The sequence below is a fragment of the Podarcis pityusensis genome (genome assembly GCF_964106645.2).
Source record: "Podarcis pityusensis genome assembly, chromosome: 2".
NCBI classification, from domain to species: domain Eukaryota; kingdom Metazoa; phylum Chordata; class Lepidosauria; order Squamata; family Lacertidae; genus Podarcis; species Podarcis pityusensis.
In genome coordinates, this window is record NC_138029.1 from 68,365,528 (window position 1) to 68,509,706 (window position 144,179).

Consider the following 144,179-nt stretch of genomic DNA (forward strand, 5'->3'; position numbering starts at 1 on the left):
GCTGAAGGGCCCCCAAACACTGCAGAAGTAATAGACTGTTGCTGTTTAAAGAGAAAGGATCCTCCATAAGACCATGAAGCCTAATGGGCTAGAACACAAAATCATTGGTCTGGCCCTTTAAAAGACTTTTTATTCTGCAGCAATCAGCAGGCAAAGATTTTTATGGTACAGAACTGCCCTCACCTGCTAATTGATGCTGATCAAATGGCTGGTAAAGGAACAGCTATGGCCAGCGGGGGGGGGGGGGGTTCAGTTCAATAGTTGGCAACCCTAAAAGAAAAGGCTGGCTGCTGAAACCTGCAACAAGCTATTTATTGAGGTCCAATAAAAATGGCAAACAACCTCATGCAGAGTGTACTGCTGTGCAGGGGCATATGTTTTTGCAGGATGGAGCTCTGCATTTGCAATACTTAACCTTTCGTGCCATCTTGTTAAAGGTAGGCCATTAGTAAACTCCTTTTACTAGGGTGAGCAGATGCAGAGGAGGGCAGGGCTCCTGTATTTGTCTTTACTAGTTGCAAAGAAAGGGGGTGTTTTCAGCAGGAGCGGCTTATCCTGCAACGGCAAGAAAGCCTGCGTCGACTGAAACGCCCTCCTCTACACAACAGTTTTAAAAAATACAGAAGCTCTCTTGTCCTTTGTCCTCATGTGCTCCCCCTGTGCTTTACCAACCGCAGGCAGGAAATGCTTCCAAATTCACCAGCAACTTAGGTGCTGCATAGAGGTGCATCTTCCTGTCTTCTGTCTCCAGTAATGAGTGAAATAGCATTTGTAGATACCCAGATGACCTACAAAACCATGTGTGCATCTTCCTGGGCAGACTTTGGTACTGTGGTGGCCTAAGCTAGCCCAAAACTTGCCACCCCAGCCCTCATGCCATGCCAGGCTTTGGGGAAGAGGGAGGAGGGCTCTGGAAGGGTCCTAGAGCCTTCCTACCTCCTTCCCAAAGCAGTAATTAGGCTTCAAGAAGGTGAGAGGACTCTAGGACCCTGTCAGAGCCCTCACGTCTCCTTCTCCTAGCTCAGCAAGTGCTTACCAGGCTCCCTCTGCACTGGGTGCCCAGTGTGGGGAAACTGGTCACACTGCCCTAAAACCACCTCTGCATCTTCCATCGATGCTTCTATATAATGCAAGAATAGGAAAATACTGCCTTGGCTCAATCAGACCAAAGTTCTGCCTAGCCCACTCTGTCTCCTGCAGTGGCCGAGCAATTCCAGTTATTCCAGGGGCCAGTTATTCCCACTGACCTGTTCTTATGTCAGGTACACTGGTTCTGAACATGGGTGTTCCATTTTGCTATCATTCATTCATTCAAAATGGTTATAGCCTGCCTTTCCTCAATGAGCCCAAGGTAGTTAATGATGCAAGTTGAAACAATAACTTAACCATTCTAAAAACAATTTGGCAATGGAAAGAAAAACAACAGCTATAAAACATTAAAACAACGGAGAGAGTAGAATGTGTTTTTTTAAATAAAAAAAATCCATCAAAAACAATGTAACCACAGCCATTAAAACTACTTCAAAAGGGAAACAACAGTTTATGTCCCCAAAGCCTTCCTAAAAATGAAATTTTGACTATCTTAACTAAGGAAGGCCATTAGAGTGTTTTGTTTTGTTTTGGAGGTAGAGAGTGGAATTAGCTTTCCTCAAGAGGGAGTTGTAGCACTTTAGGCAGCATAGTCATTGAATGACTTATAACCAGCTTCCTATTACACGTTTAGGCAATATTCATGTCTATGAGTGAATCGTTTCAAGATGTATACAAATAAATGTGGCTCACACCTAACTTAGCCTCGTACTCCCATTTGCTTCAAAGAGAAAATGTATATTTACAATGTATCAGTAGATACCAGCCAATATCTACTGATGCTTTATTGATGTTTTTCATTACGCTTTATAGACATTTGTAGAGAGGTTCCATTGCATTTTATGTTGTAAGCTGCCTTGGTATATTTTATGAAAAACGGGGGGTCATAAACATTCAAATATATAAATAAATTAAAATGCACATAGCTCAGTTGGTAGAGCATGAGAATCTTAATCTCAGGGTTGTGGGTTCGAGCCTCACGTTGGGCAAAAGATTCCTGCATTGCAGGGAGTTGAACTAGATGACTCTTGTGGTCCCATCCAACTCCACAATTCTATGATGCCAGAGCTGCAGTCCGCGCATCATTTGGCACACCCTTACTAAAAAGGGTACTGCATAAAAACTTTGCTTTTAAAAGTATAAGTCGTTTCATGGCATCCCTAACACAAACCAACAAGTAAAATTTGTGTGTGTGTGTGTGTGTGTGTGTGTGTGTGTGTGTGTGTGGCCAGCTCAAGCAAACTAGTACAGCTAAACAAGCGGAACAAAGCCATGCATAAAATGAGACGGCTTGGCACTGCGGTAACTTTGCTTTTGAAAAGGTTGCCCACTGAAAGCGATAGGAGGGGGTGAGGTTTGCCTGTGCAGCAGTCATGAATCTCAGCCAGCAAAAGTAATTGCTTAAACATAGTATTATCACACTCCAGTACGGTATACTATATTTTAATATGATTTAGTAGTGCCATAAATAATAGCACTGATGTTGCTGTAGCTTTCTGCAGCCTTCACGCCAACGTCACTTTTTAAAAAAGCTCTAACAGAGCTTGTACAGAGGGACTAACTTTATTGCAGAGGGTTTGGGGGGGGGAGTGTGTCTTCCCTGGGCCCAGATCTTACCCCTTTCTCATCAACCAAGATCTTAGCTTGCATTTCAGAGGGATTTCAGCCTGTACTCCTTTGCATATATTGTTCCACTTGTTTCACCCACTGGGGCTTTGTTTACCAAGTGCGTTTCTCTTTTCCCTTTTGAAAAGCCACTGGCTTCCTATCCTGACATGCTTAGCAGGATCTGAGCTCAGTACTGCAAGGGGGGAAAAGGTTAGAGAAAGGGATGCAGCTCGGTAACACTGCAAGTTAGTTGCATGCCGTTTCCAACCATCAGCATCTTTCATTTAAACAGATCTTGGGGATCAGGGCTGCAAAGGATCGGTGCCTGAAGTCTTTAAGAATTGATGCCAGTTAGAGCCAGTATCTGATCAATGTCCGCAGTGCCATCTGGGCACATGGCAGGGGGCCCAATGCCAGGGGTGAGAAGCAAAATTGTGGGAACCAGCAAATGTTTACCTTTATACAGCGGGCTTGTTATACACACACACACACACACACACACACACACACACACACACCCCTCTATATTCTTCACTCCAGGCAACCAAGAGGCATGATCTGTTCAAGGATACATTCCAGTTAGGCAAAAAAAATACTTGAAGGTGTGAAATTGGGCTGCTGAGCACCAGATAGAGAGGCCCTGGAGGGCCACATCTGGCTCCCACTACTGAGTTAGAGTGAACTGCACTGGGCTAGACAACTCCATATCCACTCACCTATTTACAGGCACATCTCACTGCCTTCAGTGGAACTTTGAGCTGATTCATACTTTTCCATAATGGTGACTTAACATGAAAGCACTCCATGTCAAAATCCCTCTGTAAGTGCAAAGCCAGTGCATGCAGATGAAGTGGGTTTTGGATGTGCAAGGAGAACTAGGGGTGGTTTGAAACATCCCATCTCCCTAAGGTGCCGTGAGGCAGTTTCACCCAGATTCTGCCACGCGCCTCACAGAATTGCTTGAACCAGCTCTAACTTACAGGTCCCTGGGCTTGGAAACACAGAGAAACCCTCATGTTAAAAGCATTTGTGGTGATCCAGAGATCTCTTGCAGATGAGGGGGATCTGCTGTGCAGAGAGGCAGAAAAACATTCCCATGGATTGAGTCTTGCACACAATTAAAGTGAATGAGGAAACCACTCCATGCAAGGGGGTCTGGGTGCACATCGGAGTGCACACAGAGTTCTGGATCTGTGCAAGTAAACACTATACTGCACTAGAATCATTAGTACTAATTCCTACATCAGATGGTGCTTTTAAAAAACACACAGTAATTTGCCTCGTGGAATTTTTAAGGAATATTTACAAGTAGCGGTTTACCTGCAAATCATCAGGACCAGATACAGGTTCATTTAATATAAATATAAATCAATTATTTAAATAAATGAAGTTTTAGTCTACTGTGATTTTTGCAGGTTTAGAATTTTTTTTTAAATCTTCCTAGAATCAAAAGGCAACACAAGTGATTGATGCTGTGGGGTTCGTATGTTATCAAGAGTGGACTTTTTGACCGCAGGAATGGAAGAATACCAAAGGCTTAATTGCATTTGATATGTCAGGTTATCGGGGCGCTGCCAAAAAGCCAGCGAAGCTGGGGCAATGGTGTTTTGTGCTGAATAATTGATTTTGCATTTAATACAGCACAGTAGGGCCCCAAAGGATCCCACCCCCTACTTAAGTAAGAACTGAAAATGTTGAAGCCCCACCACTGTGCATGCTCAGCTGCCAATCTTGCCGGCACCGGAGTCAATGTGAGTTTAATTGCAGCAACATCAGCTTCACTAGCAGCTACAAATAAGAGCAAGCAGATTTAATTCCCTCCCTTTCTTCACTTCCTCTCCATGCATCTGCTATGCTTACTTAACCTCCAGGTACCTACTTTTTAAAAAACAAAACCCAGCTAAATAGCAATAATGAACAAACAGAGTCAACAGTGTGGTATCTAATCACCTGTCTGTTGTGTTTAACATCAGCAGTCCTTTTGCTTACGTGCATAACATCCTTAGCCTTGCGATGCACTAGGGGCTCACTTCAATTTCTTTGCACTCAGCTATTATCAAGGCAACTGCATGTATTAAAACAGAATGCATGGCTGGGAGATGGACGCTGCCTACTTTTTTCAGCTCCCATTCTATGAGCCACATATAGAGGTTACCAAAAGTTTTGCATTTCCTTTAGGATTGCCAACTAGATAAAAGCAAAAACAACCCACTCCTGCCCTATAACAAAGCTTCAATTTGCATAAACCAGCAGGCACCACTTTTGCAGCTAAGCATTATCACCTGCCAATTGCTGCCTATCAAACTGTGCTTGAAGAGAGAGCTGCATGTGCCGATTTGAAAGTTGGCAACCTTAACCCCCCCCCACAGACACACACACACACACACACACACACACACACACACACACTGTTGGGTTGTGCAGATGCTCCTCAGTATTTCCTTCTTTGCAAGAACAAAAAGGCAAGCCAGTTCTAGGAGCCTATTTGACCAAACACAATTTTACCCGCATTTCAGATTGTTTACTGATAATAGCTGTTCAATGAATTGCATTAAATGCCATGCATGTGTTGGGAAGGACCTTAGCTCAGTGGCAGAGCATTTGCTTTGCATGCAGAAAGTCCCAGGTTCAGTCCCTGACATCTCCTGGAGAGCTACTACTACCAGTCAGTTTAGACAATGCTTAGAAAGCTGGTCTGACTTGACATAAGGGACACTTACAAACACAACATTCCTGCCAAGATTGCCCCTACATTATATGTGAGCCTGGTCCATCCAAGGTGCTTAGGATCTGTGCACAAGCACCAGGGAAATTAGATCCATTTCACCCAACTATGTTGAGCAGGTTGATGCACCATGTGTTCATGCAGAAACAATGCAGTGGACATGACCAACACCATGCAAAAGCAAGATCATGCAAAAAAAAAAAAAAAGGACAGTCCATGCACTCAATGGCCAAGTCCCATGAACACTTTGCCTGCTGCAGAGTGAAATCCAGTCAAAGGGGAGGAAAGAGACTGTCTTGGGCAGAGAAATTGCAAGAAGTGGTCCTTAGTGTTTGTTCAATAAGCTGGCGTTACTTGGCTAAACTTGACATGCGAGTGTCTAGAATGTTGCAGGTATTTAATTCATTAAGGGCCTGTGGAGAACAGCCTCTTGTTATCCTTCCCTTGTGCCATTACCAAGGCTAAAAAATGGCAAACTAGATTTATTTGGAAGAATAAGTTTGCAGACCTCTAAGCTGCAATGAAGGACCTGGAAGACCAAAAGAATCCCCACCCCTCTGTGGATGAATTATCAAATAACAGGATACACAGGGTGCCACTCTATTTTGGCTCTCTAAGCCACTCTTAGGATGTTACCTCTTCTCGCAAATGGCACAATATAAGAAGTGTGGGGCTGACTGGTTAGCTTACAGTTGCTGTCTGTGCTCACAAACCATGGCGGCAAACATTTACAACAGTTGGTTTCAGGACGGAAGGAAGAACAGTCTCAGATCTTTGCAGCTGACAGAAACTCAGGTCCCACTACAGGAAGTTGCTAAATTATGATTCCTTTAAATACACACGCAGGCACGCAGGCACAACCCTTCTATTGTATGCATTAAATGAAAATGGTGTATTTATCTAAATATTTCCAAATATTTTTTATGCTCTGTTCATGAAACCAAGACCTTTGGTGGGATAATTGTCAAAGTTATGCAGGGCTCTGCTCCGGTGAAACCCAGTTACAAAAGGAGATTAATAAATTAGGAAGAAGTGAAGTGAAAGTACCCCGGTATAAAGTTAGACTACTGTAGTACTAAAAATAATTTTGCAAATGTACACCATAACCCACATGGGTAAAGAAATAAACAACCATGTGATGCAATCCCCCCCCCCCCCCGGTGTGGGTGTGTTTGTCTTTTGTAGTTTTAACTCTGGGGTATGTCTTGATAGGAGGCTGAAAAAGTATATTAAAAAGGCAATTAAATCCTTTCCCCTTACCTCCAACTAGGACCATTATGTTTATTAATTTAGAAATAATTTTTAATAAATGGCTTTTAGAAGACATTTGAAGGCAGCCCTGTTTAGGGAAGTTTTTAATGTTTGATGTTTTATCGTGTTATTAATATTCTGTTGGGAGCCGCCCAGAGTGGCTGGGGAAACCCAGTCAGATGGGCGGGGTATAAATACATACATACATATATACATGCTACTACTACTACTTATTAAAAACATTTCTATCCTGCTTTTCATTGCTAGTGATTTCAAAGTGGGTTACAAGTTAAAAGCAACACAAAAAAACACTCAACAGCTTAAGAACAGGAGCAAATGCACGGCAACTGAAGAGGTCAGGACAAATAAGTCTGACATTAAATGTTGAGGAAGGCCTGAGCAAAAAGTCCAGTCTTTAGCTGGTGCCCAAAGCTGAACAGGATCAGCATCCATCCTATTTCAAAGGGAAGAGCATTCCAAAGGCAAGGTGCCCCCACCGAGAAGCCTCTCCCCCACAACGCTGCCATACAAATATCAAAAAATGGTGAGGCTGTTGAGAGCCACCTTAGCTGACTTTAATATACAGGCTGGTCTATAGAGGAGCAGGTGTCATCCCAGGAATTGAGTTTCCAAGTTGTTTGGGGCTTTCTGTACACAAGTACCATGAAACTGGCTCAGTCACATATTAGAAGCCACTGCAGTTCTTCCACAATTCGTGCTCACTGCAGGCCACCTCTGACCAGGGGTGGATTTAAGGGAACACGACTGGTTCGCCCACACTGGGTGCCAAACCGAGAGGGAACAGCAACAATGATGAATAACAGAAAGTGAGAGGTGGGAGGGGGTGAATTTTGGCATTGCACAGGGAGCCACTGAAATTGTGAAGCCCACCACTGCTCTGACAGGAGCCTAGCCACATGCAACAAAAAGAGTAATCCAAACATGAGGTTATCAGCACATGGGCCACAGGAGCCAAGTTCTCCCTGTCATAGAACGGCAACAGCTGGTGAACCAGCCAAAGCTGAAAAGAGGTGCTCCTCAACAACAAATATTCTAGGAGCAACCCAAACTATGCACTGGTTCACTCATTAGGAGTGCAACCCCCTCCAGAACAGGACCTCTGACTCATTGGGATATATGTCCAACCACACTGGGGGTTTTTTAAATGCACAGATTTGGATATTCCTGCGGGACGTGCTCTATAGTCATAACTAACTTGTTCCATTAGCTGCAATGTTACTTAGGAGCAGCTAACTTTAGCTGGATTGGAGCCCATGGGTTGTATCCAACAATGTTGCTGAGCAGGCAGTAAGGTTTTCATCTGCAGAGTAGGGTACTAAGGGGTTTTTTTGCAATTTCTCCCCACCCACTCCTCCAAACCTCTGCACCATATTTATGGCAGGTGAGGGGGGCTGCAGGGATGGGTGGGATAATTGCCTCAAATTGCCAAAATCTCCTTTCTGCTGGCAGCAGTCTTCTGTTAGCTGAACACCACCACTGGATATAACCCAATGTGCATAAATGGTCACGAACCAATCCCTATGTCCCTATATCCAGCAAATTATCTCTTACCACTTGGGATATCTGAGTGCTATCTAACATTATGCAGACAAATAGGTGTCCACATAAAAGAAGCATTTTATACATCAGGTTGCATCCATAGGTCTATGTCTGAAGAAGGGCAAAGAGTATTTAGATAATCATAAAATACCAATCATAAGGGTTTAGACTATCATGTTGTATTGATAAAGCCTTGGAAATATTTAGGAATGAGTGCTTAGATTCTGGATTAAAATAATTTCCACTTGCAATATTTAACCAGCCACTAATTCTGATTTCCGCCTGCAGAGCAGCCCCTCATTATTTGCTATAATGTTTTAATAGGTACAGCAATAAGGGATTGCCCAGACTGGCCCCCAAAATATAGCGATTATTTTTCTTGCTCAACAGCCCTAAACCAAAAGACGCTAATCATTGTTCTCATTCTCTCATCCCTGGCATGTTAGCTCACAAATCAACTTGAATTCACATGAATTAAATAAAATTCTTGCCCCCCCTTAATATGTTCGTTTTCAACGCTTCTCAAACATTCACATGGAAACAACTCTAGCGTAAATATCCCAGAACAAATGGCTGTATATTATACAGGAGGGAGCAGTTGGGCTGCCAGACTGGGAATGCACTAGGCCATCTGGCCAAGGCAGTCGCTCCAAAATCCTCAGCTTTGTTTTCACCCCCAGACTCCAAACAACACATTTTCCACTGTGATGAGTTTACATTTTCCCAAACACACAGGTCCTGATCATGCATGCAAATTTCAGACTTCTGCATTCTTCTCCGTATGAGGAAATTAAAATCACCTGCACTTTCTGACATGCAACCAAAGGAACACTAAAGCTGCTGGAACCTGGCTCGATTGCAAACTTTCTCTCTTGTGTTTTCAAAGGCGCATTGCGCTCAATAGCTCAGATTCTGCGGAGTTCTTTTCTGAATGTATTCATAATATTTTAATCGCCTATGTGCCAGCCACAGAACCATGCAATATGCTGAGCAGAGAGCTGATTGAATACCTGTGTGCATTGGCACAGCAGGATCGTGGCAAAAATGGAAAACTACATATGTACCATGTGCATCATGCTCAGTGGCAGGGAGGGGAGGGAACAGACATCTATAGAGTTATTTGAAACAATGTTTGATATAGCATGTAGAATGCCTTAGATGGGGGAAAGTTCTGCAGGACACAGCTCTACTTATTTCTACGAAGTGCATTAGGACTGAACTGTGAGAAGATCTGCTCTCAGCACTGAAGAGAACTTAACGTTGTTCAGTGAAGGGTATTGTTTATCAGGTTGCATACATGTATATTTACATGCACATTATTCCAGAGCTGAGAAGCACCGACGGCATCCAGCTTTACATTGCCAATATGCCCAATGCCAAATGTGATATAGACACATAAACACAACATGATACATGTACACACCTGAAGGCCTGACCAATGTTAAAACTTCAGGGACAAATTCACATGTTCGGGGCAAAGGAAGTAAGATTGGGTGTTTGCTTATATGCATGCAGAGACAAAATTAATGCCCATAAGCCTAAATCAGCTCTCACCAGTTGGGTTAAGCTTTGTCACTATACCAGGACCCAAGTCTAATTTCTTAGGCAGCGTCGGAGACTGCTAAATATAGGCAAGCAGTTGCATGCAGGTACTGTCCCATTTAAGCCAACAATGGCTTATTCATGAGTAACTATTTCAAGATTTCTACCCAAAATATACCCTTGTCTATTCTTAGGCTTTAGGGGTTGTTTTTTTAAAAAACCATACAGATGAAGTTGGGATAATATCCATGACTCATAAAGCACTATTACAACCTGCTTTATTTTTTTTAAAAAAGCAATATCTCAAGCCCAGCATCTGTCCATGACTTTTCATACAGAGAGTCTCAAGCATCCAGACATTTAAACAAAGAAATAATAATAATACTAATACAATTGAATGAAAGTGATTGCAATCACTGTGGATAATAAACCATCTATCAAAGTTTATTTTTCTGAATTAAATGATTATATAGTTCAGTTACCTGCATGCTTATGTCAATATCACTATAGATTTAAAACACCCTTTCCCTTCAATACTGTCTCTTCACTGACACCTTCCTAGAGGCAAAAGGGACAACCTATTTGTTCATTAACCTTTTCAGATATATTTTTTTAAAAATAATATTTGCAAAAAAATGTCTTCAAAACAGTGACTGCCGTGTAGGACAATCATTGTTGACAAAGGCACGTGCGCAAGTCTCCCGCTGACGCCACCCCATTAAGGCATGCACGCTCCTGCCACAGTTTCATTTCGGAGTCATCATTCCATTATCCAATTTGTTCTGAGTCGTGTGTACTGGAATACTGCCCCTCTAAGTAGGTTGACAATATATGTTTAACTTGCATTAAAGATTAAAGATTTTTTTCCCCCAACCAGGCTTTGCACAATTTAATTACAAGCTGAAAGTTACTCGGGAATCTCCTATATATTATGCACACTCTGCGCTAAACCGCTAGCGATGTCTCCACATTTGGACACATTGGCAAGCCATATGTAGCACTGACCTTCCTTCCTTGATTAACTAGCGCACAGGCTTCGAGACCTCCCAAGCAAATTTGTTTTGAGCAGAAATTTAGCAAGCGTCTTTGCTTTCCAGAAATAATAATCAGATCACCACACACACAAACACTGATACAGCCACTGATTATATTTAAAGGCACATGTGCCACTTCTGAACACATTCATGGGCCTAACAAGGAAGCAAATAACACAACACCCTTATATCCACCAGCTTGCTATTTTCTACATTCACATCCAGAAGAGGCTTTTTAATGTAGTTCTGTAGCAACATTCTCCCTCAGATCTTGGTTCTGTCTATGTTATTTGTCAGTGATACTCTTCGATCCCACCCCAAACTCAAAAAAAGATACTGTATTTTTTTCCTCACTGCAGATTTAGATACAGAAGGGGGTGGGGGAATTGAGACATCCTCCAAAGGTGATTATAGTCTGTAATATCTATATTATAAATGCTACAAACAAACAAAGGCTGCAATCTTGCATTCAGGCTGCTTAAATCTCACCATCGTATTTAAGCGAAAGATGGCAGACTATTCACCTTTTATTTTCTTAAGAAAACTCACAGATGATTTGACAACAATGCAATCATAAGCAAAGTGCCTTGTTATAGGAAAGTGCTTTAAAGCTATAGAAACTCAAATAGTCGCTTTCCACCAGGGGATCATAATTACGAAAGGTGGAAACATCATCTCTTACATGACTGTAATATAAAAGCTGTTCAATTATAATATTTAATGGTATTTTTGTAACAATTCCTCATGAAATACACAAGACACACCCCAAAGCACTGTGAGGGCTTCTGCCAATTTAAATATGAGCCCACAGATCCATTTTCAGCCAATTCTGTTCACCACTTTTTCGAGACTTGCTGTTAGAGAATTGTTCCTGTTTTTGTTTCAGCCCCTGCGACAGACTCTTTCAAAAGAGTATCTTTCAATTAGCTGTATCTGAATGATGGAATTGTCTAACATAATTACTTCATTTTCTTTCTTTCTTTTTCTTTCTATTGTAAGACAGCCATCAATAGCAGGAAAAGATGTTTAGGGACCATCAAAGACAGGGTTCTAAAACAAACTCAGCACTTTGACCTTTCTGGTTTGGTGTCAAAAAGCCACCAAAAACAAAGCCAAGCAATAAAAGTTTTTAAAGGCAGAATTTGAAACACCCAGAAACTGGTTTATAAATGTGTGCAAATGTTGGAGATTTTGTCTGGCCTTTTTAAAGTGGAGGAACCCCTCCTACACAAAAAACCCAACTTTTTTTATAGAAAAACAAAACTAGAATAAGTCTATGTACCTCAACTGATTACTTTCAAATGATTAACATGAATGCTAATCAGATCTGATTTTAAAGTCTTTTAATTTTAGAATTTTTTTTTAAAAAAGAAATGTTTTTAATTAAATCATAGCACAAAAATATTGTGATTTGGGGAGGCAAAATTCTTGCCTCCTGTTTTGGTTTTCTCTCTGTCTGTGTGTAGCCTTTTACCTGCAAACACAATTGCTTGGCTTTGGGTATGTACACATACACACACAAACTTGAGCGTTCTGAAGCAAATGTCATACTCAAAATTAGCCTGCATCACAGGAACAGCTCCCCATATTACAAAATAAAACTAGGCTTGTATTTGAACGTAGCATTTCTAAAACAGTCACTTAACCTCCCGGCATACATTTCACTGCCTAGTTATACAGCTGCAAAGCTCTAATCGCTGTCCCCCCAACCCACCCCCCCAAAAAACAACCACCAAAAAACACTAGCAATGTCATTGCAAATAAGAGAAGGATAAATATTTGCTACACTGGCTGGTTGCTGTTTTTTGCGTGGCTGTGTTTGTTTTCTATTTCTTTTCATTCGTATAATTAAAGTGAGTTGGGGGCGGGGGAGAGAAGAATCCTGTGATCTGAACGCCTTCAGGGAGTAGGAAGCCGCACGTTATTTATTTATTTCAAACAGCAACTGTGCCTAATTAAAACTTCGGATTTGGGGGGAGACAAAATTAATCTCTGTGTGCGTGACAAATAACATTGCCCTCCCCGCCTCTCCTCCTCCTCCTTCTGGCCGCAACCCGATCTCAGTTCCTTATTTGGCCCTGGCCCATTAGAGAGGTTGGCGAGGAGGCTGTGACGGCGATCCTGTACCTTTAAGGCGGCGGCGCCTTCACCCCGCCCTGGCTCCCGGCCAATCTAAAACCCGGAGCAGGAGGCGCTTTGCCCATCGCAGCCAAACGCCGATTCCAAAGCGCTCTTTCGCCTGAGCTGTGCGCGGCTTGCTCTGGGCTCTGTAGCCGCAGGCGCGCTTTCCTTTCCAAGCGGATGGACTTCATCCCTTGCTCGCAGAGGCGAGATCTCCGTCATCTCATCGCTCCTGCTTTAGGCGGACTTTCCCCCTTTCTGTGCTCTAACCGTTAGGGCTGCTGGTTCTCTCCTCTACCTGGACTTTAAAGAGGCTAGGAATTTGGAGTAGGAAATGTGAGGGTGGGGGAAAGAGAGAGAAATCCTTCGCACCTAATGCGCCCCAATGGCAACCGTCCGCTCTTAGCAGAATCATAGAATTGGAAAGGGTCCTTAGGATCATCTAGTCCGACCCCTCGCAATGCAGGAATATATATAGCTGTCCCGTACACGGCTCGAACCAGAAGATGAGGCCCGTTTGAAAACTCTGGCCGATGTTAGAAAATACCCTCCGGCTCTCGCCCAAGAAACCAGGTCTTTGTGGGACTGGTTTGGATAGGAGTTTATCAACTTCACCTGGCCGTGCAAAGCCAGGATCCGCGGGCAGACAGTTGGAACAAAGGTCTATCGAGCCAAGTGGGGTTTACTTTGGGGTAAACTTGGCCGGGACAGCAAAGGGGCTGAAATGGAACTGGTATCTTGGGGTAGGGAGAGGAGAAAAGCCCAACCCCCTCTCCTCCCCTAATTTGCGGATCTGTGTCAAGTTGCCCGAGCGGCTGCGCCTTCCCCCAGGAAGAGGGACTGGGCTGCACGGCCTGTCGCAGCGTGCACACAAAAGCAGTCGCACGTTACGCGCCTTGACCTCACCTCACTCGGCGCGCTCCCCACGTCGATCGCCGGCTCCGCAATTCTGGGGACGCACACAGGCAAGCAACCAACTGGTCCCCCGAGCCAGCCCCCAGTCTCAGCTTCCTGCAACCCGCGGCGAACCGAACCAAACGCATTGCTTGCGCGCCCCCTCCAACCACCCCAGACACAGCTTGATCTCTCCGAGGGAGAAAGTATACAGGCACGAATTAAGACGGGAGGAACTTACTTGTTTTGTCATGGAGTCGATTAAGCGGACATAAAAATCCTGTTCTGTTCTGATCCCTACAAGCAGGAGAGGGGGAATGGGGAGTGGGGAAGAGAAATAAATTAATCAAGAGCATCGTTCCGATAAATAATGCAGAAAATGACAAAATGGACAGATCGGTGTTTTCTTGAACTTCGGTTACTCGGCTGTCCAGGAGCAAGAGGGAAGGGCCTTGGAACCGATTGTCATAATAATCACCATTATTGTTACTGTTATTTATTGTCATCATTACCAAGCACAACCCTAAAAAAAATTTGGGGGATGGATCGCGAAAATAACAAGGACGTTAGCATTCCGAAAAGCAAGTGAACCCGGGTTCAAATTCCTTGTCACTCCAGCATGCACACAAGCACTTCGAAGACACCCCTCCCTTCTTTTTTTGGATGGCGCGTAAAGGAGAGATCTTCCGGTGTCCCTTTGCCCCCATCGGTCCCAGTCCGACTTGTCACCCCGCCTTAACCCCCACCCCAGCGCATATATATTATAAGGGAGAGCGGAGGCGAAAATAGAGTTTTCCCTCTTTTCCTTGAGTTTGACTGCATGGTCGTAGACAAGATTTTTTTGGAGGGTAGGCCTTTTATTAGGGGAGCAGGGCTTTGGGGGACAGAACCTCCGTTTGCTATGTATTTTTACTGATTTATATTGATTTGGAGGGGGGCAGCTGCCCCTCCCTGCTCCGCCTTGGCTACCTCCATGTTTGACTGATCAAAGTGGAACGTTGTGTCTGGTGAGCTGGAAACATGCAAAGCGAAAGCAGTCGCCACGTGGGGAAGGAAAGAGAATCTGTCCTGCCTTATGGGACTACTGGAGAGGTGGCTTTTTCCCTTTTCTTTTCCTCTGATCCATTTCCCCCCTAAAGCATCCCGACGAGGTGAGCCCTTCTCCCCTCCCCGGCTTCTCACTTCCAGGAGTAAACAGTTCACTTGAGCCAGGGAGCTCCCTAGAGCTTTCAAGCCGCCGTGAGCTGTCAGGGTTGGGCCGAGCCAGGAAAGGGGCTCACCATTGCTGTAGAGGAGCTGCAGCCGGTAATGGATCCCGTTGTTCGTCTTTTCGCTGTTGGCTTCCTGAATGGAAAAGGGGCGCACACATATAAGAACGATCGCAGACCACCGAGAGGCTCCAAACTCACTCTGCGCTTTTCTTTACTTTGTTCTTAGTTTCTACACACACACACACACACACATCCCGCTTTCTTTCTTTTTTCTTTTTCCCATTCAAGCGGGGATTTAGCTTGAAGCACTTAACCAAAAGTGCCTAAAGGAAGGGAGAGAGAAGCCTGGGGCAGGGCTGCAACCGAAGAGAAGCCCACGAGGGAAGCCCAGGGATGGAGGGGACACGCCTTGATGTCACGAAGGCAATCGACGGGGTGGGGGCGTTGTAGTGGCATGAAGTTGTCAAACTGGCTCAATTGGGGTGGAGGTTCTGAGGGGAGAAAGGGACCCTGTGAGCGTTTGGAAGGCGAATCGTCTGGTAGGGATTTTGCAAAGGCAATGTTATGCCCCCGCTCCCAAATAGCGTGCAAAATAGTTGCAAAGCTAATTTTAAGGCATGGAGGTGTGGAATTGCGCTCCCTCCCTCTCTCTCTTTCTCTCTCTCTCTGTGATGGGCTGTGCAAGGGGTGGGGGAGGGTTACAGTTCGCAGGTGAGGCAGTCGGAGCCTCTTCACCACCCACCCACCCCGCACTTCACACGTTCACTTACTTTCTCCTTCTCCACGAAGCCCACGAAGGCGGTGCGCTCGATCTCCACCGGCTGCCCCTGCCGGTCGTACAGAGCCAGCACGAAGTGGAAGAAGTTCGATTTCCTCAAGTTGGAAGGCGGCTGCTTCTCGAAATGAGCTCGGGCCAGGCCCACCCCGCTGCAGCCAAAGACACACACGGTTAGAGAGCCCCGAGGCGGTCCCAAGACCCTCTTAACTCCCATCTCCAAGGGGCTCTCTCTCCCACATGCCACCCCTGCCCGCCTTTCTGGTCACCCTCGCTGGAGTTAGGGCACTAGACGCCACGGAGTAAGGGGCGCCGGGGCTAGCGAGCCGAAAAGCACTCGAAGTGCCGGCCCAGGGTCCCGCACGGCTTTCTAAAATGCCCAGCAAGCTTTCGGGTCACAGCTCAAGGGCCCTCACCCACGTCCATTTCAGGCCTGGTCCTCCTATTCTCCAGCAGAAAATTCTGTGAAACTCACTAGCCCGAAGGAGAAACCAGAGCAGGTGGCTCAGTCCTACAGGGGAGGCAAACTTATTGATTCACCTATTTTGTTGCCTTTCTTTCTTTCTTTCTCTCCCGTGTTGGAGCGCCTGGCTCCTCGGAGCCAGAAAGGAAGCAACAATGCTCTCCAAAGTGATTATGATTTTATTTTTTTATGAAACATTTATTCTGCTCCTGAAACACCCACCTCCACCCACAAACCTTCTATTTCCACTTTGTAAAGCTCAGGTTGAATTATAGATTGCTTTAAGCTGCCCGAGATAGCTGAGCTTTGCTTTCCCAGCGCTGTTCTTTCGCAGTCCCCTCCGCTCTGGCCTCAGCTGTCAGGGAAACCCGCCATGTGCCTTATCTTTCCGCCCGAGCTTTTAAGAGCGCCTCTGGCTCCATCGCCTCTCCGGTTCTTTGCGGTGGGAACCATCCCGCCACAGGCTGCCTAGGAAAACTTTAAACATTTCAACCTTTGGGTTGTCCCTGCAGAACTGCAGAACTTTCCCTTCCTCAGAGGGGCATTTTTCCTGGGGGTGGTACTGGGCAGAGAAGGATGGACATGAAATACAGCCGAACATGACAGTTAAAACCGAGAATTGGCTCTTGGTTCCGGATCCGTTTTAGCAAATGCGCCCCAGGCTGCAATCCGAACCGGGGCTGGCTTGGAGGCGAGTCCCACGGCAATAATTCGGACTTGCTTCCGCGCAAACACGGACAGCAAGAGGGGTGTGTGAAAGAGAAAGATTTAGAGATGTCCGGGACAGAGGCTTTGCAGAATGCAAGGCTGTGGAGGGCGGGAAGAGCATCCGCGGAAGAGGATGACTACCAATAAATATTGCAAAGGTTTTGCAGAAGGGACACACACACGCGTCTAGCGTTGTGCATCTAGAAAAAGTTCACTGCCTGTTGCAACTCACTCACAAAAATCGAGGCTTTGGGAGGAAACGGGAGTCAATTCGCATTAGTGCTTATATCTTCTGGAGGGTTATGCTGGGGAAGGAAGAGCGTTGCACCTATTAATGTAGCTTTTTTGAGAGATGGAGAGACGGTTATGAGACTGGGGGCATCGGAAGAGTAAACATATTGTGAAAACCATTTTGGGGAGGAGGAGGGGAAATGGAAAGTGTGAGCGAGAGACAGAGAAAGACGTGTTTGCCCAACTAGGAAGGAAGAGCCAACGCGCGTAAAGACGCCACTGACAAGGCGCTTGCAACAACAAAAAGTGCCCCCAGCGCAAAAGTCCTGCAGGCAAAAAGTCGGCTGCGGAGAGCTGGTGTTGCTGGAGAGGTAGCCTGCCGAGACAAGAAGGGAGAGGAGGGCAAGGCAAGGGGAGCGAGGGATGCTGCGCCAGCGCCTACGTACCTCTGCGCGGCCGTGTTTGCATCCAGGACGCCGGCGCCCTGCATCCAGGTCCTGACCGCGTTCATGCCCGCGCCGAGGGGCTCTTCCTTCATGCTGCTCCCACTCCGCTGAATGCTTTCCTGGATCCCAAACATGAATTAAAAGCAACCAGGACCCTCCCTTCTTCTTAAAAAATAGTAATAATATAGATCTAAGAGAGAGAGAACGACAACAACACAAAACACAACAACAAAGAATAGTGTTGATGATAATAAATCGCCAGGGAGTGTTTTTTTTTCTTGCTTGCTTTCTCTTTCTCTCTCTCTCTCTCGCTCTTTGCTTTGCTTTCTTTCTTTTTCTCTGGAACCGCTGCTGGAATCAAAGCAAATCAGAGAAAATCAAACACAGACATTGAAAGGGAGAAGCAGCAGCAGCGGGGGAGGAAAAACAAAACGAGCGAGAATCCAGAGGGGGACCGAAATCGCCCTCCCCCGGGGTTGGCCGCGGATGCTCTTGGCTTGGCTGGTGGCGAGCTGGTTCTTGTAGAGGCTGCGTGGCGGAGTGGCCTTTGGAGGAGAAGAATAACAACAATAATATTTTTTTTAAAAAATGATGATGATGATGAAGATGACGACGACCGTTTGTTCGCTGGCCGGGATCGCGCCAGAAGCCGGAGGACGAAGGCGCCGTCCCCGTTCCGCGCCGAAGTCACCCTCCTTGGGATCGCCGGAGAAAGAAGGCAGTTTAAGAAACAATAGGATCGACTGGAGCGGCGGCGGCTTTTGCTGCGGCGGCGGCGGCGGCGGCGGCGCCCTTGGCTACCTCAAGTGTCATTTTCCAGTGACAAGAGAGCGGCAAGTTTGCTGCCTCCCGCGCGCTCTTCTTTCTGGTGCCTTTTCTTCCTGGCTTTTCTCTCCCTCCAGCCAAAGATCTTTTCCCCCTCTTTCTTTAATATGTATATATTAATATATATATTTGCTTTTTTTTCTTTCTCCGGGGCTCCTCTGGCTCCTCTCTCTCTCTCCTGCCTTTCTTCCCCAGCGCAGGAAGCTGCCTGCCTGGCTGGCTGGCTGGCTGGCTGCTGGAGAGAGCGAGAGAGGAAGACACGCCGGCAAAGGTAAGCAGCAGGAGCAGGAGCAGCAGCAGCCTCCGCGGGTGGACGGCGATCCTCTTGGCTTCTTCCCTCCCCCCTTCTTCCCTCCCCCCCACGCGCTCGAACCGGAGTGATTTGCAGTCTTTCCCAATGGAATCCGCTCCGACTCTCCCCGCAGCCAAACACGAGCGCAGCAGCCCCAGCGGGCAGGGGGCGGGGCCCGGCCCGGGCCCGGCTCCGCCCTCTCCATTTGCATAGCGTCACAACTTCCTCGGCCGCGCCGCGGCTCGCCAATGGGCGGCGAGGAACTCCGAGGTGCGTCGCGCGGCGGGCCGGGGGGACACGCCCCGCTCATTAGCATCGCCCCGCCCCCTCGCCTCGCCGGGAAAAGACCCGAGAAAGTTGCCAGCCAGGGCGCGAGAGCCGCGGGCGGCGAGGAGAAGGAAGGGAGGGAGGGAGGAAGGGGAAAAGGGGACAGGATCGGGTTGGGAAGAGGCAGGATCGGAGTGGAAAGGCGCAAATGCAGGCGGAGAGCAGCGCGCTGGCTCTCCGGCAGCAGCCTCGTGGTGTTGTTTTTGTTTTAAGACGCGTGGAAGTTCGGGCGGGCGAGGCGCGCCGTCCAGCAACTGATTCCTGGCTCTTGGCCTCTCGCGATCCCATCGCTTAAACCAAAGGTGGCTGCGTTTGGGTTTCTTTTTCCCTCTCCAGCACATCGTGTTAAATATTTCCTATATGGCAGCCTTCCCCAAGTTCCCACCCGATCGAAAGAGGCGAGTTTGCCCTCGAGGTTTCGCGTGAAATGGGCACAGGGACCAAGGTCCTTCTTCCCGCTGCCTCGACGATTCGTCCGCCGCTCGTCCCAAAGTTACGCGCCTAAGGTGCGGGTGGTGTTGATTTTGCGCTGTGCAGCCCCTCAGCCAACTACAAAAAAATAAAATTAAAAATTAAAAAAGAGGAACGACCTCCAATGCTGTTGTTGTTGTTGCTTCTGTTGTTGTTGTTGCGGGCCACAGTGACAGGCTCTTCCGACTGGATGCAACCCCCACCATCCTTTCCATAATGGAGACGATTTTGTGAGCACAGCTGTCACCCACCACCAAGCTGGTGTTCCTCTTTTTAAAAAAAGAGCAGATGATCCGTCCGCATTGTTACATTTCACTCTCACGACCGATTGTACAGTTCCCCCCCTCACCCCATCATCGAGAGATTCGTGGGATTTGTTTCTAATTTATAGTCGGACGAGGTCATAAGGCAGATGCCTGCAAAAAAACCGAAACAAAAGCACCCACACAAAATATGCCTTGTGTTTTTTAAAATAAGAACCCGTCGTTCGGAGTCTTCGTTGCGCAGATAGCTCAGCGCGCTATTATTATTATTATTACTATTATTACTATTATGTCTCTCTCGTCCTCCCTTATTTCTTTTCACGTGGCCTCCACATAGTAGAAGTCACTCTCCGACGAGGAAGTGCCACTTCTCGCCCCACAAAGGGCATTAAAATTATTATTTATTTTCTCCTTTACCAATAAACCAAGGGCGCATCAGTTTAAAAAGTGCCTAATGGGCTCATTTTATCCCTCTTTCAAATCCAGGAAGGTCGGGTAAATCTTTTTGGGGATGGGGAGTGATGGGGCAGAATGGAGAAAGCACTCTTTCCTGAAAGAAAAGAGTTTCACTTCAGTTTAGAACGATTTCCATTAGAACGGTGATTGTTTTTCATTCTTGTTATCCGGAGTCTTGGAAACACGTGTCTCGAATAGGACGCTGTGGTTCAAATGGACGGGGTTAGCGGCGATGGGTTTTTTAAAATTAAAATATATATACACAAGCCCACTATTTTCTTTTTCTTGCTTGGTTTGTTCCGAGAAAGAGAAGACGCCGAAGACAGTTAAAAGAAACCCATTGATGCATGCACACGAGCGCCACACGTGTAACACGTATCTTTGTGGCAGTTTCTTCGCACAAACGCTCTCAAGAACCACCCCTCTCTCTCCAGAGAGAGAGAGAGAGAGAGAGATTACATACCCATACACGCACACTCTGCAACATTTCCGCTGCAAGCAGCGTTCTGGAACCGACTCAAATTCTGGAGCTGGCTTAAGTCTCCGTGCGTCAAAACTCTCCCCGCGTTCCCTTTCCTTCCTCTCTCGATCGCCTTGATCGCCAAGTGCCAGAGCCTCCCGCTTTCTCGTACTTGACGTCTAGTGGGACATCTTCGTGCGTGCCCCCTAACTGCTTATCTTCCCTAAAAGTGATCTAGCCCTCTGCCCCAAACCTCTCCATGCGTGTCGGATTCTCCCCAAAGAGCAACTTCTCTTCAGCGGTGCTAGCATATGGAGAGGGGCACTTTGACAAGCCTGGTCAGCCTTTTTATAATAATGTGGCGCAAAAACAAACGCTTTATCCTCCCAGGGTAAATCAACTGATCGTTAGGAAGTTGCAGCCAGAGACGTGACTTGTTCTTTTCTCTTTTCCTGCCCAAAGACTGCGGGCTTGGTATCCTCTCCCAGCCCTTCTCGCAAATAATTTTGTATAAGACTTTTATCTGGGAGAAATTTTAAAACTAAATTCAGGGTGGCTTTTTCCGACTTTCTTTCTTTCTTTTGTCCGTGTCTACATGTGTACATCTGCACAGGTGTTGCACCGACGTTGTTCACGCTTGCAAAAACATGCAAATAATGTGGTTCTAACACCTTGTATTGCAGCGTATTGATAAAGAGCCTCTTTCAAAATTCACTTGCCTCAATATGCAGATAATATAACAAATGATTATAGATAGACACACAGACACACATCAGTTTATAAACTGATTTCCAGGAAGGCAGACAGGTAACCACTGACAGAGATCTGATTTCATTTATTTCCATGGGGCCATTTTGAACATCCATAGCTCTTTGTAGGTACTTCTGTCTGCCTGTATTTCAAATGAATATTGAATGAAGAGGGCAACCCATGTATGCAGCATTGTGTCTGAAACCCAACAAGTTAAAGACTGCTGCGAGTACAAAATTCAGCTTCATTTTGACTGACATTGGTGCCTATATTTGTGAAGATCAAGAAATCTGGCAATTGAGTGCATTGCTTTACCAGAGTCTCACTGAGTATACAAATAGGGGCATGTGCTGTACAGGGTTCATCTGAGTTGAACGGTGAATGGCCATAAAATCTGCATTGTGCGCAGGCTTAATATTTAATATTCCTATGTAAACCTTTACTGATATTATCATTATTATTTTCTGCAAACTATCTGGGATCCTTATGGTGATGGGTGGGCCAGAAATCCTCTAGATATGAATAAATATTAAACTGACAGAGTTAGCAGGAGTTCACACAATCACCTGGTCAACACAGAATAATACCTGCATTTATGTACATTCTCCATTCAACTTAATCAAACACATGCACAGTCAATTTCACTAGGGGGAGGTAGTTGGCTTCAAATCTACCTGAAAGTCCCAAAGCATGAGGACTTGGTACCCTGCTCCTTATTCCAAGTTTTGTAGGCGTGGGCATAGCCAGGGGGGCAGCTGCCCCCCAATCAAGTAAATAAATAAAAATACTTACCTGACCAATTGTGTCACCAATAACTCGGTTCTGCCCTCTCCTAGCATAAAACCTACTTCCACCTAAAATAAGCCCATATTTATAGGACATGGTTGTAATTAGTTAGTGGTGAAGGCACTCTGCACATGCTTAATAAGCCCACTTTTTGAGCTGAAATTAATTTCCTAAGAATTAGTTTCCTAAGATTCTTTTAAACTTTCTCCTTTCCAAAGTTGGAGTCAAATATTCTCCAGGTATTCTCTGGATGCTTGAATACTCTTTGAATATCATCTAAAATATTTTGTTGTTGTTCATATTTAACAACCAACGATAACGGATATTGGCCAACTGATATATCTATATGGCAACATCTGATCGTCAACTTGCAGTGACATTTCATATCTGATTGCATGGACCACTGACACATAGTTGTCTATCACAGTGTTTTTCTAATGGTCTACATCCCATGAATACACTCCACAGCATCTGTCATGGAATGTATGCATGTTCTTTCCAACTGTGGATCAGCCTTCCCCAATCTGAGGCTCTTCAGAGGCTTTGGGTTACAACTCCCATTGGCCCCACTCAACATTGCCAGAGGTCAGAAATGATGGGAGGTGCTGCCCAAAACATCTGGAGGGCATTAGGTTGGGGGAAGCTATTGCAGATAATTCTGGGGCATGCTCTATGCAAGAAGGCAAAGGGACAGGTATTCCTCTAGATGAGCCACATTCCCTGTAGTCCAAGCTTTCATTTACAAAAAATATAAAGCAAGCCTTTGTATGACCTGATATATGAGGCAAAATGTCTATTTTGTTCATTTCCTTTATACGAAACCAGCTTGTAGCATTTTTTAGCCAATGAATGTAGTCATGGCAAGGGCTGACATTCAGGAAAGGAGGTGTAGCCAATTAGACAAAGAAGTGTAGGGTGAAACAACTCTCATCAGTAGAAGGAACTTCTTGGATAATTTTTTAAGCCTTTCATTCTGGTCTCCTCTGGTGGAAAAGTGATTGCTGCCTGGCTGAAAACAATTCAGGTATCCAGGTTTTTAGTGCAGCTGTGATTGGGATGGGGTGGGGAGGTAACCAAAACCAAAAGGAAGCGGGAAAGGTGGGATTTCATGATCTTGCAGATCCCATGTGGTACAACAACAACAAAAGATCCCTTCTACACTGCAGAGTATGATCACTAATGATCAGCAAGCTGCCTTTCATTTGTTCTTCCCACTGAGGTCTCCACCATAAGCTTAGAAAGAAAGAAAGCTACAATCACATTTGACATCATTTGATGGTTGACATGCAAAAAATACAGAATATTAGAAGGTGTTTGTTAGTTGACATATAATAGCGCTTTAAAATCTTATAGTGTTTGATGAAAAACATGCAATGCCTTTAGTATCTGACAACATTTGATCAATAACATGCCATAGCAATGAGCACTTGACAGTTGAAAACTTGTGTTTGAAGCTTGCCAAAATCAAAATAATCACAGGATGCCAACAAGCCTAAAGCATCCCAATTCCGAGCTTAAAGCTTCTCATCCAAAACTGGAACTTGGATTTTGCATTGAAATTTCTGATTCTAAATAATCAGAATGGTGAAACTGGAGAAAAATGGAGGGATTTTGAGTATTTGAAAATATTTGTTTTGACCTTTTCTTAGGTATTACATTTTGATGGTGATGATGATGATGATGGGCTGCCAAGCCTGCTTGTGTAGCTTGCCACCCCTGTAAATCTAGGATTGTGATGCAGCCATACAAATCCTCCAGTGGGGGCCATGCGATGGCAGCCTTAAAATTTTATGCATATAGGAATATTACTTTCAGGAGTGTGCTGTAGCATTGAAAAAAAGACTGGATGAGCTCTGGATTAAATGCATTCCCATCTGAGCAGATAAGTACATGTCCCTTCCATTTGTTGAAACTACCTCACTGCATGTAGTCTCCCCCCTGTGCAATAATTATATCATTTTCTAGGCCAAATGTTTCAACTCTGCAATATTCTTTACAATTAGAAGCAATTTGCACCGATCCCAATTGTTTCTTTTCCAGAGCTCTGCACATGCCAGGAGAAGGAGTAATGATCAGATAAATGCAGAACTTGGATCAATGCAAGGGGCACTGTTGGCAGCCTTTGCTCTCCAGGTCTGCTCACGTGGGCAGGAGGAAAGCTGCCTTCCTCAATGATAAAACTATGCTCGCTGTTTCAGGATATCCCCTCTCCTCCCCAGTAGGTAGTGGCTACTACTAATTTATAACCTGAAAATGGCTTCTTCTCTGCTGACCTTGAATCATTGCGCCAGTCCTTTCGCTTAACCAGAAAAATGACACCACACAACCAACATTCTCACACTTCTTCTTCCGCATCCCCCTCCTTCATAGTTTTGTTATTTGCCATCAATGTACCTTTAGAAATAACTCTGCCTCTCAGCTAGATTTAAAACTTGCTCACATTTAAATGATTATAATTGCAATTGAGCAATCGCTTTGAATAGCTCAGTTGGTTAGAGTGTGGGGCCGATAATGCCAAGATTGCAGGTTCGAACCCTGTATGGGACAGCTGCAAATTGCAGGGGGTTGGACTAGATGATCCTCAGGCCCCCCCAATTCTACATTTCTATGATTATCTCTGCCTGTGTGTGGATGCAGAGCACACACCAGGCTGTACATGTTTCTCCAGTTCTCCAGTGCATGTGAGTCTGCTTTCAAGTCCCCTTCATTCAGGCTTGGCATTGGGTTGTGAAAGGAATATGACTCTGAAGCACCAAAGGAGAGGGGAGTCTGCAGAAGACAAAAAATAAAATAAATCAAAGAGGTAGCAGGGAATCTCGGTGCTTCTTCTGTCCTTCCTTTTTGACGTTGCTTTTTGTCATGTTGAATCAGAATAGCAAGCGAAATCATCTCAAACACAATCACATGCCAAAATAGTTAAAACTATAAAAATTCCTCGGCTAAACATCCGGCTTAAAAACTGTCCAAACACAAGTCATTATCATAACAAGTTCCTAAATGCCTTTGTTGCTACAGGGGTTGGGGGTGGGGAGTTCTTGCATTAACTTTTAAAGGCTCTTGTGTATAACGTGTATGGAGCGGGCACTTTGGATACATGTAACCCATTTTTAAATTACGGATTGCAATTACAGAGCAGGAATGAATTTAAAGTCGTCCAGCCCAATCTTCTGGTCACCTCAATTTTATAGGAGCACGAACCAAATATCACATCCACAGGCAAACCTGCCAGGCCTGATGACAGGCATATGTATTCTGTATTGTATATGGGGATCAATCAGCAACAGGGTTGAGGAAAAACTCATAGACTGGAGGCATTACACATGAGTCACACCAGGCAAGAGCAGTAACCTTCCTCCTCACATAGTTAAGGAAGGAACATTGCATATTTATCTCACCCCTCCCCAAATATGGAAGGAGTGAATGCACAATATCCTCAGGGGGGTATGATCATGTCATGTCAGGAGGAGAAGAGATATTTAATTGTGGTTTTAAAGCAAACAACACTTACTGAGCATTTTTTAGATAATGCCTATAAATTTTTATTATCAGACATAATTTTGACAATCAGCTCCCATCTAGTACGGAAGAGCTTGCAAAGTATCCAGACAAAAAATTCTGGCAAGCCCTTTCCCTAGTCATATAATAACCAGGAAATGCCAGTTTGAATTTTTCTCCTCAAGTAAGGTTGCATTCCTAGGCAAACCTATTTATTTTTAGTCATATTTATCAAGTTCCTTACCACCTTAGTTTTCAGGGCAATGAACAATTACAACCAATTAAAATCACATTGCCACCACCACCACCCACAACAACAACTTATTGTAATGCAGCAATCAAATAAAAACCCATACCATACCATACCATATCAGAATACAATCAAATCAAATTGTACAATTTCAGTCACAGAAATGACCACGTGGAGAGAAAATACACCTTCAAACCACAGCAAGATGCAGAAGCTAAGAAGCTCATATAAATAAATATATATATAAATAAGTTTCATAAAGTGAAATACCTCTCAGTAGTGTACCTTGCAAAGCACTGGAAAATAAAAACAGGAATTTGCCTGGTGCTGAAAAGTCATTAAACATGGCTTTGGTTGAGTCTCTAGAACCAGGGAGTTCACTGCTGACAAGGACAGCTCCTTTACCACACCATGTGCAAAGGGGAATAGGAATTTTATATTGTATATTTTCTGTTCAGTTCAGAGGTTTTGACAATGAAGCAGTATACAAATGTTACAAAGAAATGAATATTGTTGTCCGATCCTAAAGTGTATGCAACTGTCCAGAGCAGCAAACAAAAAGACAGGAATCTCTGCCCTGAGGAGGTTGCAATTTAAAATCCGACATGATGGGAGGCAGAAGAGGCGTGAGAGGAGGATGGAGTTGAAAGTGAGAGAGGAAGAACATGTATGTGTCCAGTTAAGTGAGGTGCACCTTGGCTGAGTTGAATAAGGAGTCAGGAGTTATGCCAAAGGCTTCTTGGAAAAAGTGAGTTTTGCCAGTGGCACCAGTAAAATGAGAACTGACTGAAAGGAAGGGGGGGGAATTCCTACATTTGTTCATTTGCAGCTATTAACAATAGGTGTTTTACCTTGGTTTTTGCAAGATGGGAAGGTCCACCAAGAATCTGCCTGTCTGACCTAGATGAGTGGCAGTTTATATAATGTCAGGTTCCTACTATGTTCACCTGCTACAGGATGGAGATGGAGCTCATCAGAGTCCTCTTAAGCATGGATAACGCATTTGTGAGGAACTTTGGCGTATCCTATTGCTACAGCAAAGGGAGCACGACACAACATGAAGAACTCTGTCCTGTTAGTCTCGCAAACGTTTGACTCTGTTTTGAATGAGGAAAGTGGGAGTGGAATGAGATGGACTGCATGAAAGTGGGGACAGCAGTCAGTTTTCCTGACCACTTTTGCAGCGGATGAGAGAGGACACATGGGAACTGGTCTCTGAAGTCCCTCCCCCCAGAGGAATGTGCACAGGACATTGGCACTGAAGGCAGAACATAGGATTCATCTTTGTGCTAAAGATTCCAAAGGTCTCACACCAATGTTCAGGGTGGTTGTCGGCTGAGAATCTAATATAACATGCATAGGGTTTATGCCTTACAGACCCAAGCTAAGGTTTAAAAAATGCTCCTTCCTCTCATTTACAGAGAACAGAGATATTGCTCCCTCACTCCGTTTCACAGAGTTCACAAAGAACATAAATCCTGGAGAAAGAAACAGGCTCACTGCAAATAGTGCTGTTTCCCCACTGATCCTAAGATTCATTCCCCCCACCCACCCTGTGCTCCAAAATAAGCCTCCTGTACCTCAAAGGGATGGGAAACCGAGTAAGGGGCTTCTACCTGATGACCTCATATACCTGATGGGATTTGGAAACAAATTCCTCCCCGTGAAATGATACTCAGATTTGGCCCTAATATTTTGGCAAGCCAAATGATGGTCCCTTCCCAATCCAACCGGGTGGTGCAGTTTCCCCATCCAAGTTGCTATTTTTGCACACACCCCACCACCACCTCTATGATTTAGGATTCACTTGGCTTCAGGGCAACATATTGTCTTCTGGTGTCTCCTTTTGCCCTCCCATCTTTCTTAGCTAGGGATGGGCGAACCTATGAAGCCATCCTTCTGGTCCGTGTCACTTTCACATGTTTTACCCATTATTTCATTCCAGGTTTGTTTTTTTAAAAAAAACTTTCAAAAGTTTTAATATGTCTTTTCTCTCAAAATAGTATTTAAATATCATTTTCTTTCACAATATGGGAGGAATTCAGCATTATGCAAAGGTGATCGGTTCCAGCATTAACAAGCGGAATAATTCCGCCCCCTGCCCCCCACATGCTCTTCTGGGGGATTTCCTGATCCTCCCCAAACCTTTTTTTGGGGAGGGGGACAGTTTGGAGGCATTCAAGGGAATGCATTTTCTCTCCAACAGCATATTTTGGTCTCATCCACCCCACACATTTAAAGCACCCTTAATTTACTTTAACAGGCATGGTTTTGCCCAAAGAACCCTGAGAGATGTAGTTCGTTAAGCATGCTGAGAGTTGTCAGCAGTGCCAGATTTAGGGCAGTGTGGGTGGTTCCCCAGCACAGAACGCTGAGCTGAGGCAGCACAAAATTGAGAAGATCCATAAGTGAGAAGATCCATTTGTGGGAGCCAAATTTTGGCCTCACTCAGGGTACCACATTACCAAAGTCTGCCCTGTTGTCAGGAAACCTCTGACAGAGCTACAGTTTTCAGTTCCCAGGATTCTTGGAGGGGAAGCCATGGCTATCAAAGTGGTATAAGAGCCCTTTAAAGGTATTGTGTGGATGTGACATTAGATGCATCTTTTGATACCACTGTATTTGATACTGAATTTGGAGAAGTGCAAATTGCAGTGGACCCCTAAATCTCAATCTGCACCTTACTCCTGAGCGGAACAGGTCACTTTGTAAAAGAATTTGCAATAGATTATTCCACCCCCCCCCCCCAGGCATGGTGGTAGAGCTCAGTGGCAGAGTATTTATTTGCTTTGCATGAAGGTCCCAAGTTTGATCCCCAGCATCTCCAGGGAGGGCTAAGAAAGACTCCCTGTCTAAAACCCCGGAGCGTTACTGCCAGTCAGTGTAGACAACACTAAGCCAAATGGATCGTTGGCCTAAGTCTGTATTAGGGAGCTTCCTGTGCCTGCTCTCCCTACTTCCACTGGCCCTTGGGACCTGCTAGACTGCTCACTTACTCATGCTTCACCAAAGGCTGCTCTTGAAGTGCAAACCTGCATTCCTAATTTGACGAAAGTCTCCCTGAGTTCATTGTGGGATGCACTCCCAGGTAAAGGAGTACCAGATTGCACAGTAGGCATTCTTAATGGTAGAAGATATGCTTCTAATTAGACATGGTTCAAATTTGGGGGGGAAACTTCAGTGAAATCAGCACGCCTCTTTCTTACCCAGCCAGAAATATTTGAGTTAAAGCTTCCATATTCAGCATTATTGAAGTCTGAAGTGGATCCTTTGGGATTAGTGCATTTACACTACAATTTAAACTTGTTTCAGTAAGTAAGTGAGTTTAAAAAAACAACGCCCTATACTCTCATGCTTACTGTTTCTGGTTTTGCATTATGAATATTATTTAATTTATATAAATCCCCTCCAAGGTTACTGTTTAAAGTATTAAAAGGTTCTAACTTAAAGGACATGAGCTGGACTCTTAGGAATGCTAAGTCAAACTCGGGCTGTATAGTGATTTTTTATTTTAAAATCACCTATAAGAAACAAAGTGAGCCATTTCATACGTTGCCTTTTATTTTTAATGAAACATTCACCATCATTGCCAGTGCCACTGCAACTTTCCCCAATGGCTGGTATGTGCATGGAACTTTATCAGCTTGTGTTTTAAAGGAAATGGGGCAATGCTGCCCCTTTGACAACCTCACTCCCAAGAGGGCTGGTTGTGGATTGCAAGCTTCATTTTGTGGCTGTTCCTGGGGAACAACAACAAAAAACCCCTCTGAACTATAAAAACATCATTCCCAACTGGATTTGTTCATGCACCAGGAAGAGCTGGAAGCTGGCACTTTTAAACCATTTAGTTAGATTATTTATCCTGCAGACTGGTAGAGATGAAGATTCCTCAGGCCCATATCAGAATTGTTAGTTTTAATTATCTTCTGATTTTTTAAAATATCTGGTTTTTAAAAGTCTTTTATTGACCATTTTAATATCTTATTTTTTGTAAACCACTTAAAGGTTTTATTACAACAAAGCGGCGTATAATTTTTGTTAAATAATTTTAAAAAAATACTCCATGCAGAATTGTGCATAATCCTAAACCCGCATCCTGTGACCACAATCCCAGGCTCACTTACCTGAGAGAAAGCCCCACTGAATTCAATAGGACTTTCATTTGCATAGACGGTTAGGATTGTGTTGTAAGTCAAATAAGATAAACCAATAGTCAATCAAATCACACAACTCAAAGGGACCTGCCATCTTTTGCATAGTTTGTGTTGCAATAGAATCAGAGGTGTAGTGGTACAGTTCGAAGTGCTGGAGCTCATCCTGACAGCGCCCATAGCTCTCACCCCCGTAAGGAGGGTCCAAAAATCCAGACAACCGTGTTCATGAATTTTTACAAAAGCCTTATTTGTGTGTTATTTGCTCCAGTGAGCATCTGGTCGGGAGTGTTGGCAGTCACTTAAATTACATAGACGGAGTTCAGGAAGAAAAGAAATCCTGATAAAACGTTACTGAGGAAATGAACCAAGGCAGTGTATACTTTGAGGAGAAAGTAATAGAGGGGTTTTGCCTTTCTTGCTTCAGGCCTATTACATGGTAAGAAGACATACAACCAAACATACAGAAGAAAACTCCCTCAAAACCACCTAGCCAATCAGAGCACATGTTACCTCAGAGAAGATCATGCCACCTTGACTGGCTGCTAAGCACACACCTCTTAGTTAGTTTTTTAAAAAATAGTTTTTTAAAGGTTTTTTGCAAAGAGATATGCAGGGAAATATGCAGGTACCAAAACCTATGGGAAACAGCCCTACTAGAAAAGTTAACCAACAAACTAGCACAGGGACAAGCTACGGAGGATGCCTTCACCCTAGTGTGGTTCCCCTTTATTACATACGCAGCACAATAGGACAATGACCCCTTAGTTAGTTGACTAACACTGGGAACATCATTAATCCCTTTAGTTATAAATGGAATGATCCCTGCTATTGCTATTGCTATTGCTATTGCTATTGCTATTGCACTTGCACCAGGAAGCAAGCTGTGCTGAACACCAGTAGGAAGGGGGATTCACACATATAATGGTATGTACAATGGTTTCCCAGCCACCTGAAATCCTTCCTTAGAGATATTAATGATGTGTTCACATGTCCTAGCTCCATGCTCCCATAGAATTGTAGAGTTAGAAGGGACCCTGAGGATCATTTAGTCCAACCCCCTGCAATGCAGGAATATGCAGCTGTCCCATGCGGGGATTGAACCTGCAACCACACTCTAACCAACTAAGCTATTTTGCTGATGTACACAGCAGCAAAAAACACTTGAGCAGGGCTACAAACATGCACATATGCTTGTCTGCATGCACCCACCCACACCAAAGAGCAGCAGCCCATATCTAAATACCCAATTCATTAGGGTCAGCATGAGTGCAATCCTATGCATAGTTACCCTGGACCAAACTCCACTGAACTCAGCTGTGCTCGCTTCAGGCATCATTGATATGATCTGCAAAACACATTGAGCTTCAGCAAAACATCTTCAGCCTGCTAAAATGCAACCTTTAGCTTTTAATCAGAAATGCAAACAATCTTGCAGATAAGTGTTATCCCATTTTGAACAGCAAACATGAAGTAGGAACCTCATCAAAGAAAAGAAAGAAAAGCATCCAAAATCCACTTGATTTCTCTCCCCCCCCCCCTGTCTTCCTCTATGCTAATCTATGCTAAACTTGAAAGCCTCATTATCATCTTATTCAGTTGCCAAAGCAAGAAGGATCCATCAAGTACCCTGGTGCTCCAGTAGCTGCCAACTCAAAAAAGTCTCAGAGATGTGCTCCCCAGAAGTCTCCCTCCACTACACCACTGGAACAGAAGAATCACCAATGGTGATCCAGCATCCTGATCCATCACTGCACAGCTAGATGCCTTCAGGAAACCCAGAAGCAGGACATAGCTAATAGTCCTCTCCCACTTTTGGTCCCTAACAACTGCTATTCAAAGTCATCATGAGTAGTAGCCATCAACTGTTTTTATCCTTTATGAATTTATCTAATTCCTTTTAAACACAATAAGAATGTATAAAAAGTAGCCACAACAATGCTCTTAAGATGCACTGCTTTCCCCCCAAAATCGACCTTGAATATAACTAAGAGTGAACTTTAAAACCTCATTGAGAATTTTGCCTAAGACCCCCTACTGAACTCTGGTGGATTCTTTGAGAATAGTTTCAGTGCTCTGTGAGAAAGAATCTGTGGCACCCAAGCACCAGCCGCTTCTGAAGAAGTTGTGCAGGAAACTGCTTGCCATATAAGTGAAGATTTGGCATCACCTGACCCAAGTTAATGTTAGGTTGTACAAAAGAAGAACGTTAGAAGAATGTGAGGGTAGCTTTAAAATCAAGGTTAGATAGTCACACCTTCCCAGACCTATATCATTATTTTCATTCATAAAATTGGTACATTTACCAATGCTAGATTGAGGGGGGCGGAGAAGTTTATGTTAGGTTGTTTCCTCAAATGTTGCTTAAAAGAAAGTGTCAGACCTGAAATTCCAGGGAAATAATATCCTGTGAGCGATCATATCTCTGCCCCATTCTTCCCTCAAGAACTAACATTCCCAGGGCTTGCTGGGAAGAGGAAATGACAGACCACTTTAAGCCTGCCATGTGGATATGTAATCTGAGATACTGTGTGGGGTCCCCCCCCCGTCAGATCCAGGGTTTCTCCCAGTCCTCTCATCAATCTGTACTGTATTAGGCTGGTGAAAGGCTGTGGCTCAGGTGTAGAGCACATGCTTCACATGCAGAGACTCAAGTTCAGTCCCTGGTTGGGCTGGGAATGTCCCCTGCCTGGAACCCCAGAGAGCCACTAGCAGTCAGTGTAGATTCTTTGCTAACTAATTCCAATTTCCAATTAAACTTTTTATTGCCATAGGCCATGGCATCATTCAGAAGGAGAACAACAACAAAAAAACAGTAACCATAAAAATCATCGGGCACCACACATACAATAAAACCACGGTCACGGCTACTAAAATTATTTGTTGCATTAAATAGAATAGAGTAGCAGAAGATTCTCAGGTAAGATGTGCCAAATTAAATATCCAAATCCCCTTTGCAGTTGACCACTATTTTATCTAGTTCCTTCCTCCTGTTCTTCTTAGCTGCCAGTGCATAGAGTGCTACTTTATAAGTAACAAAGTCGTCAGTGTCGCTCAGCAGCCATTTCACCCTTTCTACCCTATTCAAATGTGTTCCATTCATAAACAGGGGCTTTATAAATCAGTCTCTTGGGTCTATATATAACGGGCACTGCAATAAATAATGGCACAGGTCCTCGACGCAGGGTTGTCCACACAGACAGAGTCTCTCTTCATAATGGACTTTGCCGTACTGTCCATCCAACACCGCCAAGGGCATCGATTGGAATCGTAGTTCTGTAAAAGTGATTCTTAGTACGGCAAGCGGGAGCTTTGTCAGGTATCTGGCTCGGGCATGCTCCATTTTGATAAGTGGGCACCATGGTGAGCTCTTGGTAGAAGCAATCATGGTTAGATCTCTTTCTGCATCAAACCTAAAGAGTCAATGTAGATAATACTGAGCTGGATGGCCCAATGGCTTGACTTGCTGTTAAGACAGCTTCCTATGTTCCTATATATAGCCACTGCCCATTAATGGGAACGCTTGTTCCAAGTCAGCTGTATGCACCTTCTCCAGCTTCCAAGCTTCTTAGCACATGTACCCATGGCAAAAATGGGTATTAACCCAACTCAGAGTAGACCCATTGGAATTAATGAATGCAGCTCAGTTAGGTCTATTCATTTCAAAACATCAGCTCTCTGTAAAACTAAGTTGAATGTCACCCCACATTCTCCATGCCTGACCATGTGTACGTTTTGCATCACTTCCCATGTAGAGAAACAAGGTTCTAAGGGAAACTAGTGGGATGTTCCTATTGGGCACTATCAAATGTAGCTCTTTAAAGCCCTAACAAAGTCAACAGGAGAGATTAAGTAGTGCATGCTGAAGGGCAAAATGAGATGTGACGTCATGCATTGTCATATTTTACATGTTAGCCAGGATAAATAGCGACCGTAGAGAAGGGGGAATAAGCACAATCAGAACTGTGGCAGCTGGGAAGGGGGAAGTGTAACTCTTGGCCCCACTGTTACAATCAGAGGCATACCTTGGGGTTGGCGAAACCGGCCCCCACTGGAGCCGCAAACCCAGAGGGGGTGCAAAATTCGCCTATCAGGCTATGGCATGTATGGCATATATGTGTGAGCTGACGTGCCACCACAGTTGCAATGAGATCCATTGCAGGAGAAGCTTCCTGTCCCTCTCACACTGTGGCAAAAAGACATGCAATTATTTTCGCCCTTCCTCCTCACCTCACCCTTACTCCAGGTGCTTCGAGTACTTGGGTCACACAAAACGTAGTAATTTCTAATATGACTATTGTGGTAAAGTAGCTTTTTTCGAGGGGAAGGGGGACCACTACAGCTTCTTGCCAAGAGTGTAAGGGACTTTAGGTATGCCTCCGGTTGCAATGCCCACCAAAATATCCTCCCCATTATCTGCTATTTGCATTCAGGTGAGGGTGAAGCCTCATTAGAACTTACGGGAGCTTTTGTTCCAATGCAAATAATAGCATTGTGGTGAGGGAGCTATTGGATTGTGGTGGCAGTGGAAAAGGGTGAAAGTCTTCCTCCCTATTGTGCCATTATCCTACTCAGGCCCTATCATAGTAACTTTTTTAAAAACAACAACACACACTTGTTAAATACAGTAACCTGTTTATCATCACATCTAGTTTGGCTCTATGGACTTGTCCACACAAGAGAAAAATGTGGATTTACACCAGCCCATCTGCCCCTTAATGTAGGGGAGTCCACGTGAAAACCTCCCCATCCCAATGTTGCACCAGACCTTTCCCCTTTTAACTGTGGGGTTTTCCTCACATTTGGAAAGTTTGAAATAGCCAAGACTGAAAAAGTCCACATCTAAAGGTGAGAAAGCTCTGGAACAACAGTCCGTACCCAAAGTAGCAGGACTTTTACCTGCTTAACTTTAACTGGATTCGCCATCATTTCTAATTAGTTTTACAGATCAGAAAAGGCAGAGATGCAAGTCACATTCAGGAGGTCAAAGTCAAGAGAACACAAGATTACTTATTAGGTTATGGTCATTTTTTGACTTAGTTTCTGGCCATGTGCCACCAGTCCCTTCTTTGTTATAACCACCTATAATCATATCTATATCCAGTGGATCTTCAGGTGAAAATGAGGGAGGGCCTGATTTCAAAGTGAACAAACAACAACAAAACGCCTCAGCAGGTATTTTGCATCATACTAGGGAGAAAACATCAGGAGGTGACCCTGTAGTTATACACAGCCTTGTTATGAAAACTTCTGTTAATGGGATTAGCTTTGCTGAAAATATAGGTGGCAATTAAAAAGGGAAAAAAGGACAATATTCTCCCAGACTTTGCAACAAGGAAAAAAAGACCTAGCACGTGTAATTTGGAAATGAATTGTTTCTCAAACACATCACCTGAGATGAGAGTTCTCTTGCTGGGGGTGGGGCAGTCAGGGTTGAAGTATTATTTATATTATTTTATAATTTATATCCTTTTCCAAGCTCACATACTTTTAAAACCTTATCTATTGCAAACAATGCAAACAATCAAAGCAACAGCATACATCAAAATCAGTAGTAGTGTTTCTGAAAGCCGTCTCTCCAAAAAGCTTTCTTTTGGGACAGGAGATAGAAGCACAAGTTTCTTGTTGTTTTAATAACTCATAAAGCAAGACAATGTTGCCATTAAAAAGATCCCTCATCTTATACACTGAATATTTAAAACATTAACATGCTAGCAGGAGTGTGCAAAAGTAGCCTGAATACACAGTTGCGTTTTTTATCCAACAGATCTTGTTGTGTCCTGCCCCTTAAGAGGCAAGGCTCACAGCCTTTGTTAAGACACGGGTAGCTAAAGAGAGTGGACACTATGGTTCAGTGGCTTGCTGTTCTAAATAATTCAGATTCTTCCAGTTGGTGAGTCTGAGTGTATTTAACCTTGGTTCTAATCAGACCTCTCTCATTAGATATTTTCCTACCACAAAATGCCCTGCCTGGGAATACATTGAAAAAAATTAAGAGTATGCATCTTAAAACAAATGTTTAGTTGTTGTTTTTTATTTCCCAGATCCTGGGCAAATGTGACCCATTCCTGAAAATATAGCATCTAAACAACACTCAAACTGAAAAGCCGACTTGGGCTCTTCTCTCCTGTTTTTATGGAACTATGTTGACATCTAGTGTCCAGTTGTGCATATAACTCTTTTTCAATATTCCCTTTATTGTGCAGAGCTCTCTGCAAGTCTAAGAATCAAGTTAGCACCGGATATTCATTTTTCTTAGGTATTTAGCTAAGGCTTTGGTTGCAGTGCAATCGAGGTTTTGAGTCAAAACTCAGACCCCCAAATCCAAACATTCAGCCTCAGGCAAGTCACCATGGCCGGTCATTGCATAGCATACAGTTCACTCTGAGCCAGTCAACACTGAGAGGTGGCCCAAGGCAAAAGAGACTTGGGCCTTCCTCCTGCACCTCCTCCCAGTTGCTATCAACAGAAAGCACAGAATAGCAACAGGAATGTGCTATAAAGTTTAGTATGCACCATTTAATAATGGTGAATTAATTAATAACCATGAATGCCAATTTGCTACATAGGCAAAACTACGTCAATCAAACCTTACTACATCAGAAAATTACAAATCATCACAGTTTATGTAAACATTTTCATTGCAACTAGTAAAAATGATGAACAGTGACGATCAAACTCATGAAAAATTCAAATACATCCATCAGTCAATCAATCAATCAATCAATCAATCAGTCAATCAATACTTAAAACACTTGAATGACTCCTTCCTTGCTTTCATTTCAAAAAGATTCCTGCATTGCAGGGGGTTGGACTAAATGACCCTTGTGTTCCCTTCCAGCTCCATAATTCTGTGATTTCACTTCTCAATTAAGTTGCACCCCCCCATCTCTGCACTGAGCTAAGTGAACCAATAGTCAGATACAAGGCAACTTCTTAATTTCCTGCAAAAATAAGTTGATTATGTACTTACTTTTTGCCTGTTCTGAAATGACTGCCAGTCAATCTTCATTTTTGGGTCCAGTTTCTAGAACGATGTCTGTGTGTGAAAGAAAACTTCTATTCATTTTCCCCAGACGTCATTAATTTTATAAGCCTTTATCATGTCTCCTTCAAGAGCCTTTTTTTCTAAGCCCCATATGCTTTAACCATCCTGAAGGGATAGGTTGTCCTTCTTGGGGTGGGGGCAGTGTAGATATCACCTTTGTGATCTCTTTTCTGAGATGGGTCAGAAGTGACAGTTGGGCACTTTCTGATTTCAAAATTGCCCATCAAAATAACCAGAATATGGGTGTTTGTTTGTTTAAACAAAAGGTGGGGTGGAGTTTAACAGAAAAGTAAGTTCACCTAAAAAGAGAATTCTGGCAGGCAAGGCCTTAGCAAACCTTTTAAAAGTCTCTTCACAATGGCAGTTTTTCATACTCAAGCAGTGAGAAAAATGTCTCTTTTTTGGAAGATTGGAAATTCTTTGTCATGTTCTGTGTACAAAAGGTTGAGAGCAGTACCTCTGTTTTATGTTCCTTCCAAAAGATAAGTCAGGAAAAAAGTGTCAGTGAAAGTATGAATCAAATGGTCAGGAGAATGCTCTTGACCTCACAGAGTTTAATGGGGACATTTATTTGTTTCCTTTTTACTACAAAGAACATCTCACATGCTTAGGCTGCTATTGTCATTGTTCCCCAAGGCCTCTTAAAAATGTCACCACAAAGAACCATTACATCATCAGAGCCAGGAGTCATATTTTTCCATGTTACTCCTTCATATTATCCTCTCAGGGGTGGGTGCAGAGGAGAGGAAGACTTTAAATCCAAAAAGTTAAAACACAAAAATCTTGGTTCCAACAATGCTGTCATGGCAAAGTGTGGAGTATCATCTTTCATTCTGGTCCATTATCGGCAAGTCAGAGAGTGGCCCCATTTTTATATAGGTTTCCTACATGCTACCGGAGAGCATCTGGCCATCCACATGTGGTTGGACTCCAACTCCTATCAGCTTCAGCCAGCTTGGCCAAGGGTAAAGGATGAAGGGAGATGTAGTCCAGCAGCAGCATCTGGAATGCTGTATGCTTACGCAACAACCCTATGCACACTTATCCAGGAGTAAATCCCAATAAACTCAACAGGACTTACTGAAGAATAAACAGTCAAGGACCTCTGGCCTGCACAACATGTTGCAATTTCCTTTCCACAAGTGCTAAACAGCCGAGGTAGCTCCAATGGACATGGAGGAGGCGGGCATGACAGGCAGGCATGGAGGAGGAGGAGGTGGTGGTGACATGCTCCTTGGATCTGCTGCCTGAAGCAACTGCCTCATTTTACCTCATGCATGGGCCGGCCCTGACTTCAATAACTCTGTAGTTAAGAAAAAGTAGCTGGGTTTTCTCCCTTCCCTGACCTGCTCCACCCTCCTGCTTTCTTTTCGTGTCATGCATTTTGATACTTGTAAACTATTCTAAGAGCCTTTTCTTGGCTGAGAAGCAGGATAAAAATGCTTGAAGTAAACAATGATAATAAAAACCAGCTCACTGAATTTATAGCACTCTTTTCAAAAAGAAACCCCAACAACTGTGAGTCAAGTTGGGCCAGCAAATTATTTATGCATAAATGATCATCTCATCACTGGAAAACAAACTAAAAGTAGACAATGTTAGTGGCATTTTTGCACAAAGCTTTAAAAATTCAGAGTGATGAAGAGGGGGGCTGGAGTCCACCCTCTGAACCCATAATTGAAGCTGGATGGCTTGTTGATTAATGTCCTGGGGGAACTGGATAAAAACTTGAGCTCTCCTAAGAATCCCTTTGGGTAACATTGCTGCTCAGAAATTCTGACCTTAGTCATATAATTTTATTCTCATAAATCTTTATCTGTAGGAAATACCTAAGTTAGAAATTGGCTTGTGGACATATAATTACTTTGCCATTGAGAACTGTATCCTCTGACTTTCACAAGAGAAAAAGACTTTGAAATAGAAGAGACTCGATTCAAAGCAGATCTCTTTTACACTGTGAATTAATTCATAATTTACCGGCAATATTTGAAAACATGAGCCATTAGCAGAACATAATGAGTATGCTGCTTATTCAAAAATATTCTGAAATTAGCATTAGCATCTAGGTAGCTGGAATGTATTAAAACCCTGTATGGCTCTGAATACATTCTGTTTCATAAATGATATCTGCAGGATAGAACACAGTAGCTTCTGCAGAATCTGCATCACCTCGGCTTGTGGTATTTTATTTTTAAGGGGGGGGGGGGAATCCAGAAATCTTTGTTAGAGGTCTGTGAAAATATACAAATGTTTCAAATAGCCCGTGGGGTTCCAGATTTCCCCCTTACATGCGTTGTTTCTGGGTCAAGAGATCTTGAAAATGGAGTGTTGCCAATCTTCCTTTGTCCCTCACCCTCCAACTGACCATCCAGGATGTTCAGTTACTCATGAGGAGACCAGAGGCCTATGTCTGTGAGTAGCTGTATAGAGTAGATAGATTTATAATGCTTCTTAATTGTCTGTCACATATATTTCTGCCTTTCCCCTTTAGCTCTCTTAAACACCATTCTTAATAACTGCTTAAAACTAGCATTTCTTATTGCTTATGAGAGATTTATTTTTATCACCCACCATGAGTTGGAGGGAAACTGCACAAAGAGGGGAGCCTCCTCTACTTTGCAACCACATTTTAGAACACTGGGAAAAAAATCTAAAACACACAGGAAACATTCAGAACACTCAATGCTTTCCATAGTCACCCTCCACTCAGGGAGGTGGAACCAGTGGCGTAGCGTGGGGGGTGCCAGGGGGGCCGGCCGCACCGGGCGCAACATGGGCGGGGGGCGCGCTCGCACTAGCAGCTCTCTGCCCCTACTAAAATCCACGGGTTAGGGAGCCCGCGCTCGCTCGGCTTGGCGAGGAGGTCGCGGAAGGGGGAGAGCGAAGCCTTCTGCCGCGGGCAAAAAAAGGAGAGGAAGCCGGGTGGGCGGGCGGGCGGGCTGGCTGGCGGGGGTCTGGCTGCGCCTGCTGCTGCCGGTGCAGGGCAAGGCAAGCAGAGCGAGGAGGAGAGAGAGGGGAAGGGGGGGGGGAAGCAGCTAGGAAACGCTGCGGTGTGGAGGAGGAATCAATTAAGGAGAGAAAGCGAAAAGCCTTGGAGAAAGGGAAAAAAGGAAAGAAAAGAGGCAGCTCCAGGAGAGCGCGGGGGAAAGAGAAGCCTCGCTGCTGCTGCTGCTGCTTGGGAGAGTAAATTACTGTACTTGCCTTGCCCCGGGTTAGGGGGCGCAAATTATTTGCCTTGTCCCGGGTTAGGGGGCGCAAATTACTTGCCTTGCCCCGGGTGCTGATAACCCACGCTACGCCGCTGGGTGGAACTAGCCTAGTGGGTGGAGCTAGCAGGATAATCCCAGCTGCCTCCTCCCCACACATGATTATTACAGTGGTATCTCGGGTTACATACGCTTCAGGTTACATACGCTTCAGGTTACAGACTCCGCTGACCCAGAAATAGTGCTTCAGGTTAAGAACTTTGCTTCAGGATGAGAACAGAAATCGTGCTCTGGCGGCACGGCAGCAGCAGGAGGCCCCATTAGCTAAAGTGGTGCTTCAGGTTAAGAACAGTTTCAGGTTAAGTATGGACCTCCGGAACGAATTAAGTGCTTAACCCGAGGTACCGCTGTATACTGTACATTGTTGCTGAATACCTGAAGGAGGCAGTATAGATTTCTGAACCAAGGATTGAGTTAAAAGAAAACCCTTTGACAATCTACACCAGGGGTTCCCAAATGGTGGTCCACAGACTACCACCAGTCCATGAACTTCATTAAGGTGGTCCATGTCATGTCTGTGGATTTGTGCTTGAAGACAGGAAATGGGACACCCATGGCATGAAATATTAATATTGATTTTTTTATTGCTTCTTTTATTTCTCGTATTGCAATTCAAATGGTAATATAATAAAATGCAATATATAAGAAATAAAAGCCACAATAAAATGTGATTAAAAATCAAACAGCATCCTGAATAGTGCATTGCACTTGCTACAAAAGGCAGAAAAAAATATCTGCCAAGACACTCCGCAATTTTAATGTGGCCCATGGTGGAAAAAAAGAGTTTGGGGACCACTGTTCCACACTATCCTAATGAATGAGTTTCAGACAATCCATATGTTCTTATACTTTATGTGGTGTGTTGACTTAGGGAAAGTGTGGAATTACGTTTCTAGTAGTATAGCACACAGCTTTTATTTTTAAATTTGAAGATGGCATATTAGAAGTCCATAGAATGCAGAAAGTGACAAATTCAGTGAACACAAGGAGTAAAAGGGGTTCCTAATTAATTTCAGCAAAGGCTAATTTATGAAATACTCACAATTTACAGCATGGACCTTATGAAAGAGTGATTCTTTTCTGCCTTGTAATTCATTTGACTTTGAATCTTCTCTGTAAGGAACACAGAAAACGGAGCATTAAAAGGAAAGGAAGCAAACAAATCTGCAAGTACAGTTTTTTCATGCAATTACAGTAAACATTTTTCAAAGCCGCAACACTGCTAACTAAAACATTTTTTGATACAATAAACATATCATTTATTAAGTGTCTTCATTTCTCATGAAGAAATTTGAAAGAGCTAGTTGGTTTCCATAACCATGGTGCCATCCAGTGGCAACTAGTGGTAGCATTTTTAAATACCATCTCTCATTCAGTGCTATTAATGCAGTTTAAAAAAAACACATGTAAGACAATTATAGACAAACATGGAACTTTAAATCAGTGGGCTCCTTCAAAGGACCAGCCTGTAAATTTCCTGATAACTAACCTATTGCTAATGCATCTACACTCGTAGACATACCTAGTAGCTGGCTGTGAGTAAGAGTCTCCCTCTCTTTCCTACGTATCTAAGCATAGGAATAGTTATAATCTACTTGGTTTGCAGGAATCCTAAAGGATGACTATGACTGCAAACAGAGCAGCTTTTAGGCTGGCTCTTAATCAGAGCTAAGTTTCAGAAAGTTATAATGGTCAACTTGTGAAAGATGGAAATTTAGGAGGTGGTCTACAGTCCCATGCTGCATTCCAAAACAAAGAAATGGGTGGAGAAAGGCTCTGGGATTTTTCCAAAGAATCCTGAGGGCAACAGGAGAACAAAGTCCATCCTAATGCTTTTCTTTCCTAAATTGTACTTTTTTTCCAGCTACGGAAGTGTCATAGTTCCTTTCTCTCAGAACCAATATAAGAACAAAACAGTTAAAGCCAACTAGATTATACTCAGAGTAGACCTACTGAAATTAATGGGTGTCTGTGTTTTTCAGTGGGTCTACTCTGAGTATGGCTAGCATTGGCTACAAACCAACCTGACTTATGTTGCATATTGTTGTTTATTGGATAGATCCTATTTGTTTTGTATTTTGTGCAAAGAGGAAAATGGTTTATTCTTAAATATATTTTAAAAGGATAATCTTAACATAGGTAAAGGTAAAGGTAAAGGGACCCCTGACCATTAGGTGCAGTTGTGGCTGACTCTGGGGTTGCGGCACTCCTCTCGCTTTACTGGCCGAGGGAGCCGGTGTACAGCTTCCGGGTCATGTGGCCAGCATGACTAAGCCGCTTCTGGAGAACCAGAGCAGCGCTCGGAAATGCTGTTTACCTTCCCGCCGGAGTGGTATCTATTTATCTTCTTGCACTTTGACATGCTTTTGAACTGCTAGGTTGGCAGGAGCAGGGACCAAGCAACAGGAGCTCACCCTGTCGCGGGGATTCAAACCGCCAACCTTCTGATCGGCAAGCCCTAGGCTCTGTGGTTTAACCCACAGCGCCACCCGTGTCCCTAATCTTAACATACAATACTGTAAAACTTTAAAACCGTAGTGAAGAAAAAGAAAGATCCTTCACATTAGATCTTCATTTCCCTGTGGCATTTCTTCCATTGTGGCCATGCAAGGCTTCTATGGAGGGATGACCACAAGTATCGGGGTGCATGCATACAAGTGACCCATAGAGAGTCATTAAATTATAGCCTGGCTAAAGGCCTCTGATCTAGAGTCCTGGTATAACACTGTTGTTATTTTAAGTGTGTGAGAAAATAAAGCACAAACATTTTAAAGTCTTCCATGTAAACTGCCATGTGGCCTTTTAATTAATTATAGGCCTTTTTGCACAGCCACATCAATCATATTCCCAGGACAGTTTGCGAGAAACTTTTAAAAACATACAAAATGAAAGGCCACAAAAGAACAAAAATAGTATAAGGCAGCTAGCAACAGTATAAGGCAGTTAACAATAAGGATGCCCTCCACTGAAAATCTGAATATATTGGCAGTTACTTATGAAGGGCAGGCAAGTACTACGGCTGGACCTAAAATTGTGAAGGACTTTAAAAGGTCAAAAACTTTGAATTGGGCCTAGAAACAGATGAGGAGTGAGTGCAGTTGGCATAGTATGTTCACAATGACCAGACTCCAGCTGTAAACCTGGAAGTAAATGCTTTGGTTTTCGAACATGCCTCAGAAGTCAAACATGCCAGGCGGCTTCTGCTGAGTGCAAGATCATGAGGCCTAGCTGTCAGCTATTGAGTTTTCGGTTTTCAAACGTTTCAGAACTCGAACGGTCTTCTGGGAAGGATTACGTTCAAAAACCGAGGTACCAGTGTACCTCTATCCAAAAGCAACCTCAAATAAGCTCATGAAAACAGAGGAAGATCTCTTATGCTGAGTTCATCTCACTTGGTATTGTTTACAAGGATGGGAGCAGCTCTCCAGCATTTCAGGCAAAAGATGCCAGAGTTTGAACCTGGGATCTTTTCCATGCATAGTCTATGCTCTGCCTCGGAGCTATGGTGCTTGCCACAGAACTACAGGGTAAAGGCTGCTTCTGAACTTGGGTGAAGATAAATCTCTTCCACAGACACCAGCCTTTCATTCTGCTTCTACACAGCAGTAGCAAGTGCTCATTGGCCAACTCACTGGCCATCCCCATATCACCTAACCAAATTGTAGTTTAGGAGAGTCCAGAATCCACCTGTACTGTCTTGCTGATCACTCACACCGCTGGATATCTCCTAATGACACACTGTCGGGAGAGCTGCGTCACCCACATGCTCAATTACTTGAGATGGAGTTCCATAAAATTGGGCCCACAGTACTGAATGCATGGTTTTTGTTGGGGGACCACAAACAGGGACTCCCCACAAGCTTAAAGGACCCGGTTAGAATAGATTGGACTCTAATTAGGATTACAATCAAAACAGAACCACTGTGAAACAAGAGGTAGGCAGCAACTTGCTTTGGGGCAACACCGAAGTTTGCAGAAGTATAACAACTATTTTTAAAAACCAACAACCACACACCACAACCCAACGCAATAAAGATTGAGCATGCTCAGTAGCCATGTGTCATGAACTGGCAGGATAATGGGGAAGAAGAAGATGAGGAGGAGGATCTCAGACAGGGGTGTAGCTGGGACTGGGACACACCGGGACAAGCAGGGGATGGGTAAGGAAGTACTCACAGGGTGACAGAGGATAGCAAGGGGGTGGGAGTCAATGCACAGGAACCAGAGCAGCAGGACCCATCAGCAGAACCAGAAAGGCCCCTGTCTCCACAAAGATGGCGGGCTCTGAGGTGTAGGGAGCAGGCTCTGAGGTGAAGCTGGCCAGGTGAGGCTCGTTAGCTCTAGGAGGTGGTGTGGGAATTGTCGTTTGGAGTAGGCCTGGAACAGGTGAAGGTCACATGCCTAATCATGCCCAGATGCTGCAGTCAGCATGCCAAAGTACAAAGGGGAAGCAGAGCTGAGGTGCTATGTCTGCTGAACTGCCCATGTTGATGGAAACTACAACTAATAATAATAATAATAATAATAATAATAATAATAATAATAAATAATATGCCACCTATCTGACTGGGTTGCTCCAGCTACTCTGGGAAACTCCCAACAAAATATTAAAAACAGAATAAAACATCAGCCATTAAAAACTTCTCAGGGCTGCCTTCAGATGTCTTCTAAAAGTCTTCTGTGTGGTAGGCTGTGCTTTCTTATTTTGCCTTACTTATCAACACCCACTTCCTCGCAGGCAGGGTCTCTGAGAAAATAATTTCCATCTAAAAACAAACAGAAGCTGGAAGAGTTTATGGAGGAACCCATCTTTCAAGGACATTTCCTTTCCAAACTGCACAATACGAGCTCAGAGCAGGGGAAATAAATACAAACTTAATCCCTCTGCATTCCAGCCAAGACCTTCTGTTTTCTTTTCTCAGCTTTGAAGGCAATGCTGAGGAACACTAGGAAGAGGTCTCAAAAAAAGAGAAAACATTGCGCTCCAATCTACAAAGGAAGTTATGTCCTTCGTATTTCGCTTCCTTTAAATATCAGGCATTGCCTGAAAGTATCCTTGTCCCCCTCCCTGCCTCCCCTTTACACTGTTTTCCATATCTGCCCTGCAAATATCTGTGGTATTTAGCACTTGTAGTTTCAGCTGGAGAAGACTGTTGGAAGATTCAGGACAGGAAAAAGTAAAGGACCTCACATAGAATTTGCTCTCCCAAGTTGGATTGACAGCCACCAACTTAAATGCCTTTAAGAGTGAATTACACAAACTCATGGCGGACAAGGCTATCAATAATTGCTGTGCTCTATCTCCACTATTGGGACGTGGGTGGCGCTGTGGGTTAAACCACTGTGCCGCTTGGGCTCGCCAATTGAAATGTTGGCGGTTCGAATTCCCACGACGGGGTGAGCTCCCATTGTTCCGTTCCAGCTCTTGCTAACCTAGCAGTTCAAAAGCACACAGTGCAAGTAGATAAATAGGTACCACTTCGGTGGGAAGGTAAACGGCGTTTCTGTGTGCTGCTCTGGATTCGCCAGAAGCAGCTTAGTCATGCTGGCCACATGATGCGGAAAAAAACTTTTTATCTCCACTATCAGAGGCAAAGTGCCTTTGAATAGTTGCTGGGAATCAGATGTTGGGAGAATGCAGTTGCACTCAAGTCTTTCTTGCAGGTTTCCCATAGGCATCTGATTGGCCCCTGTGAGAACAGGATGCTGGACTAGATGGACCATTGGCCTGATCCAGCAGGCTATTCTTATGTACTTAACTCCCTAAGTTTAAAAATTAAGACCTGGGTGTTTCTCAGCAAGGCACACTGTAGGCACCGCAGAATGACTAATAACTGACAATTGACAAGAGTCAAAGCTATAATCCACTGCCCTGAGTCAGTGGCTCAAAGAAATATCTATCTAGGTGTTTTTTGGTCCAATTTCTTTAAAGGTGTTCAGATGAACCCCCCCACCGCATTTACTGAGCGAGGGAGTGGAATCCTGCCCAACAGCTCCTTTGCTACCAATGTGCCCACCAGCTACATCCCATGGCCATGCGAAAGGGCCTTTTCCATGTACTGATTTATGTATATAGATCTCCTCCACATGAGGAGGAAACCTGATTTCAATATCTGGGGGAAGGGAGATCACCTCATGGAGTCACATGCTAATGTCACAATTTAGACATGCTAACAAATCGGAAATGAGAGCATGGCTTAAGAAAGGAACAGTGGCTCCCTCGTGTATCTCTTGCAAATTTTTGAGAGGAGCTAGAATTTGAAAGGCTGTTGGGAACACTGCCAAGAAACTGGGGGTCACCAGGGGCAGGAAGAGAGTTTAACAACCCACACATATGGTGAGCACAAACCTTTACTATCTCCCATACCAGTGAATGGGCTGTCGTGTTCTCCTAGGCAAAAAGAAAAGGTATTCCTCCACCTCTCGTAGGTTTGCCTTTGAAAAGGCTCCCACAGGAGTGAGGAGCTCCTGCCATGGTGTTAGTAGCCTCCAAGCTAGGGATCCATATTGTGGAAGTCCAGAATAAACATCTAAATGGCCAGCAGATGCATAGTTTTAAATTTAGTTTTCCCAAGATAAATTCCAGATCAGACCAGGATTGGGAAGAGTTCGCTCATCTCTTATCATACCACCACCCAGAGGCTGCGTTTCAATTATTGCATTTTCTTGCTTTAAGACAGATCTTGCAAAGAGGCACTGGATAACCTTTGCTGTGCTTTATCCATTCTTCTGTTCTCACAGCCTGCATGGCTGAATAGTAGTTTTCTCCCAGTTGTGCAATGTATATTGATGGAAGAGTTCCTGAAACTATAAAATGTGGTCATTTCCAGCTTTGTTTTGGCTAGTTATCTATACACAAAGCTCAACATAAATTGCACCCTATCAATTTCCTGATATTTCCCACAACTCCTTGATGCCCTTTATCACAGCATATAGATGGAGCATCTTCTCCCTTTTAGGTCTCGTCTGCCCTCCGGAGGCCAACCTGTTGTCAGTTTTAAGCAGAACGCTGTGATCGATTAACGGCAGCCGCAGTTTGGTCGGCTGCTCTCTGTGCTGCAGATTACAGGTATCAACATATTCTACTGCTAGCCCTGCTCTAGCAGCGAGCCTGAAGCAGCAGATCTAACCAGCAGAGGGAGTGGGGTGTTAGTAGGTTAAGTTGCATCGTTTTTGTGGCTGTATTTTTTTTTACAAGCTCCTTATTAAAAAGACGTTTTGCTTCTGTAAACAAACAAACCCCTGCATAGCTGTAAAATGAAGATAAGGGAAAGCAGACAAGTCCTTAAAATGAAGCAGCTCGGGAGAGGAATAATCTTCCTTAGGTTCCTAGGAACCATATTTCTTAGGTTCACATTTCTGATCAGCTATACAGACACAGCCTTAATTGTAACCACACTTATTCCATTCCATAACATTACATGGGAAGTAACAAGTGTGAGCTGCAACAAAATTGCAGTGCTGCTCCTCAGGTTTCCAGCCTCCTCCCCACTCCATTGCATTACCTAACCCCACTGCACCAATAATCAGTATTTTGTGCCCACTAAGTATGCTCAGACCTCACTCAGATTTATTTTTTATTGCTGGGGGGGTGGGGGCTCTCTTCTGTTGTTTTTTTATACACTGCAGGGATTTTATTTTATGTTTATGCTAGTGGGATGTGGGACGCGGGTGGCGCTGTGGGTTAAAGCCTCAGCGCCTAGGACTTGCCGATCGAAAGGTCAGCGGTTCGAATCCCCGCGGCGGGGTGTGCTCCCGTCGCTCGGTCCCAGCGCCTGCCAACCTAGCAGTTCAAAAGCACCTCCGGGTACAAGTAGATAAATAGGGACCGCTTACTAGCGGGAAGGTAAACGGTGTTCCGTGTGCTGCGCTGGCTCGCCAGATGCAGCTTGTCATGCTGGCCACGTGACCCGGAAGTGTCTCCAGACAGCGCTGGCTCCCGGCCTATAGAGATGAGCGCACAACCCTAGAGTCTGGCAAGACTGGCCAGTACGGGCAGGGGTACCTTTACCTTTACCTTAGTGGGATGTGCCCATTGCTGCCTGGGAATTTTTGGAAACCTAAAAATATGTTTGTTAAATGGATAGCATAATTTGCGAGTTTGGACTTGCGATGCCACAAACCTGAAGTCATGCCAAAGTGATGTTTTGGTCTACCTTGATTCAAAATGGTGCTTGACACCCAAAGGGCAATAAAGTCTGTCAGCTCCACCTTGGGAAGCCTTGTGCCGAGTCTGGTGATAGTATCTTGAGAGGCGGCTGAACTTAAGCCCCAAAATGGGCAGTCAGGATAAAGTCACGTTTTGCTCTACCATCTAGATTCAAAATGGCAGCCAGCATCCAAATGTTGACTAAAGCTGCTGCTCCCATAAGGTGAATACTCATGTCATGTTTGGTGATGATTATCTCAACAGGTGTCCATACCTACATTGAACAAACAGACAAACCACTTTCCAAAATATATAGATGTAACATATGTTAGTGTGTGTTACTGTAGTCTTACAACTCCTACAAACATTAGGGTTTTCCCAAGCCTTATATTGCCTTCCTGTGTATGGATGATGCCATTATTGCTGTAAAAAGGATAGGCACTCATATAATGAGTTTATTATTAGTATATATGATTAAATTATTAGGATTGCAACTTTAGCTTCAGTTCATAACCCATAGAATAAGGATAATATAGCCTTGCCTCACAAGGTTGTGAGGAATTCTAGAATTGTAGAGTTTAAAAGGATCCCAAGTGTAATCTAGTCTAAAATCCTGCAATGTAGGAAACTTTCCTATGGAAGAACAAGACAATCAAAATGTAAAAATCTTCAAAAGTACTTTATTGAGACATTCAGCTATGTCTGTCAGTCTACATCCAAATTCACTACTAAAAAATAAAGTAATGTCACATTTCACATTAGGTACAACAACTCTCGAGAAAAACAAAAAATTGAGCCAAGCCTAGTGTATAAATAAGTGACTAGTTCCTTTTCATATCAAAATTCACATAAAAAATTGCCAGCTCCCATCCCTCCCACATCCCTAGTTCTACCTGAAAGCCATGATGAATGTAAAAATTTAAATACACATACATTTTTGTCAAAGAAGGGGGAAAGGGAAGAAAAAGGTGCAAATCCTATTAACAGCTTTAGGAGTGGCATTTGCGGCGTTTGATCATACAATTGATGTACTCATTCCCAAAGGTGCAAATATTGCCAGGAGATTAATACTGCTTCAATTCATCTGCAAGAAATTATACACTACACAGAACTCAACAGCACTGAGAGGCTTCAATCAGCACCATAAAACTCCTCCCATTTCTCTCTTGCACTCACTGGTGGAGGCCAGACAGAAAGTTCACCGGAGCTTTAATGACTTCACACAGCCCATGCTGTCCAGAAAGTTCATGAACAAAAAAGGTTTTCTAAAACATTGAAGTGTTTAAGACTCCATCATAAAAATTCAAGAGTTGCTATAGATTACATGAATGCAAATGCCCTACCCCGACATGCCCAAAGCACCACACTCGACTTATTTGAGTGCTGCCCTGTCCCAACACAATCCTTGATTTGTTTATTGTTACTTCTGAGATCTACAGGAGTTGTGTCACTGTTCTCGACTGAGCTCCACTCACTGTAGAAAGACAAGGCCAAGGATATGGACTCAAACCTCTATTGCCCTTGAATTTTATTCTCCCTTTTCCATTTAAACAACACTGTCTTTTATTTTAATCTCTCTTCCTCTCTTTCCACTCACACCCCAACATCCTCACATTTGTTCCCCACCTCCCGCCGCCCAACTTTCCCTTCCAACAATACTCAGTTTTGATTTCCAGTTTCTGCCCTTTTGCAACATGGTGGCAGCTTCTAAGGTAGTTTCCAGTGGAACCCACTGGCAGCCCTGTAAACGAAGCAGCTCACAGAAAATCAGCATAGGATATCATAAATACATTTTGGCCAGCATTCTGAGAGTTAAAACTTGTTCGAGACAAATAAAGGGTTTAAGATTCCGTCTGCCAAATCAGGAGCTCCTGGAGTGCTTAATTCTTCCACCAGCGCCCGCCTGTTCAATTCTGGATGCAGCTCCCTAGGTCTCGCGTTGCAACTTCTTCCCGTTCTTCAGCCGGCCTTTCAGCGGCAGTTTCCCCCTGGCCAGACTCACTGGAAGATGCAGTGTCCAGACTGACAGAGTCATCCTTCACATTGACAGAGTCCTGCAGGGAGCCTGATCCTTTGGCAGCTTGTCCATTGTCACTAGGTTTGCCTCCTGCCCTTTCCTGGTGCTCTACACCGGCGGGCTCAGTGGCTTGTTGCTGAACAGTGTTTTGTTCTGCTCCGGGATTTGGTTGTGGCACGGGCTCCAATCCTAGCCCCGGGGGCTGAGTGGGGTTTTTAAGTTGGCAGTGGCACAGGGGGCAGGTTTCTTGCACATAAAGCCATTTCTTAAGGCAGCCCGCATGAAAGAAATGGCCGCAAGGCGTGATGATAGCAGATTTCATGTCCTGAAAGAAAGAAGGCAGAAGGATCACACAGCGCCCAAGCAAACACGCAGAGTCCTGAAGCTACCCTAAAACTCAGCATGGACTGCTAAAAGGTAAACCACAATGACCCAACTGCCCATGTTCAGTTGCCACCCTTTATTCATACACAGAGGAGACTTGCTTTATATCTATGCATTAGTAACACACGAGAACAGCAGAGCACAAAGCATAATATTTCATTCTAGGCAAGTAGGCTAAATTTTAATTACTAAGGATTTGCAGTGCAAGAATTACATAGACACAGCTGGATGAATGCCACAATTCTGTGCAGAAACAGCATGTCCCATCACCCTTTGGCTAGCATGATAAGTCACTCTCCCAACCTTTGAACAGGAAAGGGAGACGAGCAGAGGCGCCAGCTTCTCCAGACAATTGAGGGGGTCTGATGGGATGTTCTGACGTCACATGTGGAGCCTACTGAATATTGGGGGGCCCAGCCCCCTAAAAAATAAGATGGGGGGCATAGTGCCTTGGCCCCCAGGAGCCAGCGCTCTTGGAGATGAGGACAGTGTACTGGGCTTCTGAAGTTCTTTGAAAGCCTTCAAAACGCAGCACAACTGCAAGATTATCTCCACTCCCCTTTTCCAGTTCCAAGCTTGGAAAGGGCCTGCTGCTTTGGCGCTCTATTTCCAAGGTAATGAGGGTTCCTCAAAAGTGCAGCATGATTGCTGGAATGCCCCCAACCTCAGCTCCAAGCTTGGTGCTGGAGAAGGTCCCTCACACTGATTGTCGGGCAGTGCAGCATGAGGTCAGGGAGAGGTTACCATCCCTGGAAAAAGCAGCAAGTTCCTGGCACAATTTCTGGTTGGCTACCAAGACTAGCCAAAATATGCAGATGCCTGCCTGAAGCATTTTTCACTGGCAGTTCCATTGAACCTGGATCCTTATATATGCAGTACATGTCCTCTACTAGTAACCTGTGGCTTGGATTTGATGCTCCTAAATTGTAGCTAGGAAAGTACAAGAAGCTTTGTATTCCAAGAGCCATCAATTCAACCACTTCATTCAGATCCAACATGCACTCTTAGGAAGAAAAGACAGTTTTTGGGGAGTTTAAAGCACAAATGTGGAAGTGTGGCTTCCAGGTTTATTTTAACTTCATTATTAATGCTCACTTAAAAGACTAGATCTAATTTAGATAATTGGCCTTTTAATTTCTGCCCAACTGGTTCTTCAGGGATGCAGTGAACAGGCCTCAGAGATTAAATTGTTCTTGCAAAGTCACTGGGCAGGAGTTTGGAGAAACTAGTTGAGACTGTGTGCGAAGGAACCCAACAGCCTACCTGCATCTCTGGGTGGCTACAGACATCGGCTGCAAAGCAAGTTGTCAGTGCAAGCTTATCAGCATACACATCACTCAATTTATTTCAGGCACAATTGTCAAAGTGAGATCTTTATAAAGCAGTTACATTTGTTTCAAAAGATATGACTTCAAGACGAATTAAAATGTGAAGCTTTTGTTTATTTAAAAAACTATGTTGGATGCATCTTACAAAATTACAGGCATCCTCTGCCTTTGACCACTTTTTTTGTTTTGTTTTTAATTGTGACTGGTGAAGAGACTAGCCCAGCTCAAACATTTAACTGGGCTGGTGCTACAATTTGCACGGTGGAAGTAGTGCATAACAAAATGTGTGATGTGAGTATACTATTTGAAGTCTTGGAAATATAATGACCCTATCTACTACTCATCTGCAGAGGGAAGAATCATACATGTCAGGTCATTGTGCAGACAGGCTGGCAAATAGAATTATAGAACAGGAAGGGACCCCAAGAGTCATCTAGACCAACCACCTGCAATGCAGGAATCATAGTGAAGGGGCAGCCTTGCTCCCACTCCTCCATTGCACAGGTGGAAGTGCTAGCCCTGCAGGTATCTAAACAGGACAATTGTACTGCAATTTTATGTTGTGAACTGCCCTAAGATCGATGGATGAAGGGCGGTTTACAAACAACAATAGTAACAGTAGTAACAGTAGTAATAAATTCCCCAGCTCAATTCATTTATAACCCAATTCAAAGGCAGAAACTCCAGCTCTTCCAACAAAATACCATAAGGAAACAGAACAATATCCACAAAAGTACCATTTCAGAAGAGCTACACACCTGATAGCAGATGGCACAGATATCATTGTGTTGTTCCAACTGGTCTTTGGTAGCAGTGGGCAGTGATTTGATCTTATTCACAGCATCCCTGCGGAGAAGAAAACTCTTCCATCCCAACTGAGCACGAAGCCACACATTGTAATAGGAATGAATGAAGATGATCATTGAGCCCATCACAGTCCATTCTCCAAAGATGGTTTCCGACACACCATAGGCAACGACACAGAGAGCCACTAGGAACTCTAGCAGTCGATAGGTGCCATTCACATAGTAAATGACATCATCCATGTTTTCTACCGGCTCTCTCCTGAACTCCTCAACCATAAACAAGACATAAATGAAGAGTGTTCCAAGCACCTGGAGCAAGAAAAAATGACACTGATTTAAAAAGGGGACTGAGTCACAAAGCTAGAACTTCTCAATATTATGTTTGCACGGGTGAAGAATATAGATACCTAATCTAACAATACACTTGCATAATGATAAATATATAATTGATATATTTAACAAGACAAACTCAAGGCTTAATTTTTTTTATTAAAAAAAGTGTAACACTATATATTAATGATTTATGTATTTTAAGTGGAAGTCTGAATTTCAATGTTAAGAGTTTCAACACAGATACATTACGGCATGATCAGGATAGCTTAAGTTACATGTAATATTGCTAGATACACTCCAGCCATTAAGAAGTTTTAAGGCTCACTGATTTCAGCAGGAGAGATTTGAGCACAAGGTCAACTCTGCTGTTAAAAATCAATGGAAAGTGCTCTGCTTTAGCTGGGTTGTGTCCAACTGTTTGACATAGATGGTTTAAACTTCCTTAGTAATGGGAGTTTTCTAAATTGGTGTATCTGCCATGCCACCCATCACAATCTGTAAATACAAATGCCCTGTACTTGGGCCTGGAACACAGACCAAGCTTGATGGAAAAGACATATTCTTTCAGTCTGTATTCCCAACAGCAACTTGGTCAACACCTTGCATTCTGCTTTCCAGCTCTGGTTTTCTAATCCTTTCCCAGCTTGTTCCACACAAGGCCTTGCTGCCAGGTACGAACTAAAAAATAATTAACAGCATACAGGAGGCCATTATACCTTACCTGGAGGGAGGTGAGAATGCTGCTAGAAATGATGATCAGTAACCAGAAGTCCATGTGGAAAAACTGACAGATCATGTAGGCCATGTAAGCTGGGAAGACCAGCAAGAACAAGCACAGGCTCACAGCGCGAAAATGCTTCCAAAGGCTCCTGTAAAAAGAAACACAATTTTAAAATTAAAAAGGGCCCTGGCTTTAGTCTTCAGTGACTTGCTGAGTAGCATCGTCTCAGTGGGGACCATCACGATCCCTGCGGAAGAAACCCAGCATCCAATGGACACTCAATGGAGCTGAATGTTTGAAAATTAAAGACAAGTAGTAAAAGAAAGCACTTCTTCACGCAATGTGTAGTTGAAATTGTGGAATTTGCTCCAGCAGGAGGCAAGGATGGCCCCCAACATGGACAGCTTTAAAAGAGGATTAAGCAAATTCATTGGGGAGAAGGCTATTGGTGACTACTAGCCACAATGGCTATGTGCTACCTCCATAGTCAGAGGCAATATGGCTCTGAATACTAAGAACTGCAGGTGGGCAGAGTGTCGCTGCACTCATGCCCAGATGGCAGACTTCATAGGGCATCTGGGTAGCCTCTATGAGAGCAGGATGCTGGACTAGAAGGGCCACTGGCCTGATCCAGCAGGCACATATTATGTTCTTATGTAACAACCCGCTTAACTTTTGAACATGATTGTCTTTTCGTTTCAGCAGACGGGGGGAAAGCACTCAGTTAGCTTTATTAAAGTAGCATTATTGAGTGCCATGTTGCTTCTCTCATTCGTGACCTACTTCAGTGGAGGAAGACTGCATGCCCCACCCTCCGAAGGGGTTATCTCTCTGTAACAGTACATAAGCATAAAGCGGACACACAGATATATCGCTATCTCCTGGGGGGAAAGGAACCCACAACTCCAAGCTACAGCAGTGTCTGTGTAGAGAGGACTTCCATACTCCTGTATCTTTAATTCATGAAAATACCAAGGCGCAACATCTGGATCTTAAAATTTAAGGACACCACCCATAGCCATTTCTAGATCTTCTTTCCCCAGCCTAGTTTGTACCTGGCAGAGCTGAGTTACAGCCTGCTGCCAGCAGAGCCAATTTATAGGAGCCAGCTATGCATGCCGCAGCTCTGATATTCCCTTTTCCCTCAGCTAATAAATTTAGCATTTAACATGCTCCAACAACCTGTGCTGGCCACAAGGAACCTCTAAGCAAAACAAACAGACACAGTGGATATAAATAAGCCTTCTTTTATTTACCACGCTTTCAGGCTACACAGACGAGAGGAAGACAAAGCTACAGGGAACGGTGGCAAGGTACAAAAAGCCAGAGCTTCTAACCAGGACATTTTTTTAAAAACCCCTCAAATATTATGCATTAGGTCACAGGTAAGATGCAACACTAAAGCAATTTTAGTCCCAAATTCTTGCTGTTCTAATAAATCAACTTCAGGTTTCTAACCCTTACGCATTTAAGGTTTTCTCTCCCCACTCCTCTGATTTATGGTCCTCAGTTGCTGTGCTCACTTTCTGCTATGTATTCATTCGGTTGCTATTGGTCGACTTGGTTCCATACTCCAAATCCCACCCTTTGCACCTCCTGCCATGCTGCTCCTTTTCAGTGCTAACTCAATATACTATTCAAAACTTCTACATAAGAACATACACACAAAAAATAAATTTAGGCAGACATTTAGCAGAAGAGCTGTTAATCCTCATGACATTATTTTAGTATTTTATAGCTGCATTAAAATACGGTGACTACTAAGACTGAGAACTACTCCCATACATTATAAATAGCACCAGAGAGAGCAGAGAGGACTGAACAGGGAGTACCTGTATCCCACTTCTTTTCAGCTGCTAAGGATCTAAGCCTTCCTTCCAGACACACAGGGCTGGTTCAAATGAAACAGAGACTAAGATTTCAATGAGCCTTGGGATCAGCTGTTCCCTTCTCCCTTGCATTGTGCAGTGGTTTGCTCCTGTATTCCCAAGTTTGAGGCAAACCTCTGCTTGCTGTTTTGCCCACACTGACAAACTATGGTTTGTGCATGCTCTGCCAACCAGGATCGTAAGCCCCATAGTTGATCAGTTCAAAGGAAATGGCAAGCAGGAGTTTGCCTCAACCAGCAAAGCAATCATCATGCATGAAGGAAGGAAGGAGTAAGTGAGCCTGATGACCCTTGAATGCTCATTCTCATATTTTGAAGCCAAAGTTTGGTGCCTAAACTAACAAGCCCATAATCCAAAATCCCACATATATTTACTTGGCAAAGCAAGAATCAATAGACACCACTAGAAAATGCACGGCTTACTTGTCTCTTGAAGCTCCCAGAGCTAAGACAATGGGATCTGCTATCTCAAGCATGGACTGCAGGATGGAAGCAACCACAATGAAGAGAATAATACTGAGCAGGAAGGCCCGGTGAACAACTTGCAGTTCAATCAAGCCAGTCTGCACAGCCAGAATCAAAAGTGTGACTCCTTCCGTCATCCCTCTTCATCACATAAAAGGAAAAAAAGGGGGGAGGGAAACAAGAATAACATTTGTAGTATTAATGAACTTGGCTCAATTTTAGAATTGTACAACGTAACATAGAACTATGCTGTGGGTTTTTGTTGCCTTTTTCATCTGATCCTTTTTTGAGACATTGGCTGTCAGCTGCAAATCCCCAATACAGTGCATTGGTCTTGGAATTTAAATCTCTGTTCACTTGACAGACTTAGGCAAGTCACCATCCATAAAATGGCTGGTGTGAGGTATGTGTGTGGTGGCCCATGGTAGAGCCTTCTCTGTGATGGCCCCCAAACTGTAGAACTCCCTATCAGGAGAGGTGTGTCAGGCACCGTCTTCTGTACAGCTTTAGGCAGTCACTTTTCTTTTGGCCTTTGATAGCTAAACTATTTAGTTGATATGTATAATATTATTCATTTATCTAATTTATGAATCGCTTCCCATAAAACATCCTGAAATGATTTAACAATAAACTGGGAGGAGTGGCTAACACCCCAGAGGACAGGATCACACTTCAAAACGACCTTGACAGATTAGAGAACTGGGCCAAAACAAACAAGATGAATTTTAACAGGGAGAAATGTAAAGTATTGCACTTGGGCAAAAAAAATGAGAGGCACAAATACAAGATGGGTGACACCTGGCTTGAGCGCAGTACATGTGAAAAGGATCTAGGAGTCTTGGTTGACCACAAACTTGACATGAGCCAACAGTGTGACGCGGCAGCTAAAAAAGCCAATGCAATTCTGGGCCTCATCAATAGGAGTATAGCATCTAGATCAAGGGAAGTAATAGTGCCACTGTATTCTGCTCTGGTCAGACCTCACCTGGAGAACTGTGTCCAGTTCTGGGCACCACAGTTCAAGAAGGACACTGACAAACTGGAACGTGTCCAGAGGAGGGCAACCAAAATGGTCAAAGGCCTGGAAACAATGCCTTATGAGGAACGGCTAAGGGAGCTGGGCATGTTTAGCCTGGAGAAGAGGAGGTTAAGGGGTGATATGATAGCCATGTTCAAATATATAAAAGGATGTCACATAGAGGAGGGAGAAAGGTTGTTTTCTGCTGCTCCAGAGAAGCGGACACGGAGCAATGGATCCAAACTACAAGAAAGAAGATTCCACCTAAACATTAGGAAGAACTTCCTGACAGTAAGAGCTGTTCGACAGTGGAATTTGCTGCCAAAGAGTGTGGTGGAGTCTCCTTCTTTGGAGGTCTTTAAGCAGAGGCTTGACAACCATATGTCAGAAGTGCTCTGATGGTGTTTCCTGCTTGGCAGGGGGTTGGACTCGATGGCCCTTGTGGTCTCTTCCAACTCTATGATTCTATGATTCTATAAGAATTTCAACAATAAAAATGCATATAAATACAATTGCATGTCCGATAGGGTTACAGAGAACGCTCTTGTATTTGGGGACAGGGTTGTTTTTAATCTTTCTTGGTGCCTTGTATTTTTCTTCTAGATGTGACCTACCCTGAGACCTTACAGTGAAGGGCAGCTGACAAATTTAATCACTAGCAATTAATATAAATTAATAATGATCACATGGACCCTACATTACAGAGCTGTGAGACTTAATACAACTGCACATATCCTGTAAAATACAATATAGGTACCAGAGAATGTTTTTCGACATCTTGTCTTCACCTGAAATGATCCTGGATCACTTCTGATCTCTTTGATCCTTGGCTCATTTTTGAGTACAATATATATGCTTATGTAACAATGTAAGATTTCAGCATTCTAGAAATTTTGTACCACTAATGTTTATCAATTCCTATTTTTATGCCAAGCCATTGTTGGGAGAAAGGAAGCTATTTTCAGCTGTCTCTCCTTGTAATTTAAACAGGCTTTCAGGATGAAACAAAATTACTTTGGTTGGCACACAGAAGAGAAAGGAAGGAAACTGTGGTATGAAGGGAGGGAGGAGAACACAGGTTATTACGTATCACAAAATGATATCACAATGTGCCTGGTGCTTTTGGGAGCTAAGGAACACCAGATGCAACTCTGAGAAGCCTACAATCTAAAACCGGGGACGTGAGAGCCAAGGGCAACTGACTAGGGCTACTCATCAAGATGGCGAGCAAATGCAGGTGTACATTCATTAAAACATTACAAGGGAACTGCAGGCTGAAGTAAGAAGAATTGTTGAAGGAGGGATGGGGAACCTGTGGCCCTCCAGATGTTGCTGGAGTGCAATTTACACCAGCTCTGGCCAATGGTTGTTAGTTGAAGTTGACGTGCCACAAGTCCTACACCCCTGTGTTAAAACAAAGCTCTGGGGGAGGAGCTTGAAGAGGATTTTTTTCCCCTTTCAGATTGGGGTGTTCTGGCAGGGAGCAAAAAATATAAAAGGCAAAAGTGAGGCAAACTGATAATGCAATAAAAGCTTAGGAGAAAAATTACCATCAGATGTGCAAAATAACTTTTAAAGCTCTCTGCTTTGCTTACTGGGCTCTGGGAAGTGCCTGCGTGAGCTATGGAGGCTCTTGCAAGATCTCCAATGGTCCCCTGTTCTTCTGCCCCCCCCCCAATTCAGCCAAGCATATAAAGCTGCGATCGTGTACGTAAAACTTGAGCAAGTTGCAATCTTCTCGGAATGCACTGCAAAAGAGCTACACAGCATGTCTCTTAGGGAGAAAGGTACAAGATAGCCTATATTTCAGTGTCAAATCCAATAACAGTAGGACCTGAGCAATATAGTAAGCTATTTTTGTGGCGATTTAGAAAGATTATACTATGCTGTGCTCAGCCTAACTAAACACAGCCTAAGTTGTCAAAGGTTTAAGCATCCTCTGCTGTGCACTTACCTGTTCATAGCTGGGTCGTTCATGAATGCTCGGTAGCCTTGCAGGTAAAACTTGCAGAGGGTTAGGACTCCAAGTGCCACGAAGGAGACTGTAAACACCAAACCCAGGAGGGAATAGGGAGTGCTGCAGCATTCTGCAATACTAGGAAGGAGAAAATACAGCTGAATTAGATCTTTGTGCATAGATACTCAGAAGAGGTTTGATGCGGCTAAAACAGACACAAGGAGAACAACAGAGTAAGAATAGGAGGGTAATGGAGACAGGGGTAAGCAGGGGAATATCCGTATGAATCAGTCTATTGCCATATTCTATAAATACTAATGCTGAAGCTACACATCTAGCATAGCAGTGAAATCCTAAAGCATTTCTACTCAGAATGGGTACACACATATCACGAAGCAATATTCAACTATTGGAGATATTACTGGAGATGTGTATTACAAGATAGTACCATTGAGGCAGGGGGTCCAGTCCGCTTATATTTTGATAATAAGTCGTTCATTGATGAATAGAAATTAATACTTTTAGTTTGCTCATTGATGTTTCAATCCAAAAGAGTCCAGTTAGATGCAAGGTTATACCAATGCATTTATACATCAATTCCCATTTAGCCAAATATTAGACACAAGAAACCAATTGTGGTGGGGCACCAACATTGAAGGGTTTCCATTAGTAGTTTCCATTCCAACATACAAGGTTTCCAATAGTAGTTGACAAGGTATTTTCTCTACACGATTTCCAGTGTCAGTCTGCATGAGCCCAAAGATGTCTGCACAATACAAGTCTAATATGACTGTAAAATTATAAATTAAGCTGCCGCATGAGGGTTTGGGTCCATTCTGATGTGTTACTCTGTAATCCCATTAAACGGTTTATAGTTATTTATGGTTATTAATGAAACCAAACTTCTTCTTCTTCCTGGAACATGCAGGACTGCAAAAGGCCCTGAGAGACAAAGGCTACAATGACTCCACAAAGCACATTGCAACAGAACCTTTCCTTGGGGTAGAGTGCCAACCACTTTTGATCATTTTGGCTGCTAAACCCTCCAAAGAAGCCTTCTCTTAGATTTCCTCCTGAAAACCATTTACCGAGGGGGGCAAGGAAGGTTAGCAGAAACAAGAACTCCCAATTTCTGTAATTCTTCCTTTAAAAAATAAGGTGGGGAGGATTGCAGGCATATGCATGTATGTGCAAACGCTATGTGGTGCAGGTTTCGTTGCTTGTGAGGTGAGCCCTGTCACATGTGTAGAAACTTCTATGATGGTGTATATGCCAACAGGTGCATACAGCTTTTGCCACCCTGGTGCCCTCCATATGTTTTAGAGTATAATGTTCTAGCCAGCCATGCTCCTTTACACAGCACAGATTAGCAACAGTCCGCTACAGATTTTTTTTGTTAATTACCTGGTTAGAAAGAGAAAGAGTAGCCTCTCCCTAGAGGCAGGTTGATCCCGTGTGCTGAAGTAGGAGTAAATCTGAAGAGCAAACAGTACCAGCCAGAAGACCATGAAGAGGACAGGGACCACCAGCTGGTTCCACAGGGACATCCCAAGGGCCAGGAGGCCATACACTTCAACCACCTGGACAAGTTAAAAGAAGAGAAGATTTTTAATGATTTCCGTTGCCTCCCCAAAATCTAAATATCAGAAGGAGAAAATGGGGATCACTGGATGTAAATAATGAGTGACGGCACAGTTATTCACATTTACTGTCACAACCAAACAGACACTCTGCCAACTATTTTTGCTACATTCCTGTTGACAAATCACAGGTGTCAAATCTGAGCCACCACTTTTACCTTTTTTTTTTTAAAAAAAAAAATGAAAATAATTTTTCAGTTGCAATCTATGGTTCCTAAACTAGCATGTGGCATTCATTTTGATAATTAAGGCACATCTTTGTGTCTTGGCACTTTACTGAGATGATGATGATGATGATGATGATAAATGGCCTCGGTCCTGTATACCTGAAGGAGCATCTCCACCCCCATCGTTCAGCCTGGACACTGAGATCCAGCGCCGAGGGCCTTCTAGCAGTTCCCTCATTGCGAGAAGTGAGGTTACAGGGAACCAGACAAAGGGCCTTCTCGGTAGTGGTGCCTGCTCTGTGGAACGCCCTCCCATCAGGTGTCAAGGAAATAAGCAGCTATCCTATAGCTATCCAATTTTTAAAAGACATCTGAAGGCAGCCCTGTTTAGGTAAGTTTTTAATATTTAATGCTGTATTGTTTTTAACACTCGATTGGGAGCCGCCCAGAGTGGCTGCGGAAATTCAGCCAGATGGGCGGGGAATGAATGAATGAATGAATGAATAAATAAATAAATATAATACACTCAGTTCTGCATCGATGGAAGGCTTTGAATCTGATCATGCTCTAAGAGTAGGATCAGTAGTGGTTGGGTGTGTGGAACAATATGGGATGGGAAAGCAATTATGGCAAGATCAAAATGCTATCTGAAATGACTAAGTAAAACGGAGGCAAGAAGCTCTGCACAAAACTTCTGTGCTTGAAGTTCAGCTATGGCAATGTGCACCACAGTCTGCTTGGCTTTTTTGAAAGTTCAGCTGTTGCACTTATTTATGGTTAAGAACTACTTTACGGATAACAATGGAAGTACCAGAATATCAAAATGTAGCTTCTCGATGGCTGTTCCTAAATATTGTGCTCTATAGCCACTGCTGAGCAGCAAACATGTACTTAGCTGATTCAACTGTTACTTCTGCAATGGAAGCTTTTGCCAAGGTGACTATGCTTGCTGAGATTGGTGGGAGTTGGAGTCCCAACAACATAAGGAGGACGCCACACTGGCTACCCCTGATATGGCATTTTCAACTTTCAACAAGGTGTTTCCCTAATGGGGGGGATAGATAAGGATACACTGCCATGAGCAACTGGAAACAACAGAGGTAGGTTCACTAGACAGAATGCCCAGAAACTCTAATTGCAGCTGGAGGTGGGGACAGGATATGCAAACAGTTTTGCCTATATTCTTCACCCATGTGCTTTCAAGAACTATAGGGCTCTGGAAATATGGCTGCAAAGCAGTATTTCTGTGTTTTAAATCCTTCTCCTGGATTTGCCCTGCCTCTTCTGGCATTAAAAAAAACTTGGAGGTAACAATGTCACCTCCAAGTCTCAGAAGGAGACATATGAGCAAAATATTGATTTACACTGAATTAATTCAAGCTGAGAAAAGGCAACCAATCAGATCAGTGAGAGCAACTGGAATACGAAGTAAGCAAAATACAGTTAAGCCAACTCTGGGCAAGATTAAACAAGACGAGTTCTAGCCTGGAATATATATTAGACAGACAGACAAACAGACAAACATTTGCTGGATGAGTTCATTGGATCTTTTTTTACTTGTAAGAGTAAAGCCTCAGTTTTTTGGTTTTGAGCAATATGTATTTTCCCTGTTTCAGAACAAATACAATTCTGATTACAGCATGTTATTTTGTAGAAGTTGTCATGCCCTAACCCTAAATTACACTATATTGGAATCTTAACACAAAGCCAATTCAGAGCTATAATTATGCTCTGATTGCAGGCAGTTTGTCTGAGATGCAATTTGGGGGGAAATTAACTTAGTGACAATTCTGTCCTCTTGTAAACAGCACTCCATTCTCTCTAGCTTACATTACACACAGTTATTCTTAACCACAGGCTTTTATTTATTTATTAGCATCTCTATGATCCAAACAGAAGGTAGTAAGTATCTTCCAGATTGTTTAGGTATTCTCAAGTAAATGTCAAGATTTGCACAGGGAATTAACAAAACAGTGGTATGAGTACTGTTTGTCAAGGACAAACACCTTTCTGCAAATGTTGAGAGTGTGTGGCACTGTACTTACCAGGCATTAAGATTTCCTGCACAGGTTGCATTAGAAAGCCAGCTTATTTTTAATGCCTTCAAATGAATAAGAACTAAGGCAATCTAAACTATGTACATACAAGTACTTTTTTTAAAAAAGTTGCATTTGTTTTATATTTTTACTATGTCTTTTTCAGTGATCCACCTTGAATAAAGTTTCAAATAAGGTATATCCATCTAAACTACCGTATTTTTCGCTCTATAGGACACACTTTTCCCCCTCCAAAAATTGAGGGGAAATGTGTGTGCGTCCTATAGAGCGAATGCAGGCGCCTTGGCTTCAGCGATAGCAACACTAAGCCTCCGAAGAGCAGAGGGAGCGCTCTCTCCGCGCTCCAAAGGCTTCGCGTTGCTTTCGCTGAAGCCTGGAGAGCGTGAGGCGTCGGTGCGCACCGACCCCTCTCACTCTCCAGGGATATCCGCGCGCAGCCCCTCCGGCAGGGAGAGGCTGCACGTGGCTATAGCTTCTTTAGCCCCGCGCAGCCTCTCCTAGCAGGGAGAGGTTGCACGGGGCTAAAGAGGAAGCCAAAACAGCGAGCGGGATGGATCCCGCTGGCTGCCTTGGCTTGTGCCATAGCCGCACGCAACCCCTCCGGCAGGGAGAGGCTGCATGGGGCTATGGCTTCCTCTTTAGCCCCGCACAGCCTCTCCCAGTAGGGAGAGGTTGCTCGGGACTAAAGAGGAAGCCAAAACAGCGAGCGGGATGGATCCCGCTGGCTGCCTTGACTTGTGCCATAGCCGTGCGCAACCCCTCCGGAAGGGAGAGGTTGCGCGCAGTCTGTACGCTGCTCTTTGGGGCTGGGGGGGAAATAAGATTTTTTTTCTAGATCCCCCCCCCAAAAAAACTAGGTATACCCTATGGTTCGGTGCGCCCTATGGAGCGAAAAATACGGTATGTGACAGGACTGTTGTGAGGATAAAAGTGAGGGTTCTCTTTCATTCAGCTTGCCCCCAGTTTCCAGCAGATGTTGTGGGGCCACAGCCAATTACATCATGGATGCCACAGGCAGAGGTACTGAAGTTCCCTCCACTAACATGTCTGCCACATCATAACAGCAAATGCAATTTTAAATGTAAAATTAAGTGATGCCATCACCCCACCCTCCAGTGCCAGTGGTTCTTGCATTTAATGTTTCATTAATCAATATTAATTATCCTTCAGCTATTTGGCACTGACTGTAGATCACAAAGCAAGACTGAATTGATTTGATTTATTATATTTCAATGCTGCTTTTCCCTCAAACGAATCCCAAAGCAGCTTGCAAACAGTAAGATTGTCACCTGGGAGAGCCCTAATTTCCCCTGCCCATTTCCCCTCCTTTCCATCACTGCACAGATGAATGTACACACAGATCAGATAGCAAGTTCTCTGTTAAAGAGAGAACGTACCATCGTGTTAATTAACAAGCTGATGGTTATTTATATACATCTTCAATTCTACAGCTGCATTTGAGATTGCAGCAGTGTAATTAGCTATTTCAGTGTTTCATTAACTTCACGGATACATAGTATTTTTGGGTCGAGAGGATTCATTCCTCACGAACACTCATACACAAGCGGAGGCAATGCTTACAAACAGCAAGAATGGTTCATATTGGAACTCCTGTCAAAACGTTTCGCATAGCAGAAAGCAATGTAGGTGGCAAGGGCGAAAGGGAGCCGTGGGCACTGAGACCTCTATTAATTCACGGGATAAGGCAAAACTGAAATAGATAGCATTTCTCCCATTCAACTATGAAACCCTCCAATGTACAGGGCTAAAAGAGACCTCTGTGTTATCGGTACCTGCACTGCACTTTGCATTACTCAAAAATAGCCATTTTTAGGACTGGCTCACAATTACATTCTACAAGCAACATTACGGGTAACCCAGGCTTGCATCCGAAACCTAAATACTGGATATAGGTGCGTTTGTTTGTCTGCATATGTATATGCACCTACCATATTACGAAAGTATGCAAGACCTAACGATAAAACCAGTTACTTTATTTCAACATGCATACGTCTTACCTGGACAAGTTCCCTATATGCAGACTTGGCCAGATTGTATGGTACCAGAAGATTGGATGCCAAAAAATAGAGAACTTCCAAGCCGGTGAAAATCATGGCAAATTTGTTGATGATCACAATAGTTTCCAGAGGGACCAGGCAAAGCCGTGCCAGCAGAGGGAGCATGTGAGCAGAGAAGAGCCAGATTTGTTTGGTTTTCATGACACAGGAGCAAAGGGTGCATACCACAAGCTGACCTGAAAGTGACAGAAAACACTGAATAGCGACATCCTTTCCATTTCAACAAAATCTGTATCTTATTAGTGGCTCCCACCTCCCCCAGTAACCTCATTAAGCAGCGCCACAGCCTAGAACGCAGCCTGACGCATCTTATTTTGATTAAATACATTGTCCTCACGCAACAATGATGGACTAAATCGACAGCAAAGGGGGAAGATCACACTGGGGATTCTGCAGGGCCGGATTTAGGTTTGATGAGGCCCTAAGCTACTGAAGGTAATGGGGCCCTTTATATGTCCAGCTGTCCTTTGTCAACAACAAATTGTTGCTGTTTTTTGTGTTGAATATATGCTATGTGGTCATTTATGGACCTAATAGGTATCTAAAGCGTAGCTGCCAACTTTCAGATTTGAAAATAAGGGATCAGCAGCCTCACCTGTCCTGGGGACAGTCTATGGGATATCTAACAATCCGGGATAGCAGCGGGAAGCGGCGCTGGAATAAGGGAATTTCCCGCCAAAAAAGGGAAGGTTGACAGCTATGATCTAAAGCCATTTGCACAAGTTGCCATGTAACCTGTAGGCACCCTATATATAGAATGAGCAAACCAGTGATATTATAGGGAGCAGGCTAGCAGGTGGGGCCCAATACTTATATCACTGGAGTAACTACACAAACTACACAACACAAAACACTGTTGCTGTATGTAGGTTTTATTTTATTTGTTTTTTATCTTATATTTTGTAAATGTACATCCAGTTGTTTTTTTCCTTTAAAATTTTTTGGGGGCCCCCAAGAGAGTGGGACCCAAAGCTATAGCTTGTTTAGCTTATACGTAAATCCGGCACTGGGACTATGCGTAACTGCCAAATCTAAATATGTAAAAGCTGCATATGAAACATAGCTCAGCTAGTCAAGCTGCTTTTTAACAGAAGGCAAAATTGTGGTTGCTGCATGTTTTGTGAAAACATGGGGACTGTGGCAAAAATATAAATATAAAAAATATAGCCCTAGGCAGTATGCTTAAAGCAAGGGTAGCAAACTTTGCCAGTCCAAGGCCCACAGTCCCTCATGGGTGAGCTCCCAGGGACCACATGGCAGTGGTGGGTGCGGTCAGAGACAAGTATGGGTGGACCAACAGATGTGATCCTTACCTTTGTACTCTTGGTTATATTCGGTCAGAGGTTTCTACACACACACCACTGCAAGCAAGCAAGCAAGCAAGCAAGCAAGCGGTGCTATCACACTTCAAAAACATGCACCAGAGCACTCAAGAAAAGTGTGGAGCACGACCAATGGGAAGTGTGGCTTAAAAAGGGTGTGCAGCCTGGGCAAGTTCCCAGGGGTCAGCTGGAGTTTCCTGGAGGGCCACATTTGGCTTCAGGGCTGAGGTTGGAAGGGCTGCCTTACATATTATATTTCAATGATACACAGTGGTACCTCTAGATACGAACGGGATCTGTTCCGGAGCCCCGTTCGCATCTAGAAGCAAATGTAACCCGTGTCTGCGTGGGTCACATTTTGGCACTTCTGCGCATGACATCATTTTGAGCGTATGCGCATACGCAAGCGGCGAAACCCGGAAGTAACGTGCTCTGTTACTTCCGGGTTGCCGCAGAGCGCAACTCGAACACGCTCATCCCAAAGCACATTCAACCCGAGGTATGACTGTATATTTTTATATTTATATTTACAGACTGGCTGTGTGTGCTTAACAGTGCAAACTTAAGCATGGTTACTCAGAACCAAGTTGCACCAAGGTCAATGGAGCTTACTCAGAGGTCAGGGTGCCTAGAACCACAGTCTAAAACTTGTACTGTTTGAAAAAGCTAAATAGCTTCCCTGCTGTGTATGTCATTACAAGGTATGTGCAGTTAATAATGAGAGGGAGGGGTGCAATTTTAATGGCTTTCGCTGCAGGAATAAAACAAAAAATGTAACGTATGAAGCAAGTTTCTCCACACCCAATAATTTAGCTCAGAGTAAGGGTACTTAACACTGAAATGCTGCTCAAAATATATTAATATGCCCAAGATGCAGCTTACTCATGACTCGTGAGGGAATACTTAGGAACTCTTGATAAGATAATGAGGCTTTCAACTTTCATAAATGGAAGGATGCCCTCATGCCCACAGTTAAGAGTGACTGCTGCACATAACACATAGACTCGGGCTGCAATCCTGTGCCCACATACCCAGGAGTCAACCATATGGAGCTCAAGGAGAACCCTATGGAGCTCAAGGAGAAATAATAGACCTTGCCTAGGATTGTGCTTTGAAAAGTGGCAGCCAGAAGCCACTTCATCTTAGGAAGACTGCTTCCCAATCATCCAACAGAGCCTAGGAGGTTAGCTTTCAAACTATCAGAGGTATGCACAAACCACAAAATTCAGATCAAACCCATATTCTGCACATCAGAAAACACCCCCCCCCCCACTCAGTCAGAAGTAGCTTTCCACCTTAGATGGTAAGCTTTCAAATATGCTTTTAGCAAAAGCTTGACTGTAGTATTTTTTTTTCTTTTTTTGACAGCTGGATCACCCAGGTGCCACAAAACCCCTTAGGGGTTCTGTCTTTGACTCCTATCACCTCATATAGACCCCATTTCACTTCTGAGGCACCTCACCTTAGTTCTGAATTCATCCAAATCTGATGCAAACCATTTGGATACTGTGTGTGTGTGTGTGTGTGTGTGTGTGTGTGTGTGTGTGTTCTAAAATGCAGGCAGTAATATACAAGGCTACCAGCATGAGTTTGACCAAACTGCGGGAGGCAGTGGAAGACAGGAGTGCCTGGCGTGCTCTGGTCCATGGGGTCACGAAGTCAGACACGACTAAACGACTAAACAACAACAACAAATATACAAGCTGTTTCACAGAAGTGAAGGTAAAAGTCCCATCTATGGAGGTGCTTATTAAGATGGCTTGAACTTTCCACTGTTTCTAGCTTAGTAATTGTTGTTTTCTATTGTGGCCCAAAACACACACACGGCAACACATTATAGCTGTTACACAATAAGCCTTTTAAAGGCAGAAAATCCTTTTGTGTCGAAGCTAGTGTCATCAGTGACACAGCAACACCAAACTTCCTATACTTGTACCTCTTGTGCACATTGACTGGGCGATCCTCCCTTCTGGGAGTGGGAAAGTGTCATTCATATAATGTATCTGTTAGAACCAAAGCTACGTCCTCCAATTCCATCCACAAAAATAAGACATTTGCTGATTTCCAGACATTAATGAGGACTGGCTGAATATTAAAGCAAAGTCTTGCTTATGGCTGCAGCTAAGTGAATAGTTCAGAACTTCTGAAGTACCGTACACATATTTGGTTACTTGAAGTTGCTCCACATTCATTTATAAGAGAATACAGAACATGATTCACACAACACAGATGACAAAACGGAGCTTGAGAGTGAATAATCTAAGAGCAGGTGATCTGAGTAATAGTCTAATTAAAGCAGCATATAAAATGCCCAAAAATTTAGCGCCTTCTCAAATTCCCCTCCTGTTGCTTAACTTCGTATAATTTTCTCTTTGCAGTTTTCCAATTATAGGTACAAAAAGTGAAGGCACATTGGAAAGCAAAGGCAATCTTTAAATTCTACAGAAGTGTTGTGGTGCCCCCTGATTGGTTGATGGTATGAACAAGCCTGTATGCCAGCTGTCTTCACCCTCTCAGATACCTTCAGTCTCACCCAACCACCTTGAGACACGGCTGAGAGTTAGACAATCCTGCTTGTCAATTTAACTTTTTAATTTTATTTTGTTAGGCCCATCTCCTTTTACATAATCACTGGTGCAACTGGTAATTTCTTGTCCCAGAGGGAAATGTGGAACACACAGCACGAGCCTGCAGTCAAAATTAATTACACACATCAATATTTAAAGCAACTTCGCAACCTTCCCATATGCCAAGACACACAAGATGGGGAAGTTTTAAAATTAGCCCAGTGTTCTTGAGACAGGGCTAGCTTAGTCAATGTGGCTGGAAAGAGGGAGAGAGAAAGAAAACAACCACACCAACAGCAGAGTACTTTTGTGCACCGGCCCATTAGTGTGAATGCTGGAAAATGGGATTTTTGAGCAATTAGTTCATCAGCTATGAAACAGAAGCCATTCATTTTGCTTGTTAAGCCCTTGCACTGAAGTATGATGCTTGGAGACTTAATCATAGCTGAGGGCTAATTTCCACTACAGTCTGTTTATCATTACACGAATCAGAAAAATGCAGGCGCAATCAGATCAAAGGGCGGCATATATTCTGATCTGAATGTCTCTCACAAGAGGCAAAGGAAATAAGCTGAAACCTCAAGTTTTAGGTCAACTGAAAGTATTCTTATCATGTGGAAGTTTTGTGGGAACAACCAGGGGTGCAGAGACTGATTTGATAGCAAAGGGTGTTCTGCTTTGTGCGCTTAAGCATGCCATTAATGCAGAATGGTGGCCATAACTCAGATTCCTGACCATATCTCTCCCCACCTAATCTTCCTATTCTCTCAAGGCGGGCTCAAGATGCCTATGCATGTTGCTATTTAAGGAAAAAAACAAGCTGAGAGCCATGAGTGCGGGGAGCATGTGTGTATATATGCACAGACAGATAAGGGAAGGAAGTTCCTGCATTGCACAACAGCATAAGAAGGTTAAACTAGAGCAACTTCCTGCTCACCAGGCCCTGACCTTTAGCAACCAACCACTATAATGCAAATGACCTATAACAGGGGTTGCCATTGTGGCACCTGCAGCCACACATGCACCCACAGAGGCATTTACGACTGAAATTAGGGTGGAAAGAAGGATTACGTAGCAATGCAACCAACAGAATAGGTTGTGGTGTGTGTGGTGCCCTTGTTTGCATATGTGCTTAACAGGCCCAAATGTGGTTGGCAACACTTGCCCTATATAGTGCTGACTGTTGAGGTTGAGCTTTCAGTTAGCAGGATCCCTGAGTGGTACAGTGCGCAGACTAGGCTGCTGGTAGCATTGTTTACCTGTTACCACTTGCCACTCTGAGATACTTCAGGATGTGAAAACTCTTTTACAGCTGAAATTGAGTCCTGGAGGTGGGCTTAATTAAGACTGGAGGATGCAGTTTTTTTCTTCACTTCTAATTTATTCCGCCACCACTCTTAGTTTCTAAAGGAGATCAAACCCCAAACATCATATAGTTGGGGGAGGAAATTAGGGTTAAGGGATGACACATGCTTTATGGCGCAAATCCTCCAAGGACTATGTTCAGTCCTTGTCAGTATGTTTTGCAGAGGGGTGTTGTCTCCCTTTATTTTTTGTATTTCCAAACTTTTACTTCTCTGCACACCTGGGCAGTCCTCAGAAATGTCACTTAACATCAGAAATTTAGGATACCAGTCTTTCCTGCATACCCATTGAGGACGATTTCTGTCCTACGAGCTTAACTACTAGGACTTTTCACATAAAGCCCCAGGAACAACAATTTTGGGAGAAAGGCTAGGGATTCCCAAGAGGATTCTCAGCTTACCCACAAGAGGTTGTATCTAAGTAATGAATTAACCTGAATGGGTCTACTCTGACTAAAAGTTAGCTGAATACAGTCAATTGTATTTTATAACTGCCCTCCTCCCACCCTCAATGAGAGGCTCAGTTTGGCTACTGGTGAAATGGAAACTGGGAAGTTAAAAAAAACTGAGCCAGCAGAACTGTTGGAAGATTAAAACTAAATAGTTTGAGACTTTAAAAATAAATGCCAAGAAAACAGTTTGGATCAGGAGCTTCTTTTCCAGAGTGCTCATGAAAAGAACATGCTAACTGTAAAATGGAAACTGAATGAAAGCATATTTGTAAGGAAAGAGACAATCCATTTCAAGATTACAAGTAGTCCCTGGTGGTAGGACTTTTTTCTTTAATGATCATAGAAATAAGTAGGTGTTGCGAAATTAGCTCAGAAAGGAAAGCAGCCAGCCTAGCCAGAAACAGCAGCTTTTTATTCCTGCGTTAGAACAAACACCTCTAAAGAAAGCTTTCAGGCCTCCCATCTCTGTTTTCTCAAAAACCACAACACATTCACCAGAGCAAAGAGACTGAAAAAGGTGGGATTTCTTGCTGAAGGCTGCATTACTGGTAGTTTCGGCAAATGAGCTGTTTAAAAAAGTTACTGCCAAAAGACAAGCTGATTTCCTGTCAGACCAGCTGTAACATCACCATAAAGCAGAAGATGAATATCCCTTTGTAGATGGAACATGCTTTGCTTATGAAAGAAGGTCCCAATAAGTCTTCAAAAACTGGTCAAAGCCACAAGGCCACCATGGACACAAAACACCCAAAATCAGTCTTGAGTACAATGCTAACTTATTTTTGAACAGCCTGGTTTGTAACTAAAAATAAAAATAAAAATGGATCAACATTTATTTATTTCCTTCTTCCCTTAAAATTTCAGCTCTCAGTTTATTTTAATGTTGATTGTTTAGTTAGGGTGTCCTCATCTACATCACAAAAAAAGTCATCTAAAAAGAGAGGAAAGATTTCAAGGCCCCTGCTGCTCTTCCTTATGGTTCTTGCTCTATAAACCAGTCAAAACATGCTTTCAAATAGAGGACAATCCTCTGATAGGCCTCCAAGCAGAGGACTGTCCTCTGGAAAGACAAAAAAATAATTAGAATTATTGATACAGTGCAGTGTTTTTATATAGTATAGTGGGTGTGGCGTTTTGTGTTAGTGTTATTATATAGGGGTTAACAGTGACAACAGTTTCCATTCCTGTCTCAAAACGGCCCCACAGTTTCTTACCAAGGGCCTGTAATATTTGAAAACAAGCAAACAGAATTCACAGAAACGTGTAGCTGCAATTCCCTGCCCTAAAGCTGGAACCTCCAAATATTACAGGCCCCTTACTGCTTAATCCACATAATCCAGATCACAGGTTGGCACAAATAGAAAACAGGACTGAACGAGCAGACCATTCCAAAGAAGACACAGAACAAGCAGTACCCAGTAACTGAAGAAAAGGAGCCAAAATTACAGCTATGGTCTGTGAAGCTACACAATCACTATTAATTTTGTTTGCTATAAATGGCAACACACAGGCAGATAAATATGGCTGAAGAGGGTGATTTTGATTATGTGAAATGTGCTTTCATGGTACAAGAAAGAACATGGTGCCGCTCAGGAGATGTCGAATTGGAGTGTACTCACCTATTAAGGCTGTCATAAAACGATTCATGGAAAGAGGTTCTAAGTACATTGGCCCTTCATAGCCAGACTCCAGCTCACTCCTCACATAATCCCTGAGGAACACAATGAAGTATTATTAAGTCAGGTGTAAGAACAGGTGCCGTTAACTGTTCATGCAAAAAGACCCTCCATTTCTTTTTTTGCCATGCACATTCCAGGAAATCACAGACACTTGTTGTCCATTTGTTTCGACAAAATCTAGCAAAGATTTGTATGGATGCTCCTGAAGTACCCAAGTCTGTTATACTCCTTTATCATAGTGTATCAGTCTGAGGTGGTATAAGGCATCTTCTGGTATTCCTATCCAAGTCAGACCACTGGGCCCATCAATCTCAGTAGCTGACCAACAGCAACTCTCCAAGGTTTCAAGACTGGGGACCTTCATTGCCCTACCTACTAGAGACTGAACCTGGTACCTTTTGCAGATGCTCTACCACTGAGCTATGGACCTTCTTTTTTACATCTGAATAGGGCCAATGTCACATGCGACCAATTGCGCAACTGGCTACTTTGCCACTATTGCGCACCATTGGGAAACAAGTGCTGTTTCCCAATATCACAGAGACAGTGGGGAGTAAAACACTCAGAATTCACAGAAGATTTTGTATACTGGTTGTCCTAGGTGCAAGCCATGAAAATGTCCTGTGTGAAATAGCCCTCAGTGAACCTACAACTCTTCTCATTTTAAACTAAAGCATGTATCGTGTCTTACCGTTCCTAGATATTTCACCAGCTTTCTTTAACCTGAATACATCCTATTGGGAAATGGGTTACAAAAATGTGACGTTTGCAACCAGATAAGCAGAACAAATAAGCCTCATAAAAATGTACCAATTTCATTTTTTTAAAAAAAGAAGTTCCATATACGCATCATGTTCTTTTCCTGTTTTGGGGTCAGGAACAAAAAATAATTAAAACCACTGTTGCATCTCTTCAAGCAGAGAAGCTTTCAATGGTTTACAAACACTTCTGTAATCCAATCTAAATACTAAATAATGAAATAATTGGGGCTACAAACAAGCCACAAAAAGGCTTATACAGCCAAACTTAAGGCTGTATACAACTTAAGCCATACACTGATTAATTAAAGAGGCAGCCAGGTTGTATTTATTACTTGCTCTCATTGGCAATGCTATTTTTTGAGTTAACTTTCAACAAGTATTAATTCTCTAAAGTGATTGATAGTGAGAAAGAGAGAAGTCTATTCTAAAATATATATAGTAAGTAAAAGGTCACATGCTCAACTTGCAAAACCTAAGTTCAAATCCCAGTTGAGATCACTGACTATTAGATGGTCTTGGGCTACTCAGCCTCAGTTTTCCCTCTCTCAAAGAAGTTTTAAAAATATCCAAGATCACAGGTTTTCCTGAGGACGTAAACCCTCTGCACATCTGCTACTTGATGCTACAAAATGTTTACTGAAAATAATGAAATGTGGGACTTACTTTTGGGTAATAATATTTAAGAGTGCAGATTTTTGTTTAAAATTGATGTCTACGCCTTGGACTTACCAATGGGCTTCTACAACTGAAACAACAATCCACAGAATTGGCTGCAAGGATGAATGAGACTGAAAGGCATACCAGAACCATGAAGAAACAAAGATCAAGCCTATTAGTATATTGCATCTGATCTTTTTAGACTCTCCAATAGCAAAAATTGAATTATTATTTCAGCCAGAGCTACCAATGGAAAAGAGTAATACTGAAACTCTCTCAATTCTTGCCCCTGCCCGCCAGATCCTTTTTACTAAACAGCTGCAATTCTACCAAATCTGCAATCTGAAGAGGTGCCAAGCTACATGTTGTTCCATGTTCCTTTTTGCTCATAGATTCCCCCAGCCCTCCCCGTAAAGGGAAGCATCTAAAGGAGGCTGGAATCTTAAGCAGAAGAGCAGGCAAAAGATGCTGGTTCACCCTTGCCAAGCCAGTCACCACCCCTCAAGCTGCTTTTTCACAAATAAGCAAAAATACAGGGGTCCTGGCATTCCCCCCTCCCGTAGGTAGAAATCAGGTTTAAGAAGTTATTTTGAAAGGGCAAAACAGACGATAGGGAAAGTATTAAGGCAGTGATTGAGTGATTGTGTGTGTGTGTGTGTGTGTGTGTGAGAGAGAGAGAGAGAGAGAGAGAGAGAGAGAGGACACACACAAACTGGTCTCCAAGGAGTGTGGCTCCCAGGGGGCACAGATGTGCTTGCAGAGGCCTCCCTGACGTCCACAGGATCTCCTTCCCTGCTGCAATTAGCCATGAAAGAAGTATTCTACTGTAGTCAATAAAATAAAATAGGTTGCAGTATGTGCTTGGCTGCCCTGTGTGTAGTGCACACAACAGTTTCTCCAGTTTGCAGTTGTGTCTATGGGCCCAAGAAGGTTGGTAACCTCTGGATCAAAAATTCCCAAAAGTTCTTTTCCTTGGGAGAGAACAGCAGTCATGAAAACAAGATTGACGTGATTACATAAAATCTGTAGCTTGGGCCCAATTTTTAGAGCCGAATGTGAAATTTACAAGGCAAGCATGCAAAAAGAGAGCAAAATAACTGGTAATGCAAATTGAGGGAATAACTGTGAGTACTAAGTAAAAGAAACTCTGTCTCTATTTAGGAGAGGCATATTAATTTAGGAATTTTTATGTGGGCTTCTCTCTGATTCATTTATCCTTCATAGCCTTGTGCCTTAAGATACTCTTGGACTTAAGGCAGCGCTAATCATAAACAGGGGGGAAAAGCCCACTCAAGCTGCAACATGAGCTGGATAACAAATTCTTCTCTTTAACTCATTACAAACTATTTGCCTTCCAAGTTATGAAACTAACAAAATGAGTAATTCTCTTGTTATAAACATTTTAAAAATCTGCCGTGAAGTAGCAAGCCTGACACAGGTACATGGAAGAGGTGTTTGAAGTGCTACAAGTAGGTGCAGGTTATGCTACAAGTACGTGAAGTGGCTCTCTTTAGTCTACAACCAGCAATCAAAATGCATGAGAATAAGAAAGGGATCTAAAGGACCGATACCGCTAGTACATTACGACCTTCTCCCTCCATCTTTGCTGCACACATTCTCCCTTTTTCTTGTCCAGCCAGTACTATGCAATCTGTCACTCCGGAAAAAGTGCCCACCATGTTTTTTAAAAATCAAATTAAAAAAACACCACCACCTTAATTTTAAAATGTGTGTACAGTGGTACCTCTGGATACGCACACCTCCAGTTGTGTATCTTTCAGGATGCGAACGTGGCAAACCTGGATGTATTTTTCCAGGTTTCGCCATGCGCACATGCGCAGAAAGCGGTCCCTCCAGTTGTGGGAACCTCGGGATCCGACCAGAGCTCCGGAATGGATCCTGTCTGCAACCGGAGGTTCCCATCCTTTGTATTGTTACTCCACAGATGGCTAACAGTAAGTAAGTACGGTAAGTAAGTAAGTAAGTAAGTAAGTAAAGGCTCTCTAAGGAATGATTCTCAAGATGGATCCTTGCACACACACTGAACTAATCTCGTTTAAAAACAAAAGACACATTTTAAGAAGCATTTCTGAACCTACATGCATGCGTTCTTGGGCATGCAAGAGACGTATTTTCAAGCTAGCAAGGATGAATTAATTATAGGCACCTGTGGTTTCTTTAGTCACATCAGATAATTCAACAGACACTTTTGTTACCCGTCTTCTCTGTTAAGGGCAAGTATTTACACAACTCCTTTCTAGCTTTCATATTATTACTGTCATCTTGGATTTGTATGTGTCATTTATCTGTAAAATTTCAATAGCACTCATTGCATTTTTTGACATTTACCCAACCCTTTGAAAGTGTGGGAAAAGGAACTGGAATGAAAGTGTGAACCTGACAGCCAAGGACTGAGAATCTTGCGCAGTCAGTGGGACTGCTGAAGCCTCAGATCTTGAAATGGCTGCATGGAGAAGAAAGTTTGGTAGCCTCTACCATACTATTGCCAATGCAATTCTGGGCCTCATCAATAGGAGTATAGCATCTAGATCAAGGGAAGTAATAGTGCCACTGTATTCTGCTCTGGTCAGACCTCACCTGGAGTACTGTGTCCAGTTCTGGGCACCACAGTTCAAGAAGGACACTGACAAACTGGAATGTGTCCAGAGGAGGGCAACCAAAATGGTCAAAGGCCTGGAAACGATGCCTTATGAGGAACGGCTAAGAGAGCTGGGCATGTTTAGCCTGGAGAAGAGGAGGTTAAGGGGTGATATGATAGCCATGTTCAAATATATAAAAGGAGGAGGGAGAAAGGTTGTTTTCTGCTGCTCCAGAGAAGCGGACACGGAGCAATGGATCCAAACTACAAGAAAGAAGATTCCACCTAAACATTAGGAAGAACTTCCTGACAGTAAGAGCTGTTCGACAGTGGAATTTGCTGCCAAGGAGTGTGGTGGAGTCTCCTTCTTTGGAGGTCTTTAAGCAGAGGCTTGACAACCATATGTCGGGAGTGCTCTGATGGTGTTTCCTGCTTGGCAGGGGGTTGGACTCGATGGCCCTTGTGGTCTCTTCCAACTCTATGATTCTATGATTCTATTTCCCCAAATTGTGGGTGTCCAATGCAACTTCTATTACTCCAGAACAAGAGTTTGCTCAGAGAAAACCCATAACGTTATTTCATGAGTCAGGATAAACCTGGATTCCTATTGCTCCTATCACTTGATTATATTCTACTGTATCTCAACAGCCACTGTACCAGTAATATATGCAAAGGGCTTTAAAAACTCTTAAAAGCACTATATAAGATGCTACGTATTAAGAAAAGAAATACTTTGCCCTGAAGCTACATTGTAATTATGAGCCAAGCTTTCAAAGGAATCCTCTAAGGATGTTTTCAATATAGTAGCAACTAAAATGCCATAATAATTAGCTAAGCAATAGCCCTGTTTATTAAACTGCTATTAAGGAGCACAGGAATAAATACAGAGATAAATCTGTAGCGCTTGCTTCATTAGTATTTGTTTTATTCTGCTGCGGCAAACAGGTTGCTGAATAACCTCATAGGGTTATGTACAGTGGTACCTCGGGTTAAGTACTTAATTCATTCCGGAGGTCCGTACTTAACCTGAAACTGTTCTTAACCTGAAGCACCACTTTAGCTAATGGGGCCTCCTGCTGCTGCTGCGCCACCGGAGCCCGATTTCTGTTCTCATCCTGAAGCAAAGTTCTTAACCTGAAGCACTATTTCTGGGTTAGCTGAGTCTGTAACCTGAAGCGTATGTAACCTGAAGCGTATGTAACCCGAGGTACCACTGTATATGAAAAGAAGCTACAGTAGCACATGAGGCCATGTCCAGAGATTAACAAATGAGTATCTTACCACAATCCTGCCCTTTTATGCATGTAAGGATGTACACCTAATAGGAAGAGGCACTGCCAGGCCCCTATTAGCTTCCCTAAAACCATGGGGTGATGGAGGCCTTGGCAGGCCACTTTGCCCTCATCCTCAACCTACAACCTCTGGGAAGCAAACGAAGACCTTCCCTCTCTATTCAATGAATGACGTCCCAAAATTTCCCTTGCTCTCTCACACACCACAGCCTGACCATTCAAGCTGCTAGTCTGCGATTATGTGGATGCTGTGCATTCTCTGGACACTGCATGACAACGAAGGAAACTTCTGTACCCGAGGCTTGTATCAAGGTAACCAGAACAGAATGGGGAAATTATCCCTGAGCATAAAAAAGGTGAAAAAATGTGAAGTACCGTCTTTTTCGCCCTATAGGACGCACTTTTCCCCCTCCAAAAATGAAGGGGAAATGTGTGTGCGGCCTATGGGGCGAATGCAGGCTTTCGCTGAAGCCTGGAGAGCGAGAGGGGTCGGTACGCACCGACCCCTCTCGCTCTCCAGGCTTCAGGAGAGCCCCACCGCCAGCCCCGCAAGCTCAGGATCGCTCTGGGACCCGTTCTGGGGGAGGGGGAAGCTCGGGCTTCCCCCGCCCCTAGCCCCGCAAGCTCCCAGAGCGATAGCAAAGCTGCGTGCAGCTTCCGGATCGCTCTGGGACCCGTTCTGGGGGCTGGGGAAGCTCGGGCTTCCCCCTCCCCCAGCCCCGCATGCTCCCAGAGCGGGCTTCGCGCAGGTCTCCGCAAGCTGGGGGAGCCCGGCGCGACTTCGCGCTGGCCTCCAACAGCTTGCGGAGAGCTGCCTGTTCTGGGGGCTGGGGTGGGGGAAGCTCGGACTTCCCCCACCCCAGCCCCGTGCCGGGGGGGGAATAAATTTTTTCCCCTTTATTCCCCCCCCCCCCAAATCTAGGTGCGTCCTATGGGCCGTTGCGTCCTATAGGGCGAAAAATACGGTAAGTCATACAGTTCAAAGCAAAACAAAATGCAATTTCTAAACTTTACTATTCCACATACATACATTGGGTAGGATCTAGATATGCCCTTCTGTTCATGGAAGGAAATCTGATTCAATGGAGGTTCCTACAGACAACCTGTACTCCACACCATCTCCCACACTTTTCTGGAGGATCCCACAACCCTCTGGAGCAGCGGTTCTCAACCTGTGGGTCCCCAGATGTTGTTGGCCTCTGGCCTTGCTAGCTAGGGGTGATGGGAGTTGTAGTTCAACAACATCTGGGGACCCACAGGTTGAGAAAGGCTGCTCTGGAGCATCTTTGCAGATGTTTACAGTTGGGTTGGCCAATGTGGTGCCCTTCAAATGCTGCTGGACTACAACTCCCATCAGCCCCAGGAAGCACAACCAATGGTCAGGGATTACAGGAGTTGCCAGCCAACATTTTGAGGCTCACAAATTCCCCATCCCTAGCCAATGTGTATGATTTAAAGCCAGTGTAGCTGGCTCTGTATACACAGAGTCACTGCCGAATCAATTTATCCTATAATAGAGGAGGAAAGGGCAGCATACATGTTGATGTAGTAGTAGTAATGAAAGACAAGATGCCAAAGTGAGCCTATACAGATCATGGAAAGCTTTGAGAAAGTTAGGAATGTATGGGGGGAAAGCTGGCTTGATGGGGAGATGGGAAACTGACTGACTACTGGATTATTGTAATTTGAACAAGATTCAGGCTCATGTATACTCTCTACCACCTTCTTTCATTTCTGAACAAGAAAATTATCTTCTTTGTTTACATGTCTCTACAATGTCCATTTGCTTTTCTCTCTCCAATTCCAAACCATCTGCTGGAAGAGAAATTCTGTTGGTTTTGGAAGCCAACATACTACTTTCTGGACATCATTTTAATACACCAGTTTCCACACCACAGAACACCGCAAGGAACTGGCTTCAATTCCACATTCCTTGCATTTCCCACATAAAATCTTCAAGATGGCTCCTCTGCTAAAAAATAAATTAAAAAAAATCAATGTCTGTGCTAAAGAGAATTTTTCTCCCTGAAGAAAACTTGCAGATACCATGGAGTCTTACTCTTCTTGATACTTCACCCTCAGCTATCCAATGCCTAACTTTTTATTTCACACCCTCAAAGTCAATAAATTCCTTGCTGCAAAGTTAACTGGAAAAGTAATAAATATCTACAATAACTGTCACAGCAATGATTCTTTATGTTCTTGGCTACCTTCCTAGCTCCCCCTTCCCATATTTTGTCCACCGTAGGCTGAAAAGCTGAATCACGTTGTTGGCCCAGAATGCAGCTCAGATGGCAGAGGTTCAATAGCTGGCTAAGGATGGCCCTGCGTATCTGCTTGACACACATAAATATGCTAACACAGGGATGGGAAACAGGATCTGGCCAGTAGGCTGAATGCTGAGCTTCCCCACACCCTGAAAGCCCACTTTTGTCAGGCGCTGGGTGGGTGCAGCTTTAGGAAAACAGCCTCCAGGCCATATCAGAACCATTGTTGGGCCTCATTAGTTCTGCAGGCCAGAGGTTCTCACAGCTGTGTTAACATGAAGGGAATGGTTTTTCTGCATTTTTAAATAAAACTTTTGTTTGAGAACGTAAATGTGACCAAAAGTAAAAGCATAGTATTTTAAAAAATCTTTCATAGCAATGTTATACTTGACACTCAAAAGTGCACATGTTATTTTCCTTTTCTTTATACATGTAGGTAGGGCTTGCAGATTTCAGACAAAAGGAAGAGTTGTTGCCTGAACTGAATATGCCTACTAACCCAAAGTCTGAATGTGAAGATGTGAATACATGGGGAGGGGGGAGGGAGTTAAAAGCCTGCAGAATTGAAGCAATTCCATACTGCATAAAAAGACCACTTAATAGCTGTATTTGAAGGGTGGTTGCTTTCAGAGATAACAGAGTTCCATAAATTGTGCCACATTTAGTTTTCTACAGTGGTACCTCGGGTTAAGTACTTAATTCGCTCCGGAGGTCCGTTCTTAACCTGAAACTGTTCTTAACCTGAAGCACCACTTTAGCTAATGGGGCCTCCCACTGCCACCGTGCTGCCGCCGTGCGATTTCTGTTCTCATCCTGAAGCAAAGTTCTTAACCCAAGGTACTATTACTGGGTTAGCGACTCTGTAACCTGAAGCGTATGTAACCCGAGGTACCACTGTATCCTTCAGCTGTTACGTCCATATCTGGTCCTTCAAAGATGGTTAGAAACAAGAATTGTATGGGAGATGGTTTATTTAAATACTTTAAACATTTCCTCTGACACTGCACTCCAGACCTCAAAGACAGGGTTTTGGTTCTGATGCTGTTAAAATTGGGTTGTTTTTCACGACTGTCTTTTAAAGGTGTGATACTGTTATTTTTAGTTTTGCATTTTACATGTTCTCAGCCACTTTATATCTAAACACACGTGTGCGCACACCCACACCCCTTACGTATCTAGGCATGATAAGGGATCCATTACAACCCAATACAGTACAGGATTGTGTTTCAAGTCTCAAGACTCATTCCAGGCTACTACTAAAGTCAACAGAAAGGTTTCTCATAAATTCTTTGGGAAAACTAGTGTTTGACTAGGATTGTGGAATCTGAGTTCAAATCTCCATTCTCCTACAAAGCTCAGTAGCTGAGTTAGGGCACGTCACTGGTGCTAATATAAACCCACCCCTCTTTTGTGAATAAACAAATGGGAGTGGGAACCATATGCATCAAGATCCTTGGAGAAAAGCCATAATATAAACTACAAGTATAGTCAGCAGAATAGAGTGGGAGGCAGATTCCAGAAATTCCCCCTCTAAATCTGCTCTAGAGGATTGGGGAGGGACTTCTAGAGAAGATCCGGGGAGGGTTGAGTTCTGGAGGTGGGGAAGGGGGATTGCCAAAAACTGATTTCCCTCACTTTCTGTCAGTGGACAGTCACCACTGGATACTACCTTCTATAAATGCATAAATGGAATAAATAATGTATTTTGCATGTGGAAGTTACTGGCAGAAAACTCATAAAGTTATATGAAAAGCAAAGCTTACAAGGGTGGTGAGACAACTCTTACCTGGATATCTGATGACCAGCATACAGCAACAGTGCAGTTAGAAAATACAGGTAGAGTTGAACCAGGTGTTGTCTGGGTAAGGTTAGGAGCACAACACTTAAGATGTAACCTGGAGAAGAAATGGAAATAATTTCCCAGTTAAGTCCATGGACTTTTAAAGAATGATATTATTCATTTCTTTTAAAAGTGAATTTAAAGGTACCACTTTCTGCATTTTTAAAAAACAAAAAAGCAGGTGTTATGGCTAGAGCCATAGCAAATCAAGAAAAAGACATTTAATCTTAGAGAGGTCAACTGATCCACAAAACGTCAGCTATGAAGCCCACCTAGGTAATATAGCTGTCACATAAGGCAGAATCTCACTGGTTTTTCTGGTCCTGTTGCTCCAGTGAAGGTACCTATTAGCAGAATAGGAGGGGGAGGCTATTTTTGCAAAATCCCCCACCTCCTGCATCCCCCAGAACAAGCACCCTCATTCTGTTCTGGAGGTTTGGGAGGCTGTCCAGAACAGATTTTCAGGAGGCACGGTGCAAGGGAGAGAGAAAGAATTGACAAAAGCCCTTCAACTTCATGAAATCCAATCACAGAATCTCTCCCATGCAGTTTGGCCCAACAAAACCAAGCAAAATAATTGCAAGCTGAACATAAGCCAGCACTGAGAAGCAGCTTATAAAAAAGAACATAATGCAGTCTCGGGCTGAATTAACAGAGGCAGATCGAAACAGTTCCACTCTATTCTCTGTTTGTTGGGGGTGCATCTGGAATAATGTACACAGTTCTGGGCAACACATTTAAGAACGTTAACAAACTGGAGCATGTCTAGAGGAGAGCAATTAGGATTGTGGTAGTGGAGAGGGTCTGGAAACCAAGCCCTGTGAGGAACAGCTGAAGGAGATGCTTATGTTGAACCTGGAGGAGGAGAAGGGGAGACACTCCCTTCAAATATCTGGAGTGCTGCCATGTAGATGAAACAGGTTTCTTCTCTGCTCTAGAGGGCGTAAAAGAACCAATGGGTTGAAATTGTGGTGAAGCAGATTTCAGATACAAATGTGAGCAGAAACCTCCTAACAGTAAGCTGCCTTGGGAGGTGATGGACTTATTTAAGTGTATTTAAGCAAAGGCTGGACTCTTCTGTCAATGATGCTGTAAGCTGAATTGCAGAACCCTAATGGAAAACAGGGCTGGTTTAGATTACCTCCAAAGTACTTTGCAATGCTATGATTCTAATGGTTAGGGAGGTAAGAATGTTCCTTTGCAATTAATCATACAGTCCCTCATTACTACTCTCAAACAACAGTAAACTCATTGAGGAGACAGCTGATGGTGCACCCTTAAGAATACTTTATCATGGAAAGCAACCAAGGAATCAATACTTCAATTCAGGCTCTGAACGTTTGCTTATTCTATCAATTGGGGCTCTGAACACTTGCTTATTCTGAGTAACAGCAGCAGAAGTGGTCTATTCACTCACTAAGCAAATGACATTCTTCATTTGTCATAATAAAAGGAGGTGATCGACATAACTTTGCTGTCAGTCAAAATGTTCAGGAAAAATAAGTCAGAAATCAATGCTGAAATAGGGAAAGACATTTCAATCTTTTAGATATAGACTAAGATTTTCCTTTAAAAAAAAGGAAAGGAATCACCAATGAAGTACCAGTTTCTCAATGTTTTGGTTTTCTGAAGACCTGTGTTTTACATGGCTCCCTATCACATTGGGCATGATCCTGATTCCCCACCCAACACTGAATGTGTGGAGGTCACATGCAGCTGCTATGTGAGAAAGGATTTCACAGCAGTTCACATGTTAAGCCGCAAGCAGTGCTGTACTTTCCTGAAAAATTTTAATCAGGGAAACTTTTAGAAAAAATTGCCTTGGAGAATATTCATTTTGCAGCAAATATTTTCCAAAATCCTAGAAATTGAACCCGTTCAGAATGCTTATTTTACTCTCTCAGTCTCTCTCTCTCTCTTTTAGTAAGGAAAGCTTTTTTGAAAAAGTATTTGCAGTTGGTATTCATTCACATTGCTACCAAGGAACTAATGAAATGGAAAATTTTCTGGTGGAGAAAAAAAGTGACAGGAAGTTTTCCCATTTTGGAAAATTTTCCACATAATGTTTTCCATCCCACATCACCGGCTGCAAGTAAGACAATGCCATGAGCAAGAGCTCTCTAGAAAAGGTAGCCCCAACAGCACAAACCTTAAAATGCTGGAACTGATAGGCAAAAATAGAAGAGTCAAGGTCACTGCAGCTACAATACTGCTGCTTATGAGCTTACCAATATCTCAGCATTCACTCTGATTTTATGATTGCGGTAACCACTAAAAAAAAAAAAAAAAAGCACCTTGCAGATTTCCATTTTTTTCCTGCAAAAGCCTCAACTCTGGCCAATGTGCTTTTTCATAATCAACAATGTTGGCATCCTAAAATGATCGATGCAGTATGTGGGACATCCTGTAAACAACTGAGAATTTTACATCCCAGTGGCTAAACATTCAGAGATAGAATGGGCTGGTACTCTCTGTGGAAAGACAGGGATTCTGAGAAGAAACTGGAATTTGCACCTCTATTCCAGTCCCCATCCTCACTAATGTAAATGTTCACTAGCATCTCTAGGTTTCTAATCCACCAGCTGCTTAGCAAATCAAGGCCCTGGTGATCAAATAAAGTGTCTGATCACTGAAATGTCTGTAAATTGTTTCTCTCACATAATCATTGCCATTAGATCAGCTGAAGGTTGATATACACACTTTAAATGCAGGCACACAAACACAAGCCAGCATGTTAGTAGCGCAACACACTGTGCAAGTTTCCAACTTTAAGGTAGTATATTCCAGAAATGACCAAATCACAGGCTGAAACACCCTAAGCAGGGTTGACGAACCTGTGACCCTCCAAAGACAACAAGACTGGTAGCAGGTTCAAAGGCATGGAAATAATAAGTGGTAAAGTACTAGTTATACATCCAGGGCAACCACCAAGCACATGAGCTTTAGCACATCTCTTTGCACCAGTAACATATGAAGGAGGACACTATCCTTGAGAAAAATGCATGGATTCCATATAGGGGGATATGAAAGAGCTTGTTCATTGTTCCATACAGGTACATAACTTTGCATATCACACCAATGTGCAAAATCACTTGCACCTTGTCAGTAGCATTTCTCCCAGTGTTAAAAGCCACTTGAAGTTAGCAGCAACAACAAGGTGAACATAGTTCTTATCAGGCTCGGTCTGCAGTTTCCAGTGAAAGTGTTTATCTTCAGTAAACGGTGTCCACTGCTGGCCTTATACAGCCCCTTATCCATGCAGCTACGGCCAGGAATCAGTATCTATTCTGGAGGACAAATGCAGGCGTGAAAGACTAATGGCAACACTATCATTAGTCTTGATCTAATGAGGAACTTGATTATGCAGCCGATCCAGGAGGATCTGCTACAGGGAGTTCCCTGTGGGAAACTTGGTTTCACAGCCAATTCGGTAGCCTTGAAGCTACATTCTATCAGCTGCCAAGCAGGGACTTCAATCCTGCTTTCTCTGCAAGGACTGGGTGCGCGGTTGAGTTTGCCACAGAGAACTCAGTCATGCAGCTGATCCAGCTGCATCTCTGCATGCGTGTGGTTTGGGGAAAACAGTCTCATGGGTCAAACTGGGACTGTGCTAGGCCAAATTTAGCCCATTGGCTGGAGGTTCCACATCCCAGCTCTAATTACTCAAACAAACGGGTCTTAGCCACTGTACTGCACAGCTTTGGCTACAAAGAGAATATACTGGGTAAGCTATGCAGTACAGCGGTACCTTGGACTTCGAATGGAATTCGAAAACGAACCAAGGTGTGGCTTTCCAATTGGCTGCAGGAATCACTTGCAGCCAATCGGAAGCTGCGGAAGTCGTGTCGGATGTTTGGGTTCCAAAGAACGTTTGAAAACCGGAACAAACACTTCCGGTTTCCGATCGTTCAGGAACCAAAGTGTTCGACTCCCAAGGCGTTTGAAAACCAAGGTACAACTGTACAGCCATCTCTTTCAATTTCCTCCACAACAGCTGAAGCAAGAATGGCACAATGGTCCAGTTCACATGTTGCGTCCATTATGTCTCAATTGCGGCCACTACTAGATGACTAATATGTGTGAAAACTGGCTCAGAGAACACTGCTATCCCCTTAGGCACTTAAAAGGACTTAAGTAAGTAGGTGATAGGCCCACCCTGTTAACTAACTGTGTGGAAAAAAAACCTTACTTAACATGCTCCACTCTGTTCTTTCTCCTGTGTTTGAATGATCCATGCATCCATTTCAGCAACCACTAAGGATGGAAGAGGGAATGGATGCAGACCGCACAGCAAGTACTGAGTGCAAGAGGATAGCTTTAGCCCTCATGTGCCTTCTCACTGTATTAAGTAACTAATTTTCTGCAAGGAACTCAAGATAGCAATTGATCACCACACAAAAACTTCCCTCCCAGTGCGTGATCACAAAGAGACACAAGGCAAGTCATAAGATTATGGGTTCACTTAAAAATAGCTACACTTCTAAAATAGAACATTTGAAAATTAGATCTGTCACTCAGGCACTAATGTCAGCCTGAGCATGAAGCATGAAGGCACACTATGAAGAGGTCTGTTAAAAGTGCTTAACCAAAACTACAACTTGCTCTTTCCCCCTCTGCATTTCAGTGTCGGGATGTGATCATGGCCTCAAGTGTGCTCCTTGACTTTGTGCCATAGAAGTGAATGGCTGCTGAATGTGCCTGGGGATGCTATTAATGTGACAGCAAAAGCCTCTCAGGGGAAAGGCAGCATATCACAGCAGCCAAAGGACAGAGGTGAGAGAAGCAAAAATCAAATGAATGGTGGGAGAAAGATAGGTAGGGGACTCTGTTATTTATAAAGCAAGGCTTCCTCAGCCCACGCATTTCTGAAGCAGTGACAGATTTACACTAAGCATCAAAATTCTGCACTCACGTTAACAGGCAAATCCGATTTCCAACTGTCTACTTTGGGGCAGGGCAGCTAGAATAACACTATGCAACCTGGACGTTCTTAAGAGAGGAGAGGAATAATATCCAACTGACTGCCTATTACTTGATGGTATTTGACAGAAGTCAAGAAGTTAACCACTTTGCACTTCCACCGGCATCTGTTTCGTTTCTAAGGCCAATTCTAAGTGCTGGCTGTGACCTAGAAAGCCTTACATGGCCTGGGTGCCTGAGGACCTAAAGCAACAGTGGGGAACCTAGACCATGGCCCTAATTAGCCCTGGCAGGCCTCTGGATTTGGCCTGCAAGGCCATGCTGCAAGGCCCACCTCCCTGTCACTTGATGTCATATGATGTCAGGTGCAGAGATCCACTGTCTCCGAACAGTCAACAACAAAAAGAGATTCAACATATACCGTATTTTTTGCTCTATAAGACTCACTTTTTCCCTCCTAAAAAGTAAGGGGAAATGTGTATGCGTCTTATGGAGCAAATGCAGGCTGCGCAGCTATCCCAGAAGCCAGAACAGCAAGAGGGATCGCTGCTTTCGCTGTGCAGCGATCCCTCTTGTTGTTCTGGCTTCTGAGTTTCAGAATATTTTTTTTCTTGTTTTCCTCCTCCAAAAACTAGGTGCGTCTTATGGTCTGGTGCGTATTATAGAGCGAAAAATACGGTATATACCACCGGACAGCTTCAGACGGCAACGTGTTTGTGAACAGTTGGGTTTTTTTTTTGCTAACACTGGAAACAAATATTTTGATAGTACTTTGCTTATAGTAACCTTTTAAAAACCACTTCCCGGTTTGTAATGCAAACCTCATTTTGTCCTTGCATTTTTAAAAAAATGTTGCTTCACTGTATTCTCTTTTCCCATTCAGATTCTTCCCCCCACGCCACTCAGGGTGGTATAAATGGTTCTTCCCCCATCCCCCAATTTTGTTCTCACAACAACTCTATGAGGTTGAAGCTGAGAAAAAGCGAGTAGCTCAAAATCACCCACCAAGTTTCACGAGAGATTGGGGAGTTGAACTCAGGGCTCCCAAGTCCTAACACTTGTAAGCACCCTTTATCTATACAGCGCAAAATCAACTCGGCCTGCTCCTACAAAAGCTTACAACTGTACTGTCTTACAATTACCTAGATATAAACAGTCAGAAGTCAACTAACTATCCATTTTGGTGTGGAGTGGGGTTTGGGCTGTTTTTCTTAAGTATATTTTCTCCATAGCTCTGCAAGCCGTACGCCCAGCTTCCGCAAGTCAAAAAGACAGGTTGCAGGCTGTAATCTGTGGTGAAAATCAGTATGCTGCAGGCAATAGACATGTACGCAGATCATTATCACCCCACCTGCAATCATAGGATTAAAACGAAACTACTACTAGCGCAAACAAAGCAACACTTTTCACATGTACTCTTAAGAGGGCAGCATGAGCAACTGGCAATAGCTGGACTTCCTTTATTTTCTGGGACAGGTTTCACAAGGAAGGATTGCCAAGCACAATGGAAGAAGTGTATGCCAACAATCCTCTGGGAAGCCCCAAGCTGGTTCACCCAGAAACCCAATATGCAGCTCAGAAGCACCAATCTATAACGAACCCCATTCTCACAAATATGGCTAAGGCAGCAACATTATGAACTCTTTATACATCTCTGTAGCTGTCAGAGGGGGCGCTTTCTCCGAAGTCCATAAAGCGTAACAATTTATCTGACCATTACATCTGGTTGTGTCACACTGACTTTGGCATTCTTACTAGGAATAGCCAGTGGTTGCATTAGGCTGAAGAATCAGAGACCTCCCACATATCAGCCTTAGAAAATGCCAGAGGGATAAACTGTGTAAAGCAGCTCAAAAGGAAAGTGCCTCTATTTCTTTACATAGATCTAAGATACGGTAGGTCCATTATCTGAAAGTACCATTGCTGGAGCTAAAAGCAGGTCTGGGTCTGGTTAGCACCTGGATGGGCAATTGCTCAGTAACCCTATGTATACGGTCCTGAGCTCTACTAAAGAAAGGTAGGATTATCAGTGAATTAAAGGAATTTACTTATTTTTCCTATCTAGCATCAGTTTAGCATCTGCACTACAAGCTATTTTATTATATCTACATAATTTTATTTGTAACATATGGGGGAGGGAGAGAGTACACATATAAAAGACATCATGTGGCAAAGGTTATTGTTTAAAAATCTAGACCACTTATGACAGTTTACAAACATCAATATGAATGACCATCCAACCAATGAAATCATTTATACTAAAATCAAATAGCAGCGACCACCCCTCTCTCAGTCAAATATTTCTCGAACTTATGAAATGTCCTTTCTTGCTGCTTAATATCCTCCAGGGGTGAGCAGTGCAGTCAACATGGTCTGAAATATCTGAATCTGAATCTCTGCTTGTTTTATACTAATAAAAACAAGGGCATGGTACTAGCATAAATGAAAGTATTTTCCCCTTTGATGTGTTGGGAAGTAAGGCAATGAATCTGACTTGATGGTACAGTAGGATTACAAGAAACAGTGGACCCTCGGGTTATGTGCTGCTCCGGATACATAATCTTCGGGTTGTGAAAGCGGCAAACCCAGAAGTGTATTCTTCCGGGTTTCGCCAGTTGCGCATGCGCAGAAGTGCTCTGTGTGCCGCGCGCGAGCACAGAAGCGGTGCCCCTGGTTATGGATTTTTGGGGGTGCACACGGACCCCCCAAATGAATTAAATTCATAACCAGAGGGTCCACTGTACGTTAAAAAGAGCTCAGTCAGTTAAAACATAATTATTTTAAAAACAACAACCAACCACAACAACAACAGACCAAGTATACGTTGTTCAGCTCTTCCATCAAGCTAGATGGTGAACAAAGCAAACATAATTTACATTCTCTCACACACGATTATAATAATTGGTGGGGTGGGGGACAGTGGGTTATGGCTCAATGGTTCCAACCCCTCTTCTGTGTCCCCATCACCATTTTCCACACAGTGAAGGGGGAAGGTCTGTTCTCCACGTTCAGGCTCCTCTGCATGATTTAGAACCCTGCCACAGTCAGGGGAAGTGCCTGAGTAGGGCTAGTGTATTTCTGATACACAGGTACGAAGTGTGCCAGAGTTTACAAAATGCACACGTGGCTCCATCAGTTGTCAAACGAACTATCCTATGGGACCACCTTGCCCGGCAACTGCACTCCTCAGATGGGGCACGAGAGTATCACACGCCCCAGAGGTGCATGTAGCTTACACTAGAAATCAAGCTTTAAGTGTTATGGCCCCAGCCCTCTGGAATCAATTATCCGCTTAAATGAGGCACCTAATGTCACAATGTTTTGGAGCTTACTGAAGACATTTTTACTCAAGAAGGCTTTCCCCGAGGGGTGACCCAGTCACTTATGGAATATTAATTGCATATGTGGACATTTGTATTGTATTTGTATTGCACGTTTACAACACTATTATACCACTTTAAATGTCCTATCTTCCCCCAAGGAATCCTGGGAACAGGCGTTTGCTAAGGGTGCTAAGAGTTGTTAGGAGACCTCCTATTTCCCTCACAGAACTGTAATTTTTAGAGTGGTTTGACCATCAGTCCTTCTTCCCAGGAAACCCTGGGAATTGGGAGGCAGCCATGACTGTGCTCTTGCACCTGGTCCAGAAGGTGCAGCCGGTGCAAAATGCAGCTCCCAGGAACATCCAGGTTGACACATACTATATTGGTGTGGAAAGATCTGCACTGGCTACTGACCTAAGTTCAAGGTTGTGTTGCTGACACAACTTTGGACCTATACAACTTGGGACCAACACGGACACTGGCACCAGAGCCTGCAATAAACCCAGATGCCAACTTTGCTGTCACATACACCCGGACAACACCATTACTGGCCCCAACAACATCACACATACCATCTCGGGACTGTTTAATTGCTCATCGTCTAACATTGTGTATGCCATCAAATGCCAACAGTGTCCTTCAGCTCTCTATATTGGACAAACAGGCCAAACCTTACGCCAAAGAATAAACGGACACAAATCTGACATCAAGAATCACAAGACAGAGAAACCAGTAGGAGAACACTTCAATCTCCCAGGACATTCTATACAAGATCTCAAAGTAGCTGTTTTACTACAAAGGAATTTCAGAAATAGACTGGAAAGAGAAGCTGCTGAATTACAACTCATTACCAAACTTAAAACCATGGAGAGACCTGGCCTGAACAAAGACATTGGATTCTTATCTCATTATACATGACAAAGCCATTTCTCACCTTCTCACCCCTTGCTTTTTCCTGTAAGACCTATTGCAGTCGTTAAGAGTCGTCAACAGGCTCATCTCAGCTATCTGCCAATCACCCATTCCCACCACCCTTCTGAGTAATACCCCTCCCCACCTTCTCACTATATAGAAGGGTCTGGCAACTTCTGTTTCAGTGTATCTGAAGAAGTGTGCTTGCACACGAAAGCTCATACCAAGAACTAACTTAGTTGGTCTTTAAGGTGCTACTGGAAGGAATTTTTTTGTTTTGACTATGGCAGACCAACACGGCTACCTATCTGTAATCCCAATACAGACCGAGTCAATATTTAATACCTTCTGAGGGCACCCTACTGATTTTTCACTTGCTGACAATATGGAAGCGGGCCTTCTGGTGCCAGCACCCACCCTCTGGAATGCCTTCCCTCAGGTAATTCAAGAGCTAGAGGAAGTAATGATTTTAAACGCCTCTTAGCAACTCAAGATAATAGAGAGCTATTAAGACACTGACTATCATCAGATGCTTTGAATACACTGAGAGAGGTTTTGCTTCAGGCAGAATGCATCACTAGCAGGGAATAAATGCTCTGGCCAGCCAATGCATACTCACCCACATAATGCATATTGAGAGCCAAGTACTTGTACTGGAAGAGGGGGTTGTTGTTGAGGCTACTTCTTTGGATCTGCTGGAAGAAGGAACTGACATCCCATCTGTACAAGACGTCCAAAAGCATGATGCTTGGGACCCGCAAGGCCACATTTAACATTGCTTCCAACTTCTCCTTGGCGGCCATTCTGTTCCTTATCAATGGATGGGTAGCAGACTGTAAAGAGCAAAAGACAGCAAGTTAGGCACCCCAAAGTATCCACAGCATTAGAATTTATGAAGCTGTCTTGTACAGAGTGAGACCACTGGCTTACGTGCCTCAGTACTGTTCACTCTGACTAAGTGAACGTTTGATGACTAAGTGGAAGTTTGATGGTAAACATTTTTCACAAAGGTGGGCTACAAATCAGAAAAAAGCACCCCAATTTCACCACAATGCATTAAGCTGCAATGTTTTCACCATTTTGTACTCACTCACATTTATTTTAGATTTGGGGAAAGCTTAACTTCAGATTCAAAATAAACCAGCTACCCTTTAAGTCTGGACTCTTTTTTACCATTTCAGTTGCTCCATATAAAGTCTTTAAAGCATGTTAAAAGGGTTGTCAAAGCAGGATATTTTCTACAGTTTCACATTTTAGTAATTTTTGTATGATTCGTTGGAGCAGGATTGGACAAAAGACCTGACATAAAATAGGTGAAGTCTTCTAGGCAGCTTTTAAAAACAGGATTTGCTCCTTGTCAAACTTTCTCCCCTATTTTAAACAACATTAAAGCCTTCCTTTTTCACACCACCCAAGGCTATGTTGGACGGCGATATGTATGATAAAGAAACACACACTGATCTGGTTGCACATAATAGTAGACCATGGTTTGTATATCAAAAACCAAGTTAAACATGGCTTGTCGACCCCAGGGGATCTAATAAACCATGGATTGTTTCTGCAAAGCTTGTTTTGTTTCCCAAATGCCTCATGCCTTTGTAGCTTTTTGAGCATCTGTGGTTGTTGGCTAAACAAACCATGATTAGGGAAAGGTGCTCAATTTGCACATAGTGGCATGCCATTGGCCCATACACTAACTTATCATGGCTTCAGATCATTGTTTGATGGCAATAAACAAAGTATAGTTAAGCTTCTGGGCAGCATTCGCACATCACACTAAGCCGTGGGTTGCTGACCTTTTTTGTCTCAAGGGCCACATTCAACATTGGCCAACATACACACCTCAGGGGCCACATTCTAGTGCTGGATGTAGCTATCACACACTATCGCCATGTAGACTGACACACAACCAGCTACTGTACTAAGCCATGGTTTAAAAAAACCAACTATGGCTACAACTCCTAGCGATACTGAACACTGGCAGAGACACACCCGGAAAGCTGCTGCAGCGATGTCTGCTCATTGAGTCAATTTGAGCTCAGCTGTTATATGACTAAACAACACCCTTTTAATAACTGAACTCAGTCTGGGCATAAAGCCTCAAAACTTTGATCTGTGCTACATTCTATTTGAACTTTTAAAAATGCAAGTAATGCACCTGATATTTGATGGACTGACCAGAGGTGCTGTGTAGTCACCAAAGAGATGACAGTATGAACTGAGAGAACTGCATAAAGTGCCCTTCTGTCAATGTAGCTTTCAGCGCCCACAGTCACTTACTGTCAACAGATAGGCTCTGTTGTATGAGAAGGACACTGTATTACTGCTCAGTCGGGTGAAGGCTTTCAATTGAGATGTCGGTGTAACCCAACGCCTACAAACCTATAATCGCAGTTAAGTCTTATTCAGCACATAGTTTGCATAGCAGTAGGCTGACTGTACTTGCTTTTTCCTACATAAACCACAGACACAGACAGCTAAATGTACCAATTATTCTTAACCAAAGAGAAGACAAAGTAGTAACCAATTAAACAAGGAGAAAGGTGGCAACGGGAGTTTTCAAAACAATGTAATATCAAGAGACGACACAATATAAAGATGCTAAGCCAGAGGTAAGCTTATTTAAATCATAGATGGTGTACTAAAAAACTATTATTATTGCAATTAATTTATTAACCGCGTTCTAAAGCAGTGTCGCAAAGTTATCTACGCATAAGATAATTAAAAACTAGTGTTCCCATGGTCCATTGACAGACTTTAAATTTACAAATCAAAAGTGCACCCTCAGGATCACTGAATATCTAAGGCAGGGATAGCCAACATGTTTTCCTTCAAATGTCGTTGAACTCCTATCATGCTTGAACATTTGCCTTGGTGCTTGAGGCTGATGGGCATTACTTGTCCAACAGCATCTACAAGGCACTATGTTTGATATCCCTGATCTAAAGGCTTAACTGGTCTGTGTTAAACTGCTTAAAAATTCCTTTGGAAATGTGATGAGGTATGAAAATTATTATAAAATAAATAAATATGTGATCCTAATCACACACAAAGGAAGTGACAGTGGATCAGACCAAGATCCAACTAGTTCAGTATTGTTTATGAATCTGAGGAACCAGTAGGTGGGAGGCGATCCACTGGTAGTTCATGGTCCCTTCTTTCCACCTACCCCTGCTATAGACCCTTTTGGATTGTGGTGTGGATTCTGTTAGCAAAGGACACTGTTGGCACAGTTCTAAGTCCCACTTACTCTCTTGCAGTCCCCTGTCTTCAGAGCACTGTTTTAAAAAACAAGTTCCACTTGGGTGTGGGTGAGTGGACAGTTTGGAAATTATGTGCATGAATACAACAAATGAAAGCTAAACCAGCCGTTGGGATTGAATACTTACAAAAGGAAAGAACAAAATCTATGCACGGCATGGATGAGCAACAGGCAGGTGGATAAACTGAGACGTGGAATGGTAATAGTCAGGCTTTATTGTACCAGCCCAAGTTACCATTTCAGTCATAAAAATAATCCAACTGAAAATATGGTTCAAAAGAATAGAAGAGATGGGTGTGGAGAAAAAAGATAGTCTACTGTCTAATAACACCCATTTATTAAGCCAGTAATTGCAGAATTTTCTTGATTGCAATGACGTTTCACATTTCTAAGATCAAGCCTGAAGATTGTTGCCTTTACCACAAAACAGAGCTAAACCAACTCTAACCCTGGATACATTTTAGTAAGGCATGAAGGAATTCTAGCACATCTAACAGATAAGGATTATGTTTTGACAACCTGATTAGCTTATAAAGGTGTCACGGGAATCAAGCAGAAAATAATACGATAGTGCCATAAAAACAGGATCTCTAACGATGTGTGTGAGTTGATTTTCAAGGCTGAACATCGGTATACATAAGCAGGACCAGGAATTTAGTACAACTGAGGACTAATGAAATCTGCAATAGTCTTGTAATAAAAACAAATAACTCAGAAGGAAACCTTCTTGCAAGAGAGAAATCCATTTAACCAGGTATGACTTAAAAGCATCCATAAAAACTGCAATGTGGGTTAATATTGCCAGAATCAAAGCATCTGACAAGATTGATAAGCTGCCTGATAAGACAAAAACCTCTAAGAAGTTTGCATAAAATACTCACACAGGGCAGGCTACCTGTACAACTCAGAGGCGGCTGCTCACCCACAAAAGGTGGGTAAGGAAAAGGTGGTGATTGCTATGAACACACTTACGTAGCAGGCAGGAGAATCATAGAAGATTGGAGAGAAAGATGAAAGGCAGCAATTTAACACAACAAAACTGAATGCATGATGTTATAAAACAGCAACACTACTACAGTATCTTGGAACTGTGTGTATGTCTGTGTGTAAAGCATGCAGCTCCTTTAAATGGATTGTGCAAGAAAGCACAGCTGATCTTGCCAACATTTCAACCCGTGTCCACTTCAGTTTTATAAGGCTCGTTAATATCTAGGTTTAGGAAAGGCTTTCCAAAATAGTTTCATAGATCTGCTTCGGTCTCAGAATACCATTAGAACGGTAGTCCCAGCCACCAAAACATTAATCCACAGCTAGATACACTGTCGTGCCAGTGGTCAGAGAAGAAGAACTGATAAGACGATTCAGATATGACGTCCCTTCAGTTATGAACAACAGTCTATTGTACGGAGCTGCCCGCGATATATAACTGCATATAGCAAAGAAGCGAGAGCACACTCTGCTCGCTCTCAAGACAAGTGCTTTCAAGTATTCTCCTCTCCGGTTTAGTTCAGAAGCCTGGCACATCATGCAAACATACTTCAATAACATCTTGGTAATGTGCGCTCTCTAAAACTCAGAAGGAAGAAGGGCTAATATTAAACACATTCAGTGGCATGTTTCTAGAAAAAGAGGTGCTGGAACCCACAAGGAAAGCCTGCCTCCTTTGTTCTCTTGTAATGAGGTGCCCGGACTGAGTTCCGGTGAGTTCCAGCTGAAAAAAAAAGCCCTGAACATATTGTACTTTGTTTTATCATTTAATACAACTGCCAATCTGGAAATAAAGCTAACACAGAAAGCAATGAGCAGTTATTCTTCCCTTAAGAAAGAATATTGAAAAACCCTTACTACCAGTGTATTATTAATATGTTTTAAACATATTTTTATAAAAAAATTAAGCCTACCCTGATTGAACTTCTCTCTTACACAGGCTTTTGTGAACTCACCAAACAGAAACCTGGCCATATCTTGTTGATTCTATGTCAAGATTCTGTTCCAACCTGCAACACCAATTCTTGCAAAATTACTGTATTTTTCCGTGTATAACACAACCCTGTGTTTAAGACGACCCCTATTTTTGGGGACTCCAAATTAAGAAAATTGGGGGAGATTGCCCAGAGTTGTTGAACATTTTGGGGAGGGGGTTGCCCAGATTGCCAAAAATTGCTCAGCAGCCGCCAATCGCCTGCCCAATTGCCACAGCAGCAGCCAATCAACAACAGGGATTGCCACAGACACCAATCACCCAACCAATCACCGCTGACAATCTCCTGCTCGCGGCTGCAACCAATCACCCGTCCCCCCTCTGCACTATCCATGTATAAGACGACCCCCAATTTTTAACATTATTTTATAATGAAATAGTTGTCTTATACACAGAAAACTATGGTAATGTACAGTATCTCCCGGTTATACAATGGTATCTTGGGTTTAAGTACTTAATTCGTTCCGGAGGTCTGTTCTTAACCTGAAACTGTTCTTAACCTGAAGCACCACTTTAGTTAATGGGGCCTCCTGCTGCTGCCGCGCCGCCGGAGCACGATTTCTGTTCTTATCCTGAAGCAAAATTCTTAATCTGAAGCACTATTTCTGGGTTAGCAGAGTCTGTAACCTGAAGTGTATGTAACCTGAAGCGTATGTAACCCAAGGTACCACTGTAGTTGTTCAATAATTTCCCTCCACTTACAGGCCGTATTAACAGAGATAGTACAGCGGACGCTCGGGTTGCGAATGTGATCCATGCGGGTTGCGAATGTGATCCATGCCGCGTCTGCGCATGCGCGGATTGCGATCCAGCGCTTCTGCGCATGTGCAACCGCTGAAACCCGGAAGTAACCCATTCTGGTACTTCCAGGTTTCAGCACATCTGTAACCTGAAAAAAAGCAACCCGAAGCGTCTGTAACCCGAGGTATGACTGTATTAGAAAAGCCACAACCATTCACTTTAACCAATAAAGTAAAACACTTCTGATTTACAAAACATGAGGAAGTTAAAGCTGCTCATTGCCCTCAAAGTGCAGCAGGAGCATCTGATGAAGCAGGCAAGGTCTTTGGAGTTTACGATTACGCAAAGGGAACAAGGGGAGCCAATGGCTTGCGATTCCTGTTCTTCCTAATTGCGGTCTTGTGAGAAACAGCCCTTTTGCCTCTCCCCCAGCAGGCAGAAGATGCCAGCCAAACATTGTCAAAGAAGAGCCAAGAACTTGGAAGGCAAGACAAAGGGAGAGAGAGAGAGAGAAAGATTAAAGTCTCTTTTCTTTTTTGTTAAAAAAAAAGTTTGTTCTTTACAGGCCTGATATTATGCTAATTGAAATGCTTATGGGAACACATAACACTGTGAAATGAAAATAATTTTTATTTTTAAAATAGTAATTATTGTAGTTTTCAGCAAGAATAGGCAAAGTCTTTTTTTTAATTCACTGCCAAGTTCTTCTCTTCATTGTGAAATATATACGGATCAGCCTATGGTTGCCATTTGTTTTTCTCAAATTAAAAAAAATGTAAAACTAAAATAAGGTGACTGTAGCTTTTTTTTTTTTTAAAAAAAGCAAGTTTTTAAAAGGCAATCATGCTAAGTAGCAGCGGACTAGTTCATGGCGTATTTCGCAATGTTTGGCCACAGTTAAGTAACTACCGTATTTTTCCGTGTATAAGACTATGTTTTTTTCTTTTAAAATTATGTTTAAAATTGGGGGTCGTCATGGATAGTGTATAGTGCAAATTTCTTAAATTTGAGTCCCCCCAAATAGCGGGTGTCTTATACATGGGGGCGTCTTTTCCACGTAAAAATATGGTATGTTTCTAATGGACCAGTGAGGTAACCCTAGAGATGAACACAACATTGGTTTATATTAAGATGTGTGGTGTGGGGCAGGAGTGGGCAGAAGGTAGACCAGGATCTACTGCTGGCTCTGGGTGATTCGCCACTTAGCAGGCCAGCAGGCGCACTGGCAGTGCCCACCTGGCATTCCTGCCAGGATACCAACCTCCCTACTGCCTCTCCCCCCTTGGTGAGCAGCAGCGATGCCACTTTCCGGAGGCCAGGTGTACGGCAGTGACCCTCTCCATCAGCTCCTCCTGGGTCTTGGGGAAAGGTCTTCTCCACAACTTCATATCTGGCCCTTTTCACTGGAGATGCCACAAACTGAACCTGTTGCCTGCACACTCACAAAGACAAGGACTCCTCCTGGCCGCGGGAAAGCAAAAAAGCAGTTTGACTATTGTGGGGTTTATACAAAATGGTATCAACAATAGGAACACTTATTTCTGTATGCAGTGCATCCTGGAAAATAATCATACTGCTAAACCTCAAGTGGAAAGTAAGTATCGTATTTTTTGCCCTATAGGGCGCACCGGCCCATAGGGCGCACCTAGTTTTTTTTTGGGGGGGGAATAAAGGGGAAAAAATTATTTCCCCCCCCCCCGGCGCGGGGCTTCCCCCGAGCTTCCCCCGACCCCAGCCCCCAGAACAGGCTGCTATCCGCAAGCCTTGGGAGCCCGGAGGGAAGTCGCGCCGGGCTCCCAAGGCTTGCGGAGAGCTGCCTGAAGCCCGGGGTGCGCTCCGCTGAGCTCCCCGGGTTTCGGGCTGCAGGCTGCTGTCCGCAAGCCTTGGGAGCCCGGCGGGAACTTGTGCACCGACCCCTCTCGCTCTCCAGGCTTCAGCGAAAGCCTGCATTCGCCGCACAGGACACACACACATTTCCCCTTCATTTTTGGAGGGGAAAAAGTGCGTCCTATAGGGTGAAAAATACGGTATTTTGTGCATCAACACTGTGGTTAAGGGCTTGTCAGAATTTCCACTGGAACCACACACACCCCGGCCTTCCCACCCTGTAGTTCATTGCAGTACCTGAGCAATTTCCAAATGATATCAAAGTGGGATTGTTAAGGGTCCACATGGAAGAAATCTGTGCAGAAAGGCATGGCATGCAAGCTATGTGTTTTGAAAGATATCGACTATTTTGCGTGTGAAGCTGTGGAAAACACAATCTCCAAAAGTATTCCACCGCCCAAGTTAATATAAATTAAGTTCTTAGCTACAGCAGCCAAGATTCTATCTACAGAAGGGTGCTCTTCTCAGCTTCGTTGGCAAATGGTTTAAAAACATGCAGACAATTGCAATAAAAACAGCATGGCACCACCATGAATAAAGATGGTTCAATTTCCAATGCAAGTTTATTGTTCTAGCCAAAGGCCATGGCAAACCCACAGCAAGAGTGGCAATAAAACAATGCAAATCATACATCGAGAATATGAGCCAACATCCATGATGTAAGAGAGGTTATCGGAGACACCAAGAAATTCAAATCCAATTTGATTTCAAATGTATAACCTCTGAATCACCACAACAATTTATAGTGATTTTATCTAACACTTTTTTTCCTTCCCCCGCTTTTTTTTGCAGCCAGTGCATAGAGGGCCACTCTGCGTGTTATGGAGCTATTATTGTCACTCAGAAGAAACGAAACCATTTCTGTACCCCATGACCCTGAGATTAAGAGTCCCACGCTCTACTGACTGAGCTACCCTTAATGTTTTTACTTTACAATCAGTCTGATAATCTTTGAAGGTGATACCAGGTGAAACTCGGAAAATTAGAATATCGTGGAAAAGTTCATTTATTTCAGTAATTCAACTTAAAAGGTGAAACTAATATATGAGATAGACTCATGACATGCAAAGCGAGATATGTCAAGCCTTTATTTGTTATGATTGTGACGATCATGGCGTACAGCTGATGAAAACCCCAAATTAACAATCTCAGAAAATTAGAATATGAAATGAAATCAGCAGAACAAGGACTGCAAATAGAGCAATATTGGACCTCTGAGAAGTAGAAGCATGCATATGTACTTAGTACTTGGTTTGGGCCCCTTTTGCATCAATTACTGCCTCAATGCGGCGTGGCATGGATGCTATCAGCCTGTGGCACTGCTGAGGTGTTATGGAAGACCAGGAAGCTTCAATAGCAGCCTTCAGCTATTCTGCATTGCTCGATCTCATGTCTCTTATCTTTCTCTTGGCAATACCCCACAGATTCTCTATGGGGTTCAGGTCAGGCGAGTTTGCTGGCCAATGAAGCACAGTAATCCCATGGGCATTGAACCAGGTTTTGGTACTTTTGGCAGTGTGGGCAGGTGCCACAGTCCTGCTGGAAAATGAACTCAACATCCCCATAAAGCTCGTCTGCGGAAGGAAGCATGAAGTACTCCAAAATCTCCTGGTAGATGGCTGCGTTGACCCTGGACTTTAATGAAGCACAGTGGACCAACACCAGCTGATGACATGACTCCCCGAATCTCTTTTCTGATGAGAACAGCTTTTGCATCTCATTTGGAAACCAACGACCCAGAGTCTGGAGGAAAAATGGGGAGGCACACAATGCCAGATGCTTGAAGTCCAGTGTGAAGTTTCCACAGTCTGTGTTGATTTGGGGAGCCATTTGGACCCAGTATTAGAAACTGAGATATAAAAGCTAATCGTCAAATGGCACCTAAACCTAGGTTACAGTTGCCAGAACAGAATGTCTAGGCACTTTTTTGTTTGTTTCAGTGGAATTTTTAATTATTATTAATTTCAATTCTTTACCACTTTATATTTAAAGGAAAATTCTCAAAGTGGTTTACAACACATTAAAACATCAAATAAAACAAATTCAAGCTTCAAGGAAAATAGTTCAGATCCTTGCTCTCCCATATTTATTTATTTATCTATCTATAAGATGCCCCCTATTTTGGGGGCCTCAAAATTTAGAAAATAGGGGGGGCATTGAGCTTTTGGGGAGAATTATTTGGGGGGGATGCCGAAAATCGCTCACCTGCCAGAACGCAGCACACAACTGTTCGCGTCGCTTAAAATTGCTGCTTACAATCTCGGGCTCTCACTTTGTTCCGGCGGGTGAGCGATTTTTGGCATTGGCCGCTTGATTGTTTGGGGGTGGGGGAAATCCCAAAAATCGCTCACCCGCTGGAACGCAGCATACAACCGCTCGTGTCGCAGCTGCCTGATCGCTGCCATTAGCCCTCCTACTTGCCGCTCGCATCGCAGAAACCACCTATCAGCTCCCCAATCGCCGCCAGCTGCCGCCAATCACGCTCCCGCTTGCTGCGACAAGGGCAGCTGTCTATTGGCTGCCGCAGTGGCAAGCAGGAGGGCTAAAGGCGGTGATCAGGCAGCTGCGATGCGAGCGGTTGTGTGCTGCATTCTGGTGGGTGAGCGATTTTCGGCATCCCCCCCCCCAACAATCAAGCAGCCAATCGCCACTTACAATCCGGGCTCGCGCCAAAAAACCATTCACACATCCCCCTTAGCATTACCCGTATATAAGACGAGCGTAAATTTTGAGCCTCATTTTTGGGTAAAAAAAGCTCATCTTATACATGGAAAAATACAGTATATAGCTGTCCCATAGCAGAAGTACTCTAAGAAAACAGTGTGGTGTAAGACTAGAGTGTCAGACTAGGACCTGGGGGATCAGGGTTCAAATCGCCACTCAGTCATGAAGCTCACTGGGTGACCTTGGCCAGCCTCTGAACCTACCTCACAGGGTTGTTGTAGGGATTAACTGAGGAGGGGGTGAACAATGGACTCCATGGAAGAAGAAGAAGAAGAAGAAGAAGAAGAAGAAGAAGAAGAAGAGGAAGAGGAGGAGTTTGGATTTGATATCCCGCTTTATTACTACCCTAAGGAGTCTCAAAGCGGCTAACATTCTCCTTTCCCTTCCTCCCCCACAACAAACACTCTGTGAGGTGAGTGGGGCTGAGAGACTTCAAAGAAGTGTGACTAGCCCAAGGTCACCCAGCAGCTGCATGTGGAGGAGCGGAGACGCGAACCCGGCTCCCCAGATTACGAATCTACCGCTCTTAACCACTACACCACACTGGCTCTCCACACCACACTGGAGAATAAGGTGGGATAGAAATGCAATAAATAAGCGCTTCTGCTTACATTGATACTGAAAATAAAGATTCCGAATTGAGTTTTGATTTGTACGGACAAAAGTTAATTATTTTTAACTCCAAAATCTGCTATCAAAACTTCCTCTGCCAAACCAAGATACGGTAATCAAGTCCCCACTTCCTCGGCCCGTTTTAAATTTCTTAATTTAGCTGGCTCACTAAAAGAGTTACAACCCTGTAAAAGGGGGTGGGTGGGTTAAGTTTGTGCAACCAAGTCCCTTGCAAACATATTGTATCAAATTGCTGAAGCATACAAATAAAATCCTAATCTGCCTTTTTATTATCCCAACACGCCAGGTTGCACTAAAGATTGCTAAGCCCTTTCTGGATGTTTTATAGTTAGTTATGGCATCTTAGAGAAGAGCTAAAGGTATCATAATTTGCTTTTCTATAATTACCCCTATGCCTGGGCTTACCTTGAGCATTTGATTTCTGCAAAACAGATTGCTAGCAGGGTAGGAGTTTGAAACTTCAAACCTGGAAATATTTATTCCAACATCTACATTCAGGCCAATATTATGAAGTTTCCCGTCTTGTCTATTGCAGCATATCTATATATAATTAGGGTAGGGTGACAAAGGCAGGAATCTTATGGCATGAGAACTTCCGGCACCTTACTCTCAAGTTGCCTTTTCCAGACTGAAATTCCCTCTCTCTAGTACAGGGGATGAATACCTAACTTGCCATTAGAATGGATGGGTGGCAGGGGCTTCCTTGGACAACTTTTTAATTCAAGTAACAGCTTTCTGTCAGCAAACATATGAATTAAAGACCAAACTTTATCCCATACATCTTGATCCTGAAAGATTAATGTGACACTGCCTACCTGGTTACAGTTAAGACAGGTATTCACAATTGGCAGGCCCGAGGCAGAGGGTACTTGCTTAGGCTGCCCACAGTCATGACCCATTCAGCCTCAGCAGATTTGTGGAGTTTCCTAGGGGCTCCAGAGAATGGGGGAAAGGTTCCCCCCACTCACAGCTCTTTCTTCACCCTGTCCTCTCTTTCTCCTCCAACTGCTTTTCCATGTCTGCTTGAATTTCAGTTCAGATTCTGTTTTCATTATACTGCTGGATTTCTTCACTGACCAGTTATGAACATCTGTGGAACATCTGGGGGCCTCTTTCTAGAAGAATCATCACTGGAAATGTGACTTTCCCACTCATTCACTACCTTTCCAAGGGTGCTTATTAATCCATCACCCGCTGCCTTTTCCTCCTGTCTTTGCTTAGACCTATCTGCATCTTGATGTACCTCCAAACTATCACCAACTTCAGTTTCTTGTCTGGTAGGTCTCAACTGTGTCAGAATTCCTGCCTCCACTAACCCAACTAGTGCACCAATTATGGCATTCAAACCTTTCTCAGTGCAACAATTCTGCTCAATATTCCCTCTACTGTTTATTTTATCAAGAGACATTGGTCACATCAAAGTTCCCACAGTGCAGCTGTTTTAAAGCAGGCATTATGTGGAAACTCAATGGAACCTTGACCAGTATTCTTGCCACTGCATTTTGGACATTTTTGAGCTGTCTTCAAGGGCAGCCCCATCTAGAACATATTGAATAATGAAATCTGGACATTTCTAGAGCATGGAGAACAGCAGCCATGTCATTTCTGTCTAAAAGGGGCCACAACTGGCATTCACAGCCACCAAGGATGAGCCTTCAGTGCTGAATCTAGCAGCACTCCCAGGCTGCAGACCTCTTCCTTCAAGGGGAGTACAATCACAAGCAGGACAGGAGGTTCCTACCTCTTGGACATGAGAACTTGGCACCCATAACATCTCTGTCCTTTCAGGATTCAACTTCAGTTTGCAGGGCCACATCCAGCCTATCACCACCTCCAAGCATCATTACAACACCTCAATAGCCCCTCCAGATTCAGATGGAACAGAGATGCAGAGCTGGATGTCACCGGCATATTGATTCTCACCAAATCTGGTGACAGCTCCCATAGGCTTCATATAGTTAAATTGCATGAGGGACAAGATGGAACCTCAGCGGATGCCATAGGACAGCTCCCAGGGTGCTGAACAGCAGCTTCCCACAACTACTTTCTGGAAATGGCCCCGGAAGTATGAGCGGAACCACGGAAACACAGTGCCCTCAACCCTCATCTCCCTGAGACGATCCAGAAGGATACCATGGTCAACAGTCTCAAAAGCTGTCAAGAGATTGAAGAGAACAAGCAGGGTCACACTCCTTCCATCTCTCCCATCAACCAGTGAGACTGAGATAGTTTCTGTGCCATGACCAGGCCTGAAGCCTAAGTAACCAGTTTCTGCAAGCATGCCTGAAGCTGGACCACCATCACCTTCTGGACGAGATGGGCCATTGGCCTGATTCAGCAGGCTCATCTTATGTTCAATAAATAATGAAAAGCAACCTTGAAGTGGCTGGCAATCTAGAGAAGGCACTTTAGCAATCTGAAAGCTCCTGCTTTGACCATGCCTTGCCAAGTGAGTGAAAAAATGACAGGTCTCCAGGGACACTACCCTGACACCTTCCTTCCAGTGAAAAGAAGGCAGCTCCACGAAAGGAGCTCTTGGGGCAGCTTCTCATGTGGTATTTGGAAGATGTCAGTGTGTATCTCCATGCCTTAAAAGGAGTGAAAGTTCCATATGAGAAAGGCAACACTCAGGTCTGCATCCACAGACATTTAGATCTGTCCTTGCAGATGTCTTGCAAATACACCTTCTCAAAAGAGTTGGCCCACACTTAATTTTAGTGGGCTCTCTGGCACTTTTATACGGTTTATCCTGCAAGCACAGGATAAATCAAATTAGTGGTACAATATTTCTAAAGCGTTTGTGGGGGGTATTGTTTTCGTTTGTTACTATGCTGTGTATTTTTGTGTGTGTGTTTTGTAAACTACTCTGTGATTTTCAGATGAAGGGTGGCATAGAAATTCAATCAATCAATCAATCAATCAATCAGAGGCAGTTTGTTTTCCTTTTATCTCATCATTCTCCCACCCCCTTTCGTATCCTGTCTTATTAGACCAGGGGTCTGCAACCCACGGCTCCGGAGCCGCATGTGGTTCTTTTACACCTTTGCCGTGGCTCCAGGGCAGATACTAGCGAGGGGAGGAGGTGCATTGTGCGCCCCGACACTCCCCACTGTGGCGGACGCTGTACTGGCTGTGACGTCACATGGGGGCAGTGCGTGCGTTAGTCACGCACCGTCCCGACGTCACCTTCCCGGTTTTGCGGCTCCCAGGTTTTTTTTCTTCGGAAACGGGTCCAAGTGGCTCTTTTTGTCTTAAAGGTTGCAGACCCCTGTATTAGACTGTGAACCTTCAGGCAGGGGCTGTCCTATCTTTTAATAACTGCGCAGCACTTAAAAAAATTCAGGCACAATAACAACAACAACAACAACAACAATAATATGTCACCCATCTGACAGGGTTGCCCCAGACACTCTGGGCAACTTCCAACAATTTATAAAAACCACCATAAAACATCCAACATTAAAAACTTCTCTGTACAGGGCTGCCTTCAGATGTCTTCTGAAAGTCTTTATTCAACAACCACCTCTGTGGGTGAGAGAAGGGGGGGGGGTGTGCCCCAAGATACCTATGTAACATATGTAGTGCAAGTACAGCACAAAAGCAGTAAAACGTACCAGATAATAATACTGAAATAATACTAAACCAAATCAAAGATACAAATCTGTGCTGTGCTTCCGGGTATCTAAAGCAGCTTTTCTCAGCCGGGTGCCTTCTACATGTTTTGAACTACAACTCCCATCAGCCTCAGTAAGTATGCAATGCTGTCTGGGGCAGAAGTGAGTTATAGTCCCAAACACCTGGTGGGCACCCAGTTGGGAATCTCCAACATAAGCGTATATGTATTCATACATAGATGACGTCTAGGATATAAGTTTGAGAGATCTGTTTTTTTACAGACACTACAAAACTTGTACTGGATGTAAAAATTAATAAATGCCACAAAGTTTCAGTAGAAGAAGGTAAGGATGCCAAGTTCAGCCTGTGTACAATACAGTTCTGATCCTACAAAAACTGAAGTGGTAAACTACTTTGGGGCTCCTCCCTTTATATGTATATCCGTAAATTATTGGTTTTGTTCAACCAACTTTTACTCAGAGTAGACCCACTGAAATTAATGACCCACTGAATGACCCACTGAAATCCTATGCAAATCTGTACAAGCAGAACGCAAAGCTATTCCACAGAATAAATAATATGTTAAATTAAGTGTATTATTTGCATGAGAAAATCTCATGGAATTTCGGCGATTGTAAACACAGCACACGCTGAAGGACACCATCGTCAAACACTTTTACTACTCAAGACAAGTACACATTAAAGTTGTATTTGGTTCCACAGCTTTAAAAAAAATAAATCACTGCAGTCAGGTATTTGGAATCAAACATTGTGTGATGGTATCATGCAGAGTACTGGTTGAAAAGAGCAGCTGGAATATAAAGCATCAATTGGGCTTCTAATAGTTTGAACTACCAATAGACAAGCTAAAAAGGGCAAAAGGCAATAATTCAATGGATTTTGTGCTGTGTTTACTTAAAGCAGACTATAAAGTAACACACCTTTTTGCAGCACTTGTCAGTTCTGCAACATATTGATTTATCTGCAGTTCTTAATTCCCACCCCCCGGGACATGAGATATTAGGAGGGAACTGAAACCAGCGATTTGCATCACTTTCAAAAGGGGAGAGGGGAAATCCCTCTCTCATATACTTGACTGATTTCAATTCACTTCTGACATCAGTTTCTTCACTCACTTTATAAGTGTATACAGTCCTGTAAAGCAGACAGAAAGCTATGTTGAAAGATGTTCACATTTCTGCTAGAAGAAAACCTGATTGCTCTGAAAGACATTATGTCACGCAGTAGTAGTGTTAAAAAGCACACAGTTGCCTATTCCCTGCTGAGTTGCCAACTTTTTATCCAGCAAGGCCCCTGTGCATTTAACAGCTTTAAGACAAACAGAAATGTAGTAGGAGATTACTTTTCCTGTATTCCACAGAATATTTCTGAATATTATTTTTTACAAGCTATGCCACTGTTAGAAATACAGGAGCTTTGTTCAGGAAAGTGTTGGCAACCCTATTTCCAAATCACTTTGATGCAAATATATTCCTAACAGTATAACTAGAAGCCTGTCAGAATGCCTACTCACTCAAGCATGCCATTGATCACAATTAAAGAAGCCAATTTTTATTTACCAAAGTTAAACCATCCTTTTCTTATTACAGCTTTTGTTAACAATGTGGTTTTAATTTAATCTGCAGCCCAATCCCAAACTGGACAAAAGCCCAAAATTATATAGAGAATTGCAATTTTACACTCCACAATAAGTAAAACCAAGAGGAGCTATGTACATCAGATCTGCAGTACAATGCCAGCATGTTAACTGTGTTAATTTACAATAATGTATGGAAAATTAATCTCTTTGCCTCTTCCACACGAAACAGTGAGCTTTAAACACATCTCTTAACAAAAATTGAAGCTGATCACAGCCAGAAGAATCGCATAAGTTATAAACGAAATTATTTCCAGAAGTCGACATTAACGAGAGCAAAATCTGCATGTGATCATAACCAAAAGGTTTGCATACTAAGGTGTTGGGTTTTTAAAAAATATATAATGCGCAGGAGTGGAACCTGTTAAATTATCTTTAAAGTCACGTTTTTCTCCAGCCCAGCCTGTCTCCCTAGCACACACACTCCTTTCCTGTACTTGCCAGAGGACAAAGTAATACCTGACAGGGAGGCAGATTTCCAATAGCTACCCATCTGTCAAGGCAAACTCCCGCTCCAAAGAGAAAGATTATTATTATTTTTAAACCCAACACACAGACGCACACACATTGCAAGCTTTAATTTAAGGTGCCTAAAAGAATCAGGTTGGGAGGGAGAGGTGCAGGCAGACTGCCCTGCTCACCAGACTGAGAAAAGGGAAATAATTCTTACATAAGCATTTGCTTTACAACTGGACCTCTTCAGACTCCCCGCTTCCTTCCTCCCTCTCTCTCTTTAATACCGAGTTTCACACACAAAATGGGACGGTTTTGCAGCAAAGCATGCCTCGCTGTAAAAAACAAAACAAAAACGCTCGCGACGACTGACCATAAACAAATGGCCATCGTCCATACTCCAATCCGACATACCTGGGGCATCCCATTGATCTCGACAGGCCTTTAATTCCTCGTAACCAGTTCCGGATCTAGGTGCTCGGGGCTAACTCGGTGGCAAGACCAGTAAGGTGAACAGACCGAAAGCGTTTAAGGAACCGGGAGCCGCAAGTGCCATTGCCAAACCTCAGCACCCAGGTCATCACCCTGGGTGAGGTTAGGATCCCACCGCAAGGAGCCGACGCACTCTTTGGAAAGCGAGTTCTCCCTAACCCCGCTGGCCTTCCACTCCCCCGCACCTCGCTTTTTCTTTCGATTCAGCACTTTCCATTAATCTACAACTTGCTGCGGAACCCCCCCCCCGCACCCTCCCCTACTGCGAGCTCAGCTGCGTCTGAACTCTAGTAACCCCTCCAAAGCTCGCTGCCAGACCCAAGCGGCAGCAAAAGCAGCCTCCAGACCTGCGCGCAGCAAGGAAAAAGGGGGCAGGGCGGGGAAAGGGGGGGGGCTTCCCAGCATTGCTCTTGAAAGGGGGCGAGAGAGAGAGAGGCTGCAATAACTCAAAGGCACTGTGCAACTCTCCCATGAATTTGGCGACGTATCGTGGCAAATGGGGAGGGGGTGTTCGGAAGGCCTTTAAGAGGATCCAGGCAGGGAAGACCCCCCCCCCTTCTCAGTCACAGCCTCCCGGCCTTTTAAGCAGCCAAGCCAGGAGTTTGGGTGGGAAAGGGCCATAATAAGAAGGTGGGAGGGGATGGAGGAGGCCCTTGTGGGGAGGGAACATCCTCAGGAAACGAGAGGCGACCGGGTGGGGGGGGGGTAAAAAGACGGGCAGATCTGGAGAAGAGGGAGGCGGTGTTGGCAACGTGGGCGAGGGTTTGAAAAGGATCGGGGGTGGGGTCCAAGGAGGAGATCGGGGAGCGGGAGGGGATCCGGGAAGGGCCCCGAGGCTCCGGAGAAAGGGCCGTTAGGAAGGCTAGGGAGTGGGCATGCTGGGCGGGGGCGGGGTGGGGATGCAAGCGGCTCGGGCGCTTCTCCATCACCTGGGCTGTGCGATCCGCCTCCGCCCCAGCCGGGGGGCTTCGGATTGTTCCGCTCGCTTGTTCGCCCGCTCCTCCGCCTTCTCCTCCTCCGCCTCCTCCTGGCGGCTCCTACAGCAGCTGCCAAGGCTCCATGCCCGGCCTGCGTCGGCTCAGCGGCACCCGATCGGCCTCCACAGGCAGCATCGTCGTGGTCGTGGTCCGCCTGCCGGCGAGCGCCGCTGCCCCATTAGCAGGCGGCCATGGGGCCCTCCGCGGTGCTGCGCTCTGCGCCTGCAGCCAGCTCCCAGAGCAGCCCGTCCGTCCCCCTCCTCTAGCCCTTGCTGGCGGAGAGCGCATGCGCCCGCCCCGCCGAAACAAAAAGTCGCTGCTGCTGCTGCTGTCGCGGCCGGCGCGCTGCTCGGTTGGCGGGCGGGCGGGGGCAGGACGCGGCTGGCTCGCCCTCTCCTGGGCGCCTCGGAGCTTGCAGGTCCCTTTCCTCGCCCGCGGGGCCAGTCCAGCCGCTCCGCGCGGGAGCGGAGCCCAGCCAGCGCGGCCGCAGGTGGCCTAGCTTGTCGCGAAAGGCGGGATGGAAATCCGGCGGAGAGAGAGAAGGTTCCCTCGGGGTGATCCCGCTGCCTGATTCTAGCTGCTCAGGAGGAAGCCCCGTTTTTTTTTTTTTAATTAATATTTATTGAAGTTTCACAAAGAATAAAATCACATTGCTAAAAAAGAAAAATCTGAAAATAAAGAAAAAAAGTACACAATACAAAATACAAAATACAAAAAGATAAAAAAAAGAAAAACAGTTAAAAACAATTCCGTCTTTTCATAACTTTTTTTAAATTGTTTCCCAGACTTCCTCATACCTCCCTCTTTTGTATTCCAATTCAGTTTGTTAGTCCAGCTATTTCTTTCCCTCCTTTTTAATCCCAATCCTTAATATATTGTAACATTAAGTTTTTACCTATTAAAAACCAATTTTTCCATTCTTTTAACCTTTTTAATCCTAATCCTTAATCTTGATATATTTATAACTTTGAAGCCTGTACAGCTAGAAGCCAGTTAACTTCAATCCAACATCACTCTAACATTCATTAATTTTGCAATATTTCTGTAAATAATCTTTAAATTTCTTCCAATCTTCTTCCACCAACTCTTCTCCCTGGTCACGGATTCTGCCAGTCATTTCCGCCAATTCCATGTACAGTGGTGCCTCGCAAGACGAAATTAATTGGTTCCGCAAGTTTTTTCTTCTTGCGAGTTTTTCGTCTTGCGAAGCACGGTTTCCCATAGGAATGCATTGAAAATCAATTAATGCGTTCCTAGGGAAACCGCTTGCCAGGCTGGCGGTGCGGAGAAGGGCTTTTCTCCCCACCGCAAGCCTTCAGGACAGGTACGGGAACAGAGGGGAAGGCGCGCAGCGCTTTCCCTCTGTTCCCGGGGCTTGCGTGGGAGGAGGGTTTTTCCTCCCCACCGCCAACATTCAGAACAGCATTCTGAATGTTGGCGGTGGGAAGGAAAACCCTCCTCCCACCCCAAGTCTTCAGGAAAGCCATCCGAAGCTGGGCGGCGGGAGAAGGTGTCCCGGCCCCCCCGCCCGGCATCGGAGCTTCGTTCCGATGCCGGGCGGCGGGAGGAGGCGTCCCCCCCCCGCCCGGCATCGGAGCTTCGTTCCGATGCCGGGCGGCGGGAGGAGGCGTCCCCCCCCGCCCGGCATCGGAGCTTCGTTCCGATGCCGGGCGGGGGGAGGAGGCGTTCCTCCCCCCCCGCCCGGCATCGGAGCTTCGTTCTGATGCCGGGCGGGGGGAGGAGGCGTTCCCCCCCCCCGCCCGGCATCGGAGCTTCGTTTCGATGCCGGGCGGGGGAGGAGGCGTTCCCCCCCCCGCCCGGCATCGGAGCTTCGTTCCGATGCCGGGCGGGGGGAGGAGGCGTTCCGATGCCGGGCGGGGGAGGAGGTCCGAGGACAGTGGGGAAGACGCGCTGCGCTTCCCCGCTGTCCCGGAGATTTCCCTATGGGCTGTCGTCTTGCGAAGCAAGCCCATAGGGAAATTCGTTTTGCGAAGCGCCTCCAAAACGGAAAACCCTTTTGTCTAGCGGGTTTTCCGTCTTGCGAGGCGTTCGTCTTGCGGGGCACCGCTGTAATCCATCATTTTCATCTGCCATTCCTCCAGTGTGGGTAGCTCTTGTGTCTTCCAATACTTTGCGATGAGTATTCTTGCTGCTGTTGTAGCATACATAAAGAAAGTTCTGTCCTTTTTTAACACTGATTGGCCGACTATGCCCAGGAGAAAAGCCTCTGGTTTCTTCAAGAAGGTATATTTAAATAAGTTGGAATTGTAATGGACTTAACCTTCCGCGAAAGAGGAAAAATATATTCCATTTATTGAAAAAAGAGCAATTGGACTTAATTTGTTTACAGGAAACCCATATAACAAGATTGCATAGGAAACTACTCGTCAATAAGAGATTAGGCCAATAATTTATTTCATCGGATAAAGTCAAGAAAAGAGGAGTGGTAATCTATGCAAAAGAAAAACTTTCTCCAAAGTTTATATTTAAAGATGAACAAGGAAGATATTTGGCAATTGAAGTGCAAATTCAAGGTGAAAAATTTTTGATACTAGGGATCTACGCACCTAATGAAGGGAAGTCAGAATTTTTTAAGAAGTTGCATGAGACATTGTTGGACTATGTGGATTACAAATTAATTATGATGGGAGATATGAATGGAGTGGTATCTACAAATATGGACAAAGCACAAAGACAGGTAATTACCAGAGATGGGAGACTACCAAAGACTTTCTTTGAAATGACTGAAAATATGGACTTGATTGATATTTGGAGAACAAGGAATCCTCTCGAGAGAGAGGGAACCTTCTTCTCTGAAGCAATGATGACCTGGACCAGAATCGATCAAATTTGGATTACTAGTGGGTTGGCTCCAAAGATTAAGAAAGTGGAAATCTGCCCAAAGACTTGCTCCGACCATAACGCCGTGAAGATGGAGATGAAATTTACAACAACTGGTCAATTCAGATGGAGGATGAATGACACCCTATTTCGAGATGAGGAGATCCACAGAAAGGCCCAAAAAATTTTAAAGGACTATTTTGAAATAAATCTAAAAACTGATGTAGAAAAAAGAGTGATCTGGGACGCAAGTAAAGCAGTGATGCGAGGATTTCTAATTCAACAAAATTCAGTAAAAAAGAGAAAGCAAAATGAGAAGAAGGACAAGATTTTGGAAAAGATAAAAGAAGGAGAGAAGAAATTGAGATCAAAACCAAAGTCCCAGGAGATTTTGAGAGAGATTAAGTTATACCAGACACAATATATGGAATTGATGAATCAAGAGATTGAATGGAAGATAAAACAAATGAGACAAAAGACATTTGAATCTGCAGATAAATGTGGTAAGCTTCTGGCTTGGCAACTGAAGAAAAGACAGAAACTAAACACAGTTACAAGCCTAGAAGTGGATGGAAAGAATATATCTAAACCTAACGAGATAAGAAACTGTTTTTTGAGTTATTTTAAAAAACTATATTCACAAGGACTGCAGAAGGAGGAGGATATAGATGAATTCCTTAAAAAGTATGGACTACAAAAAATCTCCCACCAAAGTAAGGTGGATCTAAATCAGAGAATAACAGATCAAGAGATAGAGGGTGCCATTCAAAACATGCAACTGGGCAAATCTCCAGGACCAGATGGATTGACTTCCAGATACTATAAAGCTTTGAAGGAGTGGTTGGTACAACCATTAAAGGAAGTCTGTAATGAGATCTTAGAGGGGAAAAGGGCACCAGAATCGTGGAAAGAAGCGTATATTACACTCATACCAAAGACAGAGACTGAAAAGACTCAACTTAAGAACTACCGTCCAATATCATTACTTAATGTGGATTATAAAATTTTTGCAGACATTCTGGCAAAAAGACTGAAAAGAGTGTTGATGGAGAAGATTCATAAGGACCAAGCAGGCTTTCTCCCAAAAAGGCATTTATCAGACAATGTGAGGAACATAATAGACATTTTGGAATTATTAGAGGTGAATATAAACACTAAAGCAGTTCTGATCTTTGTGGACGCGGAGAAAGCCTTTGACAATATTTCTTGGAGTTTTATGAAAAAGAATCTTCATGGGATGGGGGTAGGCCAAGGATTCGAGAATGGAGTGGGTGCCATATACGCTGAACAAAAGGCTAAGTTGATTGTAAATAATGTGATAACTGAAGAATTTAAAATAGAAAAAGGGACACGACAGGGGTGCCCAATTTCCCCATTACTTTTTATTTCTGTTCTGGAGGTGTTGCTAAATATGATTAGAGATGACCAGCAGGTTAAAGGTGTACAGGTCGGAGCCAAACATTACAAGTTAAGGGCCTTTGCAGATGATTTAGTACTTACTTTACAAGAGCCAGACACTAGTACAAAAAGGGTGTTGGAGCTAATTCAAGAATTTGGTCAGGTGGCCGGGTTTAAATTGAATAAACAAAAGACTAAAGTTTTGGAAAAAAATTTAACAGTCATGGAGAGGGAGAAGTTTCAGAATGAAACAGGTTTGACAGTGGTAAAGAAGGTGAAATACCTAGGGGTCTATTTGACATCTAAGAATTTGAACTTGTATAAAGACAATTATGAAAAATGTTGGTCGGAAATTAAAAAAGATCTAGAAATATGGTCAAAATTGAAATTGTCAATGTTAGGCCGAATTGCAGTTATTAAGATGAATGTATTGCCTAGAATGCTATTTTTGTTCCAAACATTACAAATTCTGGACAAGATAGACTGTTTCAAGAGGTGGCAGAAGGATATTTCGAAATTTGTCTGGCAGGGCAAAAAGCCCAGAATAAAATTTAAAATACTGACGGATGCAAAAGAAAGAGGGGGGTTTGCCCTGCCGGACTTAAAACTGTATTATGAAGCAGCAGCATTTTGCTGGCTGAAAGAATGGATGCTCCTCGAGAATACAGATATCTTGGACTTAGAAGGTTTTAATAATACATTTGGTTGGCATGCATATTTATGGTATGATAAAATTAAGGTGCATAGGGCCTTCAAAAACCATATTGTTAGAAAAGCATTATATAATGTCTGGATAAGATATAAAGATTTGTTGGAAAGTAAAACCCCTAGATGGTTGTCACCTTTGGAGGCTACGGCGTTGAAAAAGCTTAATATGGAAGCCGAATGGCTAAAGTATTGGGAAATTTTGGAACAAGATGGAGATAAGTTGAAGTTACAGAGTTATGAGAAATTGAAACCCAAAGTTTGAGATTGGCTCCATTATTATCAAATAATGGAGGTGTATAAACAAGACAGGAAAATTGGCTTCCAGGTGGAGAAATCAAAATTAGAAATTGAACTGTTAGAACCCAATACTAAGAATTTGTCAAGAATGTACAATCTGCTGCTGAAATGGAATACACAAGATGAAACAGTTAAATCAGCTATGATTAAGTGGGCACAGGACATTGGTCATAACATTATGTTTGCTGACTGGGAATGGTTGTGGAACACCGGTATAAAATTTACGGCATGTAATGCCTTAAAGGAAAATATTATGAAAATGATCTATAGGTGGTACATGACCCCAGTCAAGCTAGCAAAAATTTATCATTTGCCTGATAATAAGTGTTGGAAGTGTAAAGAAACTGAAGGTACTTTCTATCATCTTTGGTGGACGTGCCCGAAGATTAAGGCTTTTTGGGAAATGATATATAATGAAATGAAAAAGGTACTTAAATGTACTTTCCCGAAGAAACCAGAAGCCTTTCTCTTGGGCATTGCCAGCCAATTGGTGTTAAAGAAAGATAGAACCTTTTTTATGTATGCTACGACAGCAGCAAGAATACTCATCGCAAAGTATTGGAAGACAGAAGAATTACCCACCTTGGAAGAGTGGCAGATGAAGGTGATAGACTATATGACATTGGCTGAGATGACTGGCAGAATCCGTGAGCAGGGGAAAGAGACGGCGGAAGAAGATTGGAAGAAATTCAAAATTTATCTTAAGAACTATTATAAAATTGAGGAATGTTAAAATGTCGAGGTTTGGAGAAAGAAAAGGAGATTACAGCGACATAAGATTAAGTTGAAGAAAAGAATAAGAAAAAATATATTTGATAAAATTATTTAGAATTTGCTGAAATAATTTTGGAAATTGGGATGTAAGAAGGGGAGGTTTGGGGGAGTCCGAGAAGAGAGGGATATGAAAAAAAAGGTTATGAAATTATACATGTTTGTATGTCTTTTTATTTGTTTGTATTGTTTAAAACTTTTCTGTAAAATCAATAAAAAATGTAAAAAAAAAGAAGAAGGTATATTTAAATACCTTTTTTAATTCATTATATATCATCTCCCAGAAAGCCTTAATCTTTGGGCACGTCCACCAAAGGTGAAAAAAAGTACCTTCAGTTTCCTTACATTTCCAACATTTATTATCAGGCAAATGGTAGATTTTTGCAAGCTTGACTGGGGTTATGTACCACCTGTATATCATTTTCATAATATTCTCTCTTAAGGCATTACATGCCGTAAACTTCATACCTGTGGTCCATAACTGTTCCCAGTCAGCAAACATAATATTATGTCCAACATCTTGTGCCCATTTAATCATAGCAGATTTCACCGTTTCATCCTGAGTATTCCATTTCAACAGCAAGTTATACATTCTTGACAAATTCTTAGTTTTGGGTTCTAACAGTTCTGTTTCTAATTTTGATTTTTCCACCTGGAAGCCAATTTTCTTATCCAACTTATATGCCTCCATTATCTGATAATAATGAAGCCAATCTCTCACTTTGTTTTTTAGTTTCTTGAAACTCTGCAATTTCAATTTGTCTCCTTCTTGTTCCAAAATTTCCCAATATTTTGGCCATTTGACCTCCATATTGAGCTTTTTCAAGGCTTTCGCTTCCATCGGTGACAGCCACCTTGGGGTTTTATTTTCCAATAAATCCTTATATCTTATCCAAACATTAAATAAAGCTTTCCTGACAATATGGTTTTTAAATGCTTTATGTGCTTTCACCTTACCATACCACAAGTATGCATGCCATCCAAATACATTGTTAAAACCTTCTAAATCCAAAATGTCAGTGTTTTCAAGAAGCAGCCATTCTTTCAACCAGCAAAAAGCTGCTGATTCATAATAAAGTTTAAGGTCTGGCAGGGCAAATCCACCTCTCTCCTTTACATCTGTTAGTATTTTAAATTTTATTCTAGGCTTCTTGCCCTGCCAGACAAATCTAGAAATATCTCTCTGCCACCTCTTGAAACAGTCCATTTTGTCCACAATTTGCAATGTTTGAAACAAAAACAACATTCTAGGCAATACATTCATTTTTACAGCAGCAATACGGCCCAGCAGTGAAAGCTTCAAATTTGACCAGATTTCTAAATCTTTTTTCACTTCAGCCCAACATTTTTCATAGTTATCTTTAAATAAATTCCCATTTTTTGCTGTCATGTTAATCCCCAGGTATTTAACTTTCTTAACCACTGTTAAACCTGTCACATTGTGTTCGGGGACTTCCAAGTAAATATATATAAATCGAGGATTCATAAGCCCAACTATATAAATCTAATAAGAAATGATATTCCACGGCTTTTTTAATGTGTTTGTGGGGGCGTTATTGTTTTGCTGCTTTTAATCACAGTATTTATTTTTTTACCCTATGAACCGCCCTCGGTAATATAAATCTAATTAATAATAATAACAGTAATAATAATCACCTAGGAATTTGGGATTGTGGCGAAATACTATAATTGCCTACTAGGAACTAACAATAAATTATAATTATTACTCCGCCTATCTGATTGCGTTGTCCCAGCCACTCTGGACGGCTTCCAGAATAATATAAAAACACAGTGAGACATCAAACATTAAAAAGTAAGCCCTCTGCATTAAAGGGGGTGCTTTCTCTAGTCCAGGATCAGGTGCAGACCTCCTAAGCCTGTCCCAAGGTATACAGTAATAGGTTTTCTGGAAAAGAAGATGGTCCGTTTATGGACAATAGCAAAACTTCCCTTAGGACCTGGCCTGATGCTGCATCAAGAAATCAGATGGGCACAGCTGGGTAAGGTCAAACCCACCCAGTTCACTCATCCAAGTCTCAGTAATGCAAACCAGATCATTCTCTTTGCTGGTGATCCAGTCCTGAATGATCATGGTGGTGGACTGCTCTGGCATTCAATAGCAGCACAAACCAGGGAGGCTAGGTGGATAGCCTACCAGTATCTCTAGAAGAAGGAACAGAAATCAAACGATTTCTAACTACCCACGTGGTAGCTAGCCTCTCCACCTGAACCCCCACCCACTGAAATTGAGGAAGCATCTTAGCAATTCCTAGCTACATGCCCAGCAAGACACATTTCAGCATTCAATAGCCAAAGGCAGTTTAAAGGTTGCACAACCAGTGTGCTTGAGCCAGGGACCATCACAACAATGCTGTAGAACAGAGCGCAAGAGGCAGTCACATAGGGCGCCACTGAAATTGGAGAGCCCCAATTCAACCACTGCGATATCAACCTATACTGTACTTAAGAGTCACAAATATCAAACTAAGGCCCCGTAATATGTGCATTCCACTCTGTCAGGAAAGAAAAAGTCCACTTCAGCTCTCCTCCCCCGTCTCTCACAATGGGGGAGCCCCACTTAATCAAACTTTCCCTCAACCAGACTTGTCACCCATAGTGCTTAGTCTATAATCCCACAAGTAGGGGCACCCCTATGTCTTCCCCAAGTGGCAACCCCACCACATTGCAGAGCCTGTTTGAAGGTCCATCCAGACAATGTCCCACACTGCAATTGGCACAAATGCTCTCAAACCTACTGATTTGCATTTAAGGACATTTGAATTATCAGCAGCTCAGTTTTGACCTGTTTAGATCAGTTCCATCTGAGGATCTGAAGTCCCGTGCTCAATTAGGTCTGTTTTGAACTAGCCGTGGTGACTTCTTGAAAATAGCTAGTTTTGCAGTGTAATGCCTACTCGAAGGCATAGAAATGTGGGCAATGTCCTTCTGGAAAATAACTTTTGGCTCAGAATGATGTGCAAAGTGGGACTGTGTGGCAGCCATTCCAATGAGCTTCAGAGCAGAGGGAGAGAAGAGAAGCTGCTGGGCTGCTCCAGTGCTTCTGCCGACAGACCAGCTGCCTGTGGCTCCCCCTCAGTCTCCACCTGGCAGCAAGTTTTCCACCAGGCTACCTGAACTTACTCCATCCCAGCTGGTCCTTAACAGGTCTGTGGCCTTAAGATTTCTGAGCTTGGGTTCTTGCTCCTTCACATCCCTTTTTCCTGGTGCCTGTGTCATAACTTTTAGATGATAAGCTGGAGGGCAAGAATTGCCTAATTACTGGTTTTTGCAAGCTCCTCTTGAAGTCTTTTTGGTTAAAGGCTGGGTTTTTTTTTTTCAATTAGAAAATGTTACTGGAGTCTCTTGTTTCCTGTTTAGTGGAAAGTTATTTGAGGATGTGGGTTTGAGCTCTCCCCCTCCCTTGCTGAATCAAATGCAAATCTGAATGCAAAGCAGATTTCGTCGCTATGTTTAATTTGTGGGGAGCACTTTAAAACCATACAAATGTGGTATATAAATGCCCAGTGATGCTACTACTGTTTCTATTATTATTTAATGTTTTTACATTTTTATTTTTGTTATATGAATAACATAACTCAATAAAGCGTTACAAACACAGAGGACAAAGAAAACATTCAAAAGCATAGATATGTACCTAAAATTAAAACACAAAAGGTCAAAAGTACAACGAAGCATTCCAGACCTCAAGAGATACTGTCCGTGACTGATATTGTAGATAGTTGCTGTTAATATATGTAATAAAGTTCCACCAAATTGCATTAAAAAAGTTTCAATGCATTTCTGCATCACTTTCCAACCACAGTCTGTTTTTTGGAAAAGTGGATTTGTTGCACAGAGCCCTGTAATCCTTTTAAAATGTGTACACCTTAAGTTCACACCTTGAATCCTTACTGCAAAATAGTGGCTGTCTGGAGGCACCTTTTATTTTTGTGCTATCTTTCCTCTGGAACTATTATAATGCTGTATTTATACTTTATTTTTTTAAAAAAATATTTTTATCAAAGATTTCTTGATTTACAAAAATATGTGCATTGTCTTTTTTTCCAAGTTGCGTTTCCTACAGATCAACTTCATTTGTTATGAGACATTAGTATTACATACAATATTGCTTCTATTATTATTATTACTCTAGCAAAGCAACAGGTTTATGACCAGCAGCGTAGTACTCGCACTTTCTCTCTCTATATGTATGCGTGCTGTGAGCTGCTTTGTGGACTCCAGTCAAAATGTAGGATATGAACCTTCAAAACAAAATAAAAAATAAGAATGTGCTCAGGTATATCTCTTACCGTCTTTTTTCACGTGTGCCTGTTATCTCCAAAAGAAGATACAGTGGTACCTCGGGTTACATACGCTTCAAGTTACAGACTCCGTTAACCCAGAAATAGTACCTCGGGTTAAGAACTTTGCTTCAGGATGAGAACAGAAATCGTGCTCCGGTGGTGCAGCGGGAGGCCCCATTAGCTAAAGTGGTGCTTCAGGTTAAGAACAGTTTCAGGTTAAGAACAGACCTCCGGAACGAATTAAGTACTTAACCCAAGGTACCACTGTACTGTAGATAGATCACAGAAATCGAGACTAAAACATATAGTTGTATTGCATACGTCCAGTGCACATGTTATGTTCCACACTTGGTAAGCACCCATTTGATAACCAGTGCCCTATCACATGGACAGTATTTTCTACATTGCTGACAATGTGAACTTAAAAGAAGCAAACACAACTCATCTAATGGGCCAGATCTCCACTTGGACAACCTTCCAGGGGCCACATGTCAGTAGTGGGCAGGGACACCAGCAAAAGTGGATGGAGCAACAGATATAAATACCACTTTTGCATGGTAGGCTGCTTCCTCTTTATCCTCCATCTGAGCAAGCAAAGGGCAGGATCCGAGTTCAAGAATACATTTCAGCCAGAGGAAAACACTCAAGGAGGGTGTGAAGCAGGGGACCAGTGAGGGGATGTGGCCTGGAGAGAGTTCTGAGGCTGGTGTTTCCATGAGGCCAGGCAAAGCAATTTGCCCCAGTAGCAGATCCAACCCTGCCATTGTACTGCTGCTAGCCCCTCCCTGGCTTCAACTATGCCACAGAGCTCTTGCATTTGCCGTTAAGGCTGTGCCCTTGCTGCTGCATAGTTCTGGCAGCATGGGTGCATCTGTGGGTGAAGATGCAGTTGTGGTGGCGAGGCTGGCAGGCCATTGGCAGAGGGGTGTTTCGCCTACAGCAGCAAAACATCCTAGGCTGCTCCTGATCCTCTGCCAAGAGAGGCTTGAAGAGCCACATGACTCTCAGGCCAGAGTGACTCCCCTGGTGCAGGAGATTACAATGAAGGGGAAAGTAGGAAATTCAAGCAAAGCTGTGCTCCTCTTCGACAGCAATGAAGTGCTGTCATAAGCTTTTGAAAAATACATTGTTTTCCTTTGAAGGCTATGATTTTTTCAAAAACCCTCCAGCATTGGAATGCGTGGCTCTCCTTTCTATTTGTTGCTGTTTAAAGGAGCGGACAGACTTCCCCTCCCACAGCAAGAATAGACCTCCTGCAGTCAGATTCCTCCCCCCCCCCAACCATTTGTGTTTGAACAGTTGTCATGCTGTAGCTGGAGGACGGAGTCCTAGTGCAAGCATAACTGCAAAGATGGAAGGCGATCACTCCTAAACACACACACACACACACACACACACACACACACACACACTTTTCTTAAAGTCATATGCAGTTTGCTTGCATGGATGCGCCAGTATTGCACATGTCAGGCACCCTTTGTGCAGGCTTTAGGGCAAAGCACAGGCTTCAGATACATGAATATGTGAGCAAATTGCACTAACAAACAAATATCCACAGCCAGCCAGGAGGATCAGGCTAATCTGAGGTCATGCACGTTCACAAATATCAATGATTTCCCCAAAACAAAGTTAATACGAACGCCTTCATTTTTAGAGGAATGTGGGGGAGGGGAATGCTGAATTCTCCCACACCTGTGGCTCGAGGTTGGGGAATATTAATTTCCTCGCTTGCCAAATCTGGAGAGATTATTTGTAATAACAGGGCTTTTTCTTAGTGTGACCTAAGGCTCATTCACACTTTCGCTTGAACATATTGTGTATCAATTAATTCCTCTGGATCTGAGAAATTGTTCCTCTGTAGCTGTGCCTTGCAAAAATCAGATCTTACCTGCTGAATCAGATCTTATCAGGTGCACGGAAAAATAAAAAAAGATACTTTGATTACTGGGTGTCTTAGTAAGCAGGTAAGATTGGATTTTCACAAGGCACAGCTGCAGAACAATAACAGCTCTCAGACTCAGGGGAATTAATTGGTGTACATTCTGATTCTTTCAAAAAAAATGGGGCAAGTGAAAGTGTGAATGAGCCCTTCCACCCACCCATCCACCCACCCACAAGGCTTTGATAACAGAAGGGTGACCAGCTAGCTACTTCTCATGCATTCTGTATTCATGATTTATTAGTATTTGTATGATTTTCCAAGTGCTATAACAAATCATCTTATCATATTTGGCAAGAAGGCAAATTAATATTTCCCAACCTGAAACTTGTCAGGATTCCTTTCTGGAAAAGGTTTTTGTTTAGAAATGCGGAAATCTTTCAACAGGGAAACCAGGCACACAGATTTGCAGCCGTGTATCATTTGAGAAGAATCATTTATTTGTCAAACATTTCAAAGGCCTCCTGCAATTTTAATTTGTTGCTGCCATGATGTTTGCAGCTATAATTTACCCCATTATTAACAGAGCTTTATATAAATTGGATTTCTCAACTTTTCAGCATACGATAAAAGAAAAGAATCACTCCTTCTCAGAAACAAAAGCTCTGTTGATTTCTGAAGAATAAAAGCTTGCAGTATGCAGAGGAATCTCATTAAAAGTTTCCAAAGATTTCCTCAGAACTGAGAGATAATGTGGAGGTCTGATGACAGTGCCTGGACAAAAGCCATCACCTTAAATTAGTCAGAAAGGAAATTCCTTTGAGGGCATCTGAAAGAGGCAGAGAAAAATGTCATGGAAGAAAATGCACCATTGTAACTGTTATCACTGGAGAGAAAGTTTGAGCTCTCCTTTCACTTATTAAAATATGGAATATTTATGCAGGGTAGAGAGCCCTTCATGGTATGAACTAGGTACTTAAAAACAAAGGGAATAGGATATGAAGGACTAATTTAAGCTATTAAATTAGTTTCCAAGGGTGAAACATCAGAAGTGTAAAACATCATTTACTCTGTGGATAGAACACCAGAAGTGCCTGGCTGGATTGGACCGGAGGCATATCTAGCACAGCATCTTGTTCCAACAGTGGCCAGATACCTCTGAGAAGCCCTGAAGCATGGCATGTGCAAAACAGCCATACTCATGATCCCCAGCAGTGGTAATTAAAGGCACATTGCCTTTGATACTTGAAGCAGTACATAGTCATCATGCAAGTGTTAACAGTAAACAAGTTTGAACTCCATGGGGAATTTCCTATCTACCCTGGTGTTTGAATCATCAGACATGGCAAATACTTTGAACTTCTCTGGACTAGAAAAGTCTTCTCCTTTCTGACTCAGTTGCTTTTGTAAAGCAGAATCCTACTCTAGCAGAAAGTATTTTTTTAAAAAAATATATAGTGCGATTTCTGCACTTTAACTGCTCAATCGCAGGTACAGACTAGCATTTGTGTGTCTTCTTTTCCATTTGCTGCATTTTCTTTTAATTGTTAGAACAGTTTTTCACGGAGGAAAAATCACAGACAGGCAATCATTATTATTCATTTGATGGTATTGGCTTATTTATCGTTTAATGCCAGAAAAGGCTCCTAAGCGGTATACAAAGTAGAAATACTCATAACACAAGTATTAAAATATAAACATTCATAATTAAAATACACAATAAAACAATCCTAATAAAACATGGGTTAAATCTAAACTCGCTGCTGGGGTTCTGCAGAGGATAGTGGATTAACAGCTGCATCTGTAGCCATCCCTGCGATGGATGGTGTGGATGTGTGGGTTGGAAGGAGGACAGTCAGGCCCAATCCCTGTGCCATCTCCAGGGTGGCTCAGGGATTGGGTCTGGATCAGGCCTGATGCTGGCTGGTGATGGCTATGACATCAGTTTGGGATCTGGAGCAACTCAGCTTAGCCCTGCCCCTTCCCCATCCTGGAAACACAAATTGCTCAAGGATCATCTTCTAGTCAGGCATCCTGTTTACATCAGTGGCTGGCCAAATGCCTCTGGAAGCTCACCAGCAGAGGGACGGCCAGTCCCTGTTGTTTACATTCAGCTCTGATACTGGGCAGCACACTGCCTCTGGACAGGGACATTCCATTCAGCACATCAGCGACTGTTGGAACTGTCTGTCAATTTGTCAAAGGTAATGGCCATCACTGCAATCTGGAGTAAATCAGGGGAGGGGAATAGCTTCATTATTAGCATAGTTATGAGGTAATCATATACAATGCCAAAGTAATGCATTGTATATAACATTTTATAAACACATTACAGTGTAGGGGCAATTTGTCAGTGTACAGCTCTCATCACCAACAGGTTTTTACAAAAACAACAGCCTTACTTTGCCAAACACGTTTCCCTCAGCCACATAAAATATGAAATGTACATGGATAAGACATGAATTTTTCATGCTTAAGGGAAGGGCAGAAGTTTACGATGTACTTAAATTCCCTCAGAATTCTCTCTTTTCTTTTCATCTCTTCCAACACAAGATTCCTAAGGAAAGTGAACCTTTTAGCTTAGGCATGGGGAACTTGCAGCCCTTAGGATATTGTAGGACTTCAGCTCCTATTAGTCCCAGACAGCATGGCTAATGATCAGGGGTGATGGGAGTTGTAGTCCAACATCACCTGGTGGGCTACTAGTTTCCCATCCATGCTTACACTGCTGAATCCATGTACAGCTCACATTATATACAGGTCTGGATAGTCCCTTGTGGTCCTGTATTAAGTAAAACCAAGGAAACACATATTTAAGATGTGGTGATGAAAATGACATCTACCCAGGAAAAGAAAGGGGGGAAAAGAAAGGGGGCCTTTTACCTTTCAGTTGCATTTAAAGTGTTGAATTGGTAAGGGTAGTATCCAATGATGTTTGTTTACAGACAGATAATACAGTGCTGACATCTATAAAGCACTAGCACAACCAGTGTTAAACACATCTGTATTGCCTGTAACTGCTGTGCTGGGGGGGGGGGGAGGGAGGGCAGGCTGCAGAAAAGGAGAGGCATTGCTGAAAATAGCCTCCCTTCCCATTCTACTGATGAATCCCTTCTGTCAGCAGAGAGACAGATTTGGACACCTCCCAAGGTGCAGAGGGCAAGCAGTAGCAATTTAAACAGTGATCTAAAACTTTAATCCGTCATAACTGGAAGAACAGCTTTCTCTTGTAAGTCATACAATTTTGAGGCTGATCATGAGATACACAAAAGGGACCCTAATATGCCATGACACATACTCAAATTAGCCTACACCTTCACCATGAATAAAACAGTTCATGCCTAACTTGGAACCTGATCCAATCCACTGTCAAAAAGTAAGTGAAAGGGATAGAAATTGATTTTAATGGCTATTGTGTCAAAACTAGGTCAGGCTGTCACTGTTTTCAGGTGATATTCAGTCACATACCAGCAAATTCAAGTTGATTTGGCACTTTTGTGATGGCAAAATGTACTGGAACAGTAGGATACAGATTGTTCAACACAACTTTTTGTGACGCCATTGCAAACAACTCAGAATGAATGCTCAATAAAGAGCCTGTTATCTTACCTCCCCACAAACTTTATGAAATCACATCCAAATACTCAATAAGCTTGCCTGCAAGAGATATACAGTGGTACCTCGGGTTACATACGTTTCAGGTTACATACGTTTCAGGTTACAGACTCCGCTAACCCAGAAATAGTACCTTGGGTTAAGAACTTTGCTTCAGGATGAGAACAGAAATCGTGCTCCGGTGGTGCGGCAGCATCAGGAGGCCCCATTAGCTAAAGTGGTGCTTCAGGTTAAGAATAGTTTCATGTTAAGAACGGACCTCCGGAACGAATTAAGTATTTAATCTGAGGTACCACTGTATATTGTAGATTCCAGCATTGTATTACATTACAGTAGGGAACTCTCAAAACTGCACTCATGGAATAAACCCAAGTGCCAACTCCATGTCATACCTACTCAGTTGCTACACTTATACAATGGTGCATAAGTCAAATTGTACCCAGGGCTATCAGTTTTGAATTTCTAACATTACTGGCTTTAGCTGTCCACTAAAACTCAATCCAGCTAATAAAGAGATGGTGAACCTGTTGATTTGGGAGTAGATGGACAATCTGTTGAGCAGGTTCTACTCCCTATGATGAGCGAGTGCTCCTGAACACAATATTGCTGATCATTTCTCAGGTGGCAGTTGTGGCAAGGGATGCTTTTCCAGCTAGGTCTGGCACACCAGCTGCACACTCCTCTACTACATAGATGAGGAACCCATGGCTCTCCAAATGTTGTTAAATTACAACTCTCATCAGCCTTTTTGACTAGGGCTGATGGAATCCAACAGCTTCTGGATAGTCACCTCTGTCCAATAGGCAGGCCCTCTCAGAAGTCCAGAGAGGCCCGGACTATTTCATGCTTTTGAGGACGCATTCACCATGGACTAATACTGTGCTATTAAAACTATATTTTGATGAATATTTATGAAAATCAAAATCTGTATCAGTTATCCAAAAATGCCAGTGTCCTTTCCCCAAATTACATACCTTGTTTGCTTGGATTTGACGCTGTAAGCTGACAGTGTATTGCATTTTGGTCCTATGTACATACAAACAAATTGCAAAACTTATCAAGTGTCAAAAAATTCCCAAGGGTCTAAATTTGAGGCCCCCTTTGAGCTTTGGGTCCAGGCCAAATGGCCCCCTTGTCCCTCCTCTGATATGTCCTTACAGGAGTAAAAAAAACCCTGCATCCTCCATCATTCATGCCATACCTCTAACTTAGAGCAATATGTGTAAACTATTGCTGCTGTCCAGGAATGTTCTGGTCTAGAATGAAGCAACCACACTGGCTTCCAGATGTTGTTGGACAACAACTCCCATCACTGCATACCACTGGCTAACCTTAATCTATTCCACAAATAGCTTCAAACAGTTTCTAGGCATCATTCATATGGCTGGTGTTGAACTTCAAAGCCCTACACCACCTGGAGGAAAGTATTCTTAGTAGTGCTGGTGCTTCTCTTCTCTCAGACCTGTATTGTGTTCCACAGACAATAAGCTTCAGCCCTAACTTCTGAATGAAGCCCTTTTCATCCCAGAACTACCAATGAGGACTGCCTCTAGAAATGGAGATATCAAAGATTTAATACTGTCTTGGTTGAGTAACAGCATCCACCCTGAAACAAACAGTAGTAGCAAAGGCAAGATCCTGCTCTCTTTATACTATTTTTTGGATTGGGACCGGCAGGGCATCTGTGAGGGAAATTTAAGCAGACTGGTTCTTGCATGAGCGATTTTTGGACAGAAATCCATACCATTCTACCTGCCCCACGTCCCAGGCTTCTAACTCTGGACTACATTGCAGGGTTATCATATGGAAAGTTACTTGTAAGTAAGGACATAATCACACGAAGGCAGCCATCCTAGCGAAGTTTCTGGCAAAACCTGCATATGACCTGCTTGGGTATTAATAAATCGCTGGTGGAAGCTGATATAGAAACTTCTGAAGGGGGAGTGGGAGTCGGTGTACAGATTTCCCCCCTAAAGGGGCTCAAGATCACACGGAAAGCTGTAGCTGTCAGGACCTTAGCTCTCTGTAATAATAATAATAATAATTTATTATTTGTACCCCGCCCATCTGGCTGGGTTTCCCCAGCCACTCTGGACGGCTTCCACAGAGACCAAAAATACACTGTAGGGTGTCCTTCTGTGTATAGGCTATAATTTTGGTCCACCGCGTCTGGGACTGAGACGCAAGAGGGTGAAACGAGCAGGATCTGCTGAAGGCAATAGGGGGCGACCCTGCAAGCCTTGGTGCTGCCACGGCACCGTCACAACCTACACTGCGGGGCTGTCGTAAGCCCCTCATTCCCTTTGATCTCCTCAAGCCGCCCTATTCCCTGAGCCGCCATGACACGCTCTGAAGGCTCTCACTCCTGCAAGGGAACTCGGAAATCCATCTCTGTGTGGGCGGGGGGGGGGGGGAGCCAGACGCGAAACCCGAGCTGTCCGTTCTACTTTTTTCCCCCTTGCTATATCTCTGTGTTCCCATCTGGCCCCCTCGCCACGTCCAGGTTCCGTGAGCGAGAAGTGCTTCCGGTTCGCGCGGCGCGCGAGCTCCGGTCGCCGGGTTCTGCTTCCGGCGCGGCTGGTTCCTGGGACGCTCTCTTGGGGGTGAGGCGGGGCGGCTGCTCCTCTTTCTTCCTTGGGTCCGGCCGGCGCTCGGCGGAGCTGCGGGAGCCCCTATGGGCGCAGCCCGCAAGTCTTCCAGAGCGGGGCGCCTTCTCCCCCTGCCCCGCCCCTCTCGGGCACCCCAAAGGCCGTGGGTGGCACTCGGGGGGGTAAACATGGCCAGCAAGGAGCGCCCCACAACCGCCCTCCCCAGCAACTCCAAGGGTCTGCTAGTGGAAGCGCGAGGCCCGGACCCTGCAGAGGGGGCGGCGGCGGCGGCGGTGGTAGAGGGGACCTAATGCAACGCTCCAGACCTCCCTCCCGTGCACACCTGCTGGGAGCGTTTAGGACGCAGCCCTTGGTGCAGCAGCAGCCTGTCTGCGTCCCTTAACCTATATGAATTGCGCAGCGCCTGCCGTTTTACGCAGAAAGGGGCGAGGAGCTTCCTCGAAGGGAAGCCCGCCGCCTGGCCCGGCTCCTTTCTCCAGTCCACGTGCACGTGGGGAAAAGCAAGTAACACCTAGTCATGCCCCTGGAGGATCTAGGCCAGTGTCGTCCACGGCCGGCTTGCAGCAGTGCTGCGGAGTTTCAGGCAAGAGGCTTTCCCAGCCCTGCCTCGAGAGGCCAGGGATTGAAGCGTTCAAGGCACTATGCTTCCGTTTCTGAGCTGCGGCTCCTTACTGAAATGGAAGGCTGCAGTTGGCAGAGTTCTGGTCTCCGCACCTCTTAAATATGCAGGAGATCCCCCCCCCCCCATTAAGAGTTTGGTAATTCTAGTGTTCTGAAACAAGGCAGCACACACGGTTTTTGGAAGCTTGCAGATTATCCAGTCAGGTGGCTGGTGTGGACATGAGCAGGTATCCCTTGGGAACTAGTGTCTAGTAATGTAATATATTACTGACTTATGCAGCTTTTCCCTTTGTTGAAGTGTCTTGACATATCTTCCAAGTTCATACAATCTCTTCCAAATTTATACAAAATGTCACAGATGTGTGTGGACCACTAATTTGTTCAGAATGTAGCAGCAGTATTTGTCTGGTTTTCCAAGTAGAAGTGAGAAGAAGTTAAAATGTTAGAATTCTCTTGACAATCATTTCTTCCTTCCCTATAGGTATATTTTGAACATATGTTACAAATATGGCTGTCTCTCTTATTATAAAATGGGGTGGGCAGGAATTTTTGATAACCACCTTGTCAGAAGAAGACACAGTGCTGGATCTCAAGCAGTCCCTCAAAGGACTTACTGGAGTGCTCCCAGAGCGTCAAAAGCTTCTTGGACTTAAAGTAAAAGGTAATATTTATATCATGCTCCACCTTTCTTTCACTGTTTAGTAGGGTTGCAGAAACAGACCTGGTTGTCAAATTGGCCAGCTGCTAAGGCATATCTGCATATCTGTTGCCTTTTGTCCCAGATCCACACTTTCTTCTTGCCTGGTCCATGTGTTAAAATGGTGGAGAGAAGACTGACTCCTACACTTGGGGTGGGTCAACTTAAGGCTTCCATCGTCCTTAATTTCCTTCTCTCTTTTTCTAGAATGACCCACTCATGTGCTAACACACACTTAACAAAGAAGAATTGAGAATCAGAATATTCAAAACTAAACTGTGTTAAATGATCCGATGTGTGTAGGTGCCAAGGTTTCCCCCAGTCCAGAATTTCTTGCAAGAATTTCTTGCAGGCATCAGGTTGGCCACTGTGAGAATAGGATTCAGCACACTTCTAATGCTTTTTATGAATATCAGTATGTATTAGGTGACCTGCAAAAAATAGGCTAGGGGTTCACTTTTTGTTGTTGACACTGCACTTCCAGGAGGGGGGTGGGAAGCAGAAAGAAAGAACGAACTCTGGATTGTAACCAGCAAAGTCATCCTGCTAGCAGAAAGACTTCTGTTTGCTCAGTGGGACTTCCTCTCTTTCTCTCTACATGTGCCCATGCTAAATCTGTTCCAGTGGGTTGCAGGAACCCCTAGAACACATTTGGGGAGGGGAAGGAGAATAAGTTACATCAGGGAGCAGGATAGAAAATCTTACTCTAGGTTGCCAATATCATATTATACACGTCTACTCAGAAGTAGCACTCATTGATCTCAGTGGAATTAACTCGCAGGAGAGTGTGCATAGGATCGTAGCCTAAGATCATAAGTTAGTATTTTAAAATACAAATCAGGTGAAAGGAGAAAGAAACAGCTGCAGAGGAAATCACTCATTTTTGCTGAGGAAGCTGTAATCTGTTTATATTGCAGGCAAGCCAGCAGACAATGATGTTAAGCTTGGATCGCTAAAATTGAAACCAAATACTAAAATCATGATGATGGGGACTCGTGAGGAAAGCTTGGTAAAATACATTTTTCTATTTAAAACACACAAAAACTAATAATTACAGAAAACATGATTATAATAAATACATGTAATTGCCTAGAAATAATGTAGGGTTCATGTGTATGTCTGAGAACAAGCAGTGTAATTAATTTTCTGATTAAATGTTAACTGACAAAAAGTTGTTCAAGCCAGAGATTGGCCTGTATGTGGTGTGAACTGAAGGTGTTCCAGGAGGGGTACTCAAATCGTGATTGCAGGTTTCCCACAGCATCTGGTTGGCTGCCAAGAGCAGGATGTTGGACTATATGGGCCATTGGTCTGATCCAGCAGGCTCTTCTTACCTTCTTAAATTCCTTTAACCAATTGATTTTCTACCCTCTTGCCACCAAAATAACTGCATTCTTCCAAAGCCGCCAAGAATGTATAGGTTGTTCACATTTTCTTAATTTGTTTCATCACTGATTCCTCATGTTTATATTTTCCATTTTTGTGGGCTGTCAACTTGATCAGCCACTTTATTCTCTTTATGTATCCTCTTTAAAAAGTATCCAAATGCTGCTTTAAGCAGTGTGTGATGTTTAATTCTGAATGTTGCTCTTTGTTTAGACAATGCCTTGGCAAAAAGCAAAAGTACTTTTGAAGGGCAGGGGATGGAAGCAGAAGTATATCTCACTTTGTTTTTCTGTACAAGAACTTTCAAATACAGCCGTACCTTGAATCCTGAACTCCCTGGAATTCAAATGCTTTGACTCCTGAACGCCGCAAACCTGGAAGTGATTGTTCTGGTTTGCGAACATTCTTTTGGAACCCGAACATCCGACGGGGCTTCCGCAGCTTCTGACTGGCTGCAGGATCTTCCTGCGGCCATTCAGTAGCCGCAGTTTGGTTTTTGAACATTTTGGAAGTCGAACGGACTTCCAGAATGGATTCCGTTCGACTTCCAAGGTACGATTGTAATAAAATAAGTTTTTGGTGTTTTACTTTTGTTGTAGGAAGATGTCCTTGGGCCACCGCCTGATAATGAAGATGTAGTCAATGATTTTGACATTGAAGAGGAAGTGGTTGAAGTCGAAAATAGGTGAGTTTGTTGCTGAATAGAGAAATAATTGGCTGGCTTATCAATATGCAACAGCTGCATGTCATTTATATTGTTTGTTTTTAGGGAAGAGAATCTGCTGAAAATCTCCCGCAGAGTTAAGGAGTATAAAGTGGAAATATTGAACCCTCCGCGAGAAGGGAAGAAATTGTTGGTCCTGGATGTTGATTATACCCTGTTTGGTAAGTAATATACTTCATTTTCAAGACATTATTCCCTAGGCCTGGTACCTGCTGATTTCATGGTTCTTGGCAGCAGACCAGAGAGTTGCTCTCTGGGTATAGGTCGGTTCATTTGGGTTCCAGTGCAGTCCTGGGTGCTATGCTCCCTTGAATGGAGTGTAGGTGTATGCCAGAGCACAGGTAAGGAGAAATGATGCTGACATTCAAATAAGGTTTTAAATGACTAATATGAACTGGCTGACTTTCTTCTAGACCATAGATCATGTGCAGAGACTGGGCTTGAGCTGATGAGGCCGTATCTGCATGAATTCCTGACATCTGCATACGAAGACTATGATATTGTAATTTGGTGTAAGTTATTTACTTCACAAATTGAAAGTGTTTTCATTATGCCTAGAGATGCATTGCCACTTGTGACGTAGGGATCTCTGCTGGAGATGTTGTGGACTTGATCTGCATCTTTTACGCAGTGCTTGATGCCGAACCTTTCTGTTGTATTACATCTCTCAAGCCAGCAATCATGAGAGGTAGTTTAATGGAGGCTTTAGCCCTTGCGGGACAGTCAGCACAGAACCCCTGTGTGAATGAAAATCAATACTTGATTTAAAATACCCTCCTGAACAGCTTGATAAAATACTCTCTGGGGCAAGTACTCTGATTCAGAAAATGGGTTATGAATCCCTGTTGGTTGTAAACATGGGCTAGGATCCAAAGACCTACTTAGGTAATCCAAAGCCTTGGGGATGCCTAGAAGAGTGATTGTGAAACTTTGCCTTGCTTTAAATGAAGTTTGTCATCCTGCATTGGGACTGTGTGTGCTACTGTAGGAGAAGTTCAAATCAAAGTCTCCCTTGAGTGTTCAGAACTCGTTGCATGGTCCCTAGGATCTAGGACATGAGGAGGAAAACACACAATGTCAGCTGTTGAACCACTTTATTTGACACTTCCCATTTGTTTGTGTTCTTGTTGTACAGAAGTAGATCTATGCTCCCCTTTTCTCCTCCTTGTGTCAAATTGAGTGGTTGAGCAAAGTAATGCTGTATTGCACCCCCATTGTATTTTAAAAGCTTTTTCTTGTTTATATATTAAACATGGTGTGCTTTTTGTTTCAGCATCTTTACAGTAGCTCACACTTAAAACGAGCCCCAAGGTATCCAGATACCTAAGAAAAGCAGAGCTCAGATAAATAGGAATACACACTGTTACAGGGACTTGGTGGTAGCATTGGGATTAGAGAGTGACTCCATGGGCAGATTCATGCAATTGTTGGATGAGCTGCTTGCCACGAATATGCGAATGCAGGTGAAACTGAAAAACAGTTCAGATGAGAGGGACTTGCTGCATTGAAAACTAATTTGGAGCCTGCATTCATGAATAATTAGCTAATACCCAGAACAGGATAACACGGTATTAAAAGATGCCTTGAAAATACTTCACTTGAAAATAATTTGTTTATTCCCTTTCAGCTGCTACCAATATGAAGTGGATTGAAGCTAAAATGAAAGTAAGCCCGATGTGTAAGCTTGTGTGTGTTTTCATTTTCTTGTATTTTAGAATGCTTTTTGTGTGATCTGCTTCACAAAATGATTCATAGTATTTTAGTCATAGCATAGAACTCGGTTACAAGTGCTAAAATTGGCATGATTGGCTTTGGCCCTAAGTTCCCATGAATGCCTCCCTCCTCTAGTGGGACGCTCCTACTGGTGACATGCAGAAGAAGAGGCAAATTATAGGAGATTGGTAAACTACAACAGGGGATGAGCCAGTGTGCAAAATGTCCTTAGATATTGTTTTTCATTGCAGGAGCTGGGAGTGAGCACCAATGCAAACTACAAGATAACCTTCATGCTGGATAGTGCGGCCATGATAACTGTGCACACACCAAGACGAGGATTAATTGATGTAAGTGTCCTCTCACCAACCTCTTTTTTCAAGGCAGGAGCACCCACCCATCAGCACCCTGTTCTAAAGGTCAGTGTATGCAATTCAGATTTCAGTACAGATGTACCTTGGAAGTCGAACGTTCAGAAACCAAAGCGCAGCTTCTGATTAGCTGCAGGAAGCTCCTGCAGCCAGTCGGAAGCTGCATAAGCCCCGTCGGACATTCGGCTTCCAAAAATAGTTTGCAAACAGGAACAGTCACTTCCGGGTTTGCGGCATTCGGGAGCCAAAACGTTCGAGAACTAAGCAGTTCGAAAACCAAGGTACGACTGTATGTTAAAATAGAATAGGTTCATCACACTAAGAGCAACAGTTCTAAGAAACCTGACTGGCTTTTTGCCACCTGTTGAAGACTCCTCTTTCAACAAACCTTCCAGATATTTTTATCCCAATTGATATCTGCACTCGATTTGAAATAGTTTTTATATATGCAATTGTTATATGGCTTTATTGAATTGTGAAATTGCTTTGAGTCACTCCATAGGAAGTGGTTCATACACAAAATTAAGAAGTAAGCATGCCCAAGCCATACATATAAAAGAAATACAGCTTGGCTTGCTTGCTGTGCTGGCTGGAGAAACAAGGACTTCCTGCACCAGAATAGGTTGTATCCAGTGAAGTTCTCCTGTTTACTCAAGAGCTTCTCCCAATGCTACAGGACTTTCTCCCTTCTTCCTGGGTGCTCCCACACCTGCTCCCAAATCTGTTCTGTGGTTTTCCCCGTCCTTCAGGAGCACATTTCTGCAAATAATCTTTATACAGTAAAAGCAGAATACTGATGGTAAATTCTGTTGTTGAAATGCTGTTTCACTTGAGGTTATCTTACAACTTTACATCTACAGGTGAAACCCTTGGGTGTCATATGGGGCAAATTTTCAGAGTTTTACAGCAAGAAAAATACTATTATGTTTGATGACATTGGACGAAATTTTCTTATGAACCCACAAAACGGACTAAAGGTAATGTTTAGCATTCTTTTATAAATGCCAGCTTACCTAGTACGGGGTGTTAGGGGAGGGGTAATATGTCTGGTAGGGGAGAAGTTGTGCTCCTTCTGGGGTTGTTTATCCACCTTCGCTCCGCACTCAACTCTCACCTGTGGCTCCTTTAAGCTGTTGGCATGTGACAGTGCCCACAGCCCAGCTAATGTCTTGACTGGCTGGCTAAACCAGGTGAGGTAGCCAATGGGTCTCAAACCCTAGGTGAGTTAGGGACTTCCCCTGCATATGAAGACAGGCGGGGGCGGATTGAGTGGATGAGACTGATAGTGGGTCCATTCTCTCTCGAGATAGACGGATGCCAACAGCCTAGAGGAAGAAAACTCAAGTGGGTTGAAATTTGGGAAATGGTGCCAATGCAATGGGTCTTTGATCCTGTTTGCACTACTGCTGGTAGGGTGGCAGGTCACTGTTGTACCAACATGCCAGTATCTGTATCTTGATTGCAGCACTTCCCACATTGTTGTATGGAAAGAATTACTCTTCGAATGAATATTTTCTGTTGGTTGTGCTGACCATCCCTTTCTTCACAGCTCCATGCACACATTTCAGCTTTTGGATTTCAGCCATTATTTGGAATTGCTTTGACCTCGGAAGTTGTGCCACTCACCCTTTGGGATTATCATATATTTATGATCTTAGATCATCCTCCAAGGAGCTGAGAGCCAATGTTTCTGGCTTCACAATCAGCCTATAAGGCAGCTTAAACTGAGAGAGCCTGACTTTCCAAAGATACTAGATAAAGTTAAAAGCCAAGTTAGTGTTTGAATTTCTCTTATTCAGCTCTGCCACTCTGGCCACTGCACCACATCGTTCCTATGATAAAGCACTCATAATAGCTACAATGGTCTTTGGAAGCTTCCCCACCCTATCCCCCGCCATGCCCCAGTGCATGTGAACACAAGATGTTTTGTAGTGATCTGGCAGTTGCTTATCAAAGTTTTGATGTGGGGGTATTTAAGAGAGCTAGAAATAAGTTGCCTGCAAAAATGTAGGCAATTTGTTCTTTAGTACCTAGACTAAAGGTATAATGTAAAATAATGGAAATTTGAAGACATAGTGTTTAGCATTCATACTATAAGGTGCTTAGAGTGTGTCCAAAGCATTTCACATTATCTCAGTAGTTAATTCCTGCCAGGTAGTACTGTCATCCCCATATTGCAGGCAGACATGTGCTTACATAACCACTTGTCTAAGGCCATTCAGTCAGTTGATGACAGGCAAGAGTTAAATAAGGAGCTTCGCATCTCAGTCTCTTACTGAGGAGCCCTGTGTATGCCTACTCAGACATAGGTCCCCATTTAGGCCAATAGAACTTGCTCCATAGCATCTTAACTGCTATTCTGCAGTGGCCTTCCTATTTATACCATTGTGTTGCCAGTGGTAAGTATTTTCCCTTTTTATGACATCAATGGGCATATACAAGGTGGCAGCAGAATATTGTTGCTTTTGCTGTAATGCACCGGTGGCAGAGGCCTCTGTAGGGACCTGTCAGAAGTATTACAGACCACGAGAGAAATGTGGCCTGAATGAACTGAAGGGACAGGATGTACCCATTCTGAAATGGCTGTCAACAAAGTTACATGTCAGTGTCTCTTCTTTTTCTGCCCCTGCCTCCCAAACATCTCGGTGTTTTTGGAAAATGTTTGTCCTGGAAAAGACATCTGGCTCTTGTGGTACAAGCGTTGCCCTTTGTAAAGTCTCTCTGCTTCTTGAGAAATGGTGACAGATGAGTGGAAATTGCTTTAAAAGTGCTGTTCAACTAGATGGAGGCTTGATGGAGTGCACCGCTGACAGAGCGGTATCATTGCCTCCCCCTGGGAAAAGAGAGCCAGTGTGCTGCAGCTCAGACTTTTATTGACAGCAAGACAAATTGGAGGTGACCGTTTATGAGAAATGCTGCTGTAAAAGGAATCGAGATCAGATGTTCTACCAGAGGCAACAGAATTTAATCAGCCATTCCACATGGGATTAACTTATTGTCCGCAGGCCTTTGATAAATGTGACAAGTGGTGCTTGGAATGAGCTTTAGAAGCCTCTCAGAAGGACGTGGTCCCCACTGTAGACTACTGTGACAAAGATAACAGCAATTGTCTTTCCAGCTTAGTTTTTGTGTACCTAGCAATTAAGTATGCACAGAGTGCTCTTTATTTCCTTTTGGACAGAGTTCTGGAATAAACTGAAGCCTGAAACAATGTGCTGTCTGGCAGAGCGCATGCTTTGCTTATGGAATGACCCAATTCAGTCCCTGCCATCTCCAGTCAAAAGGGTCTTGGGTGGTAGTGCTGTGGAAGAGTGCTGCCCTGGCTTTTGGCAGCCATTGCCACTCAAGAGTAGATAATAGAGGTTATGCTGCAGTTTTGGCCTCTCTTACCTTGGAGTAAGCACCATTGAATTCAGTAAGACTTCTGAGTATACACGGTTAGGATTTTTGCTGTTAGCTCAGCATATTGTATTAATTTACATGGCCCTTAACAACTTTGGTTCAGGATACCTTAAGGACTGACTGTTTCCTTATATCTCTGCCTGATCCCTGAGATTTTCATGGGAGTCTCTGTTGGTGATCCCCATGATGCAGATGCATGCCTTATATCGACCAGGAGCTATGCACCCAGTAGTGTAGTTCCAACTGTGGAACTCCCTCCCAGATGAGATAATAGCAGTCCTCCTCTCCCTATTGAATTTCAGACACTTGATGACCTTTCTATCCCAGCATGCTTTTGATTGCCATGTGAGTCCTATTTTACTTTTTTTTAGCTGCTGTTGTTATTTTAAGCTTCTTATTATATGACAGGTGCATTTTTTTATTGATCTGCAAACTGCTTAGAAGCCTTCATCTGTGGTGAAAATAAGAAGTTATGAGCGTATCACACTTTCTGATACCCTTATAATTTCTAAGATTTCAGGTTGGGGTCTTAGCATGTAACTAAGCTGAAGTATGTAGAACTGAGACAATCACATATTCCTCCCCTGTCCTCTTCTTCTGTTTCCCTTTTGTCACATTTTCAGTTGTAAGCTCCTCGGGGCAGAGGGCCAGGTTCTTGTACTCTGTAAATAGATAACTAGATAGATAGTAATCTTAATGGAGGATGCCTGGGATTAGATCTTAGATCTTCTGCACCCAAAGTGTGTGATCTATTACTGGGTAAAAGGCATACCTGTTGCCTTTGTAGCTTTAAAGTTTGCTGTGTAAATTTCACTAACTGTCGTATTAGTGATTAGTCACAGTCAAGCTTCCAATCAGGGTACTTGACAGGGTACTCGCCATTTTCTATTGGGAAACAGCAGTTGACAGTGCTGAGTGGGTTTTTTAGTGGATGATGAATGCATGGTGCGTATTTTCTTTCTGCAATGGGAGACTGTATTCTTAAGACTGGAAGAAACACCGTTCTTTGTATATAGGCCCCAGAAGAGAGGGCTGCATCTGGGAGACTGCCTTCCTTCCTGGCAAGCGAGATCAAGAGAAGCCAGCCCTGCTTCGTAGAAACACAGCACAGTGCTTATGATGATGGCAGGGAGAGGAGTAGAATGTCATGTAGAGGTTGATGCTGGAGGACTGGAGGTGCTGGCAGCAGTGGATTAGGAGGTGGGAGGGAAAGAAGCAAGATCTGCAGGTGTGAAGTGAGACCACTTCTCACCACACTCTAACTTTTTAAATGTGTGGCCATACTGATGCATCTGCCCATGGCTACACTGCAGTAGAAAAATTACATGTTTTACTTTTAGAGTGGCTTTGCATTTAGGTGACACTCTATGAATAATTGTACGTGAATAGTCATCTTCATGTTTCCCCATATAATAATCTCCTTGTATAATATATAGAAGCCGTAATGTAAATTCTCAAAATACAGCTTGCCTGTGTTGTGAGTTCATGTTCACATGGAGGCCTGATTGGCTCTTTGAAGTAAAAAGAGCTTTTGCTAGTTTGTTTTTAGCAGTAAGTATCCTGCAACAAGGAGAATGTTGCCCTTGAGTTCAGCAGCTGCTATGCTGCGATGGATGTTGCTAGAAGCAACTCAGTAGTTCATAAAAACATTATTTGCAAATACTCTGAAAGGTTGATTGTTTGAGCTACTGCGTGGATATGAATAGGACATGGGGGAAGGACAAAGTCCATTTGCAAATAATACTTTGGGCTTTTAGAGTACATTGCAGGTCTCTGCAAGAAGGGAGGGATGGAGCCTGCCTGGCAAGTAGAATGGAACCAGCAAACTGAACCAAAGGGTCAGGTTCTTAGACAGGTTCTTGCAATATTATCTGCTCAACAAATGCTAGCATGTTAAGTTTGGGTATGTTCTCTATTTTTCTCTTTAAGATACGTATCATTTACACCTGGTTTCTTTCTCAACAGATAAAACCCTTCATGAAAGCACATTTAAACAGAGATAAGGATAAAGAGCTTCTAAAACTTACTCAGTATCTCAAGGAAATAGCAAAATTAGACGACTTTTTGGAGTTGAACCACAAACACTGGGAAAGGTAAGGATGAAATGCTGTTCTTGTTCAGCATTGTGCTTCAACAATATCAAATTTCGCTTCCTGCTGGCCCAATCTGAACTGATAGCAGAGGTGCCTGAATTAGTGTTGGTTCAATTTGTTAGCAATTTTGTGTACGACTTTTTCATATGCAGATGTTTAGGAAAGTGACAAAGACAATACCATAGCAGGGTGGGATCACCATAAAAACACAGTAGCCAGTATGTCTGCAACCAGGGTTTCCCTAGTTACATATAAAACAAATAGTCCCAATGACCTTGGTGGAATCTACTGCTGACTCAGGCTAGAGAAGTCTGTGCGTCTCAAAATTCTGCTAACTGCATGCATTGTACGTGGCTTGGCAGTCTTGGCTCTGTACTTGAGATTTAACTGCAGTTGACTCCAATGAAAATGCATACCAAGCATTTTCACTTGGAGAAGGAGCTAACATTAAGGCATTTTCCTTGAGAACTGGACCATAGCTCCTCCTTCAGTCAGGATAATTCTAAACTTTGGACCACCAAAGTTTCTGTTCCTTTTCCCATTTTGGTGTGAAGGATTTGACCTTAGGGATCTCGGTTAGATCTCTGTATTCTTATGTATAGCTAAAAGGTTAAGGTAAAGGACAGCCGGACGGTTAAGGTAAACGGTGTTTCCGTGCGCTCTGGCTTCTGCCACAGTGTTCCATTGTACCAGTCAGGCAGGCCACATTATTATGTATGCAGGAGGGTTGAATTGTGAACCAGCTCTACTTTTTAAAGTCTCTTTATAGGTGGAGTGTGCAACATTTTTACTTTAGAGCAGGTGTGCCTGACATAAAGTAATGCAGCCTTCTCCATCCCTGCAGGTGATGTTAAGGCTCCAACTCCCATCAAACCCAGCCAGCATGGCCAATAGACAGGAGTGATGGGAGGTGTAGTATAAAAGACCAGGTTGGAGAAGGCTTTGTGAATAGATGAACCATTCAGGACTATGAAACCAGCACTAGGCTGTAGTTTGGAAGGCATCTGTACTATCGGCAAGGGGTTGATCTTTTGAGTCCTGCAAACCGACTGGTGTTCAGTCCAGATCTATGTGCTGTGTTCGCTCTTAAGATCACCTCCTGATAAATTTTATATTTACTTCAACATTTATTTGTTGGAAGCTCAGAAATTAGAGGCAAGAAGTTGCTATTGGTCAGTAGACATTAAAAGTGCATCTGGGGTAATCGGCTGTAGATGTGTGACTCACATCTGCTCTGCAAAGCAATATTATCTGGACTTGATGGTTCTAGCACATTTTAATCAGGCTGTGGTTAGAAAATGCCTAGCATTTCACTCAAAGTCGTGAGTGTGAACATCCACATTCATCTTACAACGTACTTTCCTATGCCACAGTTGCTAAAGTAACTGATAACTCCTGATAACACATGCACAGGGCATGAATCTGAGCAATTTGGACGTGATTTAGACACTTTAATAATTTGCCCTCTTTTTGAGTGCATACTGCTTTCCCCCACCAGCTATAAATTTCAGAATGCAATTTAGACATCTCAGTCAAGATCTTTTGAGAGAATTTTTTTATGCCCAAAGGTTTGTTTTACTGGTTGGATCTTAACAACAAATGAAAGATTTGTGCTGATATTTTAGAATATTAATATGTACTACTGCTGAAAAATGCTCTCTTAAAATTCTAGGGCATATGAGCAGTGCATATTGCCTAACTCTTTTTATAATTGATTTATTTACTCCTGCTACCCATCAAGACTACAACTATTTCAGTAGAGGAGGTGCTGAAAGATGAAGAAGTAAACTAGGATAGTACTATGAATGCTTTCAGAACATCAAGAATCTATTGTACCAGTAATTCCATATGTTTTAAATGCACACCATTGTATATGGCCCTGTGTATGTCGAATCCTATTATAAATGTTTTATTTTTGGCTTTTTCTTCAGGTACCTTTCAAAGAAACAAGGACAGTAGCTTTATTTTGTGACATTGAAACCAGGCGGAACATAGAGACCCTTTGACCTTTCCTCTTGTGTAAGCTAGAATAAAGTAGTGCTGGACACTGACTTAACCACCCGAACAACTGCTTATACCTGGTCTTCCCGTTGGTTTGCTCTAGGTCTCTCTGTCTCTCTTCTGAAGATCGCCACTAACAACCAAAAGGGAAAATCATTTGCGTTTCCCTTCCTCCCTTGCATTTATCTCTGGGGTTACTATTTAAAAAGCAATGTCATTTGTACTGCTACTGTAGTATCCCCAAAACTTTAAAGACCACATTGTTTGGAAATGGGGTGGAAACCCCCCACGTTCAGACCAAAAAAAGAGGAAAATCCCCCAACCCAGATATTTACTATGGAGCCAGTTTGTTTTTTCTGCATTCTCAGTTCTAGAAACCATTTCCCCTTCCCTGTTTATGGTATTTAAGTCTATGAACTATAAGATGTCAAATTATGTATTAGTATGTCAAGTGTTCCTTTTGTACAAAACAGTTTTAAGGATGGAAAGCACCACTAGAGGGCGAAGATACCTTCATATGTGGATTGTGATAATAAAACTGTTATGACTGGAGAGAAGAGGAGGGATTTGAAAACAAATGCTTGGTTTAATGCTTGGTTGAAAAGCATTCCTTTTTTGTTTTGTTTTTTTGTTTAACAACAACAAAATCTAACCAGAGTAAAGGTTTAAACCTGAAAAGAGCTAAGAGCCTAATTCCTTAAAGCATGAACATTAGCTGTTCTGTTCTTGTTAAATCTTGTCAGGATACAAGCTCTTTTACTGGCAATATTCAGCCACAGCTGTTCTAAAGTGTCACTTGTGCTGCTTCAACCTGCACTGTGGAAGTGTGATGCGCCTGCTGTCTCGCATTGCCGACAGTCCCTTGTCATGCCATTCTTGTATTTGAAAGCAGATTGCTCCTTTCAAATTAAGATAGCATATATTGTTCTTAAGGAACTATAGCAGGTCTGCTAATAATAATGATAATAATAATAATAAATGCCTTTTCTTAAAACCTGTGTTCCATTGTTTTTTCAAGCTTCAATACAAACAAGGGCATGAGTCTCATTCTCTACCGACTGAACTATCCATGCCCTGTACTTATGCCACTTTTGATTCCTGATTGGATGTATAACAAAGTATGCTGTGTGTATGTGGTTTGCTTCCACTATCCAGAGGGTTTAAGAGGGTTTGGAATGGCTTTTAGTCCTTATATCTGCTAATATAGCGTCTCTGGTGGAAAGTCCCACTTCAGCTGTAAAAATCTTCACCTTCTATTCCAGGCTTCCTCAACCTCTGCCCTTCAGATGTTTTTGAGATGACAATTCCCATCACCCCTGACCACTGGTCCTCCTAGCTAAGGATCATGGGAGTTGTAGGCCAAAAACATCTGGAGGCCGAGGTTGAGGAAGCCTGTTCCATTCTTTAGAGCTACTGAGAAGCTGAATAAGGAGTTCTCAAGGTGTGTTTTATAGGACTATTCAATAGGCATTGCAGTAACTTCAGAGTAATTAGTTTCTGGCTCAACTCAGTTTGCATCATTTAGTAAAAGGTGGAAGAGAATCTCTTCCTTGCAGTGGGGACATTACTTGGAAGCAGTGAACAAGTAACTTCGCTATGCACAATTCAGGTGCCCATTCTTAAGCAGTGACCATACTGGGCAGCTTTATGACGGGGCACTTCAAATGTTTGAGGAATGAGCTTAGTTTTACTATCACCAAACATCCATTCTCATTCTGTTTCAGTGGCAAATCCAAATGCTTTGGAGGTTTTAGCAGTGCAGATGCTCCATACTGTGTATGTACAGAGACCTCCACGTGTGCACAAAGCATGGATGCCTTAACATAAATGCAAGTTCTCTAAGCATGTGGTGAGGCCTTGCTTGGTCCCTCAGAACTACTAGACCTGACCAGAAGTCACAAACCTTTTTAAACTGGCCAGATTCTTGCCTACTTCAGTGTGGTTCTGCCAGAGGAACCAGAAGCACATTAATCAGAATCAGAAACTTGACATCAAATTCCACTTGGTGCAAAATTTGACTGACTATCACCAAATTCACTCTTAACAAATTAGTTCCTTGTGAATGGTGGCAACAAGGGCTGTAACTCTGTGGTAGGACCTAAAAGTATCCCACTATAGTTTTGTGCAGAGTCTATGGCTTGCTTTCACAAGCTTCTAGGCACAATCCTCATTTCCAGCTAAAACGAGCAGGAGGCAGGTGATGTGAAAGACCTTGGCTTGAGTCATGGAAGACAACTGTCAGAGCAGACAACAATGAAGGTGGATCCATAGAATGAATGGAGCACTGCCCCACCAAAGTCCCTTCCTCAGCCACCCACTAACTGCCTGCCTCCTTCCTTAACACCCAGTGCAGAAGTTGCACATGTCAGCCTCAGTACTGCTGCCTTTGTGGAACTTAGCAGGAAGAAGGATGGGGACAAAACCAGAAATCGTTGCCTAGTCTTCTGATTAGTTCTGGATCCACAGAGCCATTAGGTCTGGCTGCCTACTGTTTACCTCCATGCTTTCCACTCTTACCAGTCACAATGGGTGCCAGCCTCCATTCTAGCTTAGATGAACATATAGGGCTGTGGGTCCACTGAAATTAATGGGCATGGCTAATTTAGGTCCATTGATTTTAAGTTTGTCTACTCCAAGTAAAACAGCTGGATACATCCCATAGTCCGACCTGATAAAAGGCAGCTTCCTGATTCTGGTGCCATCCTCCCTTTAAAGATCACCTTGTTATCTTTGTGCTCAGGGAGATTCTATTATATTCCTGACAATTTATTTCGGAGATTACTGAACAGTGAAATGTGTACAAACTGAATTTTCCAAAGGTGAAAAGCTAGAAAGATGAAAATTTGTGAATAGTTTTTGCTTTTGC

General features: G+C 43.4%; 3 protein-coding genes across 9 annotated transcripts in view; 1 reads left to right on the forward strand and 2 right to left on the reverse strand.

Moving 5' to 3' along the window:
* EBF1 (EBF transcription factor 1) overlaps window positions 1-18,819 on the reverse strand; it is a 397,040-nt gene extending 378,221 nt beyond the window's left edge. For all 5 annotated transcript variants that reach the window (XM_080989399.1, XM_080989395.1, XM_080989398.1 and 2 more), the window contains exons 1-4: window positions 17,659-18,819; window positions 15,806-15,962; window positions 15,105-15,168; window positions 14,066-14,121 (exon numbers count right to left, since the gene is read on the reverse strand). In XM_080989399.1, the coding sequence (XP_080845525.1) occupies window positions 14,066-14,121; window positions 15,105-15,168; window positions 15,806-15,962; window positions 17,659-17,792 (411 nt within the window). In that variant the 5' untranslated portion in view covers window positions 17,793-18,819. The remainder of the gene's footprint in view (window positions 1-14,065; window positions 14,122-15,104; window positions 15,169-15,805; window positions 15,963-17,658) is intronic.
* Window positions 18,820-49,307: 30,488 nt separating this feature from the next.
* RNF145 (ring finger protein 145) lies at window positions 49,308-110,166 on the reverse strand. Of its 3 annotated transcripts, none has more exons than XM_080988249.1 (11): window positions 109,836-110,166; window positions 92,081-92,294; window positions 82,253-82,361; window positions 72,831-72,922; window positions 65,447-65,682; window positions 60,969-61,144; window positions 59,562-59,702; window positions 56,548-56,730; window positions 54,237-54,384; window positions 53,135-53,491; window positions 49,308-50,989 (listed from the first exon to the last, which is right to left on the reverse strand). In XM_080988249.1, exons 2-11 carry the CDS (start codon window positions 92,262-92,264, stop codon window positions 50,555-50,557), a joined length of 2,061 nt encoding a protein of 686 aa, XP_080844375.1. In that variant the 5' UTR covers window positions 92,265-92,294; window positions 109,836-110,166; the 3' UTR covers window positions 49,308-50,554. The 3 variants fall into 3 exon arrangements, with proteins under 3 accessions (XP_080844375.1, XP_080844374.1, XP_080844376.1); XM_080988248.1 differs by lacking the exon at window positions 109,836-110,166 and adding an exon at window positions 108,829-109,080; XM_080988250.1 differs by lacking the exon at window positions 109,836-110,166 and adding an exon at window positions 108,632-108,756.
* Window positions 110,167-128,236: 18,070 nt separating this feature from the next.
* Window positions 128,237-142,307, forward strand: UBLCP1 (ubiquitin like domain containing CTD phosphatase 1). Its single transcript, XM_080988869.1, has 11 exons — window positions 128,237-128,299; window positions 129,408-129,587; window positions 130,541-130,632; window positions 131,609-131,694; window positions 131,779-131,894; window positions 132,147-132,245; window positions 133,361-133,398; window positions 133,698-133,796; window positions 134,678-134,794; window positions 139,185-139,312; window positions 141,244-142,307. The coding sequence occupies exons 2-11, from the start codon at window positions 129,434-129,436 to the stop codon at window positions 141,269-141,271; spliced, it is 957 nt and encodes a 318-aa protein (XP_080844995.1). The 5' UTR covers window positions 128,237-128,299; window positions 129,408-129,433; the 3' UTR covers window positions 141,272-142,307.
* Window positions 142,308-144,179: the final 1,872 nt, after the last annotated feature.

What these genes read in the sequence shown, in the direction of transcription:
- RNF145 (XM_080988248.1), bottom strand. An exon ending in CTGGGAGCTTCAAGAGACAA is followed by an intron (nt 54,385 to 56,547) that starts GTAAGCCGTGCA and finishes TTCTTTTTACAG; the next exon opens with GAGCCTTTGGAAGCATTTTC. An exon ending in TCTGTGCCATCTGCTATCAG is followed by an intron (nt 50,990 to 53,134) that starts GTGTGTAGCTCT and finishes TCTTTCTTTCAG; the next exon opens with GACATGAAATCTGCTATCAT.
- UBLCP1 (XM_080988869.1), top strand. Translation starts at nt 129,434, where the DNA reads ATGGCTGTCTCTCTTATTATAAAATGGGGTGGGCAGGAATTTTTGATA. An exon ending in TCTTGGACTTAAAGTAAAAG is followed by an intron (nt 129,588 to 130,540) that starts GTAATATTTATA and finishes TTTATATTGCAG; the next exon opens with GCAAGCCAGCAGACAATGAT. An exon ending in TGTTGATTATACCCTGTTTG is followed by an intron (nt 131,895 to 132,146) that starts GTAAGTAATATA and finishes ACTTTCTTCTAG; the next exon opens with ACCATAGATCATGTGCAGAG.